Below are 144,179 nucleotides of genomic sequence, written 5' to 3' on the forward strand. Positions count from 1 at the left end.
TCATCTTGTTCGTGATTACTGTCTTCTTGAGCACAATTGGCAGCATGATTATCACCTTTTGATCTGCATTCATTTGCATAATGGCCGCATTTATAGCACTCATAACACTCCACATTTGATTTATTATACATGCCTCATCGTCCTCTGCGACCACGTTCTCTGCGCCAAGAGTTATTTGAACTTGGATTGTGATTGGAACCAATGTTGTTTTGCTCAGCGCCTCCATGATTTTGGCCACCACGACCTTTGCTGGAATAGCTACCACCACGTCCCCGTCCTTAATCTCGTGAACTACCGTGTTTATGATAGGAGCTACCAATTGAGGCTTGTGCTTGTAAAGCTTGTTCAATTGGTTTTCCAATCTTATTATCATTCATCCGCTGCTCATGCGCTCGTAGGGAACTGGACAATAACCTTAATATCATTGTTGAAATGTCATTGGCCTCTTCAATTGCGGTAACCATTGAAATATCACATGTTCAAATCTAGGAGTTAAAGACCTCAAAATCTTCTCCACCTTTGTTTGCTCCGAATGTGTTTCACCATTGGTCTTCATCTGATTTGTCAAGGCAAGAACTTTATTTATATAGACATCACCATTCTTTGTGGTTTCCATCTGCAACAATTCATATTGGCGTCTTAGGGTTTGAAGACGCACCTATTGATCTTGTCATCATCTTTATAATTGGTTGACAAAATGAACCAAGCCTCACTTGCAGTTGTTGCTCCTTCTATCTGCTCAAACGTCTCGTCATTCATCCCTTGATGGATGAGATACAAAACCTTTTTGTCCTTCTTCTTCTGGTCACGATGCTCTACTCGTTGCGTCTCAGTTGCACAATAAGTTAATGCAGACACTCCACTCTCAACAACATCCCATAAATCATGATAATCAAACAAAACTCTCATCTACACACACCACCGATTGTAATTTTTTCCGTCAATGATAGAGACTGATAATTGGGTAGAGTTCATGATAACAGACTGGATGTGATACCATTTGTTGAAACTAATTGAAGGAAATAACAGAAAGCAAAAGGTTGTAGAAACTGATTGAACGTATTTGCACGAAATTGCAAAATTGTTGAACTGATACATACATTTTGATTTACTTCAATAATATATATAATAAAATTACAAATACTGGAAATTATAAAATAGGAGTACTAACAGTCCTGTAAACTGACCACTAATACAATAATGACGGTAAATAATTTAAGGGTAATAAAATCTGAATTAATAACCAACATTTAAGGCTAATAAAATCTGAATTAATAACCAACACCTACCAAAGTTGAAGAGGAAAATCACTACTAAAGCAAAGGGAAAGATATAAAAGGAAGAACAGTTGGTGCTCTGGTTGATGCCTATCTCCTCTGGTCGGGTCCATGAGATCCTTGGTGGGGTCTTAAATTGTTTGCTGAAATGACTGCTCACCATGTCCTTTGTCTTTTGCTTCCATGGTCATCTTCATATCTACTTGGTTTGTATCAGTGTGAGAGGTGTTTGTGGGTTTATGGAGGCGTTTGTGGGTTTAAGGAGGCGTGTGTATACGTCTATGTATAAGGTGTGGGTGATTATGTGATTCTATGATGGGTCTTTCTGTATATGGGCGTATTTATTTTTTATCAATAAAAAATTAAGAAAAATATTTTATTAACACCCTCTGTCACTAACACAGACTTGACACCGCTTGTGTGGCATTAATTGACGCTGCGGACATGAGATTTGGTGAGGATGTGACACTGGTTCTATATTATAATATATGACATGTAGCACGCGCAAAATTGGTTACCCGTGTGTGTGTAAGTGGTTACTTATGTGACGTTTATGGCCACCCATTCTTTGTGAAAAAAAATCAAATATTTTTAATAAGAACCATATATTCCATCGATTAAATGAATTAACTGGTATAATAACCCTACCAGAACTACCCAGCCACAGGTTCCTCCACATATATTGGCACACGCAAAACTGGTTACCCGTGTGTCTGTAAGTGGTTACCTATGTGACGTTTATGGTCACCCACTCTTCATGAAAAAAAATCAATTTTTTTTAATAAAAAACATATATTACATCGGTTAGATGGCTTAACCGATGTAGGTTTCTCCACATATACTGGCACACACAAAATTGGTTACCCGTGTGTTTGTAAGTGGTTACCTATGTGACGTTTATGGTCACCCACTTTTCATGAAAAAAAAAACATTTTTTTTTAATAAAAACCATATATTACATCGGTTAGATGGTTTAACCGCGATAAAAATCATATATTACATCGGTTAGATGGCTTAACCGATGTAGGTTTCTCCACATATACTAGCACACACAAAACTGGTTACCCGTGTGTCTGTAAGTGGTTACCTATGTGACGTTTATGACCCACCCACTTTTTATGAAAAAAAAATATTTTTTTTAATATGGGTCATATATTACATCGATTAGATGACTTAACCAATGTAATATGGGTCATTCTGAGTAAAAAAAATATATTACACCGGTTGTTTCTAAGAACCGATGTAATATAATCTTTTTTATCCTATTTTGAAGCTCGAGGAGCTCATTCGCGCGCAATCTCACTCTGTCACATCACTGTCACGTCTGCAACGTCAAATGTGTGTTACTGTCAGAGGGTGTCAATATATCAGGACTCAAAAATTAAATTAAATTTAAGAGAGACATTCTAGGAAAACCTGGATTGATCTATTGAAGAGCAAGGATGAGGTATTCTACTGCTTTAAAATATTTAAAGCATTTGTTGAAAGACAAAGTGACAAACAAATTAAGATGGTGCGTAGTGATGGAGGAGGTGCGTACAAATCTAATGAGTTCAAGAGGCACTGTGAAGAACTTGGATTGCAGCATAACATAACATGTCCCTACACACCTCAACAGAACGAAGTTGCCGAGAGAAAGAATAGAACAATCATGAACATGGCGAGGAACATGCTTAAAGCAAAAGGTATGCCAAATTATTTTTGGGCTGAGGCTCTAACATGTGTGGTATATTTGATAAACAGATCACCCATTCAGAGTGTTCCTAACACAACTCCGATTGAGGCATGGAGCGGATTCAAACCCAATGTGCAACACTTGAAGGTATTTGGGTCCATTACTTATGCTCATGTTCCCAATGCAGCAAGATCGAAGTTGAATGATAAGGCAGTGAAGACCATTTTCATTGGATATAAGCATGGGGGATACAAATTGTACAATCCAATGACAAAGAAGGTGATTGTTACTCATGATGTTACATTTGTCGAAGATGAGGAATGGCAATGGAATGCAACAACTGAAATGAATTCGAAAAACAATAAATGGGAAGACTTGCAGATGGAATGGCAATGGAATCAAAACCCGTGAGACTTGCAGATGCCATTCAACACCCTAAATGGGAAGAGGCTATGAATGAAGAATTGATGGCGATGGAGAAAAACAATATCATGACTCAAATTGGTTTTAATCTAGAAGTTTCAATTAAGATTTATGTTGACAATGTTTTTGCAATTAATCTTGCAAAGAATCCAGTTTTTCATCAAAGAAGTAAACACATTGATATTCGTTATCACTTCCTGCGAGACCAAGTTAGGAAGAACATGATCAAATTGGAATACTGCAAATCAGAAGATCAAATTGCAGATATTTTCACTAAGCCATTGAAGATCAATGTTTTCATCAAGTTAAGAAATTTGTTAGAGCAGGAAGGTTGTTCCAAATCAGAATTAAGGGAGGATGTTGATTATTAATTCTGATTTTATTACCCTTAAATTATTATCCAGTTATTTTTGCATTAATGGTCAGTTTATAGAGCTGTTAGTATTCTTATTTTATAGCTTCCAATAATTGTAATTTTATTATATATATATATATATTATTGAAGTAAATCAAAATGAATAAGATCAGTTCACCAGTTTTGCAATTTTGTGCAATTACCTTCAATCAGTTTCTACAACCTTTTGCCTTTTCTTATTTTCTACAATTAGTTCCTACATTGTGTGTGTAAAAATTAAAATTAAATCAATCAAAATTTAGTATTATTTATTATTATTATGAAATGATTATTTGTATATTGAATAATAAAAGTTAGATTATTCATTTATCATATAATCTATCTCTTAACATTGAATGTTACAGATTTTAGTATCATACGTAATTTATATATAAGAATTGGAATATCATACAATTACATAAATCTCAAAATTCTTTTATAAAAAAACTCTTCTTGTTAGGGACTACTGTAAAACCAAAACATCTGAGCTGAAAAAAAAAAACAAAACATCTGAGTTAATCAGAAATCATTAGTAGTTGGTTTCAGGGTAACGTGTAGTAGTAATTTATTACCTTACCAAAAAGGCAATTTAGAATTCATTATGAAACTGTCTGGCAGAACACGGCACACAATATATAACATCATAATCTTTACATTGAAACCCCTTTCGTCAGCTCTTATACAACAAATATTCACGCTCAAGGTTGCATAATTTAAATAAAATTTGAATTTCATCACTCTGTTTTGTAAGTATAAAATAATTATATACGCTATCAACTAATAATAAAACAATTATTAATGAATATATGACTTAGTAGAAGTTATATAAAGTTTAACAAATTTGTTATAAAAAATAATTACGATTAAATAATGTTGTAAAATTTTGTTATCTAATAAATTTTAAGAACCGCCATTAAGTGTTATATTTAAATGAGAAGTAACACATCTATATTGGTTAAATAGTATTTATACCCCCGTATAATATAATGATTTTTTTTAATTGTCTAACTATTTTTAATCATCTCAATTTTACCTTATTTTTACTAAAAATAAGTTAATGTAATCGTTTTTTTTTGTCAAATTCATGAAGATGACGTGTTGGTTCTGTCAATAAATCAGTGTAATTTATTATTGATGTGATATGTAATTGAATTAAAATCTTGTTAAGGTCATCTATTATAATCTTGATAACATCATCTATTTTCTTAAGTTAAAACAAAAGGAAAACCCCAGATGCAGAAGTTTTAGGGCTATAAATAGCCTTGTGTTCAGTTGTTGATCATTCACAATCGATCACATAGAAAAGTGTAAGAAAGTGTGGTGAAGGAATTAGGTTTGTTGAGTGAAATGGATTTGAAGGGTAGTGTTTGTGTTGCTGTATTCCTCTGTCTCAATCTCCTCTCAGTCTCAATGGTCACCTCTCAAACATGTCTTATGAATATGGTTGGGTTGAGAGCATGTTCTGGTTTGTTGAATTTGAGTCTTATAGTGGGGTCACCCTCCGACTGCTGCGACACCCTTCAGGGGATGGGAGCTCATGCTGGTGTTTGCCTTTGCACTGCCCTAAAAGCTAACGTCCATGGCATCATCCCCGACCTTTCCGAATTATCTCTTATCTACAACACAACTCTCAGTACTTGTGAAATGCCCACCTCTGAATTTGATCAATGTCCGTAAATTGGACACTTTGTTGAATGTCTGAGTCACATATGATAATGTTTACGTTGTTTGCGCGAAGGATCTCACGCACGGGGTCTCCTCCGCAGCCCTCGACGGCGAACCGTGGCGCGTTGCTGGTAAGATGGCCTCCCTTGCCGTTGATGCGTCACCTCCTTGTACCTTTGACTCCACTCGTATGGCTGCCACACGCGAAGCGAAGGTGTCTCCGAACTGCCTAGTCACGCTTGTATCTGTCGGAGATGTCGACTTGGTGGTGGCGGAAACCTCATCGGAATCTGGCAGCAACCATGCGTACTCGCTGGTAGTCCGTAGGCCGTTGTGCATGGCTACAAGCCCTGTGGGAAACATGCGTATTTATCGTAAAGGTGTAGTGATGCCCGGTGTTGGACAAAGGTTGATGGAAATTGGGGAATGTAGCAACAGCAAGTCACAAGAGGCGGGGCATACACGCGTCGATGGACTCAAAGAATTATCTCATAAAATGGATGTAAGGTTAGTATCTAATTCTACCGCTTGTTCTAATAATGATACTAAAAACTGTTTGGTCTGGTTAAACAATGAAAAGTTGGAAGCAGATAGAATTTGGAATTCAGGAAAGAAAGTAGGATACTCTCGGTTTGGAAACGAGGATGATATTTTAAACAAGTTAAAATGATTGGAAGAAAGGGACAATGGGAAAGAGGGATTAGGTTGGGATGGACAATTTGTTGTTAATGATGAAACTCATTAGTATGAATATAAGGGGTTTGGGAGGAAAGATAAAAAGGAAGTATATTAGTGAGCTCATTAAAAAATAACAAGTTGGAGTTATTTGTCTGCAGGAAACAAAATGCGAACAGATTAGTAAGGAAAAGTGTTATCAAATGTGGGGGTCAAATGAAATCGACTGGATTGAGGTTGGAGCAGTTAATAATGGTGGAGGAATAATCACGATGTGGAAGAAAGATTGTTTTGAATTGAAAGGGTTCAAAAGTGGAAACAACTACTCAATTATTGAAGGAATATGGAAGGTAGGGAAGCCAATGGAAATAACAATAGGTAATGTTTACTATGGTGGTAGTCTAAGAGAAAAGAGAAGTATTTGGGATGAGATAAGTGAGATAAAGAAAAATCACCGAATAAAACTGTGGTGTGTAGCTGGAGATTTTAATTCTATTAGATGTGCTGGGGAGAGAAGAGGTCAAAATTACAATGTCAACTATAGTAGTGAAATACGAAGTTTTAATAAGTTTATTGAGGATTCTAGTCTGGTTCATATTCCTTTGGTGGGTAGAAAGCTTACTTGGTACAAACCTAATGGGACAGCAAAGAGCAGAATAGATAGAGTCTTAGTCTCCCTTGAATGGCTAGAGAAGTGGTCGGGAAGCAAATTGTATGCGGAAGGGAGATCGGTTTCGGACCATTGTGCGTTAATTTTAAAGGAGATAAACATCGATTGGGGTCCAAAACCGTTTAGATGTCTTGATGTTTGGCAAAAAGACAACCGGTTTAAGGAATTAGTAAAGAATAAGTGGGCAAGCTACGACATCAGGGGAAACGGCTTGTACGTCTTAAAGGAGAAATTGAAAAGGTTAAAGTTTGACATAAGGAATTGGAACAAATATGTCTTTGGAGATGTTAATAAACAAAGAGTGGATTTGGAAAAGAGAGTCCAAGATTTGGACGGAAAAGACGATGAGGGGGAGTTGAGTGTGAAAGACAGAGAAGAGAGAATACAATTGTTAGCTGATCTGGGACAAGTGAGAGCTAAACAAGAGGCGATCTTGTAGCAAAAAGCAAGGGTTAGTTGGATAAGTCAGGGGGATTTGAATACAAAATTTTATCGCTCAAGTATTAAGTGGAGGAGGATACATAATGGGATTAATGGTCTCAAGGTCAGAGATCAGTGGTACGAAGATCCAACCGTAGTAAAAGCTAGTGTGAAGGAATATTTTGAGAGTAGATTTAGTAGGGGGAAGTCATCTGGTTAGATTGAATAATGTTCGGTTTAAGGGCATATCTAGGGAGGACAATGAAATATTGGTTGGAATTATAACTGAAGAGGCAGTCTGGAATTGTGATAGTTCCAAAAGTCTTAGACCAGATGGTTTTAATATTGGATTTTTAAATTCTGTTGGGACATTTTAAAAGGAGATGTGGTGAATGCGGTACAAAGTTTTGCAGATGGTGGAAGTTGGCCGAAAGGCACTAATGCTTCCTTTATTACTCTGGTTCCAAAGGTTGCAAATCCACAACATTTGAATGAGTTTAGACCGATTTCTTTGGTGGGATGTGTGTATAAAATCATTTCTAAAATCCTCTCTTCAAGGTTAAAAAGGGTTTTAAACAAAGTTATTGATCCCAGGCAGTCTGCATTTTTGGAAGGTAGAGGTTTGTTGGATAGTGTGCTAGTGGCCAACGAGACACTTGAGGAGGTAAAAAGGAAAAAGAAAGAGTGTATGGTATTTAAGGTGGATTATGAAAAGGCATATGACTCAGTAAGTTGGGAGTTTATTTACTACATGTTGGGAAGATTGGGCTTCGGTGGTAAATGGATCGAATGGATAAAAAACTGCTTAGAGTCATCCTCGTTATCTGTGTTGGTAAATGGAAGCCCAACAATTGAGTTCAAACCTATGAAGGGCCTAAGACAAGGGGATCCTTTAGCCCCTTTCCTTTTCCTAATTGCGGCTGAAGGTCTTGCAGGGGTAGTTAGACAGGCGGAAGAAAAGAAGTTAGTAGAAAGTATTGAGGTCGGGGAAAAGCAGGTAAAGGTGAGCATGCTCCAATATGCAGACGATACTCTATTTTCCGTAAAGCCTCAATCCAAAGTGTTCTGACTTTAAAGGCTATTCTGAAGTGTTTTGAACTAGCATTTGGCCTTAAGGTTAACTATTCCAAGAGTAAGGTTGGTGGAGTGGGAGTGAATATGAATCAGACGATGATTTTTGCCTCTATCCTTAATTGTGACATTATGAAGGCACCTTTCAGTTACTTGGGGGTGATGGTAGGTAGGAATCATAAGAGGTGTGCTTTTTGGGAAGGTATGCTTAATAAGTTACGAAATAGGTTGAGCGCGTGGAAAGGGAAATCTCTCTCTTTGGCTGGCAGAGTATGCCTTATCAAATCGGTACTTACGTCCTTACCACTCTTCTATGTCTCCCTATTTTGTATGCTGATGACTGTGATGAGGGAAGTGAAAAGGATACAAAAAAACCTTTTGTGGGATTGGGGGTCAGAGAACAGGAAAATTGCTTGGGTGGCGTGGGATAAGATATGTCAATCGAAAGATAAAGGCAGTTTAGGGGTTATTGACATAGAAAAGTTTAACTTAACTCTTCTAGGGAAATGGATTTGGAGACTTAAGTCTGAAGAGAGAAGTTTTTGGAAGGATATTCTAGTGTCTAAGTATGGTGGGTGGAGGGGATTAAAATCTCAAGGTCAATTTTGTAAGGAGTCGTTGTGGTGGAGAGACCTTAGGAAGGTATGGTACTTAGAGGGGTGGGGTAATGATTTTGAAGGCAGAGGTCGGTGGGAAGTAGGGGATGGGAAAGAAATCAGGTTTTGGGAGGATAATTGGTTGAAAAACATTCCTCTACTACATAAGTTCCCTAGGCTCTTTTCAATCTCCTTAGATACTGATTGTACTCTTTCTCAAGTTGGGGTTTGGAATAATAATATTTGGTCGTGGAAGTTGCGGTGGAGAAGGAATCTTTTTGAGTGGGAATCCAGTTTGGTTGTTCTTCTGATGTAGTTGGTGGATAACAAAAGGTTAACAAGAGAGGGTGGAGTTAAACCCGATAAATGGATCTGGAGGGATGTAGAAAACATGGATTTCTCTGTGAAAGCAGCTTATAAGTGTCTCATGGGGGAGACGTCTGTAGTGGATGAGGTTTTATTCGTGAATTTTTGGACTCTAAAGACATTACCCTCGGCACAATTGTTGGCTTGGAGGGTGATATGTAATGCCATTTCCACGAAGGATAATCTCTCGAGACGTGGCATAACTTTGATGACTGATCGGTGCCCTCTGTGTGGTGCGGAAGAAGAGTCGGTAAGACACTCTCTTTTTTTAATGTAGAATTTCTTGGAGAATTTGGGGTATGTGTCTAGAGTGGTTGGGGTTCATCTCGGTGATACATCGTGACCCACAAATGAACTTTAGGTTGTTCAAACCTATAGGCTTGAACCATGCAGTTACCAGGTGTTGGGGGGTATTTGGGTAGGTATTGTGAGTGAAATTTGGAACCATAGGAATAGGGTTGTGTTTGAGAATGGGCGGGTGGATCTAGTGGAGGTCTTTACCGTGGCACAAAGGAAAACTTGGTCTTGGGTCACAGTAAAAGAAAAATGGGTTGTCTTCTCTTACTCCGACTGGTGTCTGGAACCTCTCTGTTGTATGAGGTATTTGAAAGACTAATTCCTTGTTTTATTTAACTAACGTTTTGTTTCCCGTCCTGGTAGTCGTGGTGTGGTTTTTGTGCAGGTCTCATCAGTAAATCTTGTCTGGCATGGTTGGATTGAGGTTTGGAAGGTATTGTATGTTTGTGCAGGTTGTCTTGGTCTTTTCTTTTTGGCAGGGTAGGATTGGTGTCTGAACTGCAATAAAGGAAGTGACTATATGCATGGTTATCGGTTTGGTATTGGATTCTTTATGATGTTTGAGCTGAGGCAAATGGATATGTGACTCTTTTTTATTACTGGTGTGGCCAATTTGGGAAGCTTTTAAATGTTTTTTGCGGGTTTTCCTGATGTACGCATCCTCCTCGTAGGATCGGGTTGTTGATGTTAGTATTTGGTTCTTTGGTATATCTCAGTCTGCTACAAAGATATGGATTAGTTGTTTAGATGTTGTATTGTATTGGTTTGTTGTGCTTGTCACTTGGGTATGGTACTCCAACCTGTTGCCAAAGATTTTGTTTTAGTTAGATGTTTTTAATTGTTGGATGTATGTCCTTGATTGAGTGTGTGACATATTTGGTGGGGTGAGGTAAATGTGTTTGTTGGGTTTATGTACTTTGTCTGGAATTTATCTTTGATCTGTAGTGCAATGTTTGTTGGATTCGTTGGTAGGGTACTAGAAAACTTGATTTTAGAGTTTTGTATAAGGGTTAGGACACCCCTAAAGTGTCTCATTTTATTTTATTTATTCTTTACTGATAAAAAAAAATATTGTTCTTTTCATTTTGTTTTAGTGTTTTCCGTCTTTCTTTTCCACTCCTTCCACACGGTTCTAATGAAACCCTAAACCCTCCATCACCCTTTCCTTATCCTTATCCTTATATTTAAATAAAACTTATGTCACGCTTAACTCCTTTACTTTTTCTTATAAAATATCTTTTCTTTTTAACACACTTCCTGCATCCTATATAATTCTTCAAACTAAACACAATAATTTAAGTCAAACTTATCTCATACACACTTACATCAAATCTACTATAAAAAAATAAACATAAAGTCAAGAGTTTACCCCATATTACTACCATTTGAGAATTTCGATGTAACATTCAATTAGTAACAAATCAAAGAAGAGATCACCGAGAAGAAAAAAAAGAGTAAAACCTTCGTTAAAGTATTCTCCTCACACAAGAAAATCACTCTCTTTTTCATTATCATCTTCATCATTTACAACTTTTTTATTTCGATATTTCTTTTATTTTACAGAAATTTTACATATCTTGTTGAAATTTCACTTCTCACTATTTGTTAGGACTAAGTTGTAACTTTTGTATTCCTCACAACATGCTTTCAGAAAATTCATATATAAAAATAGTTTTCATAATTCAGAAAGTTATTTTAAAAATTTAAATGCAAAAATATATTTAAAAAAAAGTTTCATGAGTATATTTTTTCGCACATCTCCATTTATTTTTTGGTATTTCATATAAAATTGGACGAAGTAGTTGCCTAAGTAATGTGTTTTAAATATTCTTTTAGACTTTTGTAATTTCAAACCAGCTGTTTAGGTTTTTAGAACATTCTTCTACCAAATATACTATATTATTTAATATTTGAAACATTGAATAATTTAATGAAATAACTATTAGTATTATTTAATAATTTTTCATCAGGTTAATATCAATTTTAATGTATAGAAATCGTCACTCGACATAAATGAAATATATTAGCCAGGTTGGATTAAATTTAATCCATTTACAAACAATCTCAACCCAATTTATTTAAATTAGATTGTTTCATGGGGTATATATATGAAGATTAAAAAATAAAATACAAAAAAGAATAAACAACTTAATGACATGTAAATTAGTAATATTTTATTATTATTCATGTTTATGCTGCAATCTGAAACCAAAGTATGTTGATGTGAAAAGTATAAACTAAATTACAACTAAAATGGTTTCACTCCATGATAATAAAGATATTTTTAAACAAAGTTTTTTTTTATCAACAAGAAAAAATAAAATGAATATGACCCGTTTAAGGGGTGGTGCAACCTTTATACAGAATAAAAGTGACAAAACGTCCTCTCTCCAGATAAAAATAAAAACAACAAAGTTACCTCCAACTACCTACTCCAAAGTTACCAGCTAGACAACGGCAAAATCAAGAAACAACTCGACCACCCTATAAGCAACTTTTAATCGAGTGCATACATACCAGAGGTTCTAGACACCAATCAGAGAAGGAGAAACTCACTAATGATATCTTTGAGAAAATTCAAGACCAAACTTTTAACTGTACCAAGAAGAAAATTTCAAAATGATTAACCACTCCACCATTAAAAATAAATTTATTCCTATGTATCCAACTCACTTACCAACGCAATCCAAACATTACCCAAAATTAAATGAACAAATGTAGGCGCATCAAGAATTTTAAACTGCATGAAATTTGAAACATGGTTAAGAAGATCTTCCAAACTCACTCCTAAGCCTAGCAAAGATTCCAAACTAGCCAAGAAACTCCTTTTTCCCCCCCACACAAGCAACAAAGGTTGCTCACAACCTAAATCTTTTGTCTCTCCAAATTAACCTTGGAGGCTATCTTGTTTTCATTCACCCTCTAGGTTGTGACATGAGTTAAAGCAAAAGCCTTAATCCTCCAGAAGAAGTTGTACAACCGTGAATTTTCCTTTTCTCTCGTTCCCTTAAGGAGACCGTAGGCAGACTTGACAGAGGTTAAACTTGCTTTGCATAAACGGTGTTGATTGGCGTAGTGCCTTTAATGCGCGGTGGCAAGGGTTTCGCAGGGGCGGAGGCGGTGTGCCAGATCGTGCTTCGCGATGACCAGGTGCTTCGCGCAGGTCAATCAAGGGCGCAACGGCGACAACTGCTCAAAGGCGAGTCTGGATGGCGTGGTCTGAGACGAGTATGGATCACGTTTCGCGCATCTGTTGCATGATTGCAGAGTGCAGCGACGACAAGTGTTGGTATGTGTTGCAGCGCAGAGGAAATCCACCAGGTGAGAGGTGTTGCGTGCATGGGGTACGACTGTGCGTGGCGGTAGTGTGGGGGCGGTTGTGTGCGGTGCTGGTATGACCGTACATGGCGGTGGTGCAGTGAGCAGTGGTTGTTCGCTGCCTAGACTGTGGCGGGCAGTGACGGATCTTGGCAGTAACCTGTGTCTTTTGAAATGGTGGAAAGACCAGGGGTGATTTTTTTCCATCATCAAAGGTCTTGGTACTCCTTTGTCTTTGGATGAGAATACTATGAGAAAGAACAGGGGTATGTTTGCTAGAGTGCTAGTGGATATTGATATGTTGTCCCCTTTTTCCGATCACCTCTTGGTTGAACGTTCAAACTATACTTTTGTAGATGGTGTGGAATATGAATGGATTCCTCCTTTTTGCTCTCACTGTAAGATGATAGGGCATGAGCTTGCTCAGTGTCGAATGATTCATTATCAGGGTCGTGTTCCTGGGCCACAATATAAATCTTCTCAAAAGATAATTTCTAAAGAATGGGATCAGGGGAGGACCACGACTCCTAAACAACGTAAAGAATATCGAAAGAAAGATTCGCAGCCGAAGCTCGTGGAAGACCCCACAGATAAATTGAACATTGTTGTTCCCGACAAGGCTAATGCAGGGTCACCCTTGGGTCACCTTGCTTCCGATAAATCAGGAGGAGTGGAGGATGATTTTGCTGATATGCCTCCTTTTAAGGATGCCTCGGATCATGAATCCAAGCAAGGGTTGTCCACTCATACTTCGGATTTTCCAGTACAGGGGATGTTACCTGTTGTTATGCAAGCTAAGGGCTCGGTGTCTCATGCTTCTAATGAGGATCTTCATGTGGAGATCTCGCCTCCTGTGGTGGTTACATCTTCGTTGTGCCCCGCCTCTCCTCAGAGGGCTAAATCGCCTACAGATTCTACAACACCAATCAATACTCCAATTGATGGTCACCACGTGGAGACCTCTGCAATTGTGATTGTACCATCCCCGTCATTGGCCTGCAAAATCACTTTTCATCTATCGAGGGTTTGGAAACTACAGATGTGGTAGGTGATCCTTATATTGGTACGTCTATTGCCATTGTTGAAATTTGATTATGACCATATCATTGTTGAAAATGAGATTGGCTCAAAAGTTTGGGTTGATCCTAATGAGATGGAGGAGGATGTCAGTGATACTGGGGAGAAGATAGTTCGTACTAAAAGAAAACCAGGGAGACCACCTAAAGGGACTGGTAAATCCAAAAAAACTGCTAAGACAATTCTCACCACAATGAAGTTCTTTTATTTTTTATGGAACGTTAGAGGACTGGGAAACCACAAAACTGTGGAGATGTTGCTTAGTTTACTTAAACTGTATAAACCCCTTCTGGTTTTTCTTGCTGAACCTATGATGTTGTACACTAATGTTTTTTATGTCCTTTACAAATTTGTTAATATGCATTTGGTGGCTACGTCTCCTATTGTTAATAAATCTGCTAAACTTTGGTGTTTGTCGATCCCTAATCTGGTCCAAGATTTCTTGATAAATGAACAGTTTATTTCTGTAACTTTCCAACACGTAAAAGACACCCACTAATTTGCAACAAAGCAAAATATATGGATGAGCAAATTGTGTAGCTAGTCTTAGGGGTGACTCTATATGCAAAGAAGAAAATAACACACTTCAAAATAAGTTGAAATTTGTTAGATTTATTAACTCACCTTCACAATATCACCAGCAATGTAGAGAACACATGAGGATGCATTTCCATTAGGTGCCATTAATGTTCTAAGAGAAACATGAAATATAGCCAGAATTAATACTTTATGTCCATGCTCTTTCAACATCAAAGCCAGAAAATATGTGAGTGTTGAAATATTTTAATTGAATTTTTTAAATTAAAACATTGATTAATTACATTATATAATAAAAATTATTTTGATATTACATTTAAATTAAATTAATTCATAGAATTTTTAATTTAAATAATATTTTGAATTTATTATTATAGATTTAATTTCATGTTTAAGTAAAATTAAAATATTAAAATATTACTTTAGAATGTTAATTTTTAAATTGATTTTAACTATTTCAGTATTATACTAAAATTAATAATTTTATTGTTATATTTAAAATATTAAATTTATTGTTATTCATTTAAAATATTTTATAAATTAACAATTAAGACACAAAATCGACACAAAATAATAGTTTATAATTTTATAAAATTTAGTTACTCCAAAATAAATAATAGTAACTAAAAATTTAAGTCTTTATGATAATTAGAAATAATAAATGGTTTTTAATTTCATTATTTTTATTAATAAAAAATAGTCTCTAAAATAGATTAAAAATACTAAAAAATTATTTCTAATTACATCTTAATAAACTATTTTATACATTAAATAATTTTTAGTTTATAAAATAATATTTAAATTAATCGATATAATAATTAATTATTTTTTTTCTTTAAATAATTTATATTTTTTACTGTAATATTTTCTTTATTTAAAGATTTCATTTTCTTAGTCACGTCACTTCTTTTCTAAAAAGTAGTCCCTTTCTAAGGATTCACTTCAAGTATTAAGGAATTAATTTGTCAACTTCATGCATAGCTCTTTCTCTTAAATCATGCTTAAATTGACTTACTGCATTATGGCATAAGCAATGATCCGTCTTATGTTTTTTTTTTTTATCAGCAATGAATAAATAAAATTTAAAGGGATACTTCAGGGGTATCCCAACCCATATACAGTAACCAGAAGTGGACTTCCTATATCATCCACAAAAGATGCTCTCCTTTATGGTTGAAGCAGAACAACCTTAAAGTGAGAAAACCATACCCAAAAATATAACCAACAGGTTACCTCAAAGCAACACTCAACTTTACCGAAACTCCCAGGACCGAGGCCACCTACTTTCACCTCGCCACGCGACTACACACATATGGAGAACGCCGCTTCATCGATCGCGATCATGTTGACCTATGGTGAACGCCGCTTCATCAACCGGCGATCATGTTGATCTTTGCATACCTTCGGCGACCACTGACTACGCACGCATGGAGATCGTCGTTTCCTCGACCGGCGATCATGTTGACCTTTGCATAACTTCGACGACCACCGACTACGCACGCATGGAGATCGTCGTTCCATCGACCGGCGACCTTAACTTCGACGACCACTGACTACGCACGCATGGAGATCGTCGTTTCATCGACCGGCGATCATGTTTACCTTGTATAACTTCGACGACCACCGACTACACACATATGGGGAATGCCATTTCATCGATCGGCGATCATGTTGACAGCGCCGCTTCATCGACCGGCGATCATGTTGACTTTGCATACCTTCGACGACCACCGACTACGCACACATGGAGATCGCCGGCGATCCCCAAAACCTGCTTCAGCTAAGTTCTGCGTCAAAACCTTCGACTACTCACGCATGGAGACCAATAGAACACCCCGCTTCAGCTAAGTTCTGCGTCAAAAGATCACCAGTCACAGTAAAACCACCAAACCAACTGCCTTTTGTCTAATGTCAGGTATGCTATGGAATCTTCTTGAATGGCACAAGCCGTGCAAGGGCTCTTCTACTTCTTCCCAACATCAGGGGTGATTAACTTGGCAGTCCTTGGCTCCGAACCAGTTAGACGCATGGTGAGTTATATTGGTCCAGAATTTACAGCAACTCTGCTTCCAAAACGTTCCCAACATGCCTTAGTTCACTTGCTTCCCTTTAGGTACCTGCAACAGAGTCTACACCAGATTGTCCTCACTGTTCATAACCAACCTAGTGGCAACCACAAAAGGCACTACCAAAAGATAACGTTCAGCCAGGTTGCCAAGAACAAAAATCACACACATCACCATTCCTCCCTAGACACCTCAGAGGCCACCAAAAAGTTTAGGTATACAACAGAACCGGCCAACTTAGGAAAAGGCCAATCTTGGCCCCCTTCATTTATAACTCCCGATACACGACACTGGATTTAAGATCCAATCAACGAAAGAATAATCGAACCTTTGTACCTTGTGCTTCATCCATAACCAGGATTTAAGTTGGGCTTTTTGGAACACCTCTTCTGCGTCTACAGCACTTTGCTTAAACACCACCGAATTTCTGTGCTCCCAAATACCTTTCCACACGGAGCTTTGTTTGTTGTTGGCCTGAGTTAGTAGGAAGCTCTCAAAGTGGCTCATAAGTACATTACTTTCTACAGACAGAATGTCGATCCATCTATGACACAGGCTTCATACCCGCAACGCCAAATCACACTCCATAAAGAGATGTTGACTTGATTCGATCTTGTCATGGCACAGTACACACGTGGTAGACTCTAGCATCACCCCTCTCCTACTCAAACACTCTCTAGTTGGCAGTCTATCCAAAAGGGCTCTCCATATTGTAGTTAGGACATTGGGGAAGGCCCTTGCCTTCCAGAGATACTTGAACACTTCACTTTGACGCCCTCCGTCAGTACTAGCTAGGCACAGATATGCTGATTTCACTGTGAAGCACCCATTTTCATCGTTTCCCCATACCCGTACATCTGACTGCTCCTTGTTAACACATACGCTAGAAATGTGAGTTACTAGCTCTGTTTCCAACTCCTTTTCCCATTCAAATCTGTCTCGCCTCCAACTTAAGGTCCATCGCCATACTAACCCTTCCCATGCACCCACCTCTTCCACCCTTTGCCCCTGATTCTGCGATAATGAGTAAAGTCTGGGGAACAACGTTTTGAGTTTAGTGCTCCCAACCCACACATCCTCCCAGAATCTCGTTTTATTGCCTCAACCTAGCTTCCATCCCATTTGTGCTTGGAACCATCCTTCTCCACCTCCCTCCCTGCACGCTTTATTGAGGTCCCTCCACCACCAAGATTGCCTTTTTAAAGGCGTTTGCATTGGCTCATCTTCTGGTCCATATTTTGACTCCAAGAGCTCCTTCCATCTTCCTCTTTCTTCCGAGTGCCATCGCCATCTCCATTTAGCCAGTAGGGCGTAATTAAACTTTTGGATATTAGTAATCCCCAGCCCTCCCTCCTCCTTTGGTTTACACAAGTTCTCCCAGTTTACCCATGAGATCGGCTTCTTCTCCTTCCCCCACCCCCACAGAAACCTTCTTTGTAGGCTAACAATACTCTTGCATACTGAGTTCGGTGCTCTGAACAGGGATAGGTAATACAGAGGTACTGCAGTGAGTACTGATTTTATAACACATATTCTCCCGGCCATGGATAAGAACCTCCCTTTCCACACACTGAGCCTGGCTTTCAGCTTATTAATAACTGGCTCCCAAAACTTCTTCCTCCTTGGGTTGCCGCCCACTTCAAGACCCAGATACTTAAAGGGTACTTCCATCTGAGAACAATTCAAGGTCTTAGTGTAGCATAGAAGGTTGTCTCTATGGACATTAACGCCTGCTAACTTAGACTTATGAAAGTTGATCTTCAACCCGGACGCTACCTCGAAGCCCCTGAGGATAGCCTTTAGGGTTACCACGTTCTTGAAAGAGTCCTCACATACAAACAAAGTGTCGTCTGCGAACTAAAGAATACATAGCTAAAGCTCATTCCTACCAATCTTCAGACCTGATAGGAGGTTGGCCTTACTGTCTGCCTCACTAGCCCAGTTAGTCCTTCTACAACTACTAGAAAGAGAAACAGGGCTAGTGGATCTCCCTGCCTCAAGCCCCTTTGTGGTTTGAATTCTTCCGTCGGACTTCCATTGACCAGAACAGACACTGTAGCAGATTCCATACACCCACGAATCCATCTGATCCACATATTGTGGAACCCCATCTTGTGTAGCATGTCGTACAAAATCTCCCATCGAACCGAGTCGTAGGCCTTTTCAAAATCTACCTTCAGGCATAGTCCACTTCGACCACCCTTTCTAAGATCCTCGACAACTTCATTGGCCATAAGAACACTATCTAGTATTCCTCTATCTTTCAAAAAAGCCGATTGGCAGTCGTTTATGATCGTGGGGAGCACCTTCTTGATCCTTCCAGCCAGCACCTTGGATAGTATTTTGTACATAGCTCCTACTAGGGAAATGGGTCTGTAGTGGTCAAAATGAACTGGGTTCCTTACTTTGGGCACCAATGCGATGAAGGACGCATTACACCCCTTAGGTATGCAGCCTGTTTCATGCAACATATCCATCACTTCCATGACCTCACCCTTCAGAGAGCCCCAACTCTTTTTAATAAAATTGAAGTTGAAACCGTCGGGTCCTGGACTTTTTGAGCCTTCACATTGGGTCCTGGGCTTTTTAATAATTAAGTTTTACTATCAGTCTGATATTGGATTTTTTTACATCCAATATTATGATTTTGTTAAATAAAAATTCATAGGTTAACATTTTAACTTTCTCATTTCTCATAGGAAATCAAGTACACATTTTCTTTAGGAGATGAAAATTCATTTTTGGAATAAGCAACCTCTAATATAAGGAAATGCTTTCATTTCAAATTGGGCCACCATTTTTTTCTTTAAAAGCTAATTTCTATATTTCATATCTCTTACAACAGTAATGAGTTGTTCTTTATAGTCAAAACGAAATGAAAAGCATAGGAAATTCATATGATCAATTGCTCCTAAATCAAGAATTCAAACACCTTGAAATACGTGACTAGTAGTATTGAATGCACCATTTAATAGTTAAGTTCAATTATTATTTTTAAATCTTAATTTTTTTTACCATAATTCGAATTTGGTATAACTTCATTACACAAAAATAGACTAAGTAATGTCATGAGATTGCTCAAATCATGAGAATACTTTTAACACATCATTAGTAAAAATGATTTTGCTTATATCTCTTTAGCTTTTATCTTGCTTAACGAGTAAACGAAAATATAAAAAAGGTATGCATGGTGATTGGAATCTCAAGCTACCCAATTTCCAAACAAAAGAAAGAAACAAATGTAGATGAAGAATGAAATAAAGAAAGGCATAATTTTGAGACAAAAAAAAAGAGCACACAAAAATAGAAAAGACACATAAGTTAGAGTAGAAGACAAAATAAAGAAGACGACGCCATGTGAAGAGAGCAACACGATGGGATTGATATCCTAGAAAAAGCGACATGGTATGTCACTTTTAGAGAATACGAAGAAAATGTTGTACCATCGTAACAAAAGAGAAATGTATTGTATCATAGAAATTGTACAAGTTTATTTTCACAAATAATTCAATTTTAAAAGCAACTCAAAATAAATGTAAAATATTATTAAATTGACACGTAAGTAGGTGCATAAAATAGGAGGTGAAAAAGAAAAATTATACAAACTTTGATACATCAGTTTTAAAACAAAATATATAATAAAAATAAATTTATGATTAAATAATATAAAAAATATTATTTTGATAAGTGTAAATGAAAAGAATCAGTTTATAATGTTTGACCAATACAGTTTTAAAATTATTTCTCTTCCTAATTATAATCTGGTAAAAAATTAATATATCAGTTAGTATTAAGAATTGTAAGATTATTTTGTTACTGAAAAATTAAAAGACATGAGAATCTATTATAATAATCTAATGATATTTTAAAATAAAATAAAAATTAAATATAATTAAAATATTAATTTATTGATTATTAAGTATATATTTATTATTTGAGTAATGATGCATTTACGAGACCCACATTTTTTATATCACACTACAATTTCTAATACTATTATTTTAATATTTTTTATATCATTTAATTACTGAGTTATCATTTATTATATATTATATATATTTTTATTTAAACCCATAAAATAAAAATTTAGAAACTCTCAATGTTCTCAAAAGCATCATTTCCCATATTACTTGTATGGTGTAAACCTATGACCAACCTGCAAAATATATAGGTTTTGATAACAGACAAAAGAGAGAAGAGTGAGTAGCTAGTGCGAGAGGTCTGATACCAAAAACACAGATAGAAAGAAGAAAGCTTGGTACCGAAACGCAGAGTCATATACTGATGGACGGAGGAGGAGTGCGGAAGAGGAGGGGTTGCTCCGTTCAGAAAAACGACTTCCTCCCGGAGGAATCGTTCAAGAGCTGGGGGAACTACAAGGCGGCGCTGCTGGAAACGCCGCGGAGGCTCAAGGACCGATTCCTCACGCGATCCAATGAGCGAGTGGAGATCGGCGAGATGACGGTGCGTAGCAGCCACCAGATGAAGAAGACGCTCAACTGGTGGGACCTCATCTGGCTCGGCGTCGGCTCCGTCATCGGCGCCGGAATATTTGTCCTCACCGGAATGGAGGCCAGGAACGTCACCGGTCCCGCCGTCATCTTGTCCTTCGTCGTGTCCGGTTTCTCCGCCATGCTTTCCGTCTTCTGTTACACAGAGTTTGCCGTCGAAATCCCCGTTGCCGGTGCGTGACTCGTTCCTTTTAGTTCCTTTTTTTCGCTGTTTTTTAGTGTGATTTACAAACTCTGATTCTGATCTTTTTTGTTAGGGTTATAATTAGTTTTGTTTTATTCTCCACTAGACAAAAATAACAGTTTTTTACGTAAAAGACGAAATTAAAATTTTGGGTAATTTCGTTGAATGTTCAAAATTGATACCTCCACATCATTTCAATGTTTAATTTATAAAAAAATTAATTAGGGTTTTTATTTGCCTTAAAAATTTTGAAATAAATCTTTTTTAATCTCTTGAATTAAAAAATAAAATACTTTGACTATCTTAAAATGTGAATTTAATCCCTAAACCTTAAATTTTAGGAAAAGAAGTGGTAAACATTCAGTTACATTTATTAAATTTAGTGTTTAGAAATTATTTTCCATTTCGAAGTGCTAATTTTGTTTTCAAAAAAATTGGAGGGTCAAAGTTAAAACTATTTAAATTTAAGGGTTTTTAATAAAATTAAATGTTTAATGAATAAGTTAATGTGATCCCTAATTATCAACTACAAAAAATAACATTGTATCCTTATTAGCAGAAATTATGATTTAATAATTAGCTACAGTAACATCAGGTCCTGGTTACCTAACATTATATCCTCCTTAATTAGGAAATATTATATTAAATCTCACGTATAAAGTCAAGTGAAGATATTAGATTTTATCAGAATTTGTGGACCTAAGTCTTTCATATCATTTATTAAGTCTTTATATTATTTATTTATTTATTTGTAATTAATAAACATATTTTTAACCGTTTTTTATTTCTACTGATTAAATTTTATCAGCATAATCTATTTTGTTGATTTTACTATTTATAATTATAACATCATCAAAATTAATAACAAATATTTGTTTTAAAAATTATTTTTATAAATTTTAACATTTATTATAAAAGGGAATACCCAAAAGAATAAGTATGTGTATTTTCATTAGTTTATTATCTGAAAATTTATTTAGCAGTCTATTTTATAGAAAAAAAAACTTATAAATAAACTCATAAATGAAAAATCTAAAAATATTAATAAATTGTGTTCATTATATTTAAAAATTACTTTTGTAAATATTAATATTAAAAATAATAAATAAATAATAACGGTGAGTTATTATAATAAAAATGTATCCAAAAAATGGAAAGGTTTCATTTTATTATAGAAAAAAAAATCATAAACTAAAAGAATTAAGTAATAATGAAAATAAAATAATGCAGAAAACTAAAAGCTTGCTTACTTTCAACAGCAGCATGCTAATTACTTTCAACAGAAGCATGCTTACGACCACAAATTTACAGAATTTCTCTATAAAGTATATACTTGCAATACCTATAATAGCGTAATATATACATATATACATCATGAATCAATAATGTTCTTGAATTTGCCATCAACTTGTTCTTGTTTTCTTGTTTTGTTTCTCTTTTGTTTTTCCTTAGGTGGGTCATTTGCCTACTTGAGAGTGGAGCTAGGAGACTTTGTGGCCTTCATAGCCGCCGGAAACATCCTTCTTGAGTACGTAATAAGTTGTGCCGCAGTAGCAAGGTCATGGACCTCATACTTCGCCACCCTTTGCAACAAAAACCCTGATGATTTTCGCATAGTGATCCATAACATGAACTCCAATTATAGCCACCTTGACCCTATAGCTGTTCTCGTCCTTGTACTCGTATGCATCCTTGCGGTTCGCAGCACCAAAGGCTCTTCAATCTTCAACTACATTGCCTCAGTTGTACACATAATCATCATTGTCTTCATAGTCATAACGGGTCTTATCCACGCCAAGCCTCAAAACTACGTCCCCTTTGCACCCTTCGGTGTCAGGGGCGTGTTCCAAGCCTCAGCTGTTCTCTACTTTGCCTACGTGGGGTTTGATGCTGTTGCAACCATGGCTGAAGAGACCAAGAACCCTTCAAGGGACATTCCAATTGGGCTTGTGGGCTCAATGTTGATCGCCACATTGGCGTATTGCTTGCTTGCAGCCACACTCTGCCTCATGCAACCGTATACCAATATAGACGTGAACGCACCCTTTTCGGTGGCGTTTAGTGCTATTGGGTGGGATTGGGCTAAGTACATTGTTTCGTTGGGGGCTTTGAAGGGAATGACCACTGTGTTGTTGGTGACTGCTGTGGGTCAAGCTCGCTATCTGACTCACATTTCACGCACACACATGATGCCTCCTTGGTTTGCTTTTGTGGATGAGCACACTGGGACACCTGTGAATGCCACAATTTTCCTGGTTCTGATCTCAGCTCTGATTGGTTTCTTCACTGACCTTGAGGTTCTCTCTAACCTCTTGTCGATCTCCACTCTCTTCATCTTCATGTTGGTGGCAGTTGCTCTGCTTGTGCGTAGGTACTACTCGAGTGGAGTCACAACAAAGAGCAACCAAATCAAGCTCATTGTGTTCATCGTGGTGATCATTGGCTCTTCATGTGGGATTTCATCTTATTGGGCACTAAGTGATGGTTGGATTGGTTATGCTGTTTTTTGTCCAATTTGGGTTTTAGCTACAGGAGGGCTTTGGCTTCTTGTTCCAAAGGCAAAGGAGCCAAAACTTTGGGGGGTGCCTTTGGTTCCATGGCTACCTTCCATATCTATTTTTATTAACATATTCCTTCTTGGATCTATAGATAAAGATTCGTTTATTAGGTTTGCTTTTTGGACAGTGCTTCTCCTGGTTTACTATGTCCTCTTAGGGTTGCATGCTTCTTATGATAAAGCTAAGGAGTTTGAAGCACAAAGTAGTGCCCAAAGGGGGGTGAACACTTTGGAAGATGGGGTGGTGGTGTCTTCTACGTAGTAGACTCTCTCTAGTATTTTTACTTTTGTGTCTTTGCTTTTGTTTTTGCACTTCATTTTATATTAATGCCCAATTTAATTCTGTTCTGTAAATAAAATATGTTAAGTGCTTTAGAATGTGATTTTTATCATCAATTAAAAAAGTACTCATGAAAACTGGAGTGAAAAACTGGTAGTAAACTTGATAAGTATGTTTAAATGAATTGCAAAATTTGTCAGAAAAATAATAGGTTAAAGATTAGAAAAATTCGGTAAAATCGATTAAAATTGGGCCGGAAAAATATATTAAATTATAATTGTATTTTTTTAAAATATAAAAATTAACCTGAATATTTATCATTTTCCTTTTTGTTTTACATGTAAATTTATTACTGATAATAAATATTGATGCATATTATTTAAATTTTTATTTAAGTATGACAACATATTTTTATTTACAACTTTTTATGTCTAAAACTATCCGTGATTATGTGAAACTTAAAACTATGAAAAAATAAATAATATATATATATATATAATAGAATAGAATTTGTGGATTTGACATGCATTTATTGGTATAAATTAAAAAACAACATATTAATGATGTTTAATGACGTTTTATCAAAATAATTTCAAAGATCATCTCAATGTCTCAAGGGGATAGATAAAATAAAAGTATTTACGCAATGACTGGATATGCCTTTGAAGAGTTTCAATCTGGATTTTGCAATTATAAGTATTATGGATTCATTTTTGTATGTCACTATAATTAAGAATATAATATGCATACATTATATTACGATGTTGAATGGACGACAAACATATAATATCAATTCAAATATGGGTTTGGCAGCAGGCAGAGGTAAAGAAAGGTGAGCAAATCAATTCAAATTTTTATTGAGTTTTTATATAAGAGTTTGAATATCATAACTTAAATGTTTCATTTTATTTAATTTATTTATTATAAATAAATAAAATGTGATAGTTAAGGAAATAATATCTCATCGGACGATATATTTAATGATTTTCATATTATTAACATATAAAAAAAACACATTTTTCTAACAAACAAATAATTTGGTGAAATTTTGGACATCAAAATATTAGGGTTTTTTTACCATGATGGAGTTATCTTTTTTTGTTTTTATCAAAATGGGGTCCGTTTAAAAAAAATTATAAATTTAGGCAAGTCGTGCCTAATTGGGACGACTTCATATGCAGAAGTCGTCCCAATTAGGCACGACTTCTGCCATATCATACTAAAGTCGTGCCAACATGGTACGACTTCTGCCTTGTCATACTGAAGTCGTGTCAACTTGGCACGACTTCTGCCCTGTCATACTGAAATTGTGCTAACTTGGCACGACTTCTACCACGTCATAATTTTATTTTATTTTTTTAATTTTATTGTTTATATATTGGGTAGTAAGTTATGTAATGTTGAAAATTAATTTCTTCTCATCATTACGTGTTCTGTAAAATCATTACTTCTCATGCTATTTTTGCAAATTCACAACAATAATTCTCTATTTATTTTCCAAATATAATAATTTTTCATTTATCTATTTATTTCCAAATTCAATAACAATTTTATTCATTTTTTAATTAATCAAATAATCAAGTTATTGTATTACATTACCGTCAAACATGATCCATACATGATTATCCAATTTTTTGTTCCTTAAAACTAACACTCTTAGAAAATTATGTATCAAATTAATTTTTAACATTACATAACTTACTATCCAATATATAAACAATAAAATTAAAAAAAAATGACGTGACAGAAGTCGTGCCAAGTTGACACGACTTCAATATGATAAGGCAGAAGTCGTGTCAAGTTGTCACGACTTCAGTATGACAGGGTAGAAGTCGTGCCAAGTTGGCACGACTTCAGTATGACATGGCAGAAGTCGTGCCTAATTGGAACGATTTCTGCATATGAAGTCGTGCCGAATTGGCACGATTTGCCTAAATTTGTAATTTTTGTTAAACGGACCCCATTTTGGTAAAAACCAAAAAAAATAACCCCATCATATGGTCAAAAAACCAAATATTAGCAATCATTTTGTAATGTAATACATAAATATTTTATTGTTATATATATTTCTTTAAAGAAAAGGTGGCTTTAGAATATCGATCAAGATATTATTCATAAATGCTTTCTAAGACAAAAATTATTTATAAATGGCCTAAAACATAGAAAATTTAAATGAACTACTATGTGTATCAAAATAGAAATTAGTAGTTGTGAAGTTTTTGTTAGATGGCTATATAGGTGCTTGTATTTTACACTTCTTTTCTGATTTGAGATTCTTGTATAAGGATTGAAATATCCTTAAAATGTTTTGTTTAATTTTTTTTATTCTTTGTCGATAAAAAAAATCTTATTTTCAAATATTTACTTACATAGATTAAAATTGATATAATGTATAATTTTTAAAATATTTTAAATTATAAATTATTTAATCACTTTGTTATTTATATATTAGTTGAAAGGGTTATTTAGTAACAACTTTTTACATAGATTTATGGAATAATTAATATAGTTTAAACTATAATGATATGCTAACTAGTAATCTGTATTAGAGATTTAATTAATAGTTAATGTAAAAGTCATCATTTTATGTTAAAAAATAATATTGTTTGTTGACAATATTCTTTATTATATATAACACACAAGTAAAACCAACTACCTATAATGAACTTAATTAACTCAATATGATCGTAAAATAATAATTAATATGATAGTTGATTTTAATGTAATAGGTAATATGATGACTATGAGTATGACATATATTAAATTTGATTCATACTAATAGATAATATAATAAATTATGTTTAGATTGAAGTAGATTATAGATAAATTAAATGTGATTCATATGTTAATATTGTTAGTATCATTAATATTGTTAGTATTATTATTATTGTTAGTATTATTAATATTTTTAGTATTATTAATATTGTTAGTATTATTAATATTATTAGTATTATTAATATTGTTAATATTGTTAGTATTATTAATATTGTTAGTATTGTTAGTATTGTTAGTATTATTAATATTGTTATTATTATTAATATTGTTAGTATTATTAATATTATTAATATTGTTAGTATTATTAATATTGTTAATATTGTTAGTATTATTAATATTGTTAGTATTGTTAGTATTATTAATATTGTTAGTATTATTAATATTGTTAGTATTATTAATATTGTTAGTATTATTAATATTGTTAGTATTATTAATATTGTTAGTATTATTAATATTGTTAGTATTATTAATATTATTAATATTGTTAGTATTATTAATATTGTTAGTATTATTAATATTGTTAGTATTATTAATATTATTAATATTGTTAGTATTATTAATATTATTAATATTGTTAGTATTATTAATATTATTAATATTGTTAGTATTATTAATATTATTAATATTGTTAGTATTATTAATATTATTAATATTGTTAGTATTATTAATATTATTAATATTGTTAGTATTATTAATATTATTAATATTGTTAGTATTATTAATATTATTAATATTGTTAGTATTATTAATATTATTAATATTGTTAGTATTATTAATATTATTAATATTGTTAGTATTATTAATATTATTAATATTGTTAGTATTATTAATATTATTAATATTGTTAGTATTATTAATATTATTAATATTGTTAGTATTATTAATATTATTAATATTGTTAGTATTATTAATAATAATAAGTATAATAAAAATCATAATAAAACTAAAGAATTTGCTTAATGTAGTGGTTAAATTTTACTTGGTTGCTGAAAGATTGCTGAAGGAATCTGGCTTCGAATCTCATTCACTGCTAATTTTATTTTATGGTGCTAATATTTACATACGGATTTTGATCCGTATGTAATAATCTGTATGTAATTCAGTGTCCCATTAATTTCATTAATTCATTGCTGATAAAAGAAAGACAAATAAAGTTTGATAAACTCTAGACATATATATGGAAGTTAAAAGTATGAATGGATGAATTAGCTTAAAGTTGTAGATAAATAAAAATAATATATAAGTTGTGAAGATATATAATACACGAAGTTTCTTACAACTAATTTAAGATTAGAGAATCATAAAAATCAACAAACACACTCTGAAGCATATAACTTTAGATGCATTCAAAAACTTTTATACAAAAGTAAGTCAACCTTGTTTTCACTTATAGTTACATTTAGTTTTTATTTCTTAAAGAAATTTTAAAAGAATTCCAAGAAAGTAAGAATTTAAAAAAAAATATTTAAAAATTAACTCACCTCTCTTTATCTAATAAATCATTCTCTTTTCCTAACACTTTGGGTGCAAGAAATTTACTTTTCTTTATAAAAAAATTATGTTCTTAAAATATATCTAGTATAAAAATTCTAAAAGGGAGCATGAGATTTTATTTTAGTCTAACTAGAACTTACCTCATTTTTTTAAGATTCTCTTGTTTGCTCTAATTTTGAAGTCTTATTATTAAACCCACATTTTTATAACTTTTTTATTTGTGTTTTAACTTTTTATAAATTAAAAAATGTAAGCTTAATATTATTTTTTTAACCTATTATTTATTTATTTATTTTAATTTGACCCCTAATTAAGTCTATTAAATAAATAAAAATACTATAATATGTCATTTTCAAGATTCAATCAATTTCTTAAAATTTTTAAATTGTAACAATGTGGTTTTTTTTTTTTCAATTTGAATCATTGGTTTCATAAGTTCTTACTATTTATTGGTTATAAATCTATTAGACGTAAATTAAAATGTTAAAGATTTGTTTGTTAATTGGATGGCAATTTGTCACGTATTCCATTTTAACAATTTGAGGGGAATTGATAGAATATTTTATGAACTTATCAATTTAACTCAATCCATAGAGTTTGATCTTGAATTACATGAACCATGGTCAAAAAATTCACATAAGAAAAACTCTATAAGGTGAAAATGTATCAAAAGCCTCATGGCTCGGGCTCAAGCTCAACTCATGGGTTAATTTTTAAAGTACAAAAATTATTTAAAAATATAAATTAACAAAAAAGTACTTAAAAAAGTATTTATATATGAAAAATATTTACTCAATACAAATACAAATTCAGTATGAGGAAAGAAAAGTTGGATTTAGGTCAAGTTAAATCAGACTACATCATCTCAAACTGGTTGATATGGGCCTATGTCAAGTTGAGTTGGGCCACATCAGGTCAATTGAGTCAAACAATATCAGACGAGTCAAGTCGATTCCACTTTGAGATAGTATCATTCTCATCCTAACGTCGTCCATCAGGGGTAATCACCGAAGGTCGATTATCCTCAGCCATCTGAATAATATATGAGTGTGATATAGACCGGAACCTCTCCAAATATGCTGGAACACAGGCTCCAACATCAACTGATAATACAAAATCTTATACGAGGTTAGCATTAAAATCTAACCATCGTCATTCGATCTCAGATGTGGAGGGATCGCCATGATGAACGGTGGCTGGATGACAATACATTGTATATATCCAAATTGTTTGAGTACACATTCAGGAAAATGCATTTGCTTGCAAGCCCTCAACCGAATCTACCTTGAAAATAATGCAATCCACTCAAAATGACGCAATGCTTTGTGCTCTTCATAGGGCATCCATTAAACAACACGTATACAAATGTTATCTAATTGCATCCGAACAGATGGAAGTGTGGACATCCTACTCCTGACCACATATTTCATACACCGCGACTCATCCTCAACATAGTCATTCTGAAGTTGTCGGTGTCCAACAGTCGGAAAGTGCTCGTATATCCACAATGCCAATAAAGTGACATACCCAACTAACTGTTTAGTATTCACATAGCAACCATCTCCCACTGCTCATACATGTGGGTCAAAGGAGTTGTTGCCCACGAGTATCCCTCAGTCATCGCAGCTACATCGGAGCTCGGGTACGTGTAAAATTGTTCGATAATAAGGAGGTGCAACAAATTCGACACATCATCCAATGTGATAGTCAACTCACGTATGGGCAGATGAAAGGAATTTGTCTCTATGTGCCACCTTTCTACAAAGGCACACAACAATCCTTTGTCCATCGGGTCATAGCTTGTCCCAACAAATCCAGCTAAATCTGAAAACTTTACTGCAGTTAGTATCCCAAGATGAGAAGCACCCATCTAATTCATTTTTCGGCCATGAGACATCAATTTTAACTCCCCTCGATCCTAATTTAACCAACCAAAATCATATAAAATATACAATTTAATCAACCAAAAATCATATAAAATTAACAATGAACAAATATCATATTACAACATATTTACTTATCACACCATTCCATAAATGTATGGCCACATGGTCTTCATAACCTATCAATAGTGTCCCATCCAGTGGACTTCCGGGATAACCTTCACCTTCTACTTGAGGTGCGCCTTCATCCTCCACCTCCATTTGGGGTTCGACTTCTTTAGGTTCAACATGTTCTGCATCTTCATGTTCAACATGTTCTTCATCTTCATTAACATGTCTTCTTCTTCTAACAGAGACTGTGGGACGTAGACGATCACCTTGTGAACCTCCTCCCCTAGTCTTCACCATTTCTATTCAATTACACCATTCAAGTTAAATCAAATTACAAACAATGCACAGTACGAATTCAGAAATATGAAAACCTACTACGGATCCACCAATCTGGAATGTTATTCATCTAACATTATAGTTATAAATTTAACAACAAATAAAGTGTGAAACTAAATTTTACTATTTTATAAAGTACATCATTTATTTAAAAATAAATAAAAACTTCATTTCAACAATCAAAATTAAAGAAACTAATCACTTATTTAAAAAAAATGTATTATCTTGATTGAAATTCTTGCAAGTTTGGTTATAAATAATGAATGAGTGCATACTAATCCAACCCTAAAACTCCTCTAGTTCGACCCAATACAAATTATAGAATAGATTATGATTTACTAATTTGAGCCAATACAAATACACAGTAACAACAACAACAATTAATATTCCAGAAACAAAAATCCATAATATTACCTAAAACAACAATCTGAAATATTACCAGAACCACCAATCCAGGATTTTATCGAAAGCATCAATTCGAAATTTCTGCGGATTTCATAATCTAAAATGTGAAAAAACATATACGGATTCTCTATTCCGTAAAACTATCAGATTTCATTGTCTGGAATGATATAAACGAAGTGCGGAAATGAAAATTTGAAGAAAAACAAAAGTACAAATCCAAAAACAAAAAATTTTACTTACCTTTAAGCACCAAGTTGCTAAGACCACCCTAAACCACCAGAGATGTGTGAGATTGAAAGGCACCGAAATGGAGTTCTGCAGTTTTGCAGTTGCAGCTGCACAATGTGTGGGAAGAAGAAAATAATAGTGAGAGTTTTAGGGTTTTTAGGAATAGATTCCGTTAGGGACATTTTAGGGTTTTTAAAAATAATAAGGATAATTTAGTCTTTTCATAATATTATGGGGTGCAGGAAGAAACTGTCATCAAATAATTATCCTTTTTGTCATTAAGGGTCAAATACAAAAGTCACTTTGGTCTATTGATTTTTTTAAAAATCACATTCGTCATACTTTTTTAAAAAAAGTATGTAATTTGGTCATTCTATTAAATCAACGTAAACAACATTAAGTGATGATGTGACACATAGAGGGATTGCACGTGTAATTCCAACATCCTTCTCTTCCCTCCATCCATTCTCCCTCATGAGCCTCATCTTCACCCTCACCCAATTGCATCGCTACAACTGCCACCACATTCTCCTTTATGCGCCTTCACCCTCTCCCGTTTCTTCTGTTGCATCAGTGCTTCCACATGACCTCCTGCTACTCTCCTTTGCTTTGCTTTCAGAAACAATCAAAATACATTGAATATCATTCTAAACCATAAAAAAAAAAAAAAACTAAACTTCATTGATTAAACCTTATGCTTTATCAACAAAATCCATAGGATTTATCAAATTAAAAAAAAATCTTATATCCAATCATAATAAAGTTGAAGAACCCTATTCCCCCTCATTCTCCTCACGTTATCAAATAAAAGAGAAAAGAGTGAAAAATACAATAAAATAAAGCCATAAAATATCCAATTTAATAAATAATGATCAATAATAATAATTTCACAAAAACTAAACATCAAAAAACCCAATAAAAAAACTAAAATACAACCCTCTTTTTTAACAAAATTTAATTTTTCCCATTGAAAATAAATATCCTCCAAAAATATTATGCAGAACACATAAATTTGAAGCCCTAAAATACAAAATTCTCAAAACGAAAAAAAAAAGGATTTTCCACCTTTTTTTCTTTTAAAAAAATAAAAAGTATTATAAAGAATTGTTTGCATATCAAAGGAGATGCAAGGAAGTAGACACAATTAGTGTTCCTCTTCGAGGCCTCATTTTGCGAAGAGAGTGAGTTATTGAAGTTGAATCTGAAGTTGTGGTTGTGGGGTAACCACAATTTTCGTTGAAGTTGAAGACCCCAACCCAAACAAATGAAAAAAGAAACGAAGAGTAAGGAATGGCAGTTTCTTCCTGCACCCCTACATTTTTCTTCCTGCACCCCCACAATGTTATTCAAAGACCAAATTGTCCCTATTATTCTTTAAAAACCCTAAAATGCACTTGAACTATATTTACATTTTGCATTATGGATTATGGAATCCAGAAAATTTTCAGATTTGCACTTCCAGTAAAATATCGAATCCATCAATCCGTAATTCAAAATATGCATCATTCAAAAAAAGCATTCTGGATCCACTAATCCGTAACAGAAATATGCATTCTGGATTCAAAAATCCGTAATTTAAAAAAAAAGCATTTTGAATCCTTGAATCCGTAATAGAATTAGACTTCCGGATTCAGCAATCTGGAAATCAATAATTTATGCAAAAATTGCTTCAGGAACACTCCCTCATCCGGAAAAAAAAATATTCAGTTCCAGATTCATGAATCCGTAGCACACTCTCAGATTCCTATTTTCGGTAACCACGGTGTCCTTTTTCAAATAAAATATTAAGGTCAATTTCAGGATTTAGAAAATTGTGGGGGTGCAGGAAGAAAAATGTAGGGGTGCAGGAAGAAGAAGTCGTAAGGAAAAGATCAAATCATAGACAAAAGGCAGGAGAAGTTGATGGATGCAAATCTCAATATGAGAAGAGATAATTAGTAGAGGGTAGTTTCTTCCTTCACCCCCACAATTTTGTAAATTCCAAAACTGACCCCACAATTTTGGGATTTGGGAGTGTATTATGGATTCATCAATCCGGAAGTGAATCATGTTGCATTCCAGATGAGGGGGTGTTCCGGAAGCAAAATTTGCATAAATAATTGATTTTTGGATTGCTGAATCTGGAAGCCTAATTTCTATTATGGATTGGTGGATCCGGAATGATTTTTTTCAATTATGGATTTCTAAATCCGAAATGCATATTTTGAATTACGGATTGGTGGATTTAGAATGGTTTTTTCAATTATGGATGTTTTGCATTTTTTTATTTTGGATTAACACTATCATTCATGTACTACCGGAAGCATCAATCCGAGAGATTACCGGATGCACCAATCCAAAAATTTACAGGAAGCGTCAATCCAAAAATTTACTGAATTTCATAATCCGGAATACAAAAAAAAAATGTACAGTTTATATAGGGACAATTTTGTCTTTGCGCAACTTTTTGGGGATGCAGGAAGAAAAATGTAGGGGTACAGGAAGAAACTGCCTCTATAGAGAGAGTTGTCAAAGAAATTGAGATCAGAGCTTAGAGAGAGCAAGAGTGGGTTCAAGTAAGTGAATGTGATGGGCTTATACGAAGCATAAAGAAGAGGGTAAGGGTGAGCCTAGTCTGGTTCCAACTTTTGTATTCAGGCAAATGCTTCCTACACCCAATCATTTTTAACCTCCACCCAACATATTTTTTAAATTTCTAAAAATGTCCTTTATTTTGGAAATTAAAATCCTGAATTGAAGATAATATATTGCGGAAAAATAAATCCAGAAGTAGTTATTGAGTTTTGGAAATAAAAATCCGAAAACAATAATTAAAATTCTATTTCAGATAAAAAAATTTGAGATTGAAAATAATACATTTCCAAAAAAAAAATTTAAAAGAGAAATTATTGTGTTCTGAAAATAAAAATTCGAAAAAAAATAAAAAGTCCATTCTAGATAAAAAAAATCCGTTATATAAAAATTCATAAAAAAAAAAATCCGGAACATTTCGAAAAAGGGAATCAGAATGTATTTTTATATGCACCTATTTTTTTTAGGACATTTTTGTGTTTTTCACTGGAATTGGTGCAGTGATATGGTTCAGGAAGCAATTGCCTTGTTTTTATTTTAGAATTACTCAATGTGTATGTTATAGAATTTTTGGTTCAATGAGTTGTCAATCACAAATAGGAAAAAAATTATATATTTAAAAAAAATTATGATGAAATAGATTTTTTCTAAAACTAGTAGACCAAATAACTTTTCACCCTTAATGTAGTTAGCAAAAAATAATTAAATCTTAAATTACTGTTCTTAAGACTAAAATTTCAACAAAATTATTTAGACTAAGATCTTATATAAGATTCACGTTTTTATCCTATGGCATGCTTCAATAAAAAATTATTTTAAGACCCAAGACTTTTAAATTAAAAACATTCTTAAAGATGAAATGAGATAAATAAAATATTCCCAAAATTAAGTGAAGAAAATATAAAAACAATAAAATAATATTATATTAAAAAGAAAATAAAAATGGAAAAATGTAATTTACCTCTCCGTTTATAGTATTTTTTTATCTGGTTGAAAAAAGGGACTACTGTAATTTATTTTTAATTTAAATTAATAACACGGGTAAAACAAGTTATCTAATTATAAACCAGTTTTTTTAATCCTTAAACGCTGCCGTATGGTGTTGGGCTTCAACACGGACAACCCCTAAAACCCTAAACTCATAAACCTCCATTCCCGCCACACACCACCGTGAACTCTCGCAGTTCATGCAAGCAACGCACCCGTTCTACTCTCTCACCACTACCACCACTGAAACAAAGCGATGAACTTCAGGTTCCATAATCTCTTGGGAGCACCCTACAGAGGGGGCAACGCGGTAATTTCAAACAACACCCTGCTGCTCTCCCCCGTCGGTAACCGCGTCGCCGTCACCGACCTTCTCAAGTCCGAAACCTCCACCCTCCCAATCCAGTCCTCCTCCAACGTCGCCCGCATCGCCGTCTCCCCCGACGGCACCTTCCTCCTCGCCATCGACGACCGCAACCGTTGCCTCTTCATCAACCTACGCCGCCGTGCCCTCCTCCATCGCATCTCCTTCAAGGACCGCGTCGCTGCCGTCGAGTTCAGCCCCGACGGCGCTCTTATCGCCGTTGCCACCGGCAAGCTTGTCCAGATCTGGCGTTCCCCGGCCTTCCGCCGCGAGTACTTCCCCTTCGAACTCGTGCGCACCTTCGCTGAGTTCGACTCAAAAGTAACCACCCTCGATTGGAGCCCCGACTCGAAGTACCTCATCGTTGGGTCCAAGGATTTAACCGCGAGAATCTTGTGCTTGAAGAAATTGAATAGCGGGGGTAAGAAAAAGCCTTTTATGCTCCTAGGACATAGGGATTCGGTTGTAGGTTCGTTCTTTGGTGTCAATTCGAAAACTAATAGGGTTTGTAAGGCTTATACGGTTACTAGGGATTGTTATTTGTTTAGCTGGGGTTTTACTTCTGATGGTGGTGGTGAGGCTGGGGTTTCGGACCCGCCCTCGCCAGGGACTCCGGAGAGGGACGTGGAAGGGAATTTGGAGGTTATTGAAAGTGATGGTGTGAAGAAGAGGAAGAAAATTGATGTTCAGGATGGTGATGAGGGTTACCTGAGTTGGGGCAAGTGGGAGTTATTGAGGAAGGATGGGTTTATGCAGGGATGGGCGAAGGTGACGGCATGTGATTATCATAGGGGGCTAGACATGGTGGTTGTTGGATTTTCTAATGGTGTGTTTGGGTTGTATCAGATGCCAGATTTTGTGTGCATTCATTTGTTGTCTATTTCGAGGGAGAAGATTACCACTGCTGTGTTTAATGAACTTGGGAATTGGTTGACATTTGGCTGTGCCAAATTGGGGCAGCTGCTGGTGTGGGAGTGGCGGTCTGAGAGCTACATTTTGAAGCAGCAGGGTCATTACTTTGATGTGAACTGTGTTGCGTATTCGGCAGATTCGCAGCTTCTTGCCACTGGAGCAGATGATAATAAAGTGAAGGTGATTGAATTTGACTTTTGTTTGGGGTTTTGAAATTTGATCCAGAAATTACTGATTGCTTTGTGTTGTGCCTTTTTAATATGTTTTGCGCTGGTTTTTAAATTGAATGTTTGAATTAAACTGAAGTGAAAGCTCTGTTGTTATGTTTACAGGTGTGGACTCTTTCGTCGGGATTTTGCTTTGTTACATTTTCGGAGCACACTAATGCTGTTACGGCTTTACATTTTATGGCAAGTAACAATTGCCTTCTTAGTGCATCTCTTGATGGGACCATTCGTGCATGGGATTTATTACGCTACCGGAATTTTAGGACATTTACAACTCCTTCTTCAAGACAGTTTGTTTCCTTGACAGCTGATCAAAGTGGTGAAGTGATATGTGCTGGCACTTCAGATTCCTTTGAGGTATAGTTTTCCACAAATTAGGTTGATTTTAACTGTATCATTATTATTTTACCATTCACCCTTTTCTCAATGATATGTGTAACAGATTTTTGTTTGGTCAATGAGAACTGGCCGCTTGTTGGATGTGCTCAGTGGTCATGAAGCTCCTGTTCATGGGCTGGTCTTTTCTTCTACAAATGTTAGTTTTTTCTTCTGCTGATATTTTCTTGCATAAGTTAATTTCGTAAGCAGTATTTTTAGCTGGTTCCAATTCTCCTCTTTTGTAGAACTTTATGTGAAACCATGTTTCATGTTTTCAGTTTATAAAATAATATTATCTTCTAAGTTTGTAGCGCATCATCAAATATCAATAATATTATTGTCTCGAGATATATGATGAAGGGAAGTACTAAAGTTTGTATTTTGGTCAATGTTTTTTACATCTATTATAACAAAAAACCTTAGCATCATCTCTTTTCACTTTGTGCAGGCTGTCTTGGCTTCATCATCATATGATAAAACTGTTCGGTTGTGGGATGTCTTTGATGGAAAAGGAGCAGTTGAAACATTTCCTCACACACATGATATTCTTACAGTTGTTTATCGTCCAGATGGAAGGCAGTTAGCATGCAGCACATTAGATGGGCAAATTCATTTTTGGGACCCAATAGATGGTTTGTTGATGTACACCATAGAAGGTTCTAGAGATATTGCTGGTGGGCGTCTTATGACTGACCGTAGGTCAGCTGCTAAGTCAACTTCTGGGAAGTTCTTTACAACCTTGTGTTATTCAGCTGATGGAAGCTACATATTAGCTGGGGGACGTAGCAGATACATCTGCATGTATGATGTTGCAGATCAGGTTGGTCTACATGCACTTTGGTTGATTTTCACATATGTAAAAGTCACCGCATCGCATTGATTCTAGAAATTTTATCCTCTAGAAAAGCTTCTATATTGATTCAAAGTGCATGTTAAGTTTTATTTTCACTTGTAACCTAGTTTTCATAAGGGCATTTCTATTATCGAACCACTTTGTTTACACTAGGGGTCAATCCTAGGATTACGTCTTTCCAGGATCCAATCATCAATAAAATCTGTAAGTGCCAGTATAATTGGAAATGTGCTTATTCCATAGATCAATCTTGTCCAGTATTCTCTCCATTTTCTCATTTTTTTCATATCCTGAATGATGAGGAACTTCATTTGGTCACTTATAAAGTGTCCCTTTCATGGGTACCTTACCTCATAATAATCTTTTACCGAACTCCCCCATTATTAATTTATTTTATACCTGGGTTGCTCAAAAGGAAAATCAGTTACTCTTGAAGAGGCAGAAACCATTTAAGGTTGATAAAAGTTTTTTGTTTCTATTCTCTGAAATCTATTTTCACTTCGAAGATGTTATGTTGCATGTTAATGCATCTGATGGTTAAAAATTGTTACTCTTGAAATCTTCTCTCATATATGCCATAGTGGTCTTATTGTTTGCATCCCTTGCCTATGTGTGCATTGTAGATATAAATTACTGTGTTCTCAAAGTGGACGCGTACTTAAAATGGACTATTTCTATCTACTTGTTTAAATATTGTAGTACAGTTCTGTTTGTTAATTGGGATCTCTTTGTTCAGGTTTTACTTCGACGTTTCCAGATAACCCACAATCTCTCGTTAGATGGAGTGCTTGACATTTTAAACTCAAAAAATATGACAGATGCTGGCCCTCTAGATTTGATTGATGATGACAACAGTGACATTGAAGAAGGCGTTGAGAAACAAACACGAGGGAAACTAGGATTTAACTTACCAGGATCTATGCCTAACCGTGGAAGGCCTATTGTTCAGACAAAGTGCCTGAGAATTGCACCTACAGGGCGTAGTTTTGTTGCAGCAACAACTGAGGGAGTTTTGGTTTATTCTGTTGATGAATCTTTCATATTTGATCCCACTGACCTCGACATAAATGTTACACCAGAGGTAATTTAACTTTTTTAAAGAACTATCACTGTTTACTTCAAAGAATATAAGATTATTCCAGAAACTATTTTCTGTAGTAAGAAATGAGATAGAGAACACCTACTCTGATAACTTCTTGACATCCAATAATTTGTGTTTTGAGTTCTTAAGATGGTAGTTGACATACTTGTAAGAAGAGGATGCAATTTTCTAATTGATAATTTTGGATTTTTTTCACATTGTTTTTTATTCATGACAGTCAACATAAAACAAGCAGAGTATAATTTCGTTTTTCAGCAATTCATTAAAAATTGTAAAATTTCTGCATCAGATATAAATGAAGATGACAGAGTCTTAAATCCGTTTTTCCATTTCAATCATGAAAAACAAGGAATCAAAATCAACATTGTGCTGCTTGAAAATGCAGCATATATAATTTTAATAGCACTCCATCTAGCTGTATATTACGTTCTCCCTTCACTGCACTGTTTCCTGTTTTGATGTCGTTAATAACTTGAGCTGGCAATTCGGAACAGGCTGTTGAAGAAGCTCTTCGTGAAAATCAACCAAGTAAAGCCTTGATCCTTAGCCTTCGCTTGAATGAGGATTCTTTCATTAAAAAATGTATATTTGCGGTTAGTCCGGCAGATATTCCAGCTGTTGCGACATCAATCCCTTACAAATATATCCAACGATTAGTGGAGGCACTTGCAGATCTTTTGGAAAACTGCCCACATTTGGAATTTATACTTAGATGGTGTCAGGTATTCTTTACTTGCTTAGATTTAGTCTTTTCATATGTTTGCTTCTCAAGGTCATGATAGTTCTATAAAATCATCTTTATCTTTGGTATGATTTGCCAGGAACTCTGCAAGGCCCATGGGAATTCTATTCAGCAGAACTCTCGCAATCTGTTACCATCATTAAAATCTTTGCAGAAAGCAATCACTAAAATTCATCAGGATCTAGCAGATACATGTTCCTCCAACGAATATATGCTAAGATATTTATGTTCTTCTGGTACCAAGAAATGAATGTTTGGATTTTGGCTGCTTTGCTCAAGAATCCCTGTCCAGATAATCTGGTACCTGATGAGCATCATTAGCAAGTAGCAACTAGCAACCTCTGAAGAATCAAACAGGATTTTGATGTAATTTCCTAATGAATTTGTCCTTGAATGAAGCTTCAATTTCTTGAAGGTGTGGCCTCCGTCAGGTGTGTCGGTCTACTTGCAATTTAACCAAGACATCTTCACATACGCACTAGAGTGGCATTTCTTTGTAATGTGGTGGGTAACTGATTGCAGAGGTTGATTAATGAAAAATGTTAGAAAATTTTGTCAGAAATTTTGCCCCGATGATAGCAACCACCTTGGGTGGTATCAAATGTGGATTTTTTTTATTGGTGTCTTGTAACATTGTTATTGGTTGTTTATAAGTGAAATTAATTGTTGGCAACGTTGTCAATTTTTACGTACCTTTGATACTTTTTTTTTGTTCCAGGAATATCTCTGATGAATGGTCAGTTTTAGAATTTAATATTCAATATTATAATTTTTCAAATCAGCCTTTTAATTTTGATTGGCATATGTCTAGAATTATAATTCTGCAAGTCTACTTTTGTATTGTTTCAGAATTTATTTATTTTGTTCTGAATCTGAATTATAATTTGAGAAATATACAAAGGCATCCAAATATTTAATTTTGGAATATACAATAAACAGGTTTCCAAAAGTTTAACTCCAGAATTATTGGGAAGTATATGTTGGAACAAAATTCCATAAAATCTTTTAGGAGAGAAAAGTAAATAAAAAGTTAGTCTATTTGGAAATTAGAATTAGTTAATGCATATTCTAATTTTATAATTCTAAACTTTTATGTATTAATTTCTGTAAAAATAAGTTTTATTTTTTGGAAAAATCATTTTTAATTTTTATGAAAAAGTTTATTCAAACAAATTTTAACTAGATAAACTGTAAAACAAAATGTAATTGCATAAAGAAAAAGTATAGCACTTTTTGTTTTAAAAATTGCGGATCTAATAAGAATATATTACCTGTTAAAGCTTATGGTTAGATCTAAAAGTATTATACTAAAATTCAACGAGCAGAATACAATAGATTAGCTTTTAATAATTAAATTAAGCTTTTATTTAAAAACATTTTTTAAGATAATAAAAATCAAAAGATGACAGATTTTTATATTAACTCATTGCAGCAATGTTCAATTTTTAACGACCACTTTTGACATCCACCATACATTCTCTTTATTTGCTTTCTTAAGAAATAACTTAAATATTCTTGAAATATAATATCTTCCAGTTTTTACACTTCTATGGATAAGATAACAAAGAAGTAAAGTGAAGATATATTTTCACTAAGAGGAATGTATGAAAATTCTATCTATCTAAAGTCAAACTCAGAAAGTTTTCTTAGAGTTTTACAAATTCAAGTACAAAGAACAAATGCTCAATAGAATCCTTATGCATTGGTTCATGTGAGGTTTGATACCGATGAGTGAATGAATGGAGAAAAAAAAAACAAAAATGCATAAGGATAATTCCTAGAAATACTACTAGACTAAATGCAATATTCTTACAAAAAGCAATAATTCTTAGTAAAAAATAAGTCTTTATTTTCTTCCCTTTCTATCTTTTGAGCATAATGTGTAGGATTTAATTTTAATTTTCCTTGTAATTTGGGGTTTAATTGTAGTTCTAGTTAGGTTTATATTCGATTTGACTAAATATTCAATCAAACTCAAGGAAACATAACATGTTTAGTTTAGTCAAAGTGGAGAAAAAAAAGTTAGGAGAACACAAAAATCAAATAACTCAAGAAGTATGAAAAGTCTGATACAAAATTGATAACAATTATGATTCTCAAGTAAAAGAGAGATATTTCTTAATCTAATTTTTGAATTTGAATTTTGAAATATATATTTTGTATTTCAATTACATTTTCAACACATGTTTAAATATATTTAGTTATTCCTTATTTTTAAATCACTTTTGAATAAATAGAAAATTAAAGAGTGTTTTAGAAATTGTCTCATTGACTCCCTTTCTTTGACAAGTGTAAAAGATTAGTATATTTTAACCATATTTTTTGTTATATTTAAATATTTATATTTTTTTATGATGCCTTTTTAGTAAGTTTTATCTTGAATTTATTTATTTTTATTATGATTGTATGTTTTCTTTGTTATTTGTTTAGTTTTTATGAAAACAAAAGAAGATTTTCACTCAAAATGGAAATTTGAATAAATATTGTCCATTCAAGTAGCTTGAGCGATGAACTCTCACTTAAACGAGTCTTAAGACACTTAAATGTGTGATATGTTATTCTTTTTTTTTCTCTCTTTCCCTCTCCTTTGTCTCTTCAATTTCTCTTTCATAATTCATTTATTTTCAACTGTAGTAGCTGAGGAGTCCAACTACATTTCTACCCAATCAAATTTTCAAACAGAGTAAGTTCATTTTTACTCTAAAGATCTTTTATTCTCTGTTTTTTCTTATAATTTAGTCATCAATCTTAATGAAGTCAATTGAGAAGAGTAATCTTATCGACTTATTATACTATATACTGAATTTATGTTATGTTAGAATAATTTGCATTAGGCCCTTATATCTTGAAGCTTATTCACACTAAGGGGACAAAAATCTAGAGGTTGCTTGGAAAACAAGTAATTAAGATAAGGGAAGTTAACTTTAACTTTCAATAATACTCTAAGTTAGAAGATCTGAATGTGGAGTGGACGTGGTCCCAAGTTTCAATTTCTCTTGCATGGATGTTATTTGATAAAATTGTTTGATTTTATGTTGTGTGAACATGTATAAATATTAGATTTTGGTAGTTTGGAAGTTAAATATTGTTTTGATGTTGAAAAGGTTCTTGAATGTTATGAATTTTTAGATGTTATGTGATTGAATGATATGTATTATATATGAATGATGAAAATTGTATGAAATTAATGTCATACATTTGGGATAATGTATGAGTTATTGTTTGATGGTACATTAAGTATGAAAAGTTTATGCTTAACAGAGAGATCCTCTAGCTTCACTGATGATCTAAGTCATATAAACTAAGATACCAGGTGGTGAGAAGCTAATGAAGGAGTTCATACACACTGGGTATCGTTGTAGACACTCGGTATTGAATGTTTGAACTTACCATGATCCTTGATGTATGGATTAAATGTTAGTCTCTGGTATGTAGGGGCATACTTAATGAGTCTTCTGGAAGACAATGGATTCATGTGTACTGTGATTGAAATGAAATCAAAGTGCTATGAATTGAAATGAAATCCAATGTTTGTGATTGAAAATAGATGTGTGGTCTATATGAATGATGAAATTGGTATTAAAATTTTATATGACAACATTTAAAGAAATATTTATAAATGATTAGTTTAATTGGTTTTTTTGCATGAATTAAATATGTTATGGAATTTCTTTTTATTTTACCCCTTACTTTTTTGGTTGTGTTGTGAACTGCAATGACTGTATTACGTACATGAGCAAATGATCATACAGGTGTCAGAGAGTTTAGAGGGCTCTATGATGTAGTTTTGAGCTATGAAATAATATTTGTATTTCTATAAGTAGTAATCATGCATTAGGAATATTTTGAAAAACTCTAAACTTGTATAGAAACATGTAGAACTTGTATTATAATAGTTAAAAATATTTTTGGGATGTTATATGATACGCATTACATGTACACTCAAACTTATCAATCATTAAGGCTACACGTGCATTTTATCCTTATTGTCGTTGCTACTACTTGATCTTGGATACACTTTGTGAATGGATTGTGAAGAGAGAAAAAGTCAAATAAAAACTCTAATAAATTTATGGTTAAACCTCATACCAAAATATACATGGTATTTGAGTATCGAGACACACATCAAAATATTTGTGTATTATAAATTTTTAATATTTAATTTTCTTTTCATACTTGTATTAGTGTGAAATCATGAGTGGATAAACACCTTATTGTTAAAGGTTTATATAGTTATATAACTCATGCAATTAATTATTTCCTTTTCAACATTATTTAGTTATTCAATTAATTTTTTCTTTGGTTTATTCTTAATACTTGTTTGATCCCGCTAACCAAAACATTATTTTATCATTGGTTTTCTTTTTAATTATGATAAAAAGAAACATGCTTATAAGTTATTATATAGGTAAATTGTGGTACACCATATGACTAGGAATATGGACAAAAACCATCAAGTCAATTACATAGATTAAGGACTAAGGAAGAGGTTTGAGGTTATAAAATGAATTTATATTTTTTTATTGGACCTCTGTAACTATTTCTATTTTTTTATAATTGGATATTTTGTATACATTAATTTTTTATTAGCTAATTAGAAAACTTATTATATGAGCCTCGTTAGTAAATGAGTCTAGTAGTCTCAATCCCTAATATAAATAAGTTTGTGTTGATTTTTGTCATGGTTGAGACTCATTTAATGAAATTGAAGTTTTGTTTTGCCTGATAAATCTTTCTGCATTATTGAATAGAACTTTTGATTAATTAAAGATAGTGATTTTTCTTCAACTTGTCAATCATTTTTGACTGTGGTGTCTTCTTCATCTTCCGATCTCCTTCTATGTTTTTTTTCTTAATGTTGGTAGAATTTTTGGAACAATTTTTTCTTCCTAATACTTAGTTAGACTTCGTCATTTTGCATTAGAGTTTAGATTCAACATTTTTGTAAATTTTTCAAAAATATTTCTTGAAACATTTTTTATTTATTTTGGTGGTACAATTAGCAATAAAAAGTTCTATTAATCATGAATCCTTGTGCAATGCAATTAGCACGAACATTAATGGGTCTTTAGTTAGTTGGAAAGTTATTCTTCAACCAACAATGACCTTACCAATCATCAAAGTAGAATATATGGCCTTGAGATGTGACTATGAGGGATACGATTGAAGGGTTTAATGGACGGTATAGAGGTATGCTTAAGGAAAGACAATCATCTTTAGTGATAGTTTAAATGCAATATGTTAATCAAGGATAATTGTAACACATATAAATATCAAATATGTTTTTTTTTTGCATAGAGGAAATGATTAAAGTGAAGAAGATCAACATCAAGGAGCATCTCATATGTGTCTTCACAAAGCTCGTCCCTGGGACAAGTTCATACATTGCTTGGATTTACTAAGTATGGATTGTTAATAGTAGTTATAGAAGGAAAATGTTATTGTCCAAGGTGGAGTTTGTAGACCTTGGTATACTAAAAATCTTTCCACGATGTGCTTCTAGCAACTGTAAACATCGTTTACTAGTGAAAATAACACATTTGATAATTATGCAGTCACATTTGTTGTAGATTGTCTAATGATTTTATACTTGTTAGACTCGTTTGTTTGTGTATGATGAATTGGTAATCTTTGTACATGTTATACTATGTTAGTTAGAGGCTATTGTGTGTTTCTAACTAACATAAACATTTGTAATCCTTTAAATAAGGTAAGATGTACTTAGTTGTATGCATGAGTTGTATATGTCGAATTGCAACTAAATACCTTACATCAAAGCCAATATACAAAATATTTTGATTTATTTCTATCAACTTTGTGGATAATGTGTTTATTATCTTTTGTGAGTGTTATTTGCAATTAATATTGCATTGTTTCTTTTATATTTATTTGAACTCTTAAGTGAAAATTAGGGAAAATTACATACTCAAATTTAACATTAATTTGTGTACATATTAATAAAGTAAAAACAAAATATTCAATTTTTTATTAATAAATTAGCAAAATCTAAAGCATAAAGCCTTAGTAATTTAAACATGTAAATGCATTACCTTTTTTCATCATAATTCATTTAGTTAGGAGTCAACCAAAATATCACCTTAATGGTATAATGTGTAAGAGATGTCCCCATGGTAAATCAAATTTGTTTTGGTAAGCAATGATACTACATTAATTTAATGTGAATTTTTATGGGTATACATTTGATATTAAAGATGTTAAACAAAATTGTAGTTATTATGTCATATTCAAATTATTGGGTATAAGTGAAGAATCATGACCTCTTCCATGAATGAATTTGCTTAAAAAACTTGTACAATGTTGTGAGCTTTACAGTTACTGTGTCATATTCAATTATTAGGCATGAGTGAAGAATCATGACCAGTGTATGAATAAATTTGCCCCAAGAATTTGAACAATATTATAATGATTATACTATATTATTTAAAAGTTATAAGGATTGAATAATTGAATATGAGATTCAAACATAGTTTTTATTTATTTATTTACTTCTAAAGATTCATTAACCCTCTCTCATTATTTCTTTTAGAAGATTAATTAATGTTAACATACTATGGTAGTTTTAAAATACATTCTAAATGTAAACCGAAGACAGATAATTTTTTTTTGTCGTTATTATCACATATAACCAAAATCAACAAGGTTTTGTAATTTGGAACTTTAATCGATACAGGGAATAGCATTAACGAATCGATAAGGACAAAAAAATAACTTTTTTGTTAAAGAATGGCTCCTTCGTCGCACAACCCGCTCTTACTTTGGCGCGTGTTATCGACAATTTTTTTTGAAAATTTTGTGAGAACCCTACCCTACCCCACAAAGGGTCCCTTCCCACTTTTCCTTCATTTCTATACTCTCGTTTATTGGTTCCAGCTCCTCTGTCCCTCTCACACTCACTGCACCTTTGCTTTTTTGCTACCTTCTACCCACTCCTTCTTCTTTTCCTCTTCTTCAATCTCAACTCGTATGTTACTCTAACTTCTATCGCACCTTCGCTTCCAGGTAGATCTCTACATTTTTTAGGTAGCTCGTGAATCAACGGCTTTTTAATCACGCACATTCTGCTCTCTCTCTTCACGTTATCTTTCTTTTCTTTTTCTCGCTCTCGCTTAGATCCGAACCATGGCGCTTCGCGTTCAGTTTGAAACGCTGCGTATGATAGCTTAGCTCTTTAACTTGTTTCTCACTTCCTATTTTTGTTTTTCAGTTCGTTCAGTTTCTGGAACCTTCGCGCTCCAATGGAAGTGTCGTCGGAGCAGTCTGGCCAGGATGTGGCGCCGGAAAAGGCTTTCGGTTCTCCGAAGAGGAACGTTCCAGAAGCTTCCAGGAGAGCTCCGAAAATCACCGCGGACTCTGGCGGTGCGGTGAAAAGGAGAGTTGAACCGCGGACCGGTTCGACTGCCGGTGCCGGCTCGGCTGCGTCGAGGAGATCGGGTTCGGTTGGCGCTTCGGCGAGTTCGGTTTCCGCGCCGAGACGGAACAGTACTGGAGGATTGTCTCAGAAGATGTCGATCTCTGCTGGCGGGAGAAAAAGCGGTGCTGAGTCTGTTGGTGGAGGTAAGAGCGGCGTTTCGTCGGCGAGTGAACCTATCCGGAAGTCGCTGCCGGAGCTCCGGCGTAATTCTGTGACTTCTTCACGTGCTGGCGCTGCGGGGAATCCGGTTGCGGCCTCGCTGGTTGGCTCGGGGTCTAGGACTTCTGGTGTGAGTAAGGCGGAGGTTGCGAGGAAGCCGGTGAGTAAGCCGGCATTGTCGGGTTCGGGTTCGGCTTCGTCTGCTACGAGGAGGATTAGTTCTTTGTCGATGGATAGCACTGCCAGCAGTGGAGGTTCTGCTCGAAGGACGGTTTCCAGGGTTTCTTCGCCGACGGTTTCCAGCGGGTTGAAGACGGGCTCTCTGTCGACGTCGCAGGATAGAGCTTCTGCACTGTCTGGAAGGAGGAAGGGAGGCACTCCTGATAGCCGGGATTCGCGGTTTATTGTGCTTCCTCAGGTTGAGATTAAGGCCAACGATGAGTTGGTAAGTTTTGAGATAATGATTGCATTTTAAGTTTACTGTTAAGAATCTCACTGGTGTGTTGCTGTTGGCTGTCATGTGGATGTAGAATTATTGTGGAAGGAATAGGAAGAAGGAGTAATAGCTGCATAGGTGTGAACAGTGAAAAGGAAATAAGTGATGGAAAAAGAAGGAATTATGATGCCAGTTGAATGATTTTTTGGCTGAGTAGGGAACGTTGGTTATAATATAGTAGCGTGCAGAATCATTCTTGTTGTAATCTATTGACCCGTTTGTCTATGTTTCATTCACTTTTTAGTAACTGTTACTAGTTGGTGTTTGGTGGGTGCAGATGCGGGTATCTCTTGTTTGTCTGAAGTTAAACTTCTTCTATTGTATTTTGAGCAACTACGATGGACTTTTCAGACCATTCATTATGTAATTCTAATTTCTGACCCATCTCGATATTTTATCAGAGACTGGATCTAAGGGGACACAGAGTTCGCAGTCTCACTGCCAGTGGATTAAACTTATCCTCAAACTTAGAGGTAAATGTATTTTCTGTTTATCTCACTATTTATCTAAGATAATATGTTCAAAGTTGTTTATTGCCATGTTTACAACAATTTAATTTATGCTATGGAATGACCACATTTTATTTAGGTCCTATTTAGCAAAATGAGCATCGGTACATGAATATATTTATGTGGACATGCTCTCTTTTAGTTGCTCTGGTTATTTTTTTTATTATTTTCCTTTTGTCCTTATATTTTTGGAATTCAGCTCACTCTGCAGTCTGTATTGAAAAAACAGTGTAAGAGCAAATTATTCACTGGCATGAAAGAGAAGTATTGAGTAAAGTGCACCATTATGTATTAACTGTTAAGCTTAAGCACCTCATTGACATGGCTAATATAAAAAATATAGGGGTTTACTCTTTGGTGTATGTATATATGCAATGTTGTGTGCTAGTGTCATATACAGTGTAATGTAAGTGATTGAGGTTTGTATTTTCTTGTATATTAAATGATAACAAGCCTTAGAGAAAGACACATTGATAGTCTTGGAGTTTTGGACTTAGGGTCTAAATCACTTCACAAAACCAAATTGTAAGGTGGGGTGAATGCCCAAAACTTATAAGCATTGTTTAAGTCATATCTTTAGTTGATGTGGTATCCCAACCTGTTAAGAGTTGATGTCTTGTACCTTTGTTGCTCTACCGTATGATGCTTCACTTAATCTTTTTAGTCTGCTCCTTTGTGGTTGTCCTTTTTGAGACATTGTGACCTAGTGGTGACCACATCTAAGTTGGCTTTCCAACACCCCCTTCACGAGCATGAGATTGCAAATAGATTAGGGATAAATTTTGATATTATAGAATCTTTGAATGAGGACCCAACTCAACTTCATAAAACTGGCTTATAAGATGAGGATTGTCTAGTTAATATGATTTCTCAATCCACTAAAAGTCAGCCTCTTTGTGGATCCACATTATAATATTTCTGGTCAGCCCCTCTGTAGGCAGTATTTTCCTAGACACCGTGGCTTATGGGTGACTGCAACTATTGTGACTTTCTTCGATATACATAATACATGTTATTTTTTAATATTATATCATATTTCAAGCCTATCACTCTGAATGTTTTAAAAATGTTAGCAGTGTCCATCAGTATGAGGGAGTTGACTCCAGTGTTTGAACCAAAATATGTAATTTTTAACATTGACACTTACTTTTTTGCACATATTTTATGGGTGTTAGTGTTGGTGTCTAAGATGAGTTCAACACTCTGACTCCTTAAGCAAGAAGTGTCTGCATCGTAGTGCACTGCTTGTATTTTACTCATAGTAGTCATTAACTCATTATAACTTACCATGTTTCATTCATTTACTCCTTTGTTATGTTCTTATTACTTCTAGATTGATGGTGATTATATGAATAAACTGTGTTGTTTTATCTGAATTGATGGTGATTATATGAATAAACTGTGTTGTTTTATCTGAGTTGATGTTGGTTCAGCTGCAACTGTTCCTGTCTATGGCTTTAGGTTTTTTGTTCTTCAATTTGCCATTGCTTGTTCCAAGTACTGCATAGTGTGAATATGAGTGTATAACTCCTATGTGTCAAATAAAACTCCTGCAGTTATTATAGCAGGGGTGCTATCTGTTGGCTGTAACTGACTTAGTTAGTCAGTTATAGTAGTTAGTTTGTAATAATTAATGGTTAGTCTGTTACAACTGATTCCTGTTGAGTCTCTGTAGTATATAGATGTGTAAACAGACTATATGCATTTTCTCTCTAACAGTAAAGGACAGAGTTTCTGTTTTGAGGATTTTCATAATTAATAGCATTTAATTTATGATTCCTTTTGGCAGTTTGTTTATCTCCGAGACAATCACTTGTCTACACTGGAAGGAGTAGAAATATTGACGAGAGTGAAGGTGTTATATAATGATAATTTTCATTTTGGATGTTATGTTTGAATAATATAAAAAATGATTTCTATAGACTGATTGAAGGTAACTATTTACTTTTTCAGGTTCTTGATTTGAGTTTTAATGATTTTAAGGGGCCTGGATTTGAGCCTCTTGAGAATTGCAGAGTACTGCAGGTATGTTGTCTTCAATTGAATTTGGTTTTTTATGCGTGGATGATATTGTCTCATGACCGAGATAAAAAGGTTAAAAGATGCGAATACTTGTTTAATAACAGTAGTTTGAAATCTTTAACTTGTATGCAGCAACTCTATCTTGCTGGAAATCAAATTACATCATTGGCAAGTCTCCCTCAACTTCCTAATTTGGAGGCAAGTTAGAATCCCTTTCTATCATTTTGAATTTTAATTCAGATATTCAACTTCAGTGTTCATCAAATTTTTTTGGTGTCTTCCGTGTTTCTCTTTTGCAGTTCCTTTCAGTAGCTCAGAATAAGTTGAAGTCTCTCACTATGGCTAGCCAACCTCGACTGCAGGTTGTTCAGCTTTATAGAGAGTATTGGCTATATGTATTCTGTGTGTTTGTGTATACATGTGTATAACTGAATTGTTTATGAATGAAATAATTTGGTGCAGGTCTTAGCTGCCAGCAAAAACAAAATTTGTACTCTTAAGGGTTTCCCATATTTACCTGTTCTTGAGGTTAGTATGATACTGTTTTTTATTTGGTCTAACCACCTAAGTAAGAGATCTGACTCATATCACTTTTTATTTTAGTAGACTTTCTATGTGACATAGTTCATCATTTTGTGTTATTGGGAGATGTCTAGTTATCTCTTCAAAGCATATATTATTACTTTAGTGATTTTTGGACTCTAATTTTTAATTTTATGGTTTTTGTTTTGGCAAATTGCTATGTAACAAGGAAATTGTATGATTTGTCATGCGTGGTTAAATTCTATCTTCAGTTTCAGAGATTATGTCTTGGGCTGAGGTTGTAAGGATTTTCATCATTGATTCCCTTTGTCTAGGAACCTAATGTTAGGAGGAGTTCCACGTTACGTGATGTGGTACTTAAGCTTGGAGGCTGTCCCACCCAATGGACTATTCTTTTGCATTGGATTCTCTAGTTGTGCTTGAGTACTAATAATTGGTACTTTTATTGAGAGCTAGACTAAGAAAGGGCTACTTTTAGGTTGAATTAAGCTGTAAACCTAACACTGATAGGTGAGTGAAGCCATTGAAGGGAAAATGGGCTGCCATCAGTTTTCCTATGCAATGGACTAGTATTTTAGGTTGGGCTATTCTTTTGTGCTTAAGTTCCAAGAATTTTATTGTTTCTTTTTTATAATTGGGCTATGGAAAAAGCTACTTATAGGTTAGTTTAAGGTGCAAACCGAATATTGATAAATGAGTGAAACTGTCTCAAAGAGAAAAGGGTTACTACCTGGTTAGTGTTGATGGAAAGAAGTAATGGACATCGGGTTGTGAATCTAATTGTAATACATTGATAATGTAAATTTTTTAATGCTTTCATCTAATAATGAATTTCCATATATTTGAAAATTGTAGACTTTTAATAATTAATTTAGTAGTCATATTTAGGGTATTTTCTAATTGGCTTACAATGTAAATTACACGAATAATGCATCAAAATTATATTTGTTTTATTTTGAAGTCTACACTTGTTAAAGTTTTTCTAGTTGATTGCACCTTTGCCGTTAGGCATCCTTTAATTTAGTCATATGATGTGGGTGATGTTTTTCTTAGAGGTTAAAACTCAATCATATGGTATGGGTGCATTTAGAAACATTTGGTATTTATGCTGATTAGAAAATTTACAATATAGGTATTGGATTAAAAATTGGACAAATATATAGTAATTAAACCTAAAGTTTTGAATTTTAAATAACTTTTAGGGACTTACATAGTGTTATATTTGCATGTGTGGCTTCATACATAAATGTAGACTGGTTGATTTTACTTTCAGTAATTTTTTTTCTGTACTGTAGCATTTGCGAGTGGAGGAAAATCCTATACTTAAGATGCTTCATTTGGAAGCAGCCTCAATATTACTAGTTGGACCTACTTTGAAAAAGTACAATGACAGAGGTATGCATAGTAAAGTTATTCTTAGCCTTTGGTATCTTTACTTTTTTGGTTGTACTGATAGACACCTAATTCTTACTATAGGTTGAAGAGTACCTGCCATATATGTTTTCTTCAAGTGATTTCTACTGGAATCATTGAACTCCTATATCATGTATTAAGATAGTTTATTTATTGAATATGAAAAGTTTTGCAGATCTCTCTCGTGAGGAAGTGGCTCTAGCAAAGCGCTATCCTGCACATACAGCTTTATGCATTAGAGATGGTTGGGATTTCAGTCGCCCTGAGCAAGCTGCAGACTCAACTTTCCACTTTTTAGTTGATAAATGGAAAGACCATATTCCTCCGGGTTTTCTTCTCAAAGAAGCCTCCATAGATAAACCCGTGGAAGAAGATGTGTGTCGTTGTCACTTCACCATTATTCATGATGGTGCAACTAGTACAGGCCCTCCATTAGATTTAAAATATCAATGGTTTTATGGTGATCTATCGCTTTCAAATTTTTTCCCTATTCCAGATGCTACCGGTGAGGTAATGAGTTGATTGCATTATTATCACTACTTCAGACTTTTGTTTGTCTGTATATTTGCTTGTTATTTGTGTTTATTACATTTGTATGATTTTTAGGTTTACTGGCCAAAGCATGATGACATTGGAAAAGTTCTGAAGGTGGAATGCACCCTCACTTTAGAAGAAATAACATATCCTCCTATATTTGCCATCTCACCTCGTATTTCGAGAGGTAGGCCTGTGTTGTATCTGTTTATATTGTATAATTTAGATGAACCGCTAAATTTCTAGATCCTAAGCCTGGTAGGAATAAAGTGACCCAGATACTTTATTAGCATAAAGCTGCGGAAGTATGTGTTATGTTTACTATAAAAGTATTTTGGATTCCTTTTTTGTTTGTCTTCTTCATGTTGCTGTTTTTTTTTTTGTTTGAAACTAAAACATGTGTATGCATTTTTCAAATATGCTTTCAAACTGATCCATTCTTACAATTTTCTCTTTCGAGATAAACCCAACATGCCCTTGAATGATCATCAATGAAGGTTATGAACCATTGTGTTCCAGAAATATCGTGAATCCTTGAGGCCCCCCAAATATCATCGTGAATTAGTGAGAACGGTCATGATGATTTGTATGCTTGACTTGGATAAGGAAGTGAGTTTGTTTAGCCAAAATACAGGTTTCTTGCTGAAAAGAATCTATGGCTTTATTCTTAAACAAAGAAGGGTACATGTGTTTCAGACATGGAAAACAAGGATGACCAAGTGTATTAGGTTTTAACATGATTTTAGATACAGATGCAGGAAAGGATTGATGGATTAGACCTAGAGCCAAGCTCTCTCTTCTCGGGCAAGGTAGTATAGGCCATCACTCATCTTAGCTTGCCAATTGTCCTTCCCGAGTGTAAATCCTGAAACTCTAAATAAAGATAGACCATGATTACACGATTAATGTCTCTGGTCAATTTATGAATAGACACCAAGTTACATGTTAAATTTGGTACCTGAGGAACAGAATTTAATGTCAAATTAGGCAATGTAGTGGACCCTCGTCCAGCAAAAGTCAAGAGGGTTCTATCAGCAAATCTGATTTTAAACTTCCTGAACATGAGGTGTAAGTTGAGAAGGTTTCTGGGCATCTGCTCATATGATTAGAAGCACTGGAATCCATAATCCAGTCTTGTAACTCCTGAGTTTGTACACAGGCAGTATAGAACTTACCTTTTTGGTCTGGACATTAGGAAGTGAAATCAGACAGAGAGTCAGGGATAAGAACCCTAGATATGGAAACTTATACAGAGTTGGAGAACCCTTGCATGGTTTGTCAGGCACAACTAAGAAAGGATATCAGAGAGACAGATGCTCTCATGTCATTAAGGAAACAGAATACCTAAAATAAAGCATCTAAAAAGGGGCATCGTAATTACCTTAATTACAAAAGATATAAAAGCTCAAAATTAGTAAATACAATCAGAGGGGAAAAGGAAATATGATTCCTGGAATCTCCTATTAATTAAGATAGAAGCTGTCAGTTGCAGTTTCTGATACTGTCATTAAAATTCAGCCAACAAGGCGCTTTATTTTAAGAATCTTTTTGTGTGTTATATCAAATGGTTCATTGATAGTGTGAAACTCTGCATTGTTAATATATCAAAATTTAATAGAAAAATATGCAACAACAAAAGCTTTTTCTACTATTTGAGGACAGTTAGATGGATAACACATCATTTGGCTCAGCTAAAGATACGATTTTTAGAGATATTATTTACTTAAAAATCCTTAATATTTTCTCCATTGCTCGTGGTTTCCCTCTATCCCTTTTCCTAGGACTGAAACCATGCAACAAAATTTTCTCCCTGGGGCTTTTAATGGCCTCTTTTGTACATGTCCGAATCACCTCAACCAGTTTTCTGTCTTCTTTTCGACAATTGGTGTTATAGTGAGATCTTGTTTACAATTATTTCTTCTCTTATCCTTTCCTGTGTCTACACATCCATTTTATCACTCATTTTTGGTACTACTACCTTTAATCAGAGTATAATCAGACATAAATCAAACGTGCCTTTCAGCTTGGTAGGGATTTTGTGATCACATGAATCCTGATTCTTTTCTCCATTTTAGCCCTCATGCTTGTATCATGTGTGTGATATCCTAGTCAATTTCTTGTGTCTACACATCCATTGTATCACTCATTTTTGGTACTACTACCTTTTATCGTAGAGTATAATCAGGCATAAATCAAACATGCCTTTCAGCTTGGTAGGGATTTTGTGATCACATGAATCCTGATACTTTTCTCCATTTTAGTCCTCATGCTTGTATCATGTGTGTGATATCCTTATCATTTCCTTATCATGTGTGTGATACTTCTCTCCATTTTAGTCAATTTCCTTATCATTAAATGTGGAGAAAATGTAAGCTGTCTAATTTTTAATGCTGTACTCTTACAATATTCAATGTTCATTGAGATATTGTTGACTGACGTGTCTCTTACTGGCCAAAGAACAGGGAACTGTCTGAGTCTAGGGTTGGGTTCCATATCAATGTTCTGTTCTTTTAATAGTTCCTTAATATGTTCATTCTTCATTCATCTTGAATAATTCTACTTTCTCCAGGGAATGGAATTCCAAAGGTTGTAAATCTTGAAGTATATGGGGAACTGGTTGAAGGAAGTATTATCAGGGGTTGTGCTAAGGTTGCTTGGTGTGGTGGAACTCCAGGAAAAGGTGTTGCTAGGTAGGATGACATTTCTTGTGTTTGTACACGTGTCTGTTTGTGTCATGTCTATAGCATAAGACTGTAGAATTTTCTTTTAATGCTGTGATACAGTTATCCCATTTATTGTGTTTTGTTTTTTGCTCTAGTTGGTTACGGAGAAAGTGGAACAGCAGTCCTGTGGTCATTGTTGGGGCAGAAGATGAAGAGTATAAGTTAACCATTGATGATGTTGATTCAAGTTTAGTTTTCATGTACACACCAGTAACAGAAGAAGGTGCAAAAGGAGAGCCTCAGTACAAATATACAGATTTTGTAAAAGCTGGTGAGCATTTAAATTTTTTCATTTTTATGTAAACATGCTTGATAGCTATTTCCAAAATACTAATCAAGATTCATCAACATATTTAGCTCTTCTTTGAATATATGGTTGATGATAATTATGATTTCTTATTGTTAGTGAGTAATTTGGCTTCAAGTTTGCCATTGATGTGCTAATTTATTTCCTTGATTTGTTTGGATATTATTACATTGACTTTCTTTTGCATATTTTATAAGATTTGCTCACCTGAGATTGCTGGGGTATGTAGCACTTAAAATTTGGGTTTTTTGTACAGAACTCCTTTCACTAGTTTATTAATTATTTTCTGAGCACTGATGTATGGATTGGGGTATGTAGCACTTAAAATTTGGGTTATTTTTACAGAACTCCTTTTCACTAGTTTATTAATTATTTTCGGAACACTCCTTTTATGTGCTGGTGAAATCTAGTAAATTTTTAGGTGAACAAGGATAGGCATATATTTGATGGATTAATAGTGCATCATGAAATAAGTGACTGAATTTGAAGATTGATTTGTCAACACAAGATTATCATTATTGAATAAGTGATATTGTGGGGAAGTATAAAGTTGGCAATGATTTAAAATTGAATGGAGATCATGGAGTCCCTATGTATTCTTGACTCACTCGATTCTCATGCTGTTGTCAAAATTGCGGGTAAACTTTCCAACTTGCATGATCCTCCAAGTATGGGAGACCCAAGTGAGTAAATGTGCAAGGTGGAGGATAGAGAAGTCACTGGTCATTTTGGGATTGTGATTTTGCTTGTGAAATCACTGGATCATGCATTGCATTGATCCTGAAAGTCTTTGTGCAAGCTTGGGCTTTTTATCCTCCTTCCAATCCTCTAGTTTTGTGGGTAGCATGCTACTGTCTAATTGTTCTCTGATCATACTTTTATCATATGGCAGCTCCTCCTCGTGTCAGTAATGTGAAAATAGTTGGAGAAGCTGTTGAGGGATGTACCATCAAAGGAGTTGGTGATTACTTTGGTGGAAGGGAGGGTCCGAGTAAGTTTGAATGGTTGCGGGAGAACATGGAATCTGGGTCAGTATTCTTCTCATTAAGTTAAAAATAAATTCTCTTATTCTAGACTTTTGATATGTGTTTTTTCTAATTAGAAAGTATATTTTTGTATTTATTACATTGACTTGAGGCTGCTTCCTGCTTTTATTTTGTTTAAAGTTTATTTTCTTTACTCCCTTATCTCACTTTACTGTGTTGTTTTCTCTTGTTTCAATGTGGAAAATCTGTGCAGAGGCTTCTTGTTAGTGTCAGCTGGCACATCTGAGTATACCTTGACCAAAGAAGATGTTGGTTGTTGTCTGGCTTTTGTTTACATACCCATTAATTTTGAAGGTTAGTATCCAGACATGATGAATATATCTTTTCCTAATACTTTAGATGTGTGTTTGTAAAATATTCATTGATATATCTTTCAGGCCATGAAGGAAAATCTATATCTGTAATGTCTCCTCTGGTGAAACAAGGTAACTTGATAACTATTACCAATGTCTCCTGTATTTTTGTTCTGTTTTCTCTCTGTGCTGTTGCACGATGTTTTACTAGTATACCATTTTGTTGTATATGGAACTGGAAGGTGATATTTTGTTATTATTGTAATAACTTAATGCTATTGATTTGTGATTGTTGGCTCTGGTAAACATAATGCTACTTTTGATTTATGATGGGTTTGCGTTATTCATCTTGCTTTGACTTCAGCATATTGATATGCTTAATCCTTCTATTGCAAGGGATCTGGTAGTATTTTTCTTTTCTCTGTACACTTAGTGCTTTATATTGAATTTCATCAGTTTCATATCTTCCTCTATGAATACATTCTCTGTGCATCCTAGAAAAGAAGTCTTCCACCTTTCATATAATGCGATACAGCTGTATTCATTCTTCTAAGAATCTAAATGTATTTTCTGGATACTCTGTTGCTTACGTGTTTGTTCTTTTCCATTCTTTTGATAATACGAATATGTTTTATGGTGATAATTTAAAAAAATTCTAGAGCTCCTGGTTTATACTGACAGTTTGAATGAATATGATGTACTGTTTCATTTTCAGCACCTCCAAAGGTAACAAATGTCAAAATAATTGGCGATCTACGAGAGAATAGTAAGGTCACTGCTACTGGTATTGTAACTGGAGGAACTGAAGGATCTAGCAGAGTTCAGTGGTATAAAACATATTTTTCAACTTTGGATGAAAACAGTCTTGAAGCATTAAGTACTTCCAAAATTGCCAAAGTAGGTTTGTGTTCTGTTCTCTGTTTTGGGAGATGAAAACCTATACTTACACAATGATTTTTAAAGTACAGTTCACTATTCCCCTCCTATACATCAAGTTTCAATTTGTTGTGGGTTTTGAGCTATTCAGGCATTCCGCATACCTCTTGGAGCTGTTGGCTATTACATTGTGGCAAAATTTATTCCCATGAATCCTGATGGTGATTCTGGAGTACCAGTGTTTGTAATATCTGATAAAGCAGTTGAGAGTAGGTGTACTTGTTTCTTCTCACTCCCATTTGTTTTTGATCCCTCAATAATACAAACTGAATATAAATCAAAGAATAAATCAAAGAATCTATATAAACTGAATAAATCCAATAATCTTAACATCCTAATGCATTTCTTACAGCTCTTCCCCCAAGCTTGAATTTCTTATCTATCATTGGGGATTACAATGAAGATGGAATTTTGACAGCTTCATATGGATATGTTGGAGGTCACGAAGGAAAGAGTATATACAGTTGGTATATTCATGAGGTATATCTACATTAATGTTCCACAGTATTTGTCTAACTTATTTAATTCATGCTATGGGATTTTAATTCTTATCTGACAACACTGTAAAGCCCATCTACAGTACTTTACTTTACATAATATATGCCAAGACTCGAACAGTAATTGTCTAGGGACTGTCCTCGATTTGATTTTTGACTAAATATGATTATCAACTTAGTATTCTATTTGTATCCGCTACACCAGCCTTACATTTTTAGGGGTTGTTTTTTTCGGTTAGTTTTTACTAATGCTTATAGTAAAAAAGGTGTTGGCAGTCACCAATAGTTATGGAATTACTTTTCTTGATCTCAAAAAAAACAATACATTGGTATTTAAAGGAAAAACAAAATCCTAATAAAAGGAAATAAATCTCTAGACACAAGGACTCTAAATCTGGAGCAAATATACCAAATAAACTCCTAATCCCAGTCTCTTAATTTTAGGGATTTCTTACAAACAAATATATATTTATTATTCAATTAATCTATATTTATTGTACAGTAAATATGCAATATTTACACCATATTTCAACACCCTCTAAAGCTGAGGCATAAATCTTATATTTTACTGTGAATATCCCATTTGCAATCAACAATATTCTTTTCTTTGGGTTTGCCAACAATTTCCCAAGTATTGTTCTTTTCCAATGCATCCATTTCCATTTTCATGGCATCTCTCCATTCTTTCTTTGTCAAATCTTCAGTAACAATGTTGGGGACACCAACGAAATTCAAATTAACAATGAACCTTTTATGGTTTGCCAATAATCTATCCAGAGAAACATAATTTGATACAGGATAGAGAGGTTGTTTTGTGCAGTTTCTAGTACCTTTTCTGGTGACTATTGCCAGATCAAGCAATAATTATGGATTTACTTTTCTTGATCTAAAAAAAACAATACATTGGTATTTATAGGAAAAACAAAATCCTAATAAAAGGAAATAAATCTCCAGACACAGATTCTAAATCTGGAGCAAATCTACCAGATAGTTTTTTAATCCCAATCCCTTAATTTTAGGTATTTCTTACAAACAAATATTTGTTCATTATCCAATCAATCTATTTATTGTACAGTAAATGTGCAATATTTACGCAATATTTCAACACTTATTATTAATCTTTTCCTTCATTTAATTCATTGAATAAACAAGTAAATATTGGTTTAGTTAAAAGGTTAAATTTCAGTTTTTGCCATATCTATAGAGAAGGAAATAGGCGTGCTGATCTATTGCTTAAATTCTGAGTAACTTAAGGATTAAACCTAACTAAAGTGGTTTAGAGTACTTGAAGTCATGAAAAAATCAGTGAGTATTTTATTCTCAGCTGATGCATATATATGTAAAAAAGAGTAAGTAGTACTACATCTCAGAGAGCCTATGTTTCCCAACCTAAAGCTAGGTACTCCCAGAAAACAGCTTAATGTAAGCTGTACAACACTATAATAGTCATAATTTTAACAACAGTAAATGAATGAGTTTGTAAACAATTATTGATATGCAGTCAATAGTGTCACGAGGTATTAAAATGTCTTATAGTGATTAAGTTTGCCTCAGATGTTTGATAATGTCACGGAGTTATTGATCACCTCACATGATTAACGACATATTTAAATGTGGTTAATTGGAAGAATAAATATGATTTGCTTTGGCACAAAAGTGGTTATAAGAATAAATGAACATGATTGTACACCATTATCAATATATGGTTAATAGTGTCATGGAGTAATTGAAATGTCCAATGGTGATTGACTTTGCTTCACCTGTGGGCCTGTGGCTAGTATAATGATATTATTGATCATCACATGTGGTTAACTACATGTGTAAATGTGGTTAGTTTTGACTCAATTTAAGAGTAAATGAACGTGTTTGTATACAGTTATTGATTTGTAGTTACTAATGTGATGAGGTTATTGAAATGTTTAGTGGTGGTTAACTTTTCCACACAAGTGGTTAATAGTGTTGTGAAGTTATTTAAATGACAAATAGTGGTTAATTGTGCCTTAGATGTGGTTAATATTATTCACATTGTTAGTTAAGGCATTCATGTTCCTTTATTCTTTACTACTGTATGTAGTTAATCATGTATATGGGTTGACATTCAACACTCACTTTATGGTTGAGTGAAAGCTCGTTTATATGCTGTCTTGATAAACTATTTGTCTCATGTTTTAATTGTTTTTACTCTAGTTTTTATTGCATTTAGTGTATGAAAATAAAATGGATTGACTGTTAAAAAGTTTACTCTAAGGGGTTGAAAAATAGATGGAGATTTTACCTACTGAAATAAATAGAAAAATATTCCTTTTAGTCGCAAAATGCCCTTTAGATGGAAAGTTTATGTTCTAAATGTCCCTGGTATGTACAGGTTGAAGGTGATTCAGGTTCTCGGATACCAGGGGTTTCGGGACTGCAGTACCGTATCACCAAAGAAGCCATTGGAAAATTCATCTCATTCCAGTGTACTCCAGTACGGGATGATGGTGTTGTTGGTGACGTAAGAATTTGCATGGGCCAGGAGCGCGTTCGCCCTGGTAACATTTATTGGATTAAGCATGAAAATATGAATATGAATTTGGTTTATTTCTTCATGTAATATAGAAAGAAATTCACATTAATGACATTTGTACTGAAGATTTTTAATATCCGGCATACCTATGCAGAGAGAAGATACAAAAACTGAAAGATTAGGGAACTGGGATCATGTCTAAATTAGGGAATGTTTCTAATATAACTATTGCAGTATGTAGTATAAATATATTTTTCTTTTGACTTATTACTTACATGGTTTTCTCCTTATAATTCTAAATTATCATCTTAAAAATGTAAAGAAGAATAAGATATTTTCGTCTTTTCAATCTCACTAAGTTACCTCATCACACTGTATGATTGATAATTATTAATAGATAAGATTTGCTTCACTTTTTCGGTCACATTATTTATTGATGCCTTTTTCTTTATTAAGGTCATTCAATTTGTGTTCCTCTTTGCATCTCTTAATGATTATTGTAGAGATAGATGCGGTCTTCCATATTTTAGGTTTCTCTAGTGGGTTTGAGTTGGTTCCCCCACTTTTCTATTGATAATATCACAAATGCTGCATATGATTGATACAGGTTATCCTAGTTAAGTCTATAACCTGCACAGTGATGCAATAATATTGGTGTCTTGATTTAGGAAAAATAGGTAATTCAATTTGCTTTATATTTGTTCTAATATAGTTGTGGTTTTTCTTGGTGATCAGGAAGCCCAAGATTGCTTTCTTTACACATAATTGGAAATGCTGTTGAAGGAACGATTCTAAGAATTGAAAAAAAGTATTGGGGTGGTGATGAGGGAGATTCAGTTTACCGCTGGCTTAGGGTACTTGTAACTTAAACTTTGTGTTGTGAAAGTCTTTGATATGAATTTAAGTTCTGATTATGTCTAAGTCTTATGTCTTACTCTGAAATTTTTGAACTAGTACAGTATTGTCTTGCATTTATTAATAATAACAGTAGTGAACTCGCATATATGTTTCTAATTACACTTTAAATAGTTGCCATAAATAGTGGATTCCTCTGTGCCTTGTTTTATTTTGGTTACTGCGTTGATGCTACTATTTATAATTGTCAGTTAAATATTTGGGTGATCAACTATCTATTTTATGGCTTTACGTAGACCACTTCTGATGGCACAAAAAGAGAAATCGCGGGTGCCAATGCTGCATCATATATGCCCTCAATTGATGACATTGGCTCCTTTATTTCTGTTTCATGCGAGCCTGTCCGAAGTGATTGGGCACGTGGACCTATGGTTCTGTCTCAACAAATTGGGCCTATAATACCTGGTAGTAGTTGTTTTTTATTTTATGGTTGTGCTTGTTAAGCTTTATATTGTTCATGAAGACATACAGAATTTTTTTCAGGGCCACACAATTTTAATTATACAACTATTTTTACATTACAAATTTAGGTTCCCCAACTTGTCATTCTCTGGAATTTTCTGGATCAATGATCGAAGGGCAGCACATAAGCTTTAATGCTGTGTATACTGGAGGGTCAGGGTTCTATTATCCATTGCTTATACTTCATGTCTCTCTACTTTTTGTACTTTTAATTTTATCCATCTGGTTACTTTCCCTGTCTAAGAATTTTGCTGCATGCTTTTCAGGGAGCAAGGAGATTGTACCCATGAGTGGTTTAGGGTAAAAGACAATGCTGTGCGAGAGAAAATAAGTAGCAATGGTAACTTTTATATTGTTTGATCAGCTAAGGGTTATTTATTTGTGATGGAAAATTAAATGCTTAATATTTACTATTAGCAGACTTTTTGGATTTGACTCTTGAGGATGTTGGTGCGTGCATTGAAATAATATATACTCCTGTGCGCAAAGATGGAACCAAAGGCAGCCCAAAGCATATTGTGTCTGATATGATTTCTCCTGGTAAGATTGTTTTACACGTGAAATTGGACATGTTATGATTTTAGTGGTAGCTACTTTGTTAACATTAAATAAGATAGCTCTAGTTTTGTAGGTGGATTTTGGATACCAGTTTTATCAGTGACCTTTAATTAAATGATAACCTTCTTTTTTTAGTTATGGATTAATTAATTCTGTAAATGGTTTCCAAATTATTTTTGTAGAAATTTCATTTAAATAGCATATTCATCAATGAGGATAAGTTAGGCTTAATGGTACCAGAGCTTATTCTAGTGACATTTGTTAGGCCTATCACAAATATGTAGTCCCAAGTACGAGATGTCCCTGCTTCAGCGTGAGGGTGTGTGTGTGTTAAAGATCTCACATTAACTAGAGATTAGACCAATTTATAGTATATAAGTCAGGGCAATCCATACCTTACAATCTGACTTTGTGAGGATGAATTAGACTTAAACTTCTTAATAATCACAATACTGAAAACTATAATGAAATGGAGCACAATTCCTCTCTAGTTGATGCGGGATTTGGGTTTTGTCTGAACCCCTCATGTCCATACTAAAAGGTAGGATTGTGATTTTTTATGCCTAACTCAACTTCAATATCATGTTAGATAGTAGATTTAGGCATAATTCAACCCCATAAAACCAATTTATGTGATGAGAATTGTCTCAACATATTGTATTTTGGCACTATCTCTAGGCATTGTGGGACTTGTTTTTTTTTTTTAATATATTTTAGCATGGAAAATTTTGTTGTTGTTTAGTATCTTGAGTAACAAAAGATTTGAGTTTTGTCTTGTACTTCATCCTTTCTCTTATGGTGTCCCATACCCCACTACCATTTTTAAAATCAAACATAGAACAATTGTTTTTGTGCCCCTGGCCCTTAACTCTCTAACCCACCCTTTATAAATAGTGTTGTCTTATTTGTCTCTTGTTTCTCTGTCTTTCAACAGTTTCTATGAGGTGCAATTTTAATTTTTAAATTCTATAATATTTTTGTAAAGTAGTTATATGCATTCCTAATGTAATTTCTTTATGATCTCCTGTGAACAGCGGATCCTAAGGGAATAGAGCTCTTAATTCCTGATTGCTGTGAAGACAGAGAGCTTATGCCACTGAGAAAATATTTTGGTGGACATGAAGCGGTTGGAGAGTATATTTGGTATCAGACAAAGTGTAAACTTGAAGGATCGGAACTGCTAGATATATCTAATGCCTCTGACGTTGTAATATGTGGGACAGAGATGTAAGTACTGAGATATTGTTCATGTGTTTTATTGGAATAAAAACTTTTCCTGAGGTTGAGGATTTTGCCATTATTTTTCTTGTCATGGCAGGATGTATAAACCATTGCTTAAAGATGTTGCAGCTTACTTGGCTTTATATTGGGTGCCGACTCGAGCAGATGGAAAATGTGGGGAGCCATTGGTTGCAATTAGCAGTACCCCGGTTTCCCCTGGTATATCTATGATTCTTTGCTGGAAGTTCATTTCACTGTCTGATGATAGCTTTTCATCACATGGTTTGAATATTATTGTGTTGTGGTGGGTGTGTACCTCTTGGCTCCCATACATCTATTGTTGGATGTGCCCACTGTATTTTGTGTGCATGTGATAAACTTTATTTTGTTTTAGATTTTCATTTGTTCTATCATTTTTTGCCTAACTGACATAAAATGTGATATTTAGCACTTTTTATTGCCTAACTCCTTTAGTAATTTGCAGCTCCTCCAGTAGTTTCTAATGTACACGTGAAAGAGTTGTCTACCGGAATTTATTCTGGAGAAGGTGAATATTTTGGTGGACATGAAGGAGAAAGTCTCTTTAGCTGGTATAGAGAAAATAATGAGGGAACTGTTGAACTAGTTAATGGAGCAAATTCTAAAATCTATGAAGTTACTGATTCGGATTACAATTTTCGATTGTTGTTTGGGTAATTATTCTATATTATCTTTTAACCTTTAATGTATGGCAATGAAGATAGTGTATTGTATGCCATGCTAAACATTTTAGCTTATCTAAACTTGAACTTGAAAGTGTGAAAGGAATGATTTTTTCTTCTTTTAAGTCCTTGTTGCTTTGTATCAATATAAATTATTAGATGATTGACTTTTTGGTCCTATCCAAGCTGTTGAATTTGTGGTTGAGAAAGGATGGCATAGTCTATGATTTGAAAAGTGATTCTATGCTAGTGGTGGGAGCTCTCTCCCATAATTACATTGTTAGGAATATGAGATTTCATGTATCTCATATATAGGGAGGGAAATCATTGTGCCGACAGACCTTCTTCTTTTGGGGTTAGACCTAGATGTACTATGTGGTAAGATCTTATTCTAGATTTTCTTAAGTTTGATTTCTATAAGAATAGATGGTATTTGCCTTGTTATAGGTTTGTTTTTTGAGTGGGTGTTGGTATAGTCCCCCCATATTCTTTTTGTATTTTTTTATGATATTTGAGTATACTGGAATGATTGATATAACTTGGAGTGTCAATGTAGTTGGGATAGCTTGTCATATATTGGTGTTTTTGCATACCTACCTTCTTTGCTTTTAAAAGAAAACAATTTTCGGAGTTCCCAAATTTGCTGTTCTTAATTTTATTATTGGGCTGCTCTCTTGCCAGTATTATTACCGTGGTGCTTGACCTAACTAATAGTGTAAATATGATGATTAGGTTGTATTGTATCATATTGTTTTATGCCATATCAATGAAATATCTTAGAATTGAGACAGTCCTTTCTCTGTTTTTCCTCCCTGTCCAAACCCTTTAATTTCAACCTTTATATCCTTTTGATATTAACATTTTAATCCTTTTTTCCCCAGATATACACCTATTCGATCAGATTCAGTTGTGGGAGAACTTATTTTATCTGCTCCGACTAATATTGTGTTCCCAGGTAACCATTTCCCCTGTTTAAGCAAGCCCTTGTTTTTTTGCACTGCATTTACTTTTGAAGTGAAGCACTTTTGTCTTTCAAGATTTTGAAGTTCTTGGAAAATAAGTATGGTCCTTGCATTGTCCTTTAGAGTTTCCATGCGTGGAGATGCTTGCTCTGACTGGAAAGGCAGTTGAAGGTGATGTTCTTACAGCTGTTGAAGTGATTCCAAATAGTGAGACTCAGCGACATGTTTGGAGCAAGTACAAGAAAGATATAAGATACCAATGGTATGGTGATATAGTTTACACTGCTACACCAAAGATAGTAGCTGGAATTAAAGTATTTCTAAAAAAATATGAAAAACCTGCAAAATTAATAATCAGGCCTCAATTATGAAATTCTGTACCATAAACAAATGAACAATAATTTGTCCTTTCGAATAATCAAAATAATAAATTTCCGAGTTATATGTATTTATCTAAATTAGGGGAACCATCATTTATTACAATTATGAGTATCCTCTATTCTTTATGAGGGAGAGTCTTGTTTAATCCTGGAATGTCCATTACATGGCGGGGTTAGCTCTTTTTACAGGTTTTTTCACACACAAGATTCAAATCCAAGTTGTTGCTCTAGGGAAACCACAACATGTAACACCCAATAAATTAATAGTAAAAAGAAAGCTAAATTTAACATTTTTTTTCCTGCTTCTGTACAATGCATGTGCATAAAGTTTCCTATAATTTTGAAGAGGGTGGTGGACATCAAGGATCTTACTATTGACTAGGGGTGGAAACAGGTGAGGCTTTGATGGGGTGCAGTTTAAGCCTGAATCGCCCTGTTTAAAAGTTTGTCTAGCTTGAAAGTCTATTTAGTAGCTTATTTTATAGAAAAACTTAAGAAATGAACTAAAAAAGTAATTAGGCTAACTAACATAAAAGGGTCATATTGTTGTGTTCATCACAGATTATTCTTTATTTATTACAGATTGTGTTAAAGGAAATAAAAAAAGTTTCATAAAGAAATAAGCCATTATATTAAAAAAGAACAAATACAAAGCATAAATAGGCCCTCATCTTGTCACAAGAAAAATAAATGAGAAGAAGTTTTATAAACTAACATAATTAAGCAATGAAAAGTAATACAGTAAGGAAAAATTTCAATTAGATTCATTAAACATATGTATCCTTCCATTCAGCCATTGTGCTATTATTCACTAGATACAATTCTCAAGTTTAGAAGAAAATAATTTCTGTATAATTCAGTCTCATTACGTACATCTTTTATATATACATACATTAATTGGATAAATTTTGAAACAAGCACTCCTTATTGTAGGAAACAAATCCTTGAGATTGTTGGATTGATATACTAGTAACAAAAACAAGATACAACCAATATATAGAATTGAAAAACAATAGCATTGATGACGATGGGTCACTCATAAATCCATATGTCCAAATACATTTAAACATAATTTTTTGTTATAAAATTTATTAATATTAAAGTTATACATATATATATATATATATATATATATATTATCATTGTAGAAATAAGCCAGCCTGTCATACCTAACAGGTTTTTTCTAAGGCATAAAAGCCTTTGCTTTTAGTTAAAAAGGTTTTTAAAAGACCTGAACCCTGTCAGGTCTTTGGCAAGCCAGAGGCATTTGCCCTCACAGGCAGCCTGGTTTATTTCCTCCCTTGCATGTCAGTAGAGTCTGTTCCATGCTCCCATGTCAATGACCAATTCTCCCAAACTCTTAAGCTTTTGGGTGATGGCATGTACGTCTAACAAAGTAACAATTATTGGGGTAGTTATTTTCATTATCAGGAGAATATTGGTTGTTAACTCAACAATTCTTGTAGTATAGGCTGATTATGTGTAGTATAGGCTGATTATGTCTATCGCTTAATCACATTAACATAATTTCAGGTTTTGTTCATCAGAAGTTGGAGACAGTCTTTCGTATGATCCATTACCTAATCAGAGTTCTTGCTCCTATAAGGTGCGGCTAGAGGATATTGGTCATCACTTAAAATGTGAGTGTATCGTAACTGATGTGTTTGGAAGGTCAAGTGATGCAGTATGCATTGAGACAACACCTGTATTGCCAGGTAATTGCTTTCATTGATAGTGGCTGTTTTGGTGCTTTAAACTTCTTTGCACATATGATTCCAGCAAAGATATTGTCTATGAAATATTTATGGCCATTCGTGTTATTCACATCATAGAGCTGTTTCTCTTACTCAAAGGAATACACAATGGCTTTGCAAATTGTCAAAACTGTGATGCCTATTATGTATTTTTGGAAGCTGTTTATTTTATCTTTGTTATAACTTTATTCTTTATTACATGTTTATCTTTCTGTTAATACTAGGAGTATGTATTTAAAAACAATCCCATAATTACATGGATTTGTTTCCTTATAATTACCTCTCTATATTTTCTAAAATAACCAGAATAATGAATTTATAGGTCAAACTACCTCATATTTGAAATGCAAAAGAAATATAATCTTTCTAAATTTGAGATGGTATTAGAGCTCCCTATCTGTGATAGACTCTAACCTTGTCTTTCAACCCTAAAACACAGCCTTTATTATTGCGCCACTTTAAAGCATATTACAGCCTTCATTGCTGCGCCTCTCTGATCCCGATATCAGCTTTTATTGTTGTATAATCCTTCTATATGGTTGAGTTTGTGAATTTTGGAAGGGAAACCGTGGACAGATTCTAGACTACTAGAGAATTCCAAAATTTCTTTTATGCTTAAGGATTAAATGGAAAGAATTAAATGGTCTACTCATTAAGATCATCCTAAAAGGAAAAGATAAGGGTAGTCACTTGATTGATAATGCACCTGGTGATAATGATGTCAAGTTCAAATCTTGGGAGAAGAATCTATGATCATGGCATGGATGTGGAATTCAATTGTTCCTGAAATCAGTGATACCAACATGTTTCTAATATTATTCATAGAGGAGCAATTGCTCTTAAATCAGATACAAAGGCTTAATAACTAGAAATCTTAATTTAAGATGGATATGATCTAGATCAATGATCCCATACAATAAATATAAAATATACTGTCAGCCTATTAATCCTCCTAATTATGTAATTAAAATTGTGCAAGGAAATATTAATTGCCACATATATCATGGGATTGGTGAGTGGATGTCATCTGTTCCCAACTTGCCAACAATAGAGTGAAATGTGGCACCAATTAGCCTTTTTGTCAATACATCTGCAAGTTGAATTCTGCGGTTACAAATGATGTACATATTGTGCAATTATCCAATTTCTCCTTTATGAAGTGTTTGTCTACTTCAACATGCTTAGTTTTATCATGTTGCACTAGCTTATGCATAATATTTATTCTTGACTTGTTATCACTATACAATCTCATAGGCTTCTTCCAATCAATCTTTAGGAATTCTAAAATCATCTTTAGCCATAGTATTTCACAAATCCCTATGGCCATGGCTCTAAGATCATCTATAGAACCTGCATAGTCAATGTTTGCGTAGGCTTCTAAGATCATCTCATTCCCCAATGTAAATAGAATTCCTCTTCCAGAAGTTGCTTTCAAGTACTGTAGAATGCGATAAACAATTTTTAGACGAGCCTCCTTTGGATTATGCATAAATTGACTTACAGCCCCTGCAACATAGGCAATGTTGGGCCTAGTATGAGAGAAGTAGATCAATTTCCCAATCAACCTTTGATAAGATTGTCTATCCCAATCAATTTATTCACCAAGTTTGTGATAATGTTGGGCCTAGTATGAGAGAAGTAGATCAATTTCCCAATCAACCTTTGATAAGATTGTCTATCCCAAATCCCAATCAATTTATTCACCAAGTTTGTGATTTTGTTTGAAAGGTGTCTTTGTTGGTTTGCATTCAAATTTAATAGTTTCAGCCAATAAATCTACCACATTTTGTTGGGAGATGAAAATACCATGATGGGAATGAGCCACATCAATTCTAAAGAAATATTTCAATCTGGCTAACTCCTTAATTTCAAACTTTGTTATCAAACATCTTTTTAAGGCTTTCACTCCTGTCTTATCATTACTAGTTACAACTATATCATCTACATAAACAATTAGTGCAATAACTCCCCTTGAAGCTAAATGCTTAATAAATAGTGTTTGGTCACCTAGGCTTTGCTTATACCCCATGGTTTTCATTATAGTAACAAACGTGCCAAACCATGCTTTCAGAGATTGTTAAAATCCATAAAGTGCCTTCCTTAGTTTACACACCTTTCCCTCCTCGACTTTAAACCCAAGTAGGATCTCTATGTAAATCTCTTCCTTGAGGTTACATGCATAAAGACAATTGTGACAATAAAATTCTAACCATATTCATTTTTGCAAATAGTGAAAAAGTTTCAAGATAGTCAATCCCATATGTTTGATTATATCCCTTAGCTACTAACCTTGCCTTATACCTTTCTATGTCCCATCTGCCTTGTATTTAATAGAGAATACCCAATTACATCTACAAGAGTTTTTCCTTTGGGTAGATCCATCGACTCCCAAGTTTTATTCATTTTTAGAGTAACTACTTCAACAGTTTTTGGAATAGTGGCACTATTTAGATGACCAAGAAAACTTCTTGTGATTACTAAATAGTTTGTCATAAGACACAAAGTGTGACAATGAGTACATGTTCTAATACCTTTCCTTACTGCAATTGGAAGATCCTGAACTTCAATTTCAATGTCTGACATTTTGTTCTTCATTAATGTCAAGTATTTCGTGTACAAATTCATAGACTTGTAATAATAGACTTTCTCCTTCGTGATTATACTTGTAGTGGATGGGTAGCACTCTGAGTTTGACCCAAAGGAGAATGAATAGGAGAAGCAACAGGACTCTACTTTGTAGATGGTGAAATATTAGACTCAATAGAAGGTGGAGTATTAATGGAACTTAAGTTTGTGAGAATGAGGTTTACTGTTAAGAATGAATAATCCTTATCTTCAATGAACGAGTTTCCCCTTGGAAATAAGGTTGAAAATATTTTGTTTTTATCATAGCTGACATCATGAGACAAGCAATCGTTTTGTTAGAGGGTGGTAACATTTGTATCCCTTTTGGATATGTGGATAACCAATAAATAGGCACGTAATAGCCCGATTATTATGTTTCCCCCTATGATTAGAATGAACATGGACAAAGGATACACAACCAAAGACTCAAGGTACAAGATGATTTGTTGCTTTATACTCTGGGAAAATTGGAGAATAGTTGAATGGAACGATTATTGTTTATTGTTTTTTAGGGTAGACGATTAACCAAATAGGTAGTAGTAAGAACAACTTTTTTCCAATTGTTTTGGAACATTTTTATGGAGAAGAGAAACTCGAATTACATGTATGAGGTGCTCAATTTTTCATTCGTCCACCCCATTTTGTTGTGGGGGTGTTCACACAAGAAGATTCATGAATTATTCCTTGTTCATTGAAGGAGGACAATGTTTGGTTGAAAAATCTTTGGCATTATCTAAGCAGACTCTTTAGTGGTTGTCTCAAACTGATTTTTAATCATTTGGATAAATTTTTTTGAAAACCTTGCTTGGATACCATGTCAGAAGAATTGTTTATAATATTCTTCATAGAGGAGCAATTGTTTTAAATAGAATACAAAGACTTAATAATTGAAAATCTTAATTTATGATGGATATAATCTATCCCTACAATTCAGGATCAATGTTCCTGTACAATAAATATAAAATATAGTGTTAGCTAATTAAATCTCCTAATTATGTAATTGAAATATTGACCACAACATAAATCATGAGATTCAAACTACAATCAATCATTGAGGTAGACACATTTTATCAAGGAAAAGCTAGACAATGACTTGATTTGCACCCTATATGTGTTCACTCGAAATCAACTTGCAGACATACTCACGAATGGGTTGAATTGCATTAACTTTGAAAGAATTATATCCAAGTTGGAAATGAAGAACACTTACTCACCAACTTGAGAGGGAGTGTCAAAATTGTGTTGTTCATTATGTATTTTATGATGTTTTTTATTTTGTTCTTGTTATAATTCTATACTTTATTATAGTTGTATTGTATCATGCTATTAATATTAGGATTATGTATTTATAAACGATTCCATAATTACATGGATTTTTTTCCTTTGAATTAGCTCTCTATATTTTCTAAAGTAACCAACAGACTAATGTATTTGTAGGTCTAATGACCTCATTATTAAAACACAAAAGAAATATATTTTCTTTCTAACTTTGAGAAAAATGACATCATTATTGAAATACAGAAGAAATATATTTTGTTTCTAAATTTGAGAAAAATGAAAATATGAAATTGGACCACCTGATGCCCAACCATGTGATTCTTCATCCTATCATTTCCTACATACCAAAGAGTGTAGTGTTTTAAACATTTATTGCCATTTCTTTTTGTGATTGATTTGCCCTTGATCTTTTTTTCATGCATTCTTCTTGTGTTAAAGTATTATATTTGCATTCTTAGGAATTCCTAGAATACACAAGCTTGAGATTGAGGGAAGGGGATTTCATACCAATCTCTACGCTGTTCATGGCATTTACAGTGGTGGAAAGGAAGGCAAAAGTAGAGTTCAGTGGCTTAGATCAATGGTTGGAAGTCCTGACTTGATCTCCATACCAGGTATGCTAAATCATTTAAGTTACTTAAACTGATTCTTTTCTGGTTAAAGTATTGAGAAGTATATGATTGAATTACAATATATCCACCACAAGGACCGTATTGCTTATTTTGACATTTTACCATGTCCTATGATGGAGATCTGACGATTAGTGATTCACTAGTTGGTTTTGTAAGTTTGAGTGAGATATAAACTTACTAACATGGTATTAGAGCCATATTAAAAAAAACCTATCCTAGCATATTTGTTAGGGGTATTGTGCCGCCGCTATTGAGCTCTTGTTGGACTACTCACAAACCTCATCTTCCATCCTATTGTTTGATAAGTGGTAGCAACAACACTCTTATGTTTTGCCTTTAACGTTGGTCAAAGTTGATTGAAAACTACAAAATCATGAGTTGAATTCATTAAATAAGTAGTGAGGCCAACAAATTTTTCATAATTTATAATAAATTTTTATTGATAATAAAGATTGTGTAAGCTTATCTTTGATATTATAGGTTTTCTTACTGGGGTTTTGGCTTTGTCCCTCCAGTTGCTTGTATGACACTTTTAATTGTTTTTATGGTACTTGTGGTGCTGCAAATGATTGTTATTTGGGGTGTTAACATACTTTGGATGCCAAATAACATAGTGATGTTCTGTTGTTTGATTATTGGAATTTGTGAAGGAGTGGCAACCGACAAGGGTCAAACTTGAGGTCACACTTAGTAGAAATAATATTCTGGATTGACTCAAAATTGGTTTCTTTATTTTTAAAAGTTTGGGCTGCTTAATGACTTGACAGCTTGTTTGAGGAGAGTAAGTAGGAGATATTACCCAATCCGTGTCTCATGTGCGCAATGAAATGTTTGATTTATTATAGTGAGTAATAATTATAGAGAAAATATTTACCCAATTACTGTAAATATATAAAACTTAGATTTGCCAATTACCATAATTAAGGGCGTCACAGGTTGCCTTCATTATTGCCACTTGCCAGTGGACTTCTTTGTCGGTCCTCTCATGAACTGAAACTATTAGAAAGTGTTGGAGATTCCACGTTAACTAGAGATTAAAATATTTCATTCTTTATAAGTGGGTGCACACCTCATCTTATAAGCCGGTTTTATGAGGTTGAGTTAGGTTTAAAATCCGCTTTTTAACATTGCATCAGAGTTATTTTAAGTCTATCCTAATGAGAGTTTGTTAGGCCTATTTTGTCATCTACTATTGGACCACCCATAACATATTTCCACGCATGAGGGGGTGTGTTGGAGATACCACATCAACTAGAGATTAAGATATTTCATTCTTTATAAGTGGGTGCAAACCTCATCTTATAAAGGTTGAGTTAGGCTTAAAGTCCACTTCTTAATAGGTTCAAAGTTATTTTCCAAATAGAGCTTAGCCTATATTTGTAAAGTGATTTTCCACGTGGCACTTTTATGATCTTACTTGCAAGCTAAGGATAATTATCCATGTACTATGTTGAGGGGTCTTGAAATATAATTAGGAAAATTAAATTTATTCCATTAATTGGACTGATTTCAATTGATTTGTATAATTTTTATTCCTTTTTTTTATTTCCTTAATTAGGTGAGATGCTGTGAACAATTGCCATGTGTAATCTCTCTAAAAGCACAAGTCAAAAAGTACAATTCAGATTTCTTTCTTTCTTTCAAGTTCTTCTTTAAACATGTACTCTCGTTGTAATTGCCCAATTGGCTAATTACATGTTTATCTTATATAACTAACATCTATTAAAAGGTAAATACTTTCAAATTATATTATAAATATTTTTAAGCAAATAAATCATTTTTTTAACAATTTATAGTGTAATAGAAAGTTATTTTTAACTATAGAGCAGTGCTTTTGTCACAACCCTTGGTAGATGACTAATGCCTAAAATTAGGGATGACAAATAAATTTGTGTCTATGGGTATTGTTTGAACTCATCTTTATGTTGATGTGATGAATTGACCTGGCATGAGTATGGATAATATCCAACTTTTGAAATCAGGGACGAATATGTACATATCGATCCATCCTCATACTCATCCTCGTTTTTAAGTTATTGAAAGAACCTTAAAGACATCTCCAATAGGGATTATTTATAGAGTTTCTTAAATATTTTTTTTTGCTCCTACAATACTTTTTGTGATCTCCACAATCTTGCATCACTTCCAATGGTATACGATATCAAGAAACCCAAAAAACTCATTTTTATATATTTTTTTACTTAATTATGTTTCAAATAAATTTTATTTAAGAATTTGTTTATCTTTACTTGAGAAATTGTTTTTCTTTGTCTGATAAACTATTATTAGGTTGAAGAAACTTTGTTCCACATAGGATCTTTTAAATAATAGATTTCTTCAATCTTTCAAGTCAAGGAACTAATTAAGAAATCACAATTGGAGATGCTCTTAGTTTATTTGATACTCTTTTTTGAAATTTATGCCTTTATAATTTCTTCATTGTTATTTGGCATTGAAAAGAAGAAAATATGTTCTTTTGACTTTCAATTATTGGTTATATCATGTTTTCTTTGTTTTTTATTTTTTATTTTTTGTAAAGAATTATTTAGTAAATATTTGAGCGGGTATAAGTATGCTCCTTATTTGAGAGAGACGAGATACAAATTTCATATCTATAAAGTATCGAGGATGGGGACGATTATGAGTTTTAATTTGGTGATGGATGGATACAGTCAAACTTGCACCTTCCATGCCCCATTTTCGTCTCTATCTAAAATATGACATTGGAGCACCTCATACATAAGCATGTATGTATGTACATATACAGATGTAGTGTCCAAGCTCAAAATATTTTTTAATTGTAACATGTTGGGGAGGTGTTCAACATGCATTGAAGGAGAATGAGATATCGAGATTCAATTTAGAAAAAGGATAGATACAAAGAGATAAGGTGTTAATAGAAATCCCTAAAATTGTTCTCATTGGAGAAAAAAGCTTTAAAAAGTACTCTGTTTAGCAATAGCTCCTAACATTGCTCTATTTCAAGATAACTTTTCCAATTTTAGTAAAAAGAGGATAATATTATCTGATGTGTAATGCACACGGATTCAGTTGTCTCTTGTTTTCTCTTCCGTTCCATATCTTTTATTTCATATATTACTTGTTATGTATCTTCATTAACCCTATTATTTTTTCTTTTTAATGATTAAACTACAGGAGAAACTGGCAGAATGTATGAAGCGAATGTTGATGATGTTGGCTATAGGCTAGTGGCTATCTATACTCCTGTAAGAGATGATGGAGTAGAGGGGCAATCAATTTCGGTATCCACAGAGCCAATAGCAGTTGGTAAGATGAAAATCTTTATCTAATTAATAACATAGTTTTTGTATAGTTTACCTTAGACATTATGTAGTAATTCAGGGTGAGTGTTGAAATATTTGTTCATTTCTAGTTTTAGCTAAATGTTTTTGAATTCGTTAATATGATGAGCAGGCAATAAATATTTGAAAACTAATCCATTGTTTTGGCACCCTTAACAATTGGTCAGACTTTTCCCATATATTCCTATTTCTTGCAGATCCCACAACTACTACCCTTAAGCCCTGGTCCTTTTGCACTAACTAACCCTGTGTTGAATGTCGTGTGTGATCCTTCATTGTGTCTTGTTGAAAAGATTCACATTTATTGTCCTCATGTACAGTTTCTCACGTTTCGATGTATTTAATTTAGTGTTCATGTACAAGTATCTAGGATGTTGCATCCCTTATTATTATCCTTGGGAATAGTCTCCACTAATGTCTATCAAGAATCTATACTTATGGACTATATGCAAAACCTATGCACAACACATTCTTTTGAACAATAAAGCATTCTCAATCTCTAAATTCTGTATAGAATAATATGCTCCATCTTCCCCGAGTTTAACGTGATAATAGAGTAGCTATCTATTATAACCTGTCCCATTACAGTTCCATTGCCAGGTTTCCTTTAAATTTTGGATTCCCTTTACTTACTGTTATTTTCTCTCTTATGCTGTTTCCTCACACTGTTCTCCAGCGTTGTACATAAAATGCAAATTCTGTACGATCTCTTTCTCGCTAGTTATCTCTGTTGTTTTTTGTCTCCTCTACTGTATAAGGTTATCGATAAACTATATATAGGAAAGAGACATTGAACTGAAAACTGTGTGGTTTTGATAGAGTACGGATGCTTTATTTATTTTAAGAAAAAAAAATGATTAAATAAATACATGAGATTTAATATCTTCGCATAGTAAAAATATGATATGGGAATAAATAAAAACGTTTTTAATGCATATTGATCTATATTCTTTATTATATAGGATCTGCTTCTTGTGTCTATAATTAGAAGTTATCAATAGCAGATAACAGTCTATGGCAGTGAGCCAAAAATCCACCATATTTATATGGTAGAAGCCAGTGAAATACACACACACATATATATATACAGAGAGAGAGAGAGAGAACTAAACGAAATAGGAAAAATGAATTTAAAATGGCAATCTTAAACGAACAACAGAAGGATAACATGTTCAGGAATTCTAAAAACAACTAAAATTATGAAGTTCATAAAAATACCAAGAACTAAAATTCTGAAACATTCAAACCATAGCATCAATATATTGAATAGATAAAAGATTGAAGAACAAAAGCAACCATATACAGAATAAGAGAGAGAAAAGAAATGTGGGATATCGTCTGAAGAAATCAAGAACAGATGAAAACAAGCAAAGAAAAAGAAGTAAATGGAAGGGTTGCTGCAGTGGTCGGTTGCAGTTTAAAGGGTTTGCCGAATTGCAGATGATAAGAAAAGAGAATCACTAAGTTTCTCTCTTTTTGTGGTTTCACTTAAATAAGGGAAGAGTGAGTGTCAAAAAGCTATAACCTAAAAGTGGTTTATAAAATTGAAAATATATTCCACCTTGGGTGCCATTAAGGTGCCACGATAGTGGATTTGGCAGAATATCTTCTCTCTATATTTTCTACTGTCTTTTGCAGTTTTGCTTGTTTGGTTTGTGGGTATGGATACTTTGGACGTGTTCAGTTAAGCATTTTTTTTACGATTTTCTAGACAGAACATAACATTTTGTATGAGCTTTAATTCAATGCAGAGCCCGATGTTCTTAAAGAAGTGAAGCACAACCTTGAACTTGGATCAGTGAAGTTTGAGGTGGGATATTTATTGTCTTTACCATGTTGAAAATGTATTGTTGATTGAGAAATGCTTGTGATATACACTATATTCCTACACTATCAAGCCTAGCTAAGTAATTTGTTTTGTCTGAGTACCTGAAATGTTAAAATATTTTTTTGGATAGAAGATTGCTAAGTCTTCACTGCGGAGTCTTCCTGTATCTCATTGATTCATTCTGTTTGAGTTTTGCTCTAGATTTTATCTTTGCTAGAAAAATTGGTCTTTTTATGCTTTTCTTTAACCTTAGTTTTGAGATGTTTTACCTTTAGTGTTTTAATCCTTCATAAGCTCATTGCTTGTCTTCTTTGACAGGTATTATGTGACAAAGACCAAACCTCAAAAAAGGTATTCTATAGTCTTCTAATGTTTGTGTATTCATTTTGAAGTGGTGGAAAAACCCAAAAGGGACTGGTGCCAATTGTCATAATTTTTTTTTTTCAGATTTCATCAGTGGGCACATACGAGAGACGTATCCTTGAAATTAACAGGAAAAGGGTGAAGGTTGTAAAGCCTGCCACGAAGACTTCTTTTCCAACTACAGAACTTCGTGGTAGTTATGCCCCTCCCTTTCATGTAAGTTTGGGTGACTTAGAAACTCATTTTTCCTGATCCATTATATAATTTTAAATTCAGCTTATCATATATCCTTGATTTTCTCGTATTGATCTTTGAATGTATCAGGTGGAGCTTTTCAGGAATGATCAACACCGTCTTAGGCTTGTAGTGGACAGTGAGAATGAAGCAGATTTGATGGTGCACTCCCGACACATTCGGGATGTTATTGTTCTTGTGATTCGAGGACTTGCTCAGCGATTCAACAGTACTTCTCTCAATTCCCTTCTCAAGATAGACACATAAACTCGGTTACATTGTATAGTCATATTTGTTCCAGGAAAGTAGGTTGTTGAGGCCAGTTTTCTCACATTTTCTTTATCCTGGGTGCAACTCTTCTTATATTAAGATAACAGTTTTTAATGCCATAATCATTCTTAGGTCATTTGCGTTGTGAATTTTGTTTGCATTTTAGATTAGGGGTAGGGTAAGTATTATAGTATCCATGGTTTCCGAATCTGCTGTTTAAAAAAATATCCATGCATATCCTCCTCTACTCACCCAGCTCATATTTTATCCATACTTACTAATATAATATGCTTACTTCTCTATAAAATATTAATTAAAAAATACTACAAAATTTCATAGATTTCAATGTTATTAATCTTTTCCATGTCATGAGTACTAACGTTGATGACAGAGAAGGGTTATTGGTAAATATGTATATAATTTAGTTGGTCAAAATTCTTACTGTCTATGTAATGTATTTATACTATTTAATATCAGTGGAAAGACGCGTTTATACGCATGTTTATTATTTGTTTTTTTTATAATAAAAAATATAATTAAAATATTATAATAATTATTAAAGTTTATATTGAAGATATAAGAAATTAATATAGAAAAAATATATCAAAAAATAATTGTTTTATTAATTTTATATATTGTATTTGTGTACAACAGAATAATTATTATTTATTGGAGGTTTTTGAAAGTAATAAAATCAATAAATGATAAAACTAAATATGATAACAGAATGTGTACACTAAAATAAATAAAAGGGAATTATAGATGTTTTTAATTTAAACTAAAAGTTAGATTACATAATTTTGTATAAATATTGTGTTTCTATTTAAATAAAACATTTAATGTTGACTAAAAGGTTGACCAGGATCACTTTTAATGATAGGAGGAAGTATGTATATTAAGAACCAAATCGATCTAAAAATTTAATCAAAAATTTATAATCAATTAAAATTAAAAGTTTTTGTATCAATTTGGATTTTTTTTCAGAACCAAAAAATTTGATTTTCCAGTCTCATGTCAGAATCATTCCAAATAGAACTAAACTGAAATCAATTGTTTAAACATAATATTATTTATTATTTCATTTATATATATAAGAGAAATGTATGAGAGAAAATTTAATATGTTTAACTCTGTTCATTCTTTAAATATGTGGTGGTAGTAGGGGTGGCAAAGTGGGTCGGTCCGCCCTGCTTAGGTTGCGAAAATGCGGGACGGGTTGGCTCGTTCCGCATATAAAATGTGGGCTGGTTTTCATGATCCGCCCTGCATGCGGGTTGGTCCGCGAACTTGCAGGCCGACCCTTTTTTTTTTCTTTTTAAAGTAGAGGAGGAGTGGAACAGTTGCAGGCGAAGCCACGCGGAGTCGCGAGCGGAGCGAAAGGAGAGTGTGTCGTGTGTTGTGTGTATTTTTTTGGAACAATGTAACTATGTTGTGATTTGAGTGAAAACCTAATTTTCTTTCACTCAAAGTTGTCACTCCTCCACTGGACCATTGCTGTCAAGTCAATTAATTTTTAATTTTTTTTTGGTGGGCTAGCGGGCTAGCCCGCCCCGCCGTGCTGCTGGCCCGTGCGGGCAGCGGATTATGCGGAGCGAGCTAATACGGGTCAGCGGGTTGAAAACGTCAGCCTGTCTCGTGTTTTTTACTGCGGGCCGCGGACCAAACGTTCGGCCCCACTTTGCCAGGTGGTAGAGAAATAACATAATATATGTAACATATAAATGAGACCAAATACATGTATGGATATGTATGGATAAATATGCAAGTTATTCATATTTCAATCATTACTAAGTTATGTTTTAATACAAATTTGATGTTGTTTTATTAGAACAATATATCATAGAATCCAAAATATTATATTATTAAAAAAAAGTATAGATACGTGTATACAAGTTGGTTAATATGTTTTAAATACATAACCCTCTCCAGAGTTCATGAGTTAGTTGGTGTAGAAGTTGTTCTCATGTACATGCAAATTTTTACTTAAGCACATAATGGGGAAAAATAATGTAAGTTTTTCAAATTAACAAGTTTGAATTTTTCGCAATAGGGTACCACCATCATGGGAAGACATAGCTTAAAGAAAGAGAGATCTCAACCATATTTGTTAGAGGCACTTTACCTTTAATTTCCTCTATAAATACTACTCCAATGTCTAACTTTCATATTTCAAGTAAAACAAACATTTCTAGCATCATTTTTACTTATTGTACAAACATGGGACTATGTATAGATACAATTCACATTTTGTGTGTATAAATTTATGAACTAAGAATAGTAGATTTTTTATAAGCAAAAATTTATTAAGAAACGGGGGATAAAAATACTTGTAACTCCAAAAGTTTTGCAACACAAAATCAAAATGAATAAAAAAGAAAGGTTACATAGTCAATACAACAATAAAAATATGTAATAAGCATTGTTCATTTTGGCTTTGAATTATGTTTGCAATTTAACATATATTAAATCCAGCATATATTTTGAAATCAAAATAAGTAATGGTTAATGTTTATATATTTTATTTAAAAAAGTAAAAATTATAATTAATTGGGAATATATTCGAAAGTAATGTAATATGTGACCAACTAGCAAACACATTGAGCAAACACATAGAGATAAGTTAAGTCATATACTAGCTAGATTCAGGATTTGACTCACCAAAAAATTGACAAATGATGATAGTAACAAGTGTAGATCCTTAACAAAAGTCATCAAAACCCATAATTTATATGCAAAAGGACATTACTAGAAAGAAAGAAAAAATTGTATGACAATGACATAAGTTAGTAAAATGGTGATCAAGCTGGTAAATGAATTATTAGATTGTAATTTTAGTTTTTTTTGTTGATTTTATATTTCTGAAATTTATTATTATTCTTTTTAAAAAAATATTTTTAATTATAGTTAATTTTAAAAAGGAAAAATGATAATTAAAATTATTAAAAGTGATATTTTTTTTTTAAAGTAAGGTAAAAAGATTACTTGTAGGTGCATAATGTAAATAATCAATGTATTTTTCATTATCCAAGAAATATTAGTTTATATAATTTACTTTTATAATTTATTTTTATTTCTAACAAAATATTAAGCATAAGTTTTATACTGTTGAATAGTTATTATTATTTTCATAACGTAAATGGTTAAATCATATAGCTAGATATAATCATTATTTTATATTATATTATATTATATTATAAATTATGTGTCTTTATCATTTTATGCACAAAAATAATAACAAAATGAATTTAATATATTAGGAATGGAATTTCTTTTATATTAGTTTTAAATTGTGTAAGAATAAAAGAAAAGATAAAGAATATTTTTACATTTTATATAATTTTTAATATATTCTAATTATAAATAGGAATTTTAAAATATAAAATATTTGTTACATAAAATAAAACGTATAAGATTAAAAAAAATATGTCTCAAATTCTAAAACACCTTTTAATAAACTACATTTCATTTTAAGAGATGATTGTTATAAGTCCATTACTTAAAAGAATATAAAAAAAAAATCAAACGTTAACGTATTGTAACATATAATTTTTGAAATCATTATATCCCAAAACTTTTATCTTAACTAAATAATAAAATTTTAAAAATAAAAATTATAAGAATAAATAACAAACTACATTTCTCTTTACCTAATCTATTTGGATATGTCTCTTTCAGAATTTGATTGTACCTTATAGTAGTTTGAGAATTAAAGATTGTTCTATTCTAAATAGTTTTTCAATCAGACCTTATAAGTGTTGGCTAATTTCTTGCTGAGGAAGAAAAAATTTGAAGTAAAGGAAGTCACCTTAAATAATCTTACTTAATGAATTTAAAATAGAGTTTGTTTCACTGTGAAAGTTTTAATGGCATAATCTGTTGTGCACGTGAGTTTGAAGTTCATTTATAATGCATGAGTCTGAAGTTATTTAGTTGCTTATCGAGTTGGGAATTAATGTTCTGTAGATGGAATTGAAGTTCTTTCTTGTTTGACAATTTAAAGCCTCCATTTCCCTTTAGTTTTAAAAAGTAAAGTAAATTCATTTACTATATTTCACAGGAAATAATTTTATGTCATAGCATAAAAATGTCGCTTTGAGTTAAAACAATTTTATTTTTCGAATAAAAATGTCGCTTTGAGTTAAAACAATTTTATTTTTCGAGTTGTCTTAATTCTAATGCAAGAGGTATCGTTTGAGATACTCTATTTAGTATTTCTAGATCAAACGTGTTTAACTAGAGTTATCATCTCAATCACTCTAGTGAATACATCTTTTGATACACTCTCTTAGTGAAACTATTTTTTCTCAAACAAGAAATATTGTTTAATATTCATGTTCAAGTGATTTTTCTAGTTTTTATGAATATGTATGTCATGCATAACTATATATATATATATGCATAAAATATTGAACTGAAAAGTATATTTATATGCATAAAATATTGAATATTGAATTGTATGTTTCAACGATTTATTGTTTTATTTAAAGTGAATTACAATGTATGGATGTTATGTGAATTAATATTTGAATTTGTGTATTAAGTATCCGAACTATAAAAGATATCTTTGACTTCACTGGTAGTCTAAGTTACATAGACTAAGACATCAAATAATGAGAAGTTAAAGAAGGGTTTATTACACATATGACATGTCATGTGTTTTGAATTTTGGAAACCTTAAACTTATCCTGAACCAATGAAAAATATTTGTTATATGTGGATTCATGTGTAATTTGTATATATATGTATGCATTGTATACGTGTATGACGATATAATGATAAATCAAGTGAAATTTTATTTGTATAAGGAAATTATTATGAATTTGTGATGTTATAATAGTTTTTTTGGATTATCTAATTATTTTTTACTTATGTCATTACCTATTATAAATGTATTGAGTACACGAATAATTCACATATAGACACGAGCAATTCTAGATCCTTGAGTTGAGTCTTTGATAAAAACTCATTTAAGTTTTTAGTTATTTATGATGAACAACATGTATATATATTTTACATTTTTACTAAATTTTATTTAAAGTATTGAGTATTAGGGTGTTATAGCATTGATATCAATCTTTAAGGTATCGATCACTTACTTCTATAATTGAGACAAATTTTCTTACACGGAACATTTTCCTTATGAGAATCTTAGAGAAAATTAGTTAAAATAAAAAATATTAGTTAATTTTAATTTATACAAAGAAAATATTTTTTTTTAATTTTTCTTATAGAGGATTTTTACATTTATACATAAAATAATTTATAAAAGTTATTTTTATTGAATTTTTCTCATGCAGAGTTCTTCTCCAGTGGAAAATGATAATTAACTTTTTTTTATTTACTAAATGCATTCTGTATTTACAATAATTATGAAACCATTTTTATTATTATAACACTTTATCACTTAAAGTTTTAATTTATTTTTTTAATTGTAACTTTTTACTATAGTATAAGATTCACAAACTTTTTATTTAAAATTAAAATCCAGAATCTAAAATTTAATGTGATATAACATGTTTGAAAGAGAAAGTTTTTTGTGAAACTAAATTCTTAAACTTATAATCTGAATATATATAAGTCTGTATCACTTATTAATACAGAACCATAATTAAATGGCCCAATTTGAAATCTCAGAAACAACTATTTTCTACATGCCTGTGGTCGAAACACATTCATATGAACTTGAAGTTTCTTCCAAAAGTACATAAGAAGTGAGTGGTTTTGAAAAATATTCACAGTGGTATGGAGTTGTACGTGCATGTTCCCTTCTACTTTTCAACACCAACCATAACAAGATTACAGAAAACATATAAAATTCACCTACTGAGATTGCACCTACTATGGCCCTCAGAAGAAGTATAAAAGGGCATGATTGTTGTGTGTTATTTTCACCAAACTAAAGAAATGAATAACATGGTAATGGTTTCCTTAAGCTCCCTTTTGCTCCTCTTTGCATCTCTGATTCAATCAGCACTTGCTGAATATGGCAGCAACCCTCCTTCTGAGCCACCATCTCCCATTTATAAGCCTCCAACTCACAAAACACCCTCCTTTTACAACCCACCAATTGGGAAAACCCCACTCAACAATGCACCATTTCAGAAACCCCCACTTTTTAACACCCCTATTCAAAAATCACCATTTTACACTTCACCATTTCAGAAACCCCCACCTTTTGTGCCACCATTTTACATGCCACCCTTTGAGAAACCACCACTTCAGATGCCACCCTTGGAGAAACCACCACTTTTTGTGCCACCCCTTTCTGTGCCACCCTTTGAGAAACCACCACTTTTTGTGTCACCCCTTTCTGTGCCACCCTTTGAGAAACCACCACTTTTTGTGCCACCCCTTTCTGTGCCACCCTTTGAGAAACCACCACTTTTTGTGCCACCCTTTGAGAAACCACCGGTTTTTGTGGCACCCTTTAAGATACCACCACTTCACATTCCAGCATATTGCACATGTTTCTGAAGTAGTGCCATACATGTCTAGAGGTGCAGTGATTTGTGCTAAATAAGAGGTAGCTGCTGCATGCTACCATTCTCATGCTCTCAGTATTATTATAAGATGCAATCTAATAATTGTGTCATGTATGCTTTTATTTCAATATGAAAATATATAAATGTTGTTTAGTTTAAAAATTACGAAATTTAATGCATAATCTTGTTTGAATGTGAAATATAAATTAAAAGAAATAAGATTTTGATCATTTATAATTTATTATAAATTACATTTTTAACTGTAAATATATGGGATTAACTTTGTCTAAAGAAGTTAATGATCAATTAAATATGTGTTGATAAAGTGGTTAAATTTCCTTACAAATGGTTAGTTCATGAGTTCGTTGACCACGACACACAGTTGACTACATAATAGACTATTAACTTTGTCTTTCAAGTATATATAATCATTTGTAATGTCATCAAATTATTGAAATACCTAATACTACATGAATATAAACATATATATATATATATCCACAAATTACAGCAATAATATATATAAACAGAAATAAAATTAAAAGATAACAGTTAGTACAACTGTTTTTCGTAAAAAATAATTCTAAAATATTGCAACAATAAACATAAAATTATACACTAAAAACAATTATGAAAAATGGTATACCTTTATGCATATGAGAAAGCAATGAGTTTTTTTTTTATCAGCAATAAAGATTGAATAACAAGAATCACTTAAGGGTGATTCAACCCTTATACATACCTAAAAAGTGAGACCAATTCTCTAGTCACCAAACCAGTAAACAGAGGGAGACAAACAGATCTACCACTAAAAAATTCGTACAGCCCGTACAATTTTAAAAACTAACCCGTACAAAATCAAAACTAACCTGTACAAAATCAAATCTAACCCGTACAAACCCAAATAGACTCAAAACCAAACCCAATACAATCTCTTTGCACCCACAACAAGGGACAAAAAGAACAACAGAAGCTTAGAACAACAAACAACCCAACCGAAGGAGTAACTCTTATAAAAGCTCACTTTATTGAAAACATACAAGCTCTAGGACCAATGCACCACTCAGTAAGTAAAACTAGCAGAACCCAAGACCAAGCCTTTAATTGTGTCAAAGTGAACACTTCCGAAGGATCGATCACCCTCCTTGGAATATATGTTTATTCCTGTGCTTCCATAATTCACTAACTACAGCAATCCAAACACAATTCCAGACTACATTCCAGACTACATTAACCTGGACAGGAGCATTTAACAAATTAAAATGCAAGAAGTGAGTTGTTGGGACAACATGGTCAACCGACGCAATCCCTAATCATGTATAACACTGATTCCAGACTAACCAGGCAATCCTGCAATCAAAAAACATGTGTTTTGTCGACTCCACAGCCATCCTGCAAAAACTACATAAATTGGTATCCACCAAAACCTCACGCTTCTCCAAGTTAGCTTTTGTGGCAATCAAATTAATCAACACCCTCCAAGCGATAATCTGTGCTGAGGGCAAAGCAACAAACTCACTTTTTCCCTCCACAGGGCCTCTTAAAAGAGCATAGGCAGATTTTACTGAGAAGCCACTATCCTTACCATGTAAGAATATTATGTGGCACCTCACGATTATTTATCTTATTAATTGATCAATTACCATAATTATCCTATTATATTATTGGTAATTACTTGATGGACGTAATTAATATTACCATAAATAATTAGGGTTTCCCCTTGGGTGTATTATAAATAGAGATTACCAGACAACTAAAGAGACACTCTCATATTCTAACATCACACGGCCGAAACTCATTCCCTAAAGGGATTTTCGAGCCTCTCATCTCTTTGTCTCTCTACTCACATAATTCCATTCTAAGCGATACACCCTAAAGGGGAACCCGATCAAGATCATGTCTTCGTCCCTCAGCCATACGATCACGGGTCTACCAGGGAACCCGATCAAGATCATGTCTTCGTCCCTCACCCATACGATCACGGGTCTACCAGGTATTATTTAATCATCATTATTCTCGTTTAATTATATGATTGAGGAATCCTAATCCAACATGTGGTATCAGAGCGTTTATGTTGCTTAATCGATTCTTCTTTTGTTTTCCTAAATTTGGAAGAAACGAGGATTTTGATTCAACCTATTGATTTTCGATGTTTTTATTTTGGTATATTATTGAACCACTTATTTTCGAAAATCCACTTTGATATTATAAAATAAATTTTAATTTTTTCGAGATCCATAATTATTTTAAGATTTTGAAAATTAAAATTTAATATGAATGTTATGTGTTCTTCATAATTTTCGTGAGTATTCCCTTATTTGGAATGAAATTAATTTTGATTCTATGTTCATCTACATCGACTACTAATTTGCCTCTGATCACTCCTCTTGTACCCACTCCGCGCGTCACTGCACCACCTACTCCACGCTCAGAACCTGATGCTACTCTGCATCCATCCGAGAATGAAGGCACCCTGAACGACAAACATCAGTACAATGCAGAACCCGCTAATAAGCTCAGGAGGTCATCTAGAACTAAAACTGCTACTAATTTTGATGATTATGTAACCTACCTGACTGAAGCAGAAATGGATGCCGGAAGGTATACTGATCCTACCTCTTACAATGAAGCCATTACTAGTGATCAGTCTTCTGAATGGAATAATGCCATGTTCGATGAGCTTGACTCCATGAAGAAAAACAATGTTTGGGATCTAGTAGAATTATCCGACGGAGTAAAACCCGTAGGATCTAAATGGGTGTTCAAAACCAAGCTAGATCAGAATGGAAACATTGAACGCTTCAAAACAAGATTGGTTGCAAAAGGATTCACTCAGAAAGAGGGAATTGATTATTAAGAGACCTTTTCACCTGTCTCTCGAAAATATTCCTTAAGGATCGTAATGGCCCTCGTAGCTCACTTTGATCTAGAGCTACATCAGATGGACGTCAAGACCGCTTTCCTTAACGGCGACTTGTATGAAGACGTGTACATGCAACAACCAGAAGGTTTTAAACCTGAAGGTCAAGAACACTTAATCTGCAAACTGAAGAAATCCATTTACGGGCTGAAGCAAGCCTCACGGCAGTGGTACATAAAGTTTGATGAAGTCATGAAGAAACAAGGTTTCCTTAAGAATCAAATGGATCAATGCACCTACCTCAAGATAAGTGGGAGCAACTTTACTATACTTGTCCTTTACGTAGATGACATTCTATTGACAAGTAATAGTATAGACATGTTGCATGAGTCAAAGCGCATACTTTCGCATAATTTTTACATGAAGGATCTCGGAGAGGCCGCTTATGTTATTGGCATCGAAATATACCGAGATAGAGCTAAGGGGATTTTGGGATTATCCCAAAGGGCCTACCTTGATCGTGTCCTCACTCGTTATAACATGCAGCATTGCTCTCCTTCTGTGGCTCCAGTAATTAAGGGAGATGTTTTCGGTTCTTTTCAATGTCCGAAAACAGAGGCTGAAAAAGAGCAAATGGCGATGATACCTTATGCATCTGTAGTTGGAAGCATTATGTATGCTCAAGTCTGTACTCGTCCGGATATCGCGTACATTGCTGGAATGCTAGGCCGGTATCAATCTAATCCTGGTCTAGATCACTGGAAAGCATCTAAGAAAGTACTTCGATATCTACAAGGCACAAAAGACTATAAGTTGACCTATAGGAGAAGTGACAGTTTATAAGTGGTGGGTTATTCTGACTCTGATTTTGCAAAATGCAAAGATGACAAGAAATCCACTTCTGGGTATATCTTTATGTTAGCAGGCGGGCCTATCTCATGGAAGAGTCATAAGCAGCAATTAACAACAACCTCAACAGGCAGAATATGTTGCAGTGTACAATGCAACTTGTCATGGAATGTTGTTGCGAAATCTTATCGCTGGACTCAAAGTCATTAACTCCATTTCCAGGCCATTGAAGCTTTATTGTGATAACTCAGCTGCCGTTAGTTTTTCGAACAATAACAGTTCGAGTGGCGCTGGATTATATCTTGATACAAAGTACTTGTTCGTACGTGAGCGAGTTGAGGAAAATAAGCTTTGTATTGAGTATATTAGTACTAAAAATATGCTTGCGGATCCGATGACTAAAGGTCTCCCACCTAAAGTATTCGAAGAACATGTTTCGAAGATGGGATTATCTAAAGACCTTATTTAGCATATTTGTACTTACTTATGTTTAATAAAATTTCCTCATTTACCTTGATTTGTGTGTCCTTAAATATGTTTATGCATGCCTAAATATACATAGACACTAACTGTACAAATCAAAGTCTAAAGGGCTTACTTATCAATTGATCCTAAAATTTACTTAACTTTTAAATTTGTATTGTAGTATGATTAATGGGGGTCTTGAGTTGAATATTGATTCAAAGACTGTATTTCTCTGCTACAATTACAGTTTAGGACTAAAATGAGTATTAAAATCTGGCCAGACTTATCTAATGCTCATAATAAATAATCCTTTGGCCAAGTGGGAGAATGTAAGAATATTATGTAGCACCTCACGATTATTTATCTTATTAATTGATCAATTACCATAATTATCCTATTATATTATTGGTAATTACTTGATGGACGTAATTACTATTACCATAAATAATTAGGGTTTCCCCTTGGGTGTATTATAAATAGAGATTACCGGACAACTAAAGAGACACTCTCATATTCTAACATCACACGGCCGAAACTCATTCCCTAAAGGGATTTTCGAGCCTCTCATCTCTTTGTCTCTCTACTCACATAATTCCATTCTAAGCGATAAACCCTAAAGGGGAACCCGATCAAGATCATGTCTTCGTCCCTCAGCCATACGATCACGGGTCTACCAGGTATTATTTAATCATCATTATTCTCGTTTCATTATATGATTGAGGAATCCCAATCCAACATACCAGCCTTCCAAACTCGATTATCTACAGAATTCATGATAGGGGTCTTTCCATGCACTTCTTGTAACAACTGGACTTCTTAGTATATTTCCCGATCAAACAGACCTCTCCTCCAAATTAACTTCCACTCCCATCTATCATTAACCCACTCCCCACAAGACTGTAAAACTACCTTCTTTATTACCACACAAAGAGAACAATCTTGGGAATTTACTTTTCAGATCTTCATTGCCCACCCAAACATCTTTCCAAAACAAAATATCCTTCCCGTCTCCCACTCTCCACTTGCAACAATTCTCAAAGGATTTACCCCAATCCTCCATCCCCCAAACCCCCTTCAAGTCTCTCCACCAACTGGAATCCTTAGCATTACTCCTTTGTTCTTGCAAATTTCTCCAGCCTCCATATTTAGATTCAAGAATTTCTTTCCACAAACCATCCTTCTCAGTCTCCAGACGCCAAATCCACTTTCCCAGCAGTGCCGCATTGAAAAGTCTTAAATTCAAAATTCCAAGACCACCAGCTTCTCTAGGCTCACACACCTTTCTCCATGAGACCCAGGCTACTTTCCTTCCTTCATCTCCCCATCCCCACAAAAACCTTCTTTGTACCTTTTCAAACTCCTTTAACACAGCAATAGGCAATTTGTACATGGATAGATAAAACAACGGAATGGCAAAAAGCACCAACTTAATAAGACACACTCTTCCTGCCAACGAGAGAAATCTGCCTTTCCATCTACCCAACCTACTCTTAACTCTTTCTAATACACCATCCCAAAACGAGACTCGCGGGTAAGGATCAAATTATAGTATGTAATTATAATTTGTATCATCATAATTATTCCTATCAAATTTTATTGAAATTCAACAATAATAAAAAATAATAGAAATTTTACCATTATAATAATGCATATTCACTTATTAAATACTAAAATCGTAATTCGTAGTTCGTGTAATAACTAAATATTATTAACTAAATATTAATAATATAACTATTTATTTATTTTTAATTAGTAGTTCGTGTACCATGCACATGAAAAGTTATAACTTTAAAAAAAATACATTAAGATACAGTTGAACTCATTTTTATTGAAATTTTTAAAACAAGCTAAAAAAATTGAATAGTAAAAGGTATATGAAACTTACGTAGTCAGTAAAAATGCAAACTTTAATTTTATATTCTTATTATGTAATTGATTTAAGATAGTTTGATAAAGACAACCTAAAGCTAACATCGTTGATTATAATATCAAAACTTAATTTTAACAGTTAATGTTAAGTACAGTTATTATAATGTAAAAAATCATTGAATTAGAAACAATTATAATAGAATTATTAGATTCTGATCTAACAAATTTAAATTCGTGAAAAATTACTGTAATATAAAAATAGTCACCTTTAATTGATGCAGTTAGTGGAATGAGTCTTAGTAAAATACATAAAGAATATTATTCAAAGAGTAATCGAAATTCACTAATAAGCTTAATGTGTACAAAGAATAGATTTAAGTAAATGATGTCAACACATGGATTTCGGCATTTTACAAAATACAAAAACGTCTACCTTTAAATGAAGTTGTTCAAAGATAATTTTGGTAAAATAAGTTGTTTAATATGGAAGAAAATGATAACATACACAATGTGTTTAATAAATTTCAAACCATATTGAATAAACTTAATTATTTAGATAAGCAGTGTGATTTATAGGATTATATTGATAAAATTTTGCATAGCTTTCTTAAGCAATGGAGACCACAGGTGACAACCTTGATGATGTCAAAAAAAGATTAGATGAAGTGCCCCAACAATAGTTCATTGGAGTCCTTAATGTTCACGAGAGAATTATAATAAGACGAAATAAAAAAGGAAAAAAAATATTGCTTGCTTTAAAGGCACAATATAAGACCAAAGCTTTAAAGGTGGAGAATTGATAGACACATAAAGATTCTAAGGAAAAGATGAAATCTCCTTCATCTCAACTTCTTTGATGAATTTGACATCCATGAGTTTTCTTACTTCCTCTTTGGCTATCATCCTTCTCTCATTGCCTAATTTCCACTTCTTTCATGATATTAATCTTACTTTCTTGTACACTAAGAGCTTATGGTTGATGATATCATGGTTTATTCCAAGCATGATAGTGGTGGTACATGTTAATGGATGTATGTTTTTCTGTAATATGGCAAAGATCATCATCTTATTTTTATCAATTAGCACAATCATATTTATATGTTTTGTCCTAGTTGGAAAAGGATTGTGTCCTCCTCAAGTTTTACTTGTATGTCATCATTGACCTTGGGATCTAAGAAGATCATAACGAAAATTTAGCATTTGTTCTCAACTAGTGAATGTGAAGGCCAGACAAAAGAGTAATGGTCAAACTCGTTGCATAAAATTCTTAAATTGTCTTTTGATCAACATGTACCATAATTATATATTGTGAAGTCCAAGGGAATTTCATATCTAGAAGAGATGTCAAGGCAATGGCTTCGAGAGCGTTCAAGAGGGTCTTTTGAGAATAATATTATATGATGTGTTGGTGTTGACAATAAGATATCAAACCTTGATGGTTCGACTATTCGTATTGCCTTCTCTAAACTTGGTATACAAATCTATGTATCCCTGTGTGTTCACCCTTTCTTTAGAGAAACCAACAATTTGATCACTAAAGAAAACAAGAGAAACACAAGAAGGACGAGTTACATTATGTTTTAAAATCTTTTTAATTTTATTTTTGTGAAGTAACATCTAATACTTAATAGTCAAATGATAGTTTAATGAGTTTTCAAAAATCTTTTTGAAAATGTTCTCTTTCTTTAATCAACACATACAAAATAACATGCAATGTAATAGATTAAGGAAATAAAGATTATGGAGGACCATCCTAACCAACTAAACAATTAGGCTCAGAAGAGAAGTTCTGATCAAAAGATTTTTTTTCTAGAAGATTCTATTTTTGAAGCCTTGTCAAATTTGTATAGAGTAAATAAGATTTCAAGTTCTGTCTTTAATTTATGAATAGGAATTTTGGGTCTTGTATTTGGATCATTTTAAACTAGAAGTGTGGAATTTTAGAGAAGCTCATAAGAATATCCGGATGGCACACACATGGCAGCACATGAGCTTCCTATATGGTGTCTTCCTTCTCTTTCCTTTCTTCTCCACAAAGTGACTCTTCCTATCCTTCATGAAGCACATGGGCGCCTCATGCATTCCTTCTCCACTCCCCTCGTGCCACATGTCCATTTGCTAATGGAGAGCTTTTCAAGCAATGTTGTTAAAATCGTAACTCGTAGGCGGATCGGAGAGGGAAAAAAAGATCGTAATTCGGGGATCGTAACTCGACTCGGAAGAGTTACTATCCGAGTTACTATACATAAGATAATTAAAAATAGACTCATAATTCATGAAATGGTTCAAATATATAACATAACTAAATGGTCCAAATACATAACATAATTAAAAGTAGATTCAACATAATGTTTAATACAAATAAACTATCCAATTAAATCATTCACACTAATCATAGGATAATCATCTTGGTCTTCCAAAAGATCTTCATTTTCATTATCATCAATCGGAGGAACTTCCAAATCATCATCAATTGGAGGAACCTCCAAATCATTTGTTGCTCTTCTACTAGCATTATCTTCTCCAACTTCAAGTAATATGTCTTCATCTAAACCATATAATGTTTCATTTTCCTCCACAGTCCATTCATCATCAGAAGAAAGATCATCAATAGTATATTCTTTTGTTTTTCTAACATCTTTCTTCTTCGTCAATCTTAAATTAGTCATCACAAACACCACATCATTCATAGTCCTTTGGTGTAAACGATTTCTTTTCTTGGTGTGGACCTAAATAATTATAAAACTAGTTAACACATCATATGATCACCTAAAAAATAATTATGAAATCACTTTCAATAATTTAAATTCTTACCCTTTCAAAAGCACTCCAATTACGCTCACAGCCAGATGAACTACAAGTCAAACTCAATACTCTAATTGCAAATCTTTGTAGTTCTGGATGTTGATCACCATATGATTCCCACCATTGTGATGGAGTTTTGGTCTTGAGTCCAAGTTGAGCTAATGGAGTACCATACAATCCAGACTTGGTCTTGAAACTCTCTAATTGAAGATCAACTTTACCCATCACATCAAGATCTCCCACCAACCTCTCCAAACATTCATACAGTCCACGTTTCACCTCATAATCAACTTTAAAGTCAGGATGATAGTGTAACATGGGATTAAGATAATAGCCTGCAGCATGCAACGGCCTATGCAATTGGTTGTCCCATCGATGATCAATGATTTCCCAAATGGGAGTGTAGCTAGATAAGATAAAAATAAATAAATAAATCTCCAAAACAAGTCTATATATCTAATTGAGAAATCAAATATAGGTAAATTACCTTTTACTAACTCCATTGAAGAGATTTTGTATCTTCTCTTTTGCAATATCCATCTCTTCATAAATAAATCCCATGGCTGGTTTCTCATCTGAATCAACCATGCGCAACACTTTAATAAGGGGAAGAGCACCCCTCAAACAATTTAAAATGTTTTTCCAAAATCCCTTGTCCAATATCAAATTTTCTACCAACCATCCATCTCTAGTTTTTGCAAATTGACTGGATTGCCACTCCGAGGATGTGAACATCTTAATAAGTGATCCTTTATTATCATTCAAGCATCCTAAAGTCAGATAAGAGGTGGCAAAACGAGTATTGGCTGGTCTTATCAAATCTTTTCCATCACTATATTTGTGCAACAAGGAGATAAGACCAGTTCTTGAGTATATGTAAGTTGTAATTTTCTTACCATTGACGATTGTGTCGTGATGGAGTGGTATTTTTTTTTCAAAATCTTCTAACATCAGATCAATGCAATGAGCTGCACAAGGGGTCCAATACAACTTTTTCCTCTTTTGCATTAACAACTCCCCAACTGCTTTATAATTTGTTGCATTATCTGTTACAACTTGGATGACATTTTCTTCCCCCACCTCTTCAACAATATCATCTATCATTTTGAAGATTTTATCAGCGGTCTTGCATATGTCAGATGCATCAATAGATTTCAAACAGACAGTTCCTCTTGGATTATTTACCAAAAAATTAAGTATAGTCCTCCTCTTCCTATCCGTCCATCCATCTGTCATTATTGTACATCCAGTTTTTTTCCAAACAAGTTTATGTTCTTCTACAATGTGCTTTGTGTTCTCAACCTCTTGCTTCAAATACTTCACTCTTATTTCATGATATGATGGTGGCTTTAATCCGGGACCATGTCTACCAATTAACTCAACCATCCTCTTAAATTCCTCACTGTTTGCTACATTAAAAGGAATTTCATTATTGTAGAAAAACCTAGCCATCTCTTGACATGCATCCTCTCTCTCATTCTTCTTGAAAATTGAATTAATTGTACTTTGAGTTCCCTTTCTTTTAAAGATATTTGATGAGTCCCCAGTCTCTTCTCCACTTGATCTTTTTCTAGAACTTTCTTCTGTATGTCCAATATTACTCTCTTCTATAGAGATTGATTTCCTTAACAAACTCTGTTGCAGATTATGAACAGTATCCAACATTGATTTTTTAACATCTTCCGGCACCGATACACAAGCTCCCACATCCTTTGAAGTTCCTGCTAGATGGTGCTTTAATCTGTAAACCCCTCCTGTCAAAACCTTTTCACAATACTTACATTTTAATTTTCTTGTTGTTCCATCAACAGAAACACAATGTTTCCAAGCTGGATCAGTTCTTCCACTTGCCATTATAAGTTATAACTTATAACCCGTGAACAGTGGCGGAACAAAGAAAATTGTGTCTGAACAGTGGCGGAGCAGAACAAGTGGACAGTGGCGGAGTAGAGCAGATCGCACAGTGCGACTGTGCGACGGTCGTGGCGGAGGCAGTGCGACAGTGCGACGGTCGTGGCGGAGGCAGTGCGACGCGAATGGCGAAGGCGAAGGCGGAGGAACGAATGGCGAAGGCAAATGACGAAGGCACGATCGACGGCGGCGGCGACGCGTAGCGTGGACGGTGGCGACGAAGACAGGTAGCGTGGACGACGGTGGCGACGACAGGTAGCGTGGACGGCGGCCAAACGGCGCGACAGAGGCACAGGTTCTTCAAAAATTAGGGTTGCGTTTTGGGATTAGGGTTTCTGAACTAAAATTAGGGGTTTTAGGTTTTTTTAAAAATTAGGGTTTTTTGGGCCGCGTCATGGATCGCAGAGGCCCATGGATCGCCGATCCAACCCCTGGATCGTCGGATCGCTCCGATCCGTTGAGAAAACGAGTCAGGCACCGATCTAGCACGTTTTTAGCATGACAGATCGTAAAATCGTGATTTTTCCGATCTAAATCGCGATTTTAACAACACTGTTTTCAAGACATGGATTGTCACATGGCAATCCATCAATGGAGAATTTCTAAGTTGCAACATGTCACTTCATGAATTGAGAGTTTTTGAGAGTTGTAATAGTCACTTTAGGAGATTTCTAGCTCTATAATTAGAGAGCTTCTCTTGTGTAATTCTTAAACTTGAATTGTGTAGTGAATTTATGTTTGTTTGGTTTCAAATTTTCTCTAAAGTTTCTATTTTCTCTTGCTCTCACTCTTTAGTGTAGAAGCCTTAGAGATAACTAGAAGGTTGACCTAGCCTCCTTCCTAGCACCACTCTCATACAACACCCATTGTTCCAAACCCATTCTTGACCCATTTTGATAAAATCTTCTGTTTCCATGTCTTCTCCTTCCATCAAATCCACATCAAACTGAAGAACTTTAAAAGGAGCATAGGAAACTTCATCACTCAATATTTTTATATTGGTTCTTTTGATAGCACATACTACATCAAGTTTTTTACCAACAAGTCAATTTCCACTAACTAGACTAATGATGCAAAGTAAAAAACGAGTGCTATTTAAACCTACACACTCTTGAATAAAACCTAAGTATTCTTTGACACTCAATCACTCCTAGCTGAAAAACTCGAGTATTAATTTAGAATCCAACTGCTCTTTGCTAAAACTGAGTATTATTTGGAACACAACCACTCCTAGTTAAAATTGAGTATTGTTTGGAACACAACCACTTCTCACTAAAACTGAGTATTGTTTGGAATACAACCACTTTTGACTAAAATTGAGTATTGTTTGCAACACAATCACTCATGACTAAGACTAAGTATTGTTTGATAATGTGATCAACAAATCACAAGTTTTTCTCACGAGGGAGGGATTGCATCTTTTGACGATTACAAGGATAATCAATCTCTTTTAGTTTGCTAATGAGCACAAACAATATTATTATAAAGCTTTTGGGCACAAAGAAAATTTGGGAGCATGTTAGCACTTGCAAATAATGGTATAACTTCTTGCTCTTCTCATTGAAACATGTCTTTATATAGGCGCTTGCAAAATGTATTTGTTGCAATCCCTTTCTTGGTTGTTCAGTAGCTTTGAACCCATTTGAACATCTTCACCTTTCTTTTATCATCTAATGAGATTGATAATTGAGAATAATTTGAATATGCTTCATACAACATTAATTTCTCTTCTCTTTTTCACGCAACATCCTTGATAACTGACATGTGTATCTCCTTAGGTTGCATAGCATTTTACATCAAAACATTGTAAAAGTGCACACCATACTAGGTAGATAGTTGCACCAGAGTTGACAGATACTTGTATCAGGATAGTTGGAAGACATTGCAACTTTAGCCCGATTCCCTAAAGATCTTTGATATAGACTTGACTTTGGTGCATATCATATTGGTGACAAATGGTGAAGACATTCCCTACAACACATAATTAAGCTTTGAGAACATTCTTTATGTTTAAGTCAACATAAAATCTATTTGCTTGATCATCAATAACACCTATCAAACAAAGTGAAAAATCTAAAGAGTTTTACATCGTCTATCAGACGGAGCCCTTGCCTTTTGTATTATATGTTTTGTTAATTATACAACATCTATTAGTCATAGCTTCTTTATGTTTCATGCTTTGTTGGATTATTAGTCATAGCTTCTTTATGTTTCATGCTTTGTTGGATTAAGTAATGTGATTGACTTTACATATATTATGAATAATTTTTTTTTAGTTTATTTATTAAAGTAATTTTTTAAAATAAATAAAATATGAATATAAGATGACGCTTAATGTGATTCATATATCTAAACTTTAAATATCTGAAATTTATTTAAATGTATACAGGTAGTGTAAAACTAATAAAAATATATTATTTTTATTTTTATCATATTAAAGTATAGATACTTATTTTAATTATACATATATCTAAACTATATTTAACTTACACCAACGTTAGTGAAAAACCCATGTATAAATTTTAAACAACATATATTAGTGGTCAAATTCCAAGTTTAGCATGTTTATTATTTCAACCTGGAAAAAGTATATACGTGACTATATCTATCATATATGTATTCAAACCAAAACACTCCAAAACCGCCCATCAAGTATAAACTTATTTGACGAATTTGGTTATTCTTAAATTAGATTAAATTAGAGATGACAAAGTAGGCTGACCATCCTGTATAGGCTCATATCATATTTTGTCTGCTCCGTATAAAATGTGTGGACTAATTTTTTTGTTATCCCCGCATAAGGTTGACCCTATAAGAAATATTTTTTCTAAAAGTTAATAAAAAATATTTTTTAAATAGATTTTTTTGAATAAATTTAATGATTTCTTTTATTTAGATGCATTAGGTAAATGATCTCATAATATTATTCTCATGAGACATGCATAGTAAGATATTATTAAAAATTTTGAAATCTGAAATACGAAGCTACATGAAAAAAATAAGGAGATGCAGAAACAAAATTCTATATTTTAAAGTTATACGGGTCAGCCCATTCACCCCGTACCTGCGCAGACCATGAACTGGCCTAAACAGATCGACGGATTGAAATAGACAGCCAATCCCGCATTTTTCTCAATGAGTTGACTTACACGACCTGCCACACTTTGTTATCCCTACCTTAAATATTGTTCATTTTATAATATTTTAAACAAGTTATGATTTTTTAGCTTAATGAATATAGATTAACTTCTCACAATTGTCTCAAAGAGTTTTTTTATTTCATAATTATACACCTAATATTATTTCGACCGTGAATGTTATAATTCTACGTTAATAAAATAATTACTTTTTGTTGACCTTCCAGGAACAATGCAAAACAAACCTAAGAGGCATCTTGAAAAATATCTAATTCAAAAGAATATTAAACTTCACAAATATGGTGCAAAATGAGTTGGAGAAGAGAAGAATAAAAGTTAAAAAAAAGTAAAGTAAAGCTCTAGTTGAAATACACAATTTGAAAGCTTGTCGAATTGATTGTTCAGAAAATCCAAAGTTTATTTTAACCGAAACATTCTGAAAACAACAATTTATAAAGCATAATAAATTGTTAAAAAAACATTCCGAATGCGTTCTAAACTTTGCAAGAAAGCTCTTTCCACGATGATAAATCTTATTAAAGGATGTTCGAAAATGATCTTTCCGTAAGAATACTAAATTGGACTATTTGATAGTTTCGCATGAGGTGCATGAAGAAAAAGCCCTTGCATGTTAAAAAATACATTGAACTTCAAAGAATTTTCCATCATCAATAACAATTTGTAAAAACAATAACAAATGAATTTAAAGTTAAAAAATCAATTAAAAATACGATTAAATATGTTTTTTCCTTCTTGTATTATAACACATTAATTTATTTTTTTTATACGTGGAATTAATTCAATTTGAGATTTTACTTCATCAAATTAAAAATTGTTATAGTGAACATCATTCTCCAATCAAAACAACGAATCAATCTCTGAAAAAACAAACAATCATTTTGATGGAAAAACGCACGCGGAAGCATGGTTCGGTCGCCAATTGCAACCTACATCTACATGGACAACTATTAGGTTTTCATTCTGTCATGCTGTACACTAATTACAAGCACAATGATATTTTAAATAAAGATTATAGAAAGAACACAATGATTAAACCCATCCACTAAACATGGTGTCTAGTCAGCCCAACCCAATTGATCTGACTTCATACCCAACAATCTTCCACTTGAAGCCACAGAACAATATTCACCTGCGCTTTAACGGTGTACAATGATTAAGCCCACTCACTAAACACGGTGTTTAGTCAACCTAACCCAATTGGTCTTGATTTCATATCCAACACATTTTACATAAGAATTCACTACAATTATTTCCATACTATCATACGATAGATGTATAGATAGTCTAAAATTTAAATCAGAAAAAAATCAATTTTATATTATAATACTTAAAAAAAACATACTTAACCCCTAAAAATATAATATTTAATATTTCTAATTACAATTACAATTGTGAACGGTTTTTAAAATTTTAATATTAGTCTGAAAATAATTACCCTGCACATACCAAATTAATCACAATATCTTCTTTTGAGATGATAAATGTTGCTCAGCCTAAGTCGTCCCATATAGTTTACTTTAAAAATATAAAATAGATGCATCTATATTTTTTATATATAACTAATTAATATTGTTAATCTGAAACTAATTTTTCATAAACTTTACATAAGACACAAGTGGTATGTCTTCTACGGTTCTTGATGGTGACACTCCGAATATGAATAATCCGAATTTCATGAGCATAAATAAAAATATAATAATTAAAAGAATATTGATTTACGAAAATTAGTTATTTGATAAAAAGAAATTCTCTATAATTTTAAGAAATAAGATTAGATTTGGAACGAGTGTAGAGAGATATGTTGGTTAACTCGTAGATGGTGGTGCGATTAAATTTTTGAAGCCCCACCCAGTTTTCTCCGGTGTGTGATCCGATCCCGAATGTCCTCAGTTTCCAAGCAAAGCACAGCACAACACTTCTCTCTCTCTTTCAGATCCCAACGAACCCCAAAAAATTTCAGACTCAGGAATTCATCACATTAACGTAACAGAATCATCAGCAGAGTTGAATTGAAATCGCAATCGTAATGTGATGGATTCCCCACCTTCCCAGCAATCGTGGGGAAGGTCACCCACCTCCCTCTCTTCTTCTGCCTCACTTTCCAAATCCAATTCCAATTCCAATTCCGATTCCATTCAAAGCCTCTCATCGATCCTCAATAACCCTCACGCCTCTGACGCCGCCTCCTGGGGCGCTTGGTGGTCATCCGCCTCCGCCGTTGCGCCGCCCGAATTCGCGCCAATCGCCGCTGCCAAGGCCGCCTCCGAGGTCTCCCGATCGGACTTCCAGCACTACGTCGTGCCTATCGCCGAGGCCTACCATCGCTTCGAGGACATCCGCAACCACACCTCCAAGGAACAGATCAACGACCTCGCCAATGCCGCTGCGTCCTCCGGCCAGGGTGAGGCGCTTGTCGCTTGTTTACGCGAGGTCCCCGCGCTCTACTTCAAGGAGGACTTCCGCCTCGAGGACGGAGCCACGTTCCGCGCTGCCTGCCCCTTCGCCAACGTCGCCGAGAACCTCGCGCTGCAGGAGAAGCTCTCGCACTACCTCGATGTTGTTGAGCTCCATCTCGTGAAGGAGATCTCGCTTCGCTCGTCCTCGTTCTTCGAGGCGCAGGGGCAGCTGCAGGACCTCGATGCTAAGATCCTCCACGGTTGCACGCAAATTCGCCATCTCAAGGATACTATTCGCCTACTCGACGCCGATTTGGTCCAGGACGCGCGCCAGATTCAGGAGCTCAATGGCACCCGGACCAACCTCTTGGCGCTCCTACAGAAACTCCGGCTTATATTCTACGTCAACCAGGCCCTCTCAGCTCTCAAATTGGTACTCTTGCTTTTGCATTTTTCGTTGTGATGTTTCTGCTTTCCGCCGTTGTTGATGTTTTTGTTAAGAGTGTAGCGATGTGAGTGTCGAAACTTTGCTGAGTAGGATTGTGAAGATTTGCGCTAGAGGAGAAACTTAGATGTAATTCCTCACATACTTTTGGAGCTGTTATACAATCAGAATTATATAAGTAGTTGGCGTAATAAAAGTTTACGGTAAAGATCAACATAAGCAACATCGAAAATACCTATGAAATTGTATCTGAGTTTGTCCCATGCGAACCTGTGCTTGTGTTTTAGAGTTATTGTAGTTTGGTAAGGTTGTGGATTAATTTGGGAATTTTAAGGTGGTTGTTTAATTACTAGTTGTCGTGTCATGAATGCTGATGGGGGAAATGATTCTCTGTATTCAAGGTCAGAGATACCTCCTCAAGAAAGGATAAGGAAGAGGCTCATCATTCTATTCAGCACCTCGATAAAGGAAATTACAATGATAGGCAGTCAATCTAGACCATGGCTCATTCAAACAGAATTCCTTATAACCAATCTAACAAATTGCCAACTCAGCACTAACAGAATCTAACAGCAAATTCTAGAACATATTATTCCTCTCCTCTCAGTAATAAACATATTCTGAATTTCTTTTCTGATTTTCAATCCTTTTGGGCCTAATGGTCTGGGTCTTTCTCTCTGCATGTTCACATCGATACCACCCCATCAGAAGCAACCTTGCCCTCAAGATTCTTCCAAGAAGTGTCATCTGGAGAAAGACCTTGCTACTGCACTACAGCCATCTTAAGTGAACTTCCACTTACAGATATTTTCTTGAACCCCACTGTAGCTAATGGAGAAACTAATGGACTATTGTCCACTAATTGGAATGAAACCTCGTTAGAGTAGGAAGGGGGCTCCTTTGTGCTTTCAAAAGTAGCCATGAGCCAACCTCAAATGTTAGGTCCCTTTGGTGTTAATCTGCTGCGATTTTCATATCTTTTTGAGCTTTTGACAAATTCTTGTGGAGTAATGTCCTAAGCTTATCTCTGCTGATTAAGTGAATCACAAGCTGCAATGGGAGATGATACCTTAACACAGGAAAGAATGGAAGGAGGCAATTTCCCATACATGATTTGAAAAGAAACCTGAAGCAGAGTAATTTGAAGTGCTATAGTGAAATTCAACCCAAGGCAGAAAGGGAAGCCGTTGATCAGGTTTGGTATGAGCAAAAGCTCAAAGGTGTTGCTCAATAATTCGATTTAGTACCTCTTTTTGCTTGTCTGCTTGTGGGTGATAAGAAAAGCTCATTCGAAGAATTGTGCCATTCAACTTGAATAGGTTTGTCTAGAATTTGCTAATGAAAATGGGATCTCGATCCAACATGACGCTCTTAGGGAAACCATGATGTTGACAAACAATGGATGCTAGTGTGGCCTCTTATAGGAGATTCCTGGAGCTCTTTGAGGAGGAGGTCTTTGAATGTTAAAGTGGTTCTTACTCAAATCTTTCTGTGTTGCAACAATAGACCATTATGGAACTTAAATTTATGAACTGAGTCCAAGTTCGAGTTTGAGGTGCATTTATCAAGAATTTCTTGAAACAAAGATCTAATTGAAGGTTGTGCTTCAATTCGCCTAGAAAAATAAATTGAGGGACTAAGAAGGACAAACACGCCACAAATTCTATTTATGGGAGTCAAGGAAAAGTGTCAACAATTGTATTTGTCTTCCTTGACTTAAAATGAATATCATAATGGTAGCCCAATAATTTAGTAAATAATGTTGTTGCTTTAGGGTTTGAATGACTTCATTCAGGAGCTCTTTTGAGCTACAATGGTCCATTTGGATTATAAAACAATAACCCATTAAGTATTGTCACCTATGCTTCACTGCACTAGTGATAGCATGGAGTTTGCGTAAATAAGTGGATGCATGCATCATGCAGGGACAAAGAAGCTTTCTGAAACAAATAAGTGGGTGGCAGGAGTGGAGAAGGACTGCCCCAATTGCATTTCTTGAAGCATCTGTTTGCACAACAAGAGGTAAAATAGAATTGGCAGAGATAAAATCTAAGTTTTAACCATAGCTCGTTTCAAAGTGTCAAAGTCTCTGAATTCTAAAACAATTTATTTCTTTTAGTAGATTGGTCAACAATTGAGCGAATGCAACATTTTGATGAATAAAATAAATTTGCAGTAAAATCCCGACAATCTTAAGAATCCTTGCAACACTTTCAAAGTATTTGGTTGTGGCCAATCGAAAATGGACTGTACATTTGTTGGATCAGGGGCTATAGTTCCATGCATCACCATATGCCCCAAATATTCTGCCTATTGTTGTCCAAAGAAACACTTTTGAGGTTTCAAGAAAATTGGTGTGCAACCCTAATGGAAACCGCTCATGCTTAATGTTTCCAATGCAATTCTTCAATTGCCTTGTAAACCAACATGTTGTCAAAAAAAATAAAATCACATTTCGCTGGAGTAGTGGTCGGAAGATCTCATTGTAGTTCTGAGAGTTGCTGGGGTATTACATAGCCCAAAAGGACAAAAGAAGAGGATCGGTATTCTATTTAGCAACTCAATTAAGGAAATTACAATGATATTTAGCTAATCTAGGTCACGTGCTTATTCTAACAGAATTTCTCTTAACCAATCTAACAAATTGGCAACTAAGCAGTAACAGAATCTAACAGAGAATTCTAGAACTTATTATTCCTCTCCTCTTAGTGATAAACATATTCCAAATTTCTTTTTGTTTAGCAATGCTTATTGATTCAGTGTTGGGCATTTATTTGTTTAGTTTTTGACCTTTTTCTTGTTATTCTGGTTGTGTTTTAGTATTGCTATTTTTGAGGCTTTCAAGTTGATGTGGTTTTGCTGTGATACAGCTTGTTGCATCTGCAGATTGTGCTGGAGCACTGGATGTGACTGATGATTTGCAACATTTACTGGTATCCCTTTAATCATTGTGCAATATGGTGCAGATGTATTTGCTTGTATATGATGGTCTTGGGATGTATACTGTTTTTAATTTTGCTTGATGAAACTAGAGATTAATGCTTAGCTGATGTCAGTCATTTTGATGAACTTGGGTAGTTTTTTTGATAGACTGTTTATGACAGAGCATGATGGGATTCCTGACAGTTGAAGAGAAAATTCTGTTCTAATTTATCTTGTTCATTTCCTGTAACTTTGGCAGGATGGAGATGAGCTCAGTGGTCTACATTGCTTTCGACATCTTAGAGATCATGTAATAGGCTTTATAGAATCCATAAACAGGTACACCTTTTATGATGTACTAATTGCATCTGAAAATTCAGTAAACAGTGCTTTCTACTTTCTTGATTTTATGGAGCTGAGTAATAATTAGAAGATAATAGCGTTGAGCTAATTGCTTAGATGGGTTGATCAATATTTACCTATTGAGTCATAAGATTTAGACACAATGAAAAAATAGCTTGAAATACATAGAGTTAATGTGTAATTCTATTGTATTCTACCATACTCATAAGTCTGATAGTAATAATTTTAAACCAGGAATTGATCACAAAACATTCTAACCTTAAGTCTATGGAACAAAATTGTAGACATACATTGAATATTACTATCCAGTAGCAACTTAACCTAGTTCTAGTCCAATCTCCAAAGTTTATACCTTTGTTCTGTCTCCTTATTCTATTCATCTTCACATTCAATCTCAAAGGACGGACACATAGGAAGAAATAGATAAATAAAATAACTTTTTCTCTCCTCACTAAGGAAGAACAGTGCTTTTTGTCAATGTATCATTATTCTTTTCTCTACAGAAACTTCAGCTTCAGTTTCTGGCTTTGGGTAGCATTGGTTCATTACACATTTGGTCCATGACTCTCACTTTCTGTACTGAATCTTATAATTCTGCCAATTTGAGCAGTTACTCTGACTACTGTGTGATTGGCTCTTCAATCTATCAATTATGTCAAAAATCATATCAAATAATTTTATGCAATTAATGATTTCAATAGTATGTTTAGGAAGTAATTCCATCTTATTTTGAAATATTTTAAACTTCTTTGTTTTTTAAACATGTTTTCTTTGTCCATTGGTATTCTGAACTTTGAAATCTTGACTTTTGGTTATTATACATTGCTAAAATTTTAAATATGTGAATGAAAAGGCTAAAGTTATATTTTGTATTGGACAGTTAGTAATGTATTGTATTATTTTGTAGCATTCTTTCAGCAGAGTTTATTCGAGCTTCCTTACAAGATGCTGCAGAAAAAGATGGGATAATTTTATCCAAAGCTAAAGCAACAGCCTCCCTTCCAATGAATGGGAAGGATGATGATGTAAGATTGTATCTTTGTTTATTTTTCTCAATGCTTTTTCTTTAATTTTCTATGACTCCTGTGGTGGAAATCTTTCAAATCTTTACCATTACTTTTTTGAGTGGGTACTGTTTCCTATGGGGTTTCTTTTGCTTTAACGGGTCAAGATACAGCAAAATGAGTTGTGCTTTATTATCACTGTGCCAATAGGAACTTACATTTCTGATGGAGTTCATGTAAACACGTATAGGTTAACTTTACTAAAGAAAAAGTGAACGGTAACTTTTTATTTGTATGAATTTGAAGTAGTAAACTTCATAAACAACCTGCTTAACGTATTGTTATCTTTTAAGATACTGTTTTTATCTCATTTGCAACAAAACTCACAATCTCTTTGCATATCAATCAATAATAGAAATTCCTTTGAAATGAGCTCTACCAAGGATCAGGAGGCTATAAAAACATCTTTCGACAAATAAATGGGAAAGCAGACACCCTGGAAAATATTAACATTACTCTTCTGCCATGTACATGAATGAACTGCTAAAACAGCACACTCAATCAATCTGCAATGATATCATACCCCCCTCATTGGTAATCTCCCTAAAGGATATCATAACCTCTCTTCTACTCAATAAAAATATTTTTCTTTTAAAATAATCTACAAGGAGAAAGGACAAATCCTGGGTTGATCAAGAATCACAACCAGAGTATGTCATAAAAGAGCCTCTTTGCAGTGCAGAAACAAATGGGTCACTATTTCTTATTAAACTTGCACATGATTGGTATTGGCATTGGCATCTATTGTGAGGTACTATGAGAGAAGAAATAGGAGAGTTGCAGCTGAACCAAACCTTTGAATTAAACATTACTAATTTCAGCTGCATAACTAAGGTGTGAGGTATGATTATTATATTTATTTATCTTATGAAGGATCTCTTTCTAAGAAAGATCTGTGTTTAGGAGGGTAGTGCAAAGGTTTCAAATTTATGCATTTGAGTAAGATTTTTGTTGAGAAAACACATGAAGAATCCAAAATCCAATTTCGTGTGTGCTGGAACATAGATGAGTAGTAAAATAAAGTAATGATAGAAGGGTAAATGATGCTAGCCTAGGGTTTGTTTTTGTTCCCTTTTTCTTAATGGTATTTAAGTGTGTTGTAGATGATTGATATAGACTGGGGTGTCAATCTAGTTGGGATTGCAGTCTTGTATATGGTGATGGCAATGGGGCGGGGCGGTTTGGGTTATGCCTAAACCCTAAACCTTAAATGATTTAATTCGATACAATTGAAGTTTACGTTTCCTAAAATGCAATGCATCATTTTAAGAAAATCGCATAATGGAAAAAAAATGTGTATTTGGAATGATGATGAGAGAAATTAATATAGGGATATGAGTGAAGCTGATGGATATCGAATGAGTTGAACAATTAAGAGAGAGAATGAAAAATTGTATAATGTAAAAGAAGGATTCTTCAAATGAAAAGAGATAGCATCAAAGAGAACAATAAAAAAAAGTATTGTAGGTTACTTAATAAATTAAGGATGGTTTAGTAATTTAAAATAGTGATGGATATATATAGGGACACAAATGAGGCGGGTATGTACATACCCATATTTATGCCCATACCCAATTTAAAACATTGGGCATTACTCATACCCATACCCTGTCAATGCGGAGATTTTCCATCAAAATCGGGACAGGTTCTGATAATACCCAGGTGGACTGGTTTATTTGTCATCTCTACTTGTATACTAAGATGCTTTTGCTCATCTTTTATTAAAAAAAAGTTCTTATTGATTCTTAATGACTTAATTTTTACACACTGCCCAACAATTAATTGAGTACTCTGTTTTGGCTTTTTCCAATGATTGAGTAGCTGAAAGTCGCACAATGTAAAGTCATATAGTTGTGAAATTTGAGGATGCAGTTTGTGATCTAATCTGTTTCATGATCAGGTAAAGTTGGAAGAAGAGGAAAGCAATAATTTCAAAGATTGTCTGCTTCCTACTGTAATTGGATTGCTCAGAACTGTAAGTAATTAGCTGTATTTATCTTTGAGTAAATTATTGTTTAGGCTAGTTGTGAAAGTTTGAGTATTACTTTTTGTTGAGGAATAATCTTTTGTAAGATCAGTGCAGTGAGATTTCCCCTTTTTATTTTTGAGGTTTGATTGTCCATTATCCTTTTTCAAGACATGTAAATACTAACTGATAGAAGAAGGAAAGAAAAGAAGCAGAAAAATTACTTTGTATGAGATCTCATGCCATATAGAACGTTACTGTTTCTGAGCTACTATATACAAAGAAACAATGTCTTTAGTGTTCCATATTAATCCAATGCATATGATTCCAATTTCCAACCTCTTGAAATTGCATGCATTTTTTTCTTTTCTAAATGCCATTTTCAGAATTGTGTAACTTATTGAGAATAGGTTAGCTTATTAGAATAGGCTAACTTATGCATAGTTTCCTATTAAACCTATATGGTAGGATTTATCATTATTTTCTGTATATTTGATGTAAGGAACTCCTGTACATGAATGAGTGAGCTAAGAGATGATACATACTCTTAAGCTATTTTTTTTTTCCATATTTCATTCTCAAGTTTGTAGTAAAATCTATCCTAGTAAGATTTGTTGAACCTATCACGTGTCACCTACTATTGGATCACCCACAAATATCTAGGACCACATTTGAGATGTCCATTCATTGTTGTGAGGAGGTTTTGTTGGAGATTCCATATTGACTAGAGATATGGCTGAATTATAGTAAGTAGGGACAAACCTGATCTTATAAGTCGATTTTATAGGATTGAGTTTTACCTAAATCCACTTTCTAAGATGGTATCAAAACCTTTTCTAGTGAGGTTTGTTAGATATATTGTGTCACTTGCTATTGTACCACCTATAAGTAAATATCTAGTCTCACGTTTGAGATATCCAATCCTTGGTGTGTGGGTTGTATTGGAGATTGTACATCGACTAGAGATATGACTAAATTATTGTAGGTGCAAACCTCACTTTACAAGCTGATTTTTTGAGTTGAGATAGGCTTAAAGTTCTCTTTGTAAGAAATACAAAATTGATCCATGCAATCAATTAAATCTATGCATGATTTGAAACTATCGAAGAAGAATAATGCTTTGTGGAAACTTCTAGAGATGTTACGAAAGCTTTTAATTGTTCTTGACAATTTCCACTGAACAATTAGGGAAAGAAAAACATGGAAGGAGATTGAAAAAGGAGGAAGACCCCACAATCAAGAACGATTGCTAAATCGAGAAAGATTTGCCACTTTAAATTAGCAATTCTAGGATAAGAACAACAAATTCTATTCAAGAATCTAGAAAGAATTTCTCTCAAGAGCATAAGTTTCTATTCAAAATATGTCTTAAACTAATTACAAAAGTCAATATAAGCCTATTTATGTTGTGGACTCAAGACTACTTGACCCATCCACTAAGTTATCTAATTAGCTAAATGAAAATAATGTCCTTAAAGAGTCTCTGATTACAAAACAATATAGAAACAAATACGAAGACCCAATAGAAAAAAATATTCTAATCCCAAGCCTTCTTCTTGGTCCTTTGTCCATGCATTCATCATCACAAAAAGGTATTATATGTCAACTCATGTCACCTTTTTTAGGACACACCTTTCTTCTTGTCCTTTAGGGAAACCTGTACTTACATTCAATAGGTTTTCCCTCTTCCATTTTCCAGTCCTTTAATGAAGATTTGCCTTCATCCAGTTGTCATAGTTTACTTAATGTTGTCTCACCACCCTATCTTACATGTCATTGTAGAAGACAAAGAGCTCCTTCCACAATGTCTTAAGCTTCTTGTGATTCCAGTTATCCTCCAACAACTTCCCTTACCATGGATCTTTCCTCCTTAACATCTTCCTATGTCTCCAATTTAGATTGGCCCATTGCTATTGGGAAATGTTTCCAATCATCTTGAGTTATCATCATCTATCTCAATTATACTTTTTTTTTTGTTTTCTCTTTGTCTACTACTGCCACTCTTAAAGCAATCCATGAGGCACTTGGTAATCTTGGATGGAGATAAACCATGATTGATGAATTGTAGGCTTATGCAAACAATGGCACATGGGAGCTTGTCCCTATTCTCCCTGGGAAGAAGGTTGTTGGTTGTAGATGGGTCTATGTTGAAGTTGGGCCTAATGGTGAAGTTGATCAACTTAAAGTTGGTAGCGAAGGAATATACTCAAATTTATGGCCTTGACTGAGATACTTTTTCTTTCGTGGTCAAGATCAACACAATTCGGCTCTTCCTTAATATGGTTACTATTCATCATTGGTCACTTCACTAGCTTGACATTTAAAATGTCTTCCTTTGTGGTGTCCTCAAGGAGAAAATTTATATGGAGCAACCTCTTGGATTTGTTGCTTAGGGGAGTATGGTCTGACTTGTAAATTATGTTGGTCTCTCTATGAACTAAATCTGTCACCTAAAGTTTGGTTTGGTAAATTTTGTTAGTTTCACTATGTAGAGTTTTGGATTTAAACAAAGTGAGACAGATCATTCAGTTTCTATAAGGATTTCTCAACTAAATGAGCACTTATTCAATCATTTCCAAACCAAGGACCTTGGCTATCTTAAAGACTTTCTTGGTACTGAAGTGGCTCAACCAAAAGGTGTTGTAGTTTCATAAACAAAATATGCTTTACATATATATTGTAAGAGATAGACTTGACGAATTACAAGCTCATTGATAGTCCTATGGACCCAAATCAAAAGCTAATGTTGGACCGAGGTGAAACTTTTTCAGACAGAGAAAAATATAAGGTTGGTGGGAAAACTTATCTATCTCTCTATTACAAGACCTGATATGTGTTATGGAATTGGGTGGAATATAGATCTATGGCTTTGGCTTCCTATGAACTTGTCTGAATTAAGCAACTCCTTCAAGAGTTGAAATTTTGTGAAGTTGAGTTGAAAAATGATAGTGATAATAAAAAACCCTTTATATTGCCTCCAATCCATAATTTCATTAGAAAACCAAATGCACAATGATAGATTGTCATTCTGTTGGGAAAAGTTGTTGTCCTAAGACTTGTGGGTTTTTTGACGTTGAGACACGAAAGATTTGATACCAATGACTAAACCCATATAAGAGACCAAAACCCTACATCAAATCCAAAATCTTAAGGCAATAGGTTTGTGAGTCTTTCTTCTTATATTGCTTATGTTCCTCATTTTTACCGAATGTGAGACCTTCCCACTCACTTGAATTCATAATAATTTCCTCTCATATGTAAGTTCCTTTCACATTTGTACACCTTTCTCTCAAGCTAAAACATTTCTTAACTTAGAGTACCTTAGTGATGATCCTTACTTGAACTGTCATTCACCACAACTAGACACACTCTCATGAAACCCCTGTCAAGAAGACTTTTGATGGAAGAAATAACAAACTTAGGATTCTTCTCCTACTCCAATGAGCCATGAGCAAACCTATATTAGAGACTAAGACAATACCTGCAACCCAAAACCTTAAGGCAATAGGTTTGTGAGTATTGTGACTTATATATTGCTCACCTTGCTTATTTTTTGTGACCTTGCAATTCACTTGAATTCATGACATAAAGTATGGTGGATCAAAGTTGGTGCATACAATTTATATGCTTTAGCTTGAGGGTGAGTGTTAAAGTAGTTTTTATTATTTTGTTGTAAAGATTATTTAAAGATACTTTTTGAGTGTATCTAGCTTTAGGCTAAGTGCATAACTCATTTTGATTTTTTGGTCATCCTCTAAATTCAAGTATATGGAGGCACACCAATCTTAGCTTAGAGGTAAAAATTGGACACCATACCATACAAGTCACGCGGCTATATCATTTTCTCCCTCATGCAAAACAATGGAGATGTTGAGAGAGATGTTTACCATAGAATATGATTGGGGTGGATTAAATGAAGGCGTGCTTATGGTGTTCTATGTGACCGAAATATACTGCCCAAGCTTGAGGGAAAATTTTCATATCTATAAGCAAGACTTGCATTGTTAAGCTATAAAAAAGCTAAGAATAGAATAAACTTTATTTGGATTAGATGAAAATGTTTCATTGAATGAGTGGGTGTACCAGACAAGATTTTTCTTCTTTAGTTTACCCTGTTTCTTCTGGCTCCTTTAGCTACTCATTTGTTTGATGTGTTTTTATCTCCCTTGGTATTTCTTTGTGCTGGGAATTATGCATGCTAAGTGATTTCACATTCTTTATTGGCATGAGCTTGGTGTTCTTCTGAGAAACATTGCTATAAAACATCAAGATACACCGAGGGCTGATATGAAGAGTGCTATTAAGACCTGGACTTGGCTTAATTTGGTTAAACATTACCTTATTTTCAGGCTAAACTTCCCTCAGTTCTGAGGACTTATCGAGATACACTGACTGGTGATATGAAGAATGCTATTAAGACTGCCGTTGCTGAGTTGCTTCCAGTTCTTGCTTCTCGAGGTTCAGAGTCAGAGTTCTTTTCTGGAGACAGAACTGTAGATGCAGATGGTGAGAATTTCTTTAGCATATACTTTTATGTGCTTCTATTGTGTTTTGTTTTTGTGGGATCTGTTCTATTTTCAACTTGCTAATCCTAAATAGTAACTCAGGTGGAGGTGCATCACTTGCTAGCAAGTTGAGGAGTCTATCATCTGACTGCTTTGTTCATCTTTTGAGTGCTATTTTCTTGATAGTACAGGTAATTTATACTTGGCAATTGTTAATTTGTTAGATGTCTAGACTAGAATATTGCAGTCTTTTGAAATGTATTCACTTTTAAAAATATAGATGATGTGTGTTTATGGCTAGGAAGCCTTGGCACGGCTCCTAAAGAGTTGTCACGTGTTCAGCACTTTTTGAATTCTGACACTCTTTGGACAGGTGTCGGATACTCATTTGCAGTGTGGATTATAAAATATTTTTTCTCTTGGCTTAAACACTTCTCTGATAAAGCTAGGACTTGGGCCAAATTCAATTTGCATTATATTATAAAATATAAATTACACTAATGCCTCCTAAAGTTTTCTCAAATTACATCGAGACCCCAGTTTTTTTAATTTTACACAAACCTCCATTTTGTTTTAAAAACTTTCCATTGTCAGCTCTTTTCACACTACATATGCATCTCCTTAAGATTGTCTGCAAAGGGAGACCACTGTACTGGTGAAAAAAGCGGGTGTGAAGTGTACTTTGAAAAAATCTCAAGGGATGTCAGATTAATTTACTATACTATAAATGTTAAAATTTAAAATCACTTAAAATATAATAATAATAGTAACAATATAAACCCAAAACACGAGGCTCATTACCATAGGACTTGAGCAGTTGTTTTAAGAGATATGCTTCTTTTAGCTGTGTGCTGGGATTTATTTTAGCTGTGCCATTGTGAAGCTCAACACCTTCACTTTTAGAAGGTGAATAGAAAATCGTAATTCAATTCTCACTATTTGTGTGTTTCTGCAGTGTCATGGTGTCCTATAGACATTAGCTGTGTTCTGGGGTTTGTGTCATGTCTGGTGTTTAAGTGTCTCAGGATTTCTTATCTTCCATTTAGTTTTTTTTTTTCTGTTAAATTACTTTTCTTATAAGATAAATAAATGTGAAAGACATAGAAGATCATGTAGCTTTGTTGTGAAATTATGTGTTGAACTCATTGCAAGTGTGCAAACATTGTATCAATCCCAAATAATTGTGTGGAGTGGCCATGCTGACCACACAACCACTATGCCATATAGTAGGATGGTGTTAGGGAGGAGACTGAACTGACCAAACGGACTACAACTATATTTTAGAAGAAAGAATAGGAGGGGAGATTGGTAGGTTTTGGAAGTTAACGGTGGGTGTAAATAGCCCTCCTAGTGAAGAGAGAGCGTATCTTTTTTGTTTTGTATAGTCCACTGGGATATCTAGTGTGAAAGGATTGTGCTCCATTGGGTACACTTGTGAACAATCTTTTGGTTACTAAACGAAATAGTTCCTTCCTTCTATCTTCTCTCAATTTTTTCCTTGTTTGGTTCCTGAAAAGAATTAATTTGTTTTCTGAAGGAAGGAATCTAACAGATGGTCACCATTTTGAAGATTATGGATACAAATTAAACAATTTATCTACATATATATAAATGCTCAGAAATAAAAAATATCTAAATTACAAGCTTACTCAAAATCAATAACCAATGTCAACAATTTTTTTATCCCAATATACGTGAGGTCTACTGCATGGTTTGCACGATGCTATTGAGTTCGGTTCAAGACCAAATTCCCAGGTGTATTATTCACTATTAGCTTGCTTTTAACAATTTCATCCCATGTGCTTCGTAGTCCCCCTCTCCACATAGCTAAAAACCCTGCAATATACTGTCTTCACTATAGTGCCTTCTTTGTAGATGTCCAATCCACCTTAACCAAATTTTTATCGTCTTTGCATCATGGTGCCAACCAGTATTTTGTTGTGAACAGTCATTTTGTATCCTGCCTTTTCTTCTGTGGCCACACATTGATCTAAACATGATCATTTTTACTTCTCTTGCCTAAACATTGTCAATTTTACTACTACCTTTTTCTCTCACACTTCCCCTTTATAAGCCATTATTTACTATCATAGAGTGTAGCTGAATGTATAGCAATACAACAAATTTTGAGTTTGGTAGGTCTCAAACAGCCCCTGATTCATTTCTTCATTTTAACCATCTAGCCTGTATCTGGTGTCTGACATCTTCATTGAATTCCATATCATTTTGTAATATTTATTCCAAATATTTGAAACTTAGAAACTTGTAATATGACATTTCTCAGTTTTACATCTAATAAATTTTCCTGTTTTTTTGCTACATTTCAATGCATATATCTATGTTACTTATATTCAAGTGAAAAGCCTTTTATTCCATAGTGTTGAATTTTTGTGAAGTTGAGAAGATGAAACTATATTGTGAAAATATCCCCCCTTCATATTGCCTCCAATCTAGTGGTACATGAGAGAACAAAACATGTAGAGATCGATTTCCATTTTGTGAGGGTGAAGTTGTTGTCCAAGGAACTAACTACTGCATTCATTAACACTAATGACCAGCTACCACACATTCAAAGTCTTTAACATGGTCTAGAATTCAGTTTATATGTTCTAAGCTTGGTGCATACAATTTATATGCTTCAGTCTGAGTGGGATTGTTGAAATTGGCGATATTATTTTGTTGTACAGCTTTCATTAAAACTGTTTTTGGGTGTACCTAGCTTTAGGTTAAGGAACATAGGCTGTAGCCTTCCTCTTTGAAATATAATTGTCCTCATAATTTTATAAATACATATACATCAGCTGAGATGATACTTACTGATATTTGGCCATCTCTAAAAGTGAAATCATGCTAGCTGTGCTGTGCATGGGCATAGTTATCAATAGTGTGCTATAGAAGCATAGTAATGCCATATGCAGGTTACTGAATTCAGTTATACATTATTTTGCAACTAAGTTGTTTTAAGAGTGATGTAATAAGATTTTTTTCCTTTTAGTGATTGCAGGCACATTTAGTGCGGGCTGCTGAAGTGAAAAGGGCCATTGAATGGATTTTGAACAACCGTGATGGTCATTATGCTGCTGATTCAGTTGTGGCAGCTATTGCTCATGGTGCTGCAGCTGCAGAAACATCCCAAGAAAGTGAGGTTCATGGTACTACACTTTTGCCATATTCATCACAAAGAAGTGTTGCCAAGGGTTCTTCATTTCAGGGAAAATCAATTGATGCTGTGAGCTCCTACAACATGTCAAAAAATTTCAGGTTAAACCTTGGTTCTTGTTTCCGATATATAGATTTGAGAGGATTAGATTAAACCTTTATAGAGTCCGTTATGTAGCAATGCTTCTTAATAACACACTATATGTCAAGACCCAATTTATCCGAAAAGCTGAAGTTATTAGATGGATACACATGAATGGTTTTATATCTTTTAACAGTTTCTATTCTGTCATTTTATAGTATGCCTGCCAAATATGAAAGGGAGGGGGAGCACAATTGAAACAAAAAACATTTGTGTTGTAGTTTTGCATCATTATACTGTTTTCCAGCTTAGGTAAAACATCGTTTTTTAACTTTTTGATTGTACATTTTCAGTTTCTTATTAAAGGCTGTGGATGACATTTTTTAGAATGTTCACTCCTGTTATTCACTTGTGAAAGTAGTGATAGATGACACAAGCTTCATGATCACTTGGCATTAATTTATTAACAATTGGGAATGACATTGTAACATAGGCGATACATTAAATATGGAGTAATTTGTTTTATCATGCAAGATTAATACCTTGTCACCTCAACGATTAAATCAGTATGTAAGCTATGCTAGACCCTTCTGCTGCTATTTTGCTGTTGTACTGAATTTCTTTTTGCTGGTAACAAATGGCACTTTCAGGGTTTTCATCTCTTTAAAAATGAAGATACTGGGGACATCATTTGAATTCACTTACTACTTCTAAAACTCAAAAAAATAAGAGAGAATACATTTCGGATCTTTTTTGTGTTCTTCAATAACTGTGTTTTAGTTGTCCCATCTATCTCCCTTCTGCTGCTATTTTGCTGTTGTACTGAATTTCTTTTTGCTGGTAACGACTGGAACTTTCAGGGTTTTCATCTCTTTAAAAATGAAGATACTGGGGACATCATTTGAATTCACTTACTACATCTAAAACTCATAAAAAATAAGAGGGAATACATTTCAGATCTTTTTTGTGTTCTACAATAACTTCGTGTTTTAGTTGTCCCATTTCCCTTCTGCTGCTATTTTGCTGTTGTACTGAATTTCTTTTTGCTATTAACAAATGGTACTTTCAGGGTTTTCATCTCTTTAAAAATGAAGATACTGGGGACATCATTTGAATTCACTTACTAATAAAAAATCATAAAAAATAAGAGAGAATACATTTCAGATTTTTTTTGTGTTCTGCAATAACTTTGTGTTTTAGTTGTCCCATTTGTTTGATGTTCTCAAAGAATCTGGTTCTAAACAGAGCTGATATATTGCGAGAAAACGCAGAAGCCGTCTTTGCAGCATGTGATGCTGCTCATGGAAGATGGGCAAAGCTTCTAGGGGTCCGTGCAATTCTTCATCCTAGGTTGAAATTGCAGGAGTTTCTAGCCATATATAGCATTACCCAGGAGTTCATTACTGCTACAGAAAAAGTATATATTTTCATATTGATTTAAAACTTGGCATATAAAAATTATTTGGCTTTTGTTTCCTGATTTATTTTTCATGCTCATGATAACAGATTGGTGGGAGATTGGGATATAGCATCCGTGGGACACTGCAATCACAAGCCAAGGCTTTTGTTGATTTTCAGCATGAATCTCGGGTTAGTTTTAATTTTTGTGTTTTTGTATGGCATTCGTTGTCCTGAAATCTTTGTACATCATTTTTAACGGCTGCTTCTATGCATGTAGATGTCAAAGATTAAGGCAGTGCTTGACCAGGAAACCTGGGTGGAGATAGATGTTCCTGATGAATTTCAATCCATCATCAATATGCTTTTTACATCTGATAATTTGACTTCTGAGAACTTCAATGACACTGAGGATGATAATGCAACCAGTTACAATGGTGTGGTCACCAACGATGATTCTATGCCAATGGCAAACAGTGCACAGTCCAGTGCTGAACATCAAATTATGCGGGCTAATTCTATTGAAGCGTCTATGAATAATGAAACATCAGATAGATCCAAATCCCTGGATGATTCAATGGAACCAAATAAAGGTCACGGTAGGATTACATCAGCACATGGTAACAATACTGAGAAAGACCATAAAAAATCTGCATCTCAGGCTCTTAATTACAAGGGTGTTGGTTATCACATGGTAAACTGGTTAGTTATCTAGATTCAACTTCTCTCTTTTCCCAATTAGTTGCACCGTCTGTCCTTTGGGTTTCTGTTTTCAGTGTTCTCTCTATCTCTCTTGAATATTTTGTGTAGGTAGGCTTTATTATTTTATTAAAATATACTACTATCTGTTAGTCTTTTATGATTTTTTTCCTAGTTTTGTTTTTGCTGTCATCATGTAAATTTTAAAGTGGCTCTTTTTGCCATGTTGGTTCTAGTGGCTTAATATTGCTGAAGATGTTGTCAGAGTACATTGATATGAACAACCTTTTGCCAACACTATCTTCAGAAGTTGTTCACCGTGTAGTAGAAATCTTGAAGTTTTTCAATACAAGAACATGCCAACTTGTGCTCGGGGCTGGTGCTATGCAGGTACTGTTAGTATTGTTCTCAAAACTGTTGGTACCTTTTAGATACATGTGCATCAAATCTTACATGTACCAATCGACCCCTCAACCTATATATGTGGGTCTTTAATATTTTCTCCTTATGTTTTCAGGTCTTCCTTCCTATGCATCTTTTAATTGGATTTTTATTTCATTAACTATTTTTTGTTTTGTTGAAATATCTATCTTATGCCTGCTCATCTGCCTCATTATTTCCATTTTTTACACACTTAATTTTTGCTCTTATTGGCACTTCATTGTTCAACATTCAGTACCATAAAGTATCACTGGTCTTTTAGCCAGGTCTTATAATTATTTGACACATCTTGTAATAAATTATAGTTTGTATAGGCCATAAATACAACAATCAACAGTACTAACCAAGCCTTATTCTCACCGAATACTGTCAGCTACATGGATTCTAGGTTCATTGCACTCGATCCTGGATCCAAATTTTCAAAACTTAATGTAATTTAAATTCCAAATCTTTCTAGTCTTGCACGATATCTTTCATGGTGTCCCTCTTGCCCTATCCCCCTCCACAAAAGGATGACTGCTATGATGCCACGTGTCAGACTATAGTTTGTCATTTTACATGCCTATATCATCAATGACATTCATAGTATGCCTGCTCGTCTGCCTCATTAACCCACTAAAGGCTACTCTTTCAATAGCTCCACACCAACACTTCACTCAGTCTTTTTGGTCAGCCTCTCCATAAGTAGTCTTTTTTTAGACATTGCGGTTAGGGGTGGTCACAACTAGTGTAGCTTTTCAACAGTTCTTCCCTACTTCTCCTGTACTTCTGTACTGGGTTCCTCCCTCACCCCAGTTCACTGTCTATCTTGATCCCATTTCAATTTACTTGGAGCTTTCTCATTCTAGTGTCTTATAATTCTTAGTTTTGGTGCAGGTGTCTGGTTTGAAGTCCATCACATCTAAACACCTGGCATTGGCAAGTCAAGTCATCAGTTTTGTACATGCTATTATTCCTGGTACAAATACACTCACCTAAATGAAGTTTTTAATGTATTTCCTGAGTTTATTTTATTGTTTTTCATCGTATGGATTGATTTTTTTATAACTTTGTTCTTCATTTCTGGTATAAGAGATTCGGCAGATTCTTTTTCTTAAAGTACCCGAGACAAGAAAAATACTATTGCTTTCTGAGATTGATCGGGTTGCACAGGTTTGTGCTACATTGTTATTTAATCTTTATTCCTTTAGTCCTCTGTTAGAGGGAGACTTATACAGATGTTTTATCATATGTAGGGTTTTTGAATGATTGTTGGAAGTATGATGGTTTTGTTCATATAGTGAAAATTTACTTGTACTTGAATAAGTGGAAAGAGTTTTTACATTTAATTACGTTTCCTCTGATTCCCCTTTTTTATCATCTGAAAGGAAAAGGAAATATTTTTAGAGACTTGAACAAGAAATTATAGTTGCAATTGCATTACTATGTCACCGTTCTTGTGGTCAACAGTTAAGATTTTGCAGCCTTTATCAAAAATTGATTTTGGGGAAAGGAATAAGGATCCCTGAATATGGTCCTATTATATAGTACATTAGATTATTTTTTCTCTCAAACTTGACTTTATCTACTTAAAAGCATGTTTGAAAAAATTATAATAATTAGATAAAAAGCAAAACTAGAAGTTATTGCTTTTCTAAGGAGATTTTCAAATTCTTTTAGTTTTGTCACCAATGAAATTTAAGTGTCTTCCTTTAATAGTGTTGTTTGTCCCTTCCCTACTTTTTGTACTTCTTTCTCCAATAAAATACATTTTATATATGTATAATTTTTTTTAAAAGTTATTCATTTTTTTGCCCTACTTTTTTAAGAACTTCTGAGAATGTTTTTGTCATAACATTTGCATTACTATTGTATGTTTCCATTCCAGGATTATAAAGTTCATAGAGATGAAATACATAGTAAATTAGTTCAAATAATGCGAGAAAGATTACTAGTACATTTACGTGGGCTGCCTCAAATTGTTGAGAGTTGGAATAGACCTGAGGATGCAGACCCTCAGCCTAGTCAATTTGCCCGGTCCCTTACTAAGGTAAATAGTTATATATAAGTTCTTAGAATGCTCGTGTTCTGCCTTTGACCTTTTGTTTTTGCTTGATTTTTAAAGTTGGCCGGGATTTTAATATGAATGAATATCTTCCTATCTGGTACTTTAAAGCATAAATATGAATATCCCAAAGAGAAAAAATAACTTTTTTGAGAGAGTATGGTGGCTTACTAGTCACTTCACTTGGTTTTTCTTGCAATAATTAGTAGAGTGATTGTTGCACAATCAAATTTTAGATAAACCTCTAACGGATGTGCAATAAACTATTTGACAAACGATTTAATAATTTAAACACTTATAGGCTAGCAAATTTGACATTAGTCATTATATATATGTTGATAATGGTGTAGGGTGACATGGAATTATCATTTTTTGAGTTCTACTTTTGTGCCCCACCTGTCTCTTAAGCAATCTCCTAATTGAAACTTAATTATTTTCGGAATTTGTTATTAGGAAGTTGGGTACCTCCAACGTGTTCTATCTCGAACTTTGAATGAAGAAGATGTTCAAGCAATTTTCGGGTAAGAATTGTAGAAATCTCCATTTTTCTTATTCTTGTACGTTCATTACAGATCATAATCAAGAGTACACTACTGAACATTGTACCTGTTGTTTCTTATGCTGGGATATTAAAATGTTGGGTTTTATATTAGGTTAAGGTTAAGAACCCACTTCAGATGTATGATCAAAGTACTCTTTATTGGACAATCCTCACCCATTAAGCAAGCTTTTAGAATTGAGTTAGGTCAAATTCATTCTTAATTCTATGATATTGATTTCTACGTAACATAAGGTGATAGATTATTTTCTGTTAGGCTCTGAGAAAAGTAGTAGTAGCTTTGAGTTCAATTATTCGGTGTGATTTCTGGTGTCTAATGAAGCAATCTTTTTTTTCCGTGGTTGAAATATTATATCTGAAGATCGTCAAATGGATGATGCTGATTTAGTATTACTGTAATAACCCATTTAGGTATTTTGGATGGAATTTGGAGGGAAAAGGTGACGGTGATGAATGTCCTGGATATACATTATTTTCTGTGATGAATTTCAAAATAAAGTTCTCTTATTTTCCCAATGAAAAGAAAGAAAAAAACTTAGTCTGCATAGAAAGAAAAATTATTGTAAAATATGCTCACATCATCTTAATTCCTACAACTCACTTCTCAAGTTTTCTATTTTTCAGGCAAGTGGTCATTATATTTCACTCACAAATTTCAGAAGCATTTTCAAGATTTGATATTAGCACTCCTCAAGCACAGAATAGGTATTTACTTTTCACAAGTTATATTGTGTAGAAATATTTTTTACGGAACTTTAGAAAATTGAGTAATTTTGCTTTTTGTTCTTAAATTCTCCACACTTGCTAGGTTATATCGAGATGTCAAGCATATTCTCCAATGCATACGGTCATTGCCATTGGGTGATTTGAGTAAATCTGATACCCCTAACTGGGGTCAGCTGGATGAATTCTTGGTGAAAAGATTTGGAAATGATGCTGTTCAGTAAACTGTATTGTAAAGTAGCAACTCAATTGCTTCCGTGGGAAGGCTAACATACTGTGGAAGATATGGGGGTGATTTAAACCTTCTTCACTCTGCATTTTCGTGTAACACTAAATTGAGGTAAAATTATTGCTACATTCTGTTCATAGCTTACACGAGAATTCTTGTTATCTTGATCAGTTTAAAGTTGAATAGGGAGCCATGGAAGCCATTAGTATCGGGCTCTTGGGGGCTTGGGTGATTCATCACTGTTGCTTGATAATGCAATTTGACTTTAATATAATTTTAGTCCCTGTAAAACGAACAAGTTTTGATTTTAGGGTCTAAAATATTTTTTTTTTCATTTTCATCCCTCTAAAATTTGAAATCATTATTTTTTTTTGTCTTAAACATTCATTTTAAGATAAATAAATAAATAATACTTTTTACGGATCTTAAAATTTTGTTAGAAGTGTCACATGCTAACATTGTATCACAGACACTAGATGACCAAAACAAAGAACACATTTTTTAGGAACCAAACTCAACTTTTTCATTCTACATGTATTTAAACTTGTAATATTTTTTAAAACAATAGTGTACCAAATTTTAATTAAATGTCCTTGTAAGCAATTTGTTATGTGAACATTAGGCAGGCTGGTTAGTAGATTTTTCATTAGTTCTTATTTTAGCAGTTAGACCTACAAACAGAAACAAATAGCAATGGCCTTATCCCATTATTCATCAACTACATGAATCATGACATTGTTAGGTTCTGTTAAAAAACAAATTGATAGAAATATTGTTCACCGTAAGATGATCTCTTTTGATAATTTCTTGGAATGCCCTTCTTGATGCTTCCTTAGAGGGTTAAAGACCTGACAGAAAGCCTTAAGGATATGAATACGGGAGGGGGGTATTTAATATTTTGTCGTGAGGAGAGTATTAACATCGTTCCTTAGCTGTCATACAAAAGCTGAATTCCATTTTCTCTCTTTTTTCAGGCCTTTGGTTGGTCTGTGGGTATCCAAGGTAATGTATCATTTCTGAGCATTGTGCAGCCGTGGTTGGTCATTTAACAAGTTTTGTAGCAGTCGATGTTGATATTCAAAATTCTTGGTTTGTCTCCTTAATTGTAATGTTAAGTTGAAATAGATATGATTTAGTGAATGAATTAAGTTTTGCCCCCCCACCCCCAATCTTTCCCGTCGCTTCTTCAGCCATGGATGATATGGATGCATCGATATGTACACAATTCGAGAAATCTATAGCGATATTACCAATTTGCGTGTCCTGTTTAAGTCCATATTTGGGTTTCTTACAACAAGTACCCTAAATTGAAAACACTTTTAGTTTTTCTTGAGCAACATAGTCTTCTCAATGTAATTATTGTCAAACATACACCTTTGAAAGTGTTATGGATATATAATGAGTGTCAAGGAACAGAGAAGTGTGGACATGATAATTGCCCTAATCAAATAATACTTCAATGGTGCAGGAGCTGCATAATTGTGCTGAAACTGTTAACATTAACGCAATTTCCTGCAACTATAGACACTGCCCATCTCATCATTAAGTAGAAAGTTGTATATTTTCTTTGTAAGATATTCCCACATTAAGTACGATTCTGTTTTTGGTTATTTTTTATTAGTAAAACTTTTTAAATAAAGCAAATAAATATTTTTGGGTTTCTTTTTATTTAGGTTAGCTATTAAATATATTTTTTAATTTAAATGTGTGAAATTAGATCAGATAAATATTTTTACGAAATAAATTAATGTTATTAATATTATTTCTACTAACACTTGTAGAAATTTAAATTTCACATGCAATTTGGATTCGAAACCTTTTAAACGAAGAAAATTTCCAAAATATGTTAAAAGTTTTGTAAATCAAGGGCAGTAAAAATTATACTAAATAGCCTTTTGGGGAAATAAGACAACAAAAAATAAGAAGCGGAGAATAATTAAATAGCAGGATACGCAAATTGTCCCAACACATATTTATTACGGAAGAAATGAAAAAAAGATCTCTTTTCGGTCTGCAAATCAATCCAATTTTTATAAAGTAGCAAGTTCGACTTTGCTACAGTCTGAAGAAACTTTGCAAAGGAAACTCTATCAAAATGCAAATAAATTCAAAGTATGGTTAATGAGACTTCGTCTTTTCCATCAAAACAATTTTCTACTAGCTTCGAAGAAGAGGTAAGGAATGTGGTATCACTTTTTAACCAAGCCAAAATTGAATTCCAGACTCAAAAGATTGAAAAGGAAGCTTTGAAACTTTGAAAAATAACAGAAACCTACTCTAAGACTTTAAAATTTAACAACATCAATCTTGCACTGCTCGAGGAATTGGTTGTGAAAGAGCAAGTCAGAGTTCAAATCATCGAGCTTCAGAAAAGATTATTATAAACGATTGACTAGCATCCAAAGGCCAACAACTAGGATCAAACTTTTCTCAATTACTTGCAAAGTTCAATTCAAAAGATAATCTTATGGCATGCTTTTGGAGTTTTAGGAGAAACATGGTGGAGAGTTTGTCAGAGTGGAGAAAGACTGGATGGAGGTGGGGATGATATTGGAAATTAGGGAGGAAAAACATGAAAGGTTGTTACCAAAAATATTTTTTGGCAACAATGAATATGGTTTAGACGTAAGATTGAAAGGATTTTAATGCGAGATAAGTTACTATTAAACTTTAGGGAAGAGAGAAGCATTGCAATGAAAATGTGTTTTTTTAGACAACATGAGTGAGCCATTTATATTGAGAAAAAGGAGTCAATATAATACATAGAAAATTTGATATCCTATATAATGAGAATGAATAAACAATTTTTCTAACAATAAATATATAATCTAAATAAATATATAATCTAGATATTCTTGATTATATAGATCAACTCACATTATAATAATATCTCAGATTATATAGAATAAATTTCTTATTTATATAATTATAATACTCTCTCAAGTTGGAACATATCGATAGTATGTGCTCATCTTGTTGCAAATATAATCGATCATTAGTTCTCTTGAAGAAATGGTGAATATGTTAGTCAATTTTTCTTTAGAGTTAACAAATTTAATGGTGATGTTTCCAGGCTTCATATTTTCTCTTATGAAATTATAATCTAGCTCAATATGTTTGGTCATCTCATGAAAAATAGGATTAGAGACAATGTATAGTATTACCTAGTTGTGAAACATAAGGTGCATTTGGAAACTTTATTCAAATTTAAATTTTGAGGATTTTCTTTAGTCATATGAATTTTCAAGTGACTAATGACATTGTCCTATATTCTACTTCTATACTTGATCTTGAACAACATTTTATTTTTTACTTTTCAATGATATTAAATTACCTCCAAAGAAAACTTAGTACCCTAAAGTGGAACGTCTATTGTTTGGTGAACCTGACCATATAGTATCAAAATACTTAACAATTTAAGTATTTCCTTTATCTTCATAAATGAGTCATTTTTCATGTGTCTTCTTAATATATTTTAGGATTTGTACAACTACATTACAATAGTCTTGACAAGAAGAGTTTAAAAATTGGTATGTCAAGACGAGTCACGGTGAAGTAATTTAGCTTCCCAACTAACCTTTTGTATCTCCTACGATCAGAATAAGATTCTCTTTAGTTAGGTACAAACTTGGAACCATTGGAGTGTTTACATCCCTAGCCTTCATCATTTTTGTTTCTTCTATAATGTCGAGTATTTTCTTTGAGATATCACTAAACCACCATTAAATTGTGCCACTTTTATACCAAGGAAATGTCTTTAATGTCTAAGATCTTTCGTCTAAATTTTTTTAGCAAGATATTGTTTTAGTTTTTTAATAACATCCTTATCACTAATTGTCACAACAATGTCATCCACATACAATGAGAAATTAATCCTTAGGGAGAATGGTGACAAAACATAAAATATCAACATTACTTTGTATCACTCTAAACAACTGTATGATAGTATGAAAGTCATGCACAATATGATTGCTCCATATAAGGGCCTACATAGGTGATATACCATATTGAATGACTCCCCTTGAGCAACAAATCAAGGATATTGTTCAATGTATACTTATTCTTAAAGTTCACCATGTAGAAATACATCTTTTATGTCAAGTTGAGACAGAGTCCAATGGTGAATAGCTACAATGGAAAAGAGAGGTTAAATAGATGTCATTTTTGCAATAGGAGAGAAATCGTCAGTATAATTTTGACCATATATTTGTGTGTATCTTTTAACAACCAATTGACCTTTATAGTGAGAAATGTTACCATCAAGTCCTATTTTAAGAGTGTAAAACCATCGACCTTTACAATGGATTTGTTAGTTGGAAGAGGTACCGACTCTTAAGTACCATTACTTTAAAGGTCACACGTCTCATCAATCGTTACTTGCCGCCACTCTAAGTGGGATAAAGTTTCACCTAAAGGCTTAGGAATAGGAATATAAGATAACAAAAACAAGCAAGTATATCATAAGGGAGAAAATATTGGATTAAGTGTTTACCACTAAGTCAAAATTTATAATTAATAATTAGGGTATAACACTTCCTACTTAAGAGAGTACCAATCCAAGTTTCATGATTCGATTGTGACTTGTTTCACTTGGTTTTCACCACAAGCAATTGATGTCACCTACAACAACTTTTCCCTCAACAATTATTTTGTTGGAAATCAAACTCCTGAACTTAACTCTTGCACCAATTGTTGAATCAAACACGTATCACTAGGTCAAAAGTTATAACTGATCGTCAGGATGCAACTCTTTCCACTTAAGAGTGTGTCAACCCAAGTGTAATAATTCGAGTGTGACTTTGACCACCTAACCTCCACCACCGGATAATTAATATCTTATATAATAGAAAATCTTTATATTTATAGATAAAGGAAGGAACTCAATAAAATCATGTAAAGCAATAAGAAGCAACCCAAGATAAACATAGAAATGACACTTAAGACTTTATAAAACAATAAATGTTAAAGAGATCTTGGTGCACATTGTGTCATTGGTATAAAAGGCTTGAAGCTCACTTCAAACTACTTTTGAGAGAAGTGTAAATAGTAAATTTAATAATCCTACAAAGTTGAACATCAATCCTTCCTAATATTCTGAAATTCTGAAGGTAGGAATTCAATAAAAGTATTATTATATTACTTTTAATATAATACTATATGTGGTTAGGTCTTCAAAAGTGAATATCAATTGTTATTATATTAAATTTATCAAAGAACACTAATTCTATATTAATAAATGATAAAATTAATAAAAAAAATATCGGACACAAATATATATTCACACTTGTTTATAAATAGTGATTATGTATTAAATGTATAATCTTTTTTATAGAAAACTAATTCTGTTTTTCATTATTCGTCAGTATAAATGATTTATATCAACAATTAATTTAAAATCATCATGCCAATAATTTTTAAAATAGTAATTATAAAATTAACAACATTACATATAGTAAACTACGATTGTTATACAATATAAAAAAATTATATTATCGTTACACTAATAATTAAATTGAGCACTCTCATAAATAATAATTAAATTAAGCATCTGAAAAATAATAATTAAATTGAGGAAGTATCATATAGTTCAATAACATCAAAGCATTCGTAACGGACTAAAAAATGTAATAAAAAACTCGAAACGCGATTTGCACTTGACTCAACCAAAGGTGTAACGGCTAGTTAGAGGAGAACCGTTAGATATGTGGACACGTGGCACGCTCCTCGAAGCATCTTTTTTCCTTTCTTCTCTTCACTTTCTTTCTGTTTGCTACAATCACTTCACACTCTGCACTGTGTCTCCTTCTACTCTGCTCCCTCTTCAATTAGGGTTTCTCATCTCCAAGATCAACGCCAACATGAACATATTCAAGAAGAAAACCTCTCCCAAAGGTGCACCCCTTTTTCTTTCTCTTTTTATCTTTCAAAATTTTCCACATTGTTTTATTTCCCTTTTACCGTAAAGCTTTGGATTTGCGTTCAGAATTCGAACTTTCCTTTCCTCTCAGAATTGGATCTAGTTTTTTTTGGGAAGATACACCCGGGTCTTTAGAATTTTTAAAACGTTATGGGTTTTGTGCTGCTAATTTTGTAGAATTGGTGTCATTTTTTTTGGTCCATATTTTGTGGTATTGTTTGAATTTGATGAAAGTTGTAAAGGAAGTTGCAGAGTTGAATTTCTTATTGTGTGGGTAGTGGCACTCATTTGCGTCTGTTTTGTTTTTTATGACAGAAGCTCTGCGGTCAAGTAAGAGGGAAATGGCTGTTGCGACCAGAGGTAATTACTTGAATGGTTGCTGATTCAGAAGTTGTACATTCACTATCTGCTTGTATAACTCTTGTAATGGGGATTGCTTCGTTGAGATGTGTATTTTTTCCAAATAGTAAATAATTAACTTGCTTGCCTTGAGTACAATGGTACTTTCATCCAATCTGTGCCTTACTTCTGTGTGTAATCTCTCCCTCACTCTTGATTTCCTCGAATAGAATAAACTTGGAACCACATAGGATTCGCGTAATTACAAAAATAAAATCAATTTATGAATTCAGCTGCGAGACCCAGATCATGTACACTGGCAATTAATGAATTACAAGAATACTTTTTGTGTTAATGCTAGTGAATTTCCTTTTTGAATATAATGTATATCGTGCGAGGCAAACATACTTCATGTGATAAAATAGTTGGGATGGCTAGAAGTAGTTAAATCATTTAGTTATAGGAGAATGTAGCAAACAATTTTATGCAAGTGTACAACTAAAATTTCCCGTGCAAACTATTTTGGTTGATCTTTTCAAATATTATTTTCTTTAATATTTGTGAAAAGGAAAAGTTGCTAATTGTTGTCTACCTTTTGCTTCTCAACCACCATAATTGTTTATATAAATCAAACAGAAATACTACTGATTTATTGTGAAGGTCATAATCTTAAATCCTAACATTATATTTGTTTTCAGTTGGTTCCCGTGCCTACCAATAGACCAATTGGTAGTTCCATTTGATTAGCCCGTGTTAATTTTTAGTAGAAAATATTCAGGCTGATATACATAAGTCCAGGCTACCTCAACTTTCAACAATATTTCTGTTTCTCAACTTTAATTTTGTCCTTACTCCTTGCTCCTAAGTAGCTCACTCTTTACCTTAATGGTTTCTTGTAATCTATATCTCCCTAATGGTTTTCCTTTAAAACCCTTGCCTTGAATTTTGACCAATCATTTTTGTTTCCTTATATTGTTTGCCTGTGCTATGATTTTTATAATTTCCTGCATGTATAGTTTAATATTTTTGGAAGGAGGTTTGTGCTTGATGGGTATGATACTTGTTATTATTTCTTAGGAAGTATACTTTAAGCTTAACTCAACCTCACAAAACTAACTTGTAAGGTAAGGTTTACACCTACTCATAAACTATAATTTGGTTATATCTTTGGTCGTTTTGAGATTTCCAACGTACTCCCTCATGCGGAAGACTAGAATCTTGAGTGTGGGATTAGAAAGGGCCGATAATGGATGGCACAATAGACTCAACATACCTAACTAGAATAAGTTCTGATGGCATTTTAGAAAATGGACTTTAAGCTTCACTTAATCTCACAAAAGTGATTTGTAAGGTGAGATTAACACCCACTTATATACCATAACTTGGTCATATCTCTAGTTGATGTGATTTCTCAAACATTATTAATGGCTAATTCCATAATATATGTTTAAAATTCCATTCAAATTAAAAAAAAAAAAAAAAACTAGAAGCAAATGAAATGCTTGATGGCTAGGATCAACAGAAAAGATGGACACCAAAATAATACTCAAATTACATATGTATTTCTTCTTAAAGGATTTCTTTCCAAACATTGGCATCAACATAGGTTGGGTGTCACTAATGGTCTATATCATATGTGGCTGTACTTTTAAAAATATTAGTAGTAATTAGTAAGGCTTGACATTCGATATTGTTTTCTAATTTTAATGTAGTGGCACTCATGTGTATTGTTCTTCTCTGTTTTCTTCTCTTCATTTTCTTGTTATTTTTATCTTTGGGATGTACATTTAAAGGTATTGGTTGGTTTCAAATTTAGTTCATATTTCCATAAGGCAACACTTATGTTTGTTTCCTTTTTCTTTTATTTGCCCTTGTAGGAATTGAAAGAGAGATAACATCACTTCAGATGGAGGTACATAATGATAACAGTGACATTCTTAGTGATTTTCTTTCTGTTTCATATTTCCTTTTAGTGCTTCACCACCTTGTTAATTGCAGGAAAAAAAATTGGTTGCAGAAATTAAGAGAGAAGCAAAAACAGGAAATGAAGTACGTTTCTCATCTAAATGCATCTCCTCCACAATTGCTTATGTGCCATAAAACCATGCTTGTTTTGTGTCTATGTGCTCCACAGATCATATTGATAATAATCTTTTAATCTGTTGTATATCTGTGGTTTCATCTCATCTCACTTTGGATTTCCAGTTCACTGGTGTATTCTCCACCATTTGTCTGCGGGGAATGATAGTATATTAGTTTATGTCATTCAACAGCCTAATTTATACGTTAATTTGAGCTTCATAAGTAACATCATTTACCTATTTCTATGATACTGTTATGTGTGTGTGTTTTGTGTGTATAAACATGTTTGATTTGATATTCATGATATTAGCAACATAGCAATACTGAATAAAGAAGTGTTGGGTTACAGGCTGCCACCAAAATCTTAGCTCGTCAACTGGTTAGGTTACGTCAACAGATAACCAATTTGCAGGGAAGTCGTGCTCAGATCAGGGGTGTAGCAACTCACACGCAGGTATGTGATTTAATTTTAACGATAACAGGATTTTTAATTTTTCACAATTTCCAAATTTCTTTTGCAGGCATTATATGCAAGCACTTCAATCTCCACAGGAATGAAGGGTGCAACTAAAGCAATGGTGGCAATGAATAAGGTATATTACCCAAACTGATTCTACATCATATCACTCAAATTATGGAATGCAATTCTTTTATTCATTGGTACTAAATGTGCAATGCAGTCAGTTTGTTATTCAAGCTCCCTTTCCTTGGCAGTAAAACAATCTTAATATAGACTTGAATATTTAAAGGCCAAAATGTCTTGAACTTGACATGCCATTGCCAAGGAAGCGAACTGAGCATAATAAGACCCTGTGTTAAAAGTTACCTAGCTCCCGTTGGCTGTGTTGACTGTAACCTACAGTGGCTTCTCTCAGCAATTTTACGTTGTCACTGAATCAAAAGTTCATATATGTGAGATTCTTTTGTGAAATTGATGGATTTTTTCCAGACATGACTAAAATCGATGCGTTATCTTTTCTTCTCAGCAAATGGCACCGGCAAAACAGGTGAAAGTGATCAGAGAATTCCAAAAGCAATCAGCACAATTGGACATGACGGTAATTTACCCTTCTAACCAAGATTTCTTATGTGTTCTCATGCATTAGTGGTAGCTTTTTATTTTAAACTATGATCCAGTTTAGTCTTCATTAGGTAGCATTTAACCCAGTTGCCTGAACAACTTGTCATTATTGTTACGTTGTTAGAAGGATCAACATTGGTGTCTATTGGTTGGCATTACAATAGCAACTCTCAGTTCATGAAAGAGGGTTTTGCACACTAAAAATTGAATAAGTTATTTGTTTTTCACTTCAGCATAAATTACTGTTATTTAAATTCTCTGTTCAGTGTTTTTTCAATGGTGTCACTCTGGCTTGGTCCATCCAAGGGCACGGTGGTTAATAGAGAATATGTCAATTTCATTATCAATATCTAATATCAATATATTTAACTAGAAGATTGATTGAAGGAACAACAATAAAATAACAGTTGAATGAAGAAAAACATGTAACCAAATAGGAACGAAAACAATGAAGCTGAGGACTATGGAGCTGGAAAGGATTATTTTAGAGTGCACTTTTTTTTTATTAAAAACAAAACATAAATTTTCAAAACAAAAGGCATCCTTGGCAAACAGTTGTGATGCCTGCCTGATGGCATTTGACGATATTTTCCTTTGCTTCATAAGTTTATAACATAATCTATAATATTTGCAGATTGAGATGATGTCAGAATCTATTGATGAAACTTTAGACAAAGATGAAGCTGAGGAAGAAACGGAAGAGCTCACTAACCAGGTGAATATAAATAACCAACTTCTTAATTATACAGCCTGCTATTACAAGTATTCCCTTTTTCTAACATTTTCATTTTATTCATGACAGGTTCTTGATGAGATTGGAGTGGATATTGCATCCCAGGTTGGTTTTGGACACAGCATTGTCTTTGCACTAATTTTTTCATTACTTTAGTTTTCTGAATGTTGAGCCTGATGTTGGTCTCTTATGATGCTAGTTATCTTCTGCTCCAAAAGGGCGAATTGCTTCAAGGAATACTGAAAATGTTGCTCCAAGGTACATTTTAACCTTTTATACTGCACTGTTTTGTGTTAGATTATCCTTCAACTTGTTCGATCTTTCAGTTAAAACTTTTAAAACACTTTCTTTTGTTGAGTTGACTGGTACTTTAAGAGAAAAATTTCTTTCTGGATGCAGATCAGAAGAATCCAAAGATGTTGAAGAACTTGAAAAGAGATTGGCTTCTCTTCGAAGAATATAAATATCTGCTACAGTTGCTCACCTATGTGTTTCTTAATGTACAAATCGTTGTATACACTATAGCAATGCAGAGATTATACTATTGCACCTAATATAATTTAAAAAATTCATGCGCTTGTGTTTGGACATGAAGAACTGGTAAAAATATACTGGATATTTTAGACTGTTCCAAAACTTTATTAAAATTTGGGAATTTGTAAATGTGTATGTGGGTGTTTTATAAATATTTTTTTCTGGCTTATTTTTTATATGAAAGAAAGAGACTGATTATGTGAAAAAAAGAGACAGCGCAAAATTCAATGCAAGTGATTTCCATCCAAGAATGAAGTGAAATATATATATAGTAAAAGTTGACACACTCATGTTTTTCCTTACAATTCATGCTCAAAAATTACTACATAATCGGTGATTTCATTTTTTTCTATACTAATTCTTGTTTAAAAATACTACATTATTGATTATGTTGACTTTTTTATAATGGTAAACAAATATGGTTTCAAAGTTAAAATGAAGAGAAATTTATTTGGATAACTTTTTTAAAACGTGTTTATCTGAAAAAAAAACGTCACTATTAATCATTTTGGGTTTAATAACTTTATTTTATTTATTTATTACAATAATTTTAAATTTTATTTTATTGTTTTAAACATGATCCCAATTTGATTTTGTTTTAATTTTAAATCAGTTAATAAAATATCATATGAATAATATTTATTGATGAGAACAACAACTAACAAACAATCCATAATTGTCTTAACAAATTTGACTGAATAAATTTTATTAATTCTTTTTCTATCAGTGTAACAACACATATTTTACAACCATTAGTATATTTATGAGATGTAACTATTGTTAATGAAGGATAATAATTATACACGATTATTTGAGATATATAGACTAAAAAATTGTAATGACATTAATGTTTATATATTATTTATGTATCTTTTTAATTGATAATTCTTGTATTCTGGACTTGCTGAAATTATGTATTTCATCAACAATGAATACAATTTATATTTAAGTGAATATTTTATATATTTTGTACTTATTCTCAATCAAACTATTTTTGCTATTCATCTGTATATGCTTGCGGATGGAATTCAGGAAGCAGATTCTATTCCTTCTAAATAACATGATTCTTGAATGCCATGATCATTTTGGGTGAGAAGAAGAAGATGAATGCCAAGAATGAACCAAAGAAGAACTTGATGAAATATTTGAGAGGGTCATGGTCATGGTCAACATCTTCAGAAGTGCTGATACGTGGATACATTGCTTTTGCCGACGGGAGAGCTTCTATTACTGCATCAGCCAAATCAGTGATGAAGGAAGGGGTTGTGCCCAATTCTTGATGCCAGATTCAAGAGCCAAATCCTTGTACTCCATGTCAATTTCTTCAAGAGTTTCAATATGCTCACTCACAAAGCTGGGATAAAATAACACATGATTACTTTTACTCTCTTCGTATATTCATAACTTTAGACACTACTCATAATAATAGTGTACCTCACGGGAACAGCCAAAAGACTCCTTACACCTTTTTTGCCAAGCTCAACAAGAACTTCATCCGTATATGGTTTCAGCCACTGTACAGGACCCACACGACTCTGAAAATTCATCCAACAAGAATACAAGCCAGCATTAAAATATGAAATCTCCATTTAACTCAAGATGCCAGAAAAGTTAAGTTCAAAGGGTTCATAATCAAAAGGAACCTGATAAGCAAGAGTGTGCTCATTACTAACTCCTCTAGCTTTCAACTCTTGCATGATCAAGAAAATGCAATCCTCCATTTGATCTCGGTACGGATCCCCAGCATCCTCAACGTAACTGACAGGTACACCGTGGGCACTGAAAAATATCATTGCCTACACAGAAAAAAACTATGGTTCAGACTGCAGTAAAATACATCACGCAGCCTTCAATTTATGTAAGAGGCAAGTTGAAAGCATTCAACACAATAATAATCTACCTCTTTTGGTTCAGAAAAGCTTTGGAGCTCTTTCTCAATTAAGTCAGCCATTGACTTAATGTAAGCTTCTCGTTGATACCAAGAGTTTATAATGGAAACAGGAAGAGTAGACAAATAGGCATCCTCCCTGAATTAAATGATATCAGTTGATAAAAGAATAATCCTAGAATCACTAAGGGCATTCATCATGAAGTGTGAATAAGCAATACCTGAATGCTTGCTCAAGAATGCGGATGCTTGATCCAGTTGTGGATATAGAAAATTGCGGATAAAGAGGTAGTACCACAAGCCTTGTTATTCTGTCCCTCTTAATCTGTCATGCAAGACAAGCTTTGATTTTAGACTCAAGTAAAAGGTGAGCCACTTGAGCCCAGAATAATATAATTCATAATTAATTGTCCAGTATGTTATTTAGTTATGAAAAGAGAAAATGGATGTGTGGGAGAATAATGAAGAAAGGCAAAAAAGCAGGAGAAAAACTGACTTGCTGAATTGCTTCCTCGGTGAATGGATACCAGTACCGCATCCCCACGTAAACATTTGAAGAGAGGCCCTTCGTTTCCAAAGCCTTTTTTATTGCAAGTGCCTGCACAAGCACAATGAATTAAGCTTCATTAGTTCCAGAAAAATTACCCATACAGATAACTTTTATTGATTGTAACAGGAAAAGGGCCAACAAAGAATTCTTGTTGCAGAAAAACAGTGCGGCATATAATGGTAAAACCAAAAAAATTGAACTCTACCTGGTCATCTGTAATTTTGCGTAAAGGAGAGCCACCACCAATAGCAGCATACCCTTCCTTAGATTTAGGAGCCCGAAGTACAGAAATCAATTTTGCCAGTGGTCGCTGGAGAAACCTAAACAATCTTGGAAGACGAATGATGTCCTGTTGCAATACAAGAAGCACATAGCATTCAAATTATATGAATGTACTAAGGCCACTATGGAATTTACAGGAACAGAATAAAATAACCAACCGTAGAAAAAACACAAACAAACTTAACATACAGGATCTGCAAAAAGATTAAACAGAAAAGGTTGAACGTCATTCAATGTCTCTGGTCCTCCAAGATTGAGAAGTAGCACACCAACTTTTTCTTCAGCAACATGCGTAGGAGGTTCTAAGGCAGCCACATCATAAGCACTTGTCTCCACAGAATAAGAAGCTGGACCAACTAGGTTTCTCCTGCCAGAAGGGTTCACACAAAGTGGTCCACCAAGCAGGCCATTTCTTCTATTGGTGGAGTCAGAACACAGAAACAAAGACACTTGAGATGTAGACCTGTTACAATTTGAATGGCAATCAACACAGGCCAGAATTTCGGATATCAGAACATAACCTGAAAATTAAGAGTGACCAAGCATTTAGATAGCAAACTTTACAAGTGATAAATTCAGCATTACATAGAAAATTGCAAATTAAATTAACTTAGCTTGGCCATATCAAAGACAAAACAACAGTAAAGTTCAAAGGCAATAATAATAATAACATCAAAAACCATCTACTAGAGAAAAATCCCAACCTAGTGGATGAGGCATTATAATAGATGGAACTGCCAGCATTATGATGTATGTTCTTCACGATTGTAGAGAGTAATTTCGACCTCAAGAAAACATTCTGACAATTGAAATAAATAAAGTAGCAGAGTCTTACAACACAAGTGGTTTAGCAAGCTGGCTAATGCTCAAAACCAGAACTTAAATGGGAGACATTTGGAAGAACTTAATGCGAGTGCAGAGTAAACTCATTACCCAACATGCGTGTAAGTATAAAAACAGATAGGCATACATAACATAAATTAATGCGATCATCAACTCAGTATCTTAGTCTTTTCTTGTGCATACAATGACAACAATGAAACGTATACCTATGACCCCATGCAAACTATCCAAACCACCACCATTTGACCGCCTTAACTCAATATCTTACTCTATAAACCCAAACAACACACAATCAAATAAGAACTTAACAATACTAGCCCATTTGCTCCTTCAACCCCTACAAAAAATTCCCTCCACTTGGTATCACGGTGAAGATAAGTTACTCACTCCATCAAAACTATCCCCACCTAGTGCAGCAAATACAAAACAACTAATTCAAAAAAAAAAATATTTAAAGGAACTGATTTTCTTTTGTTTTGCTTCAATTGCCCCAAATAAACACCAGTTTAATTTCTATGTCTGTTAGCATAAAAAAAACTCTATATTGCCAACCAATAAAAAATCGTACAAGTAGAACTTCAATGATAATAATTATAAAAGTCAATACACTCATCGTAAGTTCACTAGAAAAAACCCTATACACCCATTTAAATAAAACTCACACAAAAGAGCACAAAATCCAAGTTTATGAACAAAATTGAAATGAACAAAACTCGTGAGAGTGAAATGTTGAAGCTGAAAAGGTGGAATCTTTTTTTAGTTGAAGCAACCCCACGAGCTGGGGATTTGATTTTGGGGTAAAGAGAGAGAAAGGGTAGAAAGAAAAACGAAGAAAAAGAGAGAAGAGGATACAGATCAGTGTCTTTTCTGCGGAGGTCATCGTACATATACTTGTAAGGGGTTCCGAATTCGTAGACATTGGGTTCCCTGAGGGAGGGACCCGGGAGCTTCACGTGGGCACCAGTGCCGTAAGAAGACACGTCGAAACCCTCCCTCTTGAGCAGGGAATGAGCCTCCATGCTCCTGTTCTGGTTCGAAGAACACACCATCGCGTAAGGAAACTGCATCTCTTCTGTTCTCTTCTCTTCTGAGGCTTGTTTGTTTCTTGTTATTGGTTGAAACTGAGATGCTGAATTGAAGAGCAGAAGAGAATACAGAACGGAACAGAGTATCTGCAATGGAGTTAGGCACATGTGCAGGACAAAATTATTACTATTATTATTATTATTATTGTTTAAGGGGGCTTGTGTGATTTTTTAAAATTAAATATGCTTTTGTTTTGAATTAATATTAGACTATAATTTTTTTTATAAATCCACCTGAGAAACAAATCTATTATTTCTTGTGTAAAACTCAAGTTTTCTACTACCAAGCATTTGAACATATTTTTTTAATTATTATTAGCCATAATTTATGAAAAGTTACACTTATCTTCTTTTAGGTTTTGTTAAATTACAGTTGGACATTTTAAAATTTTAAAATAATTACTAGCTTTTCTTAAAATTTTATTAAAATAATCATTAATTTTTGCTAGTTTTTAAAAGATATTTACTTTTTTATATTTTAAAAATATATGTTCATTTTCTTTGTATTTTTAATAAAATGGAATTTATCTTATGCAAAAAAAAGTATTAGTTATAAATTAAGTGTGAATTTGAGTTTAATCTTGTAAAGAATGAGAAAAATAGTTTTAGGGTAGAAGTAGTATAATTAAAATGACATTTGAATATTTTATTATTAAATTTAAAAAAATATATAAATAGAAATTCAGTCAGGTTTCATTTTAAAAGAACCATTATCTCTCTAAAAATTTTATTTTCTTTTTCTCTGCCTTCTTTTTAAGATTCTGATCACACCTCGCTCATCAGTTTGACCATCAGAGTACGTCATTAGACTCCTGGCAGTGAAGACTACAAGACTGCCCGGATCAGAATCTTTGATACAAAGAACTCATTTTTGTTCCTTTTTCCCTTCTTCTTCTCCTTTCTCTCTAAGATTCTAATCTCCTTGCTTATCAGTTTGACGATCGCAGTCTGTCATTGGACTCCTGATAGTGAACTCTACAAGATTGCTTGATTAAAATCTCAGATAGAGTAAGTTCATTCTTGACTCATTTTCCCTTGAATTAGTTTTAATCTGGTTAGATTTGTCTTCAGTTTAAGCTTGCATGTGATGCTTTTATCTTCAGAATCCTAGTAGTATAGTTAGATTTTTTATTATGACTCTGTGGTGCAGGTTAGGCTACCCTTAAGCTTTTGGCAATTTGGAGCTCTTAGGGAACATCTGCTCAAGTTCAGGTAAGGAAAGCTAGTCTTATTCTTTTCAATAGAACCCTAGGTTAGATGATCTGGATGTGGGGGTGACATGGTCACCAATTCCAATTTTTGTTTGCAGGATTATCTCTTTTGAAGAGTAAAGTAATATAATGGCTGAAATGGTTGATTTTGAATATTTTATATTGATTTTAAGGTGAATAAGTTGTTAAAAGTGTTGAGTGTGAAGTCAGGACCAATTGGGTTGGGCAGACTAGACACCATGTTTTAGTGAATAGGCTTAATTATTGTGTCCCCTCTATAATCTTTATTTAAGAGATCTTTGTGCTTGTAATAAAATTGTAACCAACAGAATGAAAACCTAATTAGTTACCCGTGAACGTAGGTTGCAGATTGGCAACCGAACCACGTTAAATCATGTATTGTTTATTTTCTGCAGTTGATTCTGTTAGAATATATGGCCTTAAACTAGAGGGGGGTGAATTGTTTAAGAGAAGTTTTTGAATTTTTTTTAAAGTTTAACAAAATTCTTTGTATGAATCCAGAACAGAAATCAGGTTAGCCAAGAACAAGATCAATAAAACAGCAAAGCAGTAGAGAAACAAAATGTAAATGAGTTTAAGGGTAAGAGAAAGATACACCAACAGTTTATACTAGTTCACTCTTAAACCAAGAGCTACATCCAGTCCCCAGAAAACCACTGAGTAATCCACTAAGTAATCAAACCAGATTACAACACACAATCCATCAAAGCAGTGACCTTGAACCCTTCAAGAAACACACTCACTTTGGCAAATCACACACCAAGAGTATTGATCTTGACCACCTCAAGAGCACACAACACTCCTTGGCAACACAACACCAGAAATACAGAAGGTTGAGAAGAGATTACACTTGTTTACAAAACAATCTGAAATCAATACAAATGCAATAATATTTCACTCTCTTAGAAAACTCAAAGCTTTGATGTGAATGTTCAAATCTTGAATCAACTCTTTCACAACTGAAAAAATCAAATTTGTTTCTCTTTCGTATTTGAAAACATAAACAAACTATTTATATTTTCCAAAGATTGGTCAAAGCATTTAATGAATGGGCGTATTCAGTTGGAAATCATTTAAAGCACATCCAACCACCAAAACAGAATTTTGTTAGGATTTTCAAAGAAACAATCGGTTGAAACCACGAAACAACCAATTGTTTGGTTTGACAGGTTAACCAAACTCAAACAGTTTTCAATCTTTTCAAAAACTCCTAAGAGTAAAACAACCGGTTGATTCGACAAAACAACAGGTTGTTTTTCACTTAGTTTGAAAAACACTTTATTTCAAAAAAGGATTTAAAACACATTAGCTTTATATTCAACAAAGGAATGGATTACAAATAAAACTACCTACATCCCTCCCAAAACACAACAACAACACAGTCTTGCATCAAACACAAAGGATTTGGATTCTTCAAAGCACTTGATCACTCTTTATCAACAGATTCGTGATTGTGTGTGTTGCTTCTGCGTACGTTTTTCCCATAAGAAAGTGTTTGTGATTGAGAGTTGAAAGTTTTTGTGATTGAGAATTGAAAGTGTTTGAATGATAATATAAATGAGTTGAACTGTTTTTGAATATTTTGTTTAATTACTTAAATGAGATGTTTGATGAGAAGTGGTTGTTTGATTTTAGATGATGATTGATTTAAAGAGCGTATATTTGGAACTTAGTTATGCGTTTAAGTGAATTTTGAGATATATTTGGATTGTTTATAAAGTTTAAACTATTATGTGATTTAATGGTGCATTGATGGGTTAAATGATGTATGTAATGAGTGGAAAGTGTGATCAAGACATAGTATTTTTCAGGAAAGGAAATATCGTATTGAAATTGTTTTTAGGGTGTATTGATTTGTGAGTGTCCTGTGAATGAGATGATCCTGACTCTACTGATATAATGGAATCACATAGATGAAGTTATTCAGTTCGTGAGAGTCGAAGGAGGTTCATTTGGCTGAATCTGAGGTTTGAAAGAACTTATCAGAGCAGATCTAATGGATTTACCCTGAGATGATGAGATATTGAGATTGATTATGTGCATGACTGTGTGGATTCACAGTGAGTAGTATGGCAAGTGCAGGTCTATGAATGCTAATTTCAATACACGAGTCTTCACGAAGTAGAGTCAAGTGTCTATGTATTTTGAGTTGGTAGAAGTCTGACATGTGAAAGATGATTTATGAATTTGATAGACACTTGAGAGTTTGTGAAATTGTATGAGAATTGATGACTTTATGTTGATATTTCAAGTTATATTTATATTAGAAGTTTTAAAAATAGCTAGTTTACCATTTCCTTTGTTTTGTGGTTGTTTTCTTTAATCTGTGATGATCGTGTAATTACACACACGGGAGCAGTGAATGGTGTAACTTTCACAAAATCATGTTTGTCCATAGAGAAACCTAAAAGTATTTTTCCTTTATCTGCATAAGATTTTTTCTTGCTCAAAGATGTCTTCAATCATCACAGTTCTCAAAATTTGACTCATAGTTGTTGATAACTGAAGTGATAAAAAAATACACTAAGTTTTGTTTGACTAACTTTCTCCTATTGCATACCAATGAATGCTTCGATGTCTTTATCTTCCATCTCAAATAGACGATCTGGGTCAACCCCATGATCTCATAGTATTTCACAATATTTATGTTGAAAGGTTATATTCAAATTTCCTAAGAGATGTTGATGTGACCAAACTCAATAATCCACGACTTTGTTGTTTTCCAACAAGAACAAAGACTTCTCATACCAGCCTATTCGCAAGCATATCTCAAATAATGCTCATGTTATTCGATCCAAGCTTATACCAATATAGGCAAAATTGTAACACCCCATAATTTACATATAACTATTACAATAAAAGTTCTACCAGTTTCTATACAAACTTGGAGTTTTTCAAAACATTCCTAATACATGATTAGGATTTATAGAAATACAAATATTTACATATCCACAGCTCAAAATAAAACTCTGTAACCTCTAAGGCTCTCCTGCACCTATATGGTCATCTGCTCGTGTACATAGTACAGTCATCGCAGTTCAAACACAACAAGAAAAGCAAGGGTAAGCTACTGAAAATAGAATTTTATAATATACACACTTAAATCCAAAGAGAAAACCAAGTTACATGATCAATTTCACAAATTACACAATCTTCTTCAAATCCCAACATTAAAACAATCACATAGATCTCACATGGATCTACACATCCAGAATATTCAACAAACAACGTCTTCCGGAAGACCCGTATTAAGTAAGTCCTACCAGAGACTAACACCTGATTCAAAGATTACCAGCGAATCCAACAGAAAGGATCAGGGTAAGTTCAATACAACCCAAGCCATGCATCTCATATGTCACGGTGTGCATGAACTCCCCCATCAGCTTCTCACCACCTGATATCTTAGTGTATGTGACTTAGATCATCAGTGAAGCTCGGAGATCTCTGTTACCACATAGGCATCAATACTTAATACACAACAAACATCAGTCCATACATTATCCCAAATGTATGAATTCAATTTCATACCATTTCGACATACAATATTATTTCAAAAGTTATCCACAATATTCAAAAGTTTATTTGACATAAAAAAAATACACTTTAATACTAAATCATCAAAACCCAATATTTCCACAAATTTAAATAATATATAAACAAACACACAATATATAAACAAATAACACCCCTGTAAGAGAAATTCAATATTGGGACCACGTCCCTTCCGCATTCAGATCTTCTATCCTAGGGTGCTATTAAAAATTAAATTTAACTTCCCTTACCTCAATTGCTTGCTTTCCAAGCAACTTTTAGAATTTTATTCCCCACCGTTTGGATAAGCTTCAAGATTTACGGGCCTAATGCAAATTATCCAAACAGAACAAAATTTCAGTATATAATAGAATAAGTTGAGAGGATTAAACTTCTCAACTGACCCCACCAAAATTGATGACTAAATCCTAAGGAAAAACAGAGAACACAGGATATTTAGAGTAAAAATGAACTTACTCTGTTTGAAAATCTGATCGGGTAGAAATGTTCCTTAACTCCTCTGCTACAGCGTGGTATGATCAGATTCTAAAATAGATGAAGATTGGGAGAGAAATTAAGAGAGAGGGAGAGAAGAGAATTGGAGAGAGAGAGAGAGAAAGTGGTTTGGAAGAATGAAGAAGAAAGTGATAGTGGGCACACTGTTTCTACTTTTTATAAAAAAAGTGTCGTTACAAAAATCAAATACCAAAGAAATGGAATTCATAGAACCTTGAAATATGTATAACTAAATCAAAATGGATTCTTCTCATATTTATTGGAAGAGCCTATTTTACTTTCTAATGCTCATGATGTGGGTGTCAACATCACTAGCTCATTTATTTCTTCATCTCGAACGATAATATTCTTATATTCAGAAAAACGTGTAACACCAATTACTAGAGACATCTGCTTAGAATTAAGAGTAGAATCTACCATCATCTCAGTCCACCCAATACCACAAGCTAAATGATTCGTCCTCACCTTTATGAAAAGATAAGCATAACTCACCCAAGCAAAAACTTCCTTAACAATCGTTACCGTACCCAATGCTATCTTTTCACCACTTTTGTCAAATTGAGATCTCTTAGCTCACACAATTATATGCACAATCTCAAGCATATAATTCTTTTCCATAGGTAGAATATGTGTAGTCTTCTTTAATTCATCCATTATTACTCACATTGACTCATGTTTCTTCATTGGATGTAATAAGTAGGTGATAAAACTCATGAAAATATTATTTCACTCTCATTTTAGGAATGTCAAACTGTTAACATACTTCCTAATCGTTATATGTTGAACTTTTAATTTTGATAAATAAATGAGTAGCTACATACTTATTTGTATTTTTCTTACCATGTAACTAAATAAATGAAATCTTAACTTTTTTTAATCATGCCTAGATGCAGCTGAAGTTGCTTTCATGAGTCATAAATAACATATCTGCTTCATTTTATCATCCAGTGGTGTACATATTTTGTTTCTATTACCATTCAATTCCCATATATGTTCTTATACACAAACTCATAACAGAAATAGGACATTTTGACCTTAAAAAATAATATCTATCTTACAAGAGATTATTTGGTTCTTAGCAGAGCATACTGTTTTTTTTTAAGTACTGATTGCTTAATTTCATTTTTAACTATATTTTAAATAATAATTTATATATTTTATTTATTTATTTATTTATTTATTTTAAAAACATTAAAAATTATAACACAATGTAGCTACGTAACTCCTGAAGATATATATGTAATAAAAACAATGGACAATCAACATAAGAATAAAACACGAATATTATTTTAATTCAACAAAAAATGTGCTACAAAATTACTTTTCGACCAATAGTTATATATTCATCAATTTAAATATATTAAATTATATTATATTAAAAGCATTTTCAGTGTATTATTTTATATATAAATATGTTATTATTTCTTGTAATGATTACTTTTTATTTAAACATGATAAATATTGATTAAACAGAAAATCAAAGCAGAAATTGTGACCAAGAACAAGTCTGTGAAACGACCTGCTACCCAGTTCTTTATTAGGGAACATTTTCTATACAAATTTGACATAATAATTGCTCACAAAAACCTAACAATGGTATGCCATCATACCTTGTATATAATAACTGCTAAAATACATAACTGAAAATAAAAATAAAAAAATTACTATAAAACTAACAAGATTAGCCTTTCAGGTTTATATTTAATTTTATTTGAAAAAATTAAAAAAAAAATCAAATTTATGGAAGAAAAATAAGTATTATTAAGTTAAAAGAAAAAAAAATTATTTCAAAGTATGAAAATCATTAGATAGAAACTAACATA

At 33.6% G+C, this 144,179-nt stretch overlaps 9 protein-coding genes, 1 long non-coding RNA gene and 1 pseudogene across 14 annotated transcripts; 7 read left to right on the top strand and 4 right to left on the bottom strand.

Moving 5' to 3' along the window:
- The first annotated feature begins 5,116 nt into the window (after positions 1-5,116).
- Positions 5,117-5,446, top strand: LOC137822416 (putative lipid-binding protein AIR1). Its single transcript, XM_068627303.1, has one exon. It carries the CDS (start codon positions 5,117-5,119, stop codon positions 5,444-5,446), a length of 330 nt encoding a protein of 109 aa, XP_068483404.1.
- Positions 5,447-16,590: 11,144 nt separating this feature from the next.
- On the bottom strand, positions 16,591-19,013 carry LOC137822417 (uncharacterized). Its single transcript, XM_068627305.1, has 5 exons — positions 18,429-19,013; positions 17,989-18,198; positions 17,092-17,541; positions 16,864-17,001; positions 16,591-16,710 (listed from the first exon to the last, which is right to left on the bottom strand). The coding sequence occupies exons 1-5, from the start codon at positions 19,011-19,013 to the stop codon at positions 16,591-16,593; spliced, it is 1,503 nt and encodes a 500-aa protein (XP_068483406.1).
- Positions 19,014-20,625: 1,612 nt separating this feature from the next.
- Positions 20,626-24,209, top strand: LOC137822865 (cationic amino acid transporter 1). The gene is made up of 2 exons (XM_068627879.2): positions 20,626-21,211; positions 22,675-24,209. Exons 1-2 carry the CDS (start codon positions 20,812-20,814, stop codon positions 24,039-24,041), a joined length of 1,767 nt encoding a protein of 588 aa, XP_068483980.1. The 5' UTR covers positions 20,626-20,811; the 3' UTR covers positions 24,042-24,209.
- A 10,737-nt stretch (positions 24,210-34,946) lies between these two features.
- Positions 34,947-40,225, top strand: PWP2 (periodic tryptophan protein 2). The gene is made up of 7 exons (XM_068625274.2): positions 34,947-36,305; positions 36,458-36,709; positions 36,795-36,887; positions 37,179-37,550; positions 38,320-38,664; positions 39,180-39,407; positions 39,507-40,225. The coding sequence occupies exons 1-7, from the start codon at positions 35,106-35,108 to the stop codon at positions 39,675-39,677; spliced, it is 2,661 nt and encodes an 886-aa protein (XP_068481375.1). The 5' UTR covers positions 34,947-35,105; the 3' UTR covers positions 39,678-40,225.
- Positions 40,226-46,262: 6,037 nt separating this feature from the next.
- Positions 46,263-78,485, top strand: AIR9 (Outer arm dynein light chain 1 protein). Of its 3 annotated transcripts, none has more exons than XM_068628299.2 (37): positions 46,263-46,447; positions 46,653-47,463; positions 47,916-47,987; positions 49,813-49,878; positions 49,977-50,048; positions 50,178-50,243; positions 50,345-50,407; positions 50,508-50,573; positions 51,884-51,983; positions 52,177-52,511; positions 52,608-52,722; positions 55,105-55,225; positions 55,354-55,529; positions 56,458-56,593; positions 56,805-56,905; positions 56,989-57,036; positions 57,620-57,801; positions 57,932-58,049; positions 58,193-58,320; positions 60,703-60,868; positions 61,579-61,697; positions 61,995-62,163; positions 62,289-62,373; positions 62,487-62,560; positions 62,641-62,760; positions 63,813-64,005; positions 64,097-64,218; positions 64,484-64,691; positions 65,582-65,655; positions 65,786-65,924; positions 67,576-67,757; positions 72,158-72,313; positions 75,488-75,619; positions 77,406-77,464; positions 77,801-77,833; positions 77,930-78,061; positions 78,170-78,485. In XM_068628299.2, exons 2-37 carry the CDS (start codon positions 46,684-46,686, stop codon positions 78,344-78,346), a joined length of 5,085 nt encoding a protein of 1,694 aa, XP_068484400.2. In that variant the 5' UTR covers positions 46,263-46,447; positions 46,653-46,683; the 3' UTR covers positions 78,347-78,485. The 3 variants fall into 3 exon arrangements, 2 of the variants coding, with proteins under 2 accessions (XP_068484400.2, XP_068484399.2); XM_068628298.2 differs by having other exon boundaries at positions 46,302-46,447; positions 62,638-62,760; XR_016515390.1 differs by lacking the exons at positions 62,641-62,760; positions 63,813-64,005; positions 64,097-64,218; ... (8 more) ...; positions 77,930-78,061; positions 78,170-78,485 and having other exon boundaries at positions 46,302-46,447; positions 57,620-57,805; positions 62,487-62,551.
- A 5,759-nt stretch (positions 78,486-84,244) lies between these two features.
- Positions 84,245-84,993, top strand: LOC137822418 (uncharacterized). Its single transcript, XM_068627306.2, has one exon. It carries the CDS (start codon positions 84,254-84,256, stop codon positions 84,821-84,823), a length of 570 nt encoding a protein of 189 aa, XP_068483407.2. The 5' UTR covers positions 84,245-84,253; the 3' UTR covers positions 84,824-84,993.
- Positions 84,994-93,240: 8,247 nt separating this feature from the next.
- LOC137822420 (uncharacterized) lies at positions 93,241-95,533 on the bottom strand. Its single transcript, XM_090295709.1, has 3 exons — positions 94,167-95,533; positions 93,689-94,085; positions 93,241-93,603 (listed from the first exon to the last, which is right to left on the bottom strand). The coding sequence occupies exons 1-3, from the start codon at positions 95,531-95,533 to the stop codon at positions 93,241-93,243; spliced, it is 2,127 nt and encodes a 708-aa protein (XP_090151835.1).
- Positions 95,534-100,508: 4,975 nt separating this feature from the next.
- On the top strand, positions 100,509-123,080 carry VPS54. 2 transcript variants are annotated; one of them, XM_068624096.1, is made up of 19 exons: positions 100,509-101,577; positions 104,460-104,522; positions 104,771-104,850; positions 105,782-105,899; positions 107,839-107,913; positions 112,254-112,410; positions 112,512-112,600; positions 115,414-115,670; positions 116,896-117,067; positions 117,157-117,240; positions 117,329-117,750; positions 117,984-118,137; positions 119,065-119,146; positions 119,261-119,340; positions 120,056-120,217; positions 120,686-120,753; positions 121,416-121,496; positions 121,600-121,854; positions 122,718-123,080. In XM_068624096.1, the coding sequence occupies exons 1-18, from the start codon at positions 100,780-100,782 to the stop codon at positions 121,736-121,738; spliced, it is 3,081 nt and encodes a 1,026-aa protein (XP_068480197.1). In that variant the 5' UTR covers positions 100,509-100,779; the 3' UTR covers positions 121,739-121,854; positions 122,718-123,080. The 2 variants fall into 2 exon arrangements, with proteins under 2 accessions (XP_068480197.1, XP_090151147.1); XM_090295021.1 differs by having other exon boundaries at positions 100,516-101,577; positions 116,922-117,067.
- A 4,355-nt stretch (positions 123,081-127,435) lies between these two features.
- LOC137822500 (vacuolar protein sorting-associated protein 2 homolog 2) lies at positions 127,436-132,598 on the top strand. The gene is made up of 11 exons (XM_068627394.2): positions 127,436-127,635; positions 127,976-128,020; positions 129,877-129,911; positions 129,998-130,048; positions 130,431-130,535; positions 130,603-130,674; positions 131,068-131,139; positions 131,797-131,877; positions 131,965-132,000; positions 132,095-132,153; positions 132,295-132,598. The coding sequence occupies exons 1-11, from the start codon at positions 127,446-127,448 to the stop codon at positions 132,356-132,358; spliced, it is 810 nt and encodes a 269-aa protein (XP_068483495.2). The 5' UTR covers positions 127,436-127,445; the 3' UTR covers positions 132,359-132,598.
- A 652-nt stretch (positions 132,599-133,250) lies between these two features.
- On the bottom strand, positions 133,251-137,189 carry LOC137821405 (ferrochelatase-1, chloroplastic/mitochondrial-like; annotated as a pseudogene). Its single transcript, XR_016515612.1, has 9 exons — positions 136,845-137,189; positions 135,339-135,612; positions 135,073-135,216; positions 134,814-134,915; positions 134,539-134,642; positions 134,330-134,456; positions 134,073-134,225; positions 133,864-133,964; positions 133,251-133,783 (listed from the first exon to the last, which is right to left on the bottom strand). The product of XR_016515612.1 is annotated as a ferrochelatase-1, chloroplastic/mitochondrial-like (transcript).
- A 3,955-nt stretch (positions 137,190-141,144) lies between these two features.
- On the bottom strand, positions 141,145-142,463 carry LOC150025284 (uncharacterized). The gene is made up of 3 exons (XR_016515890.1): positions 142,318-142,463; positions 142,092-142,166; positions 141,145-141,316 (listed from the first exon to the last, which is right to left on the bottom strand). It is a non-coding gene; the product is annotated as an uncharacterized LOC150025284 (long non-coding RNA).
- Positions 142,464-144,179: the final 1,716 nt, after the last annotated feature.

The sequence above is a fragment of the Phaseolus vulgaris genome, chromosome 9 (assembly GCF_051622355.1).
Source record: "Phaseolus vulgaris cultivar YP4 chromosome 9, ASM5162235v1, whole genome shotgun sequence".
Classification (NCBI taxonomy): Eukaryota; Viridiplantae; Streptophyta; class Magnoliopsida; order Fabales; family Fabaceae; genus Phaseolus; species Phaseolus vulgaris.

Coding starts and splice junctions, on each gene's coding strand:
- LOC137822416 (XM_068627303.1), top strand. CDS start 5,117: ATGGATTTGAAGGGTAGTGTTTGTGTTGCTGTATTCCTCTGTCTCAAT.
- LOC137822417 (XM_068627305.1), bottom strand. CDS start 19,013: ATGGAAGTGATGGATATGTTGCATGAAACAGGCTGCATACCTAAGGGG. Junction 17,542..17,988: donor TGTTCAGAGCACCGAACTCA/GTATGCAAGAGT, acceptor TCATTATCGCAG/AATCAGGGGCAAAGGGTGGA. Junction 17,002..17,091: donor AGTGTGATTTGGCGTTGCGG/GTATGAAGCCTG, acceptor CTACTAACTCAG/GCCAACAACAAACAAAGCTC.
- LOC137822865 (XM_068627879.2), top strand. CDS start 20,812: ATGGACGGAGGAGGAGTGCGGAAGAGGAGGGGTTGCTCCGTTCAGAAA. Junction 21,212..22,674: donor CGTCGAAATCCCCGTTGCCG/GTGCGTGACTCG, acceptor GTTTTTCCTTAG/GTGGGTCATTTGCCTACTTG.
- PWP2 (XM_068625274.2), top strand. CDS start 35,106: ATGAACTTCAGGTTCCATAATCTCTTGGGAGCACCCTACAGAGGGGGC. Junction 36,306..36,457: donor CAGATGATAATAAAGTGAAG/GTGATTGAATTT, acceptor TTATGTTTACAG/GTGTGGACTCTTTCGTCGGG. Junction 38,665..39,179: donor ACATAAATGTTACACCAGAG/GTAATTTAACTT, acceptor AATTCGGAACAG/GCTGTTGAAGAAGCTCTTCG.
- AIR9 (XM_068628298.2), top strand. CDS start 46,684: ATGGAAGTGTCGTCGGAGCAGTCTGGCCAGGATGTGGCGCCGGAAAAG. Junction 50,049..50,177: donor AGAATTGCAGAGTACTGCAG/GTATGTTGTCTT, acceptor ACTTGTATGCAG/CAACTCTATCTTGCTGGAAA. Junction 58,321..60,702: donor ACAGTTGGTATATTCATGAG/GTATATCTACAT, acceptor TGGTATGTACAG/GTTGAAGGTGATTCAGGTTC.
- LOC137822418 (XM_068627306.2), top strand. CDS start 84,254: ATGAATAACATGGTAATGGTTTCCTTAAGCTCCCTTTTGCTCCTCTTT.
- LOC137822420 (XM_090295709.1), bottom strand. CDS start 95,533: ATGGCAAGTGGAAGAACTGATCCAGCTTGGAAACATTGTGTTTCTGTT. Junction 94,086..94,166: donor TTCAATGGAGTTAGTAAAAG/GTAATTTACCTA, acceptor TATCTTATCTAG/CTACACTCCCATTTGGGAAA. Junction 93,604..93,688: donor ATTGGAGTGCTTTTGAAAGG/GTAAGAATTTAA, acceptor ATAATTATTTAG/GTCCACACCAAGAAAAGAAA.
- VPS54 (XM_068624096.1), top strand. CDS start 100,780: ATGGATTCCCCACCTTCCCAGCAATCGTGGGGAAGGTCACCCACCTCC. Junction 104,851..105,781: donor TTTATAGAATCCATAAACAG/GTACACCTTTTA, acceptor ATTATTTTGTAG/CATTCTTTCAGCAGAGTTTA. Junction 119,341..120,055: donor AGATTGATCGGGTTGCACAG/GTTTGTGCTACA, acceptor TTTCCATTCCAG/GATTATAAAGTTCATAGAGA.
- LOC137822500 (XM_068627394.2), top strand. CDS start 127,446: ATGTGGACACGTGGCACGCTCCTCGAAGCATCTTTTTTCCTTTCTTCT. Junction 128,021..129,876: donor AATGGCTGTTGCGACCAGAG/GTAATTACTTGA, acceptor TTGCCCTTGTAG/GAATTGAAAGAGAGATAACA. Junction 132,001..132,094: donor GAGTGGATATTGCATCCCAG/GTTGGTTTTGGA, acceptor TTATGATGCTAG/TTATCTTCTGCTCCAAAAGG.